The sequence below is a fragment of the Plectrocnemia conspersa genome, unplaced genomic scaffold (assembly GCF_051122295.1).
Source record: "Plectrocnemia conspersa isolate PC_06_02 unplaced genomic scaffold, ASM5112229v1 ptg000010l, whole genome shotgun sequence".
NCBI lineage: Eukaryota > Metazoa > Arthropoda > Insecta > Trichoptera > Polycentropodidae > Plectrocnemia > Plectrocnemia conspersa.
In genome coordinates this window covers 3,613,117-3,757,295 of record NW_028277174.1, presented here as the reverse complement: position 1 = coordinate 3,757,295, position 144,179 = coordinate 3,613,117, and the positions used below count along the sequence as shown (strand labels likewise).

Genomic DNA, 144,179 nt, shown 5'->3' with positions numbered 1-144,179 from the left:
ACTCTAAAACCCAAGGTATTATTTTTCAAAGAAAAAGATGCACATATCTTATAAAAAAAATATAATACATATAAATACTAGTTTTATATCATGATATCATATGCATGATTACATATTATTACTTTGAATGCACTTGTAAATTGTTTAGCAGGTGCGATCCTATAAATAAACGTACAAAAATTTATTCATATTAAAAAATGATAAACTACTTACTTCTACTGATTGTATATATAATTGTATTATATACAATATAATATTATGGCATAAGCATATGCTTTTTTTTCGTATATCTTATTTATATACATACATAACAGTTCTTTGTTTATTTATATGTATTCATCTTGTGATAAATCACATGTTGCACGATTCGTTAACCAGGACCGAATTTGTGATTAAAATATATTTTTGAATAATTTTATTATTATTATGAATATACCATTTTACATGCAAGCTGATTGATTAATGATTTTATCATAATCAAGGATCGTATCTGCATTTCATATGATTTTAACCTTTGAGGTCTGAGGTCATGCCGCAAATGAACGCTACATTACCTAGTCATGCTATTTATGACAGATACTTTGTTTTGATTAATAGATTTAATCGTATACTTTTGTATTAAATTACATAGCTTATCAACAAGTTTGATTGAATAAATATTATTTTTAGTGTGATTGTTTATTATATTTTTTACAATAAAATATTGCCTATGAGTACGATTTTTTTATATTATTAATAATCAGCTTAATTTGTCTTTGATGTTATGCTTTTTAAGGTTTTGTAAAGGCAAAAACCCGCTATTCTAATAAACCCCTTGCATTAACGACCTTTAAATTGTGTTTTGTCTGCAGTTTCACGTATTTATGGCGTGAACATATTTCGTTGGTCGAATATGCAAGCGATGCAATTGGCCAACCATCAGCTGCATCTGTGATTTGTATTATTGTATTTACTCGCAACTTTCTAACGACTTAAAAATTATTTCAAGTCATTAGTTGTTAAGTAAAATAATGCATGGTAAACTGTTCATACCAAAAATTCTAATAGATGTTGTTTTTAGTATTATTTTAACATGACTTGCATATCTTAATTGATTTTATTTTATAAAGCAAAATTAATATAATTATTTTTTAATTCTTAAATGAAAATGTTTATATTTCTAAAATTCGTCCCTTTTTCAAAATCATTCAAAAGAACATATTTCCTTTTTACTTATACACCGCTCGACGAGGCGCGAAGCTGACGACTTGTCGCAATATTTTGGCATCCCGTCACTCAGTGACGGACACACTGGCATCGTTGTCGTGACCGGCCCTTTTTCCTTTCTCTCTTCTCTTTCGGCGTCATCTTCGAGCCCATTGTTTTAATTATTCAAACGGCAAATATTGAACAGAGACCCATTGTATGCTAATAATCCATAGGCACACGTGGGACACGCTGCCACACTACCAGATTAGAAAGTGATTCAGATTATGATTTTTCAATCGTAACCTTGATAAATCGATAGATTCTCTTTGTTCAAAAAAGTACACCTCTCGACCTCGTCGCCACTTTGGGTGTTAGCCCTACTAAATAATTGCCAAGAAACGATCGCAGATCGGCAGGTTATGATTAACCTACTAACATTTCGATTGTCTTATTTCGCTGCACCTTGCCTCCATCACGTTTCCCAGTAATGGCTCAGTTTCGAAGGTGATCTAAACGGGAAGTCCATTACGTGGCATAATCGAAACGGATTTATCTTGCGGGATGCTTTCCAGTAAGACCATATAAATTTTAATGTGAATAACAATTAATTTTACAACCGATGACTGCGCAATTGTGTTTTTTTTATGCTTTAACTGTTATTTCTAAAGATGTTTATGATAGACCAGCATTGTGTAGTTTAGATAATTAAATTTTTTATAGACTTCTTAAATCAATGCAATACAATTTTAACTGGACAGTAATAGATTCATATAATTTAAGTAGTGATAAATATGCATCAAATCAATTTAAACAATTGTATCTACTAAATAGACATATATAACACATAATAACCTCCAGAAATACAAAAAAAAATATTTTATTATCACTAAAAAATGCACAAATATATTATTTAAAAACACTCAAATACATTTTTTTTACAAACATATGTAAATGTTATTTATTAACAATAAAAAAATAATCGAAAATCTTTCTATTATGAAATAAAAATTTATTTCATAAACTTTAATTAATTTTTTTTACATTTCTTACTACTGTAATTGTTTTTTTTTTAAATTAGAGGTTCGATTTATTTGTGTTTTGAATATCAACCATTTTGCTACGGAAAAATATCCATTTTTTAAAGTCGCAACATGTCTTTCTTTGAAATCACTATATTTCTAAAAAATTCTACTTAAGACGGTTTTAAAAGAAAAAAATTGAAACAAGTCACAAAATTTTTATACTATGATTTTGTTAATTATAGTTTAGCTTAGTATACATACAAATAATAATATAAAATTGTAGTTTATTATAATGAAAATTATCGACTGATGTATGTAGTTAAAATTATGTGGTCGTCATAATATTTTTTTTACAAAAATGGCACAATCTCTATTTCATGAAATAAATAAAGTGTTGTAAATATATTTTTGAACACTAGCTTGAAAAGTGCTTTGACCTCTGTTGTAGATAAAAAGGTGTAAAAATGCAATTTAATAGTTTTGATTTATAAAATAAAGTCATGTCAAAATAATAATTAAAACAACATCTATTAGAATTCTAGGTATTAACAGTTACCATATATTATTTTACTTAACAACTAATGACCAGTAATAATTTTTAAGTTATTAGAAATATGTACGTTTATTTTGGTACATATTCAAGTAATATATTTAGTTATAAATGACTTTTATACTTTACAAATATTATAAATTTTAATTTGTAAATCTGTTTCTCTCATCTCTTATTGCTTGATTGCCTTCCGATGTGACACAAGACGTTTCTGTTAAATCACAGATGCAGATGATGGTTGGCCAATTGCATCGCTTGCATATTCGATAAACGAAACATGTTGACGCCATAAATAAGTGAAACTGCAAGTTGAATACACTTCAAAGGTCGTTAAAGCAAGCTTTAAATTACAATAATGCTGCTTATGCTGGATAGACACATTGTCTATTGCATGCTTTACGCTCAAAAATATAGTTTTTATGGTGATTAACGAGCGGTTAATGGGCGGATGTTGTCAGGGAGGATAATTCTTCAAATATTGTAGTGTATGTCAGAACCATTACTGCAATTGCGGTATTGAGTACTATGATATTGTTAATAATCCTTTTGTAAAAACGCGCTGCTATTTCCTTTTCATAAGCAAGAAATTGCTGTTTGAATGTTTAAAATCTTACGAATAATATTAAAGAACCCTTTCATTTGCATTACACTTATATTTTTTTTATTTGAAAGTCTGGTATTTTACAGCCTCTAAAATTTATATTTAATTTAATTTTGAGATCCTCTTGTTTTCTAGAATTGTGGAAATGTTCAAAAGTCACTCCGATTCATAAAAAGAGTCCCAAATCTCAGATTGACAATTACAGGACAATAGCTTTGATCTCACCACCTGAAAAATTATTTGAAATTGTTTTGCATAAATACATTTTTAATCATTGCAGGTGTATGCTTCTCGACCAACAACATGGTTTCCGTAAATAAATCTTGATCCACTGTCACTAATCTAATAGTTTTGTCTAACTATGTTTCGAAATCATTGGACTCTGGTGTACAAGTGGACGTCATATACACAGATTTTGAAAAAGCATTTGATAAAGTTAACCATGCTTTACTTGTAAAAAAGTTATCTAATTTCGGGTTTTCTGAAGATCTCATAAATCTATTCTCAAATTACTTGACCAATAGATATCAATTCGTCAAGTATAATAACTCTTTTTCAGAACGATATAAGACCCCCTACTGAAGTACCTCAAGGATCCAATTTGGGTCCATTGTTGTTTTTATTGTTCATTAATGACATAGAAACAGCAATAGAGCATTCAGATTTTTTATTATATGCAGATGACTTGAAAATTTACAAGAAAATGCATTCGATTTCTGATTCCCTCGACCTACAGGAGGATCTCAACTCTATATGGAAATGGGCTTGCTATAACCAATTGCCTTTCAGTGTAAAGAAATGTCACACAATTTCATTTTCAAGGTCGTTAACGCCGGCAAAATATTCATACCATCTAGGCGGATATTTTCTGGAAGGATTTAGGAGTGACTTTCGAAGAACGTTGGAAATTTAGCCAGCACGTTGCAGAGACTCATAGCAAATCCTTAAAAATGCTCGGTTTTATCTTGAGAAATGCGCGTTACTTCAGGAATACTTTAGTATTGCGCACTCTTTATGATACTCTAGTCCGCAGCATACTAGAAACTAGCTCCATCATTTGGATCCCAGGCGTAATGAATCAATGTAATGAATTGAAGCTGGAAAAAGTACAACGTAAATTTCTTCGATATTTATACTTGAAGGAATACGGGTATTAGCCGTTCTTATTTCCCAGTGCTTTTATTTTAGGAGCCCTGGGATACGTTTCTTTGTCGACTCGCAGAAGTGTTTATGTAATTAAACACTTCTGGAAATTGCTCAAGGGCATCGTAGACAATCCTTCAGTGCTCGAGCAGCTTCAAATGTGGGCTCCTGAAGGTGGTTATAGTTCTCGGTCGCGTCCACTATTCTTGCCTGTTAAGTCTAGAACTGGAGCACTTGCCAATTCTTCTCTGGCCAAGGCTATTTATCTGCTCAATTATGTCCATAGAAATATTGACATTTACTCTTGCACATATGGAGTTTTGGTTCAGTTCGTATGGGACAATGCACACCTGTTGAGGAGATTTGTATCTCTTGTTTTGTCTTGTTTATATTTGTATGTATTATGATGTATTTGTACTTTTGACTATCGTGACGCATTGGGTTTGCCTGTCAGGTCACGATGGTTATAATTTTAATAAATAAATAATAAATAATTTAATTATTTTTTTTGCTGCATCTTTCTTTAATGTCAATTGCAATTAATAATAAAAAAAGATGTTAAAATATCCCATATAAAATAAAATAAAATCTGTTTTTAATTAAAAAAAATTTTAAGTAATATTTTTTTTAGAGTACAATTTTTTTAATTAGCCATACCATTGTTGTATTACATATACGGATCTCTTTTTAGCTTAGTATTGCGGCACGTTGTCTCCAAGCCGTCTCGAAAATCAGTTTGAACTCTTGGAACTCATGTGACCACTGAGCTGCATTTAATTGTAGCTTAGCTTGGTACGCTTTTTATGCTCTCGTTTATTCTGTATTTAATATTTTTTTTATTTCTGCTTTAATTTATCAGTGGGTATCTAAATTAAATGACATAAAAAGTTAATTTAAAATAGTGCAATAATCGCTTTTAAATACCGTTAAAATTAACAAAAAATCTACTAATCGCCCGAGATGACATAATTCCCCCATAATTACACTCCCACCGTTCATGTCAAAGAATCCGACGAGTCTCGTAGCAATCAAAGCCTGCCCACCGATCTTGGTTGTACAAGAATAATTAACGTCGTACAACAGCCCGAACGGTGTCCGAGGTAATGGCTTTCAACGGACATCTCACATTGCCTGGAAGCAATATGATTTATAATGCCTTTATTTGCATTCCAGTGCGTGCAAAATGACCGGATAAATAATTTATGAGGTCCAATCGGAGGACAGGACAAGCTATGACTTAGGCGTGGGATCGGGGTCGGTACTGTTTTTGAAAATGCTAAACGACCCGTTAACCTGTCCTTAGAGCGCGACAATGGTAGCACGCGCTAACCAAGCAGTTAACAGCGTAATATGTATCCGCATTTACGGTGATTTATTAATAAAATTACCATTGACACAATCGATTTAACATAAAAGCCCATATCGACAACGGTGGCGGATTTGTGATTTATGTTGATCATAATAAAAATCTTGGTGAGCGAGTGATTAAGATTATTATGTTAAATAATGCATTAAACACAATTTGTTCATTGTCTATGTTCATATGTCTCAAATTTAGAAGCACATCCTGTCATTTCTTAGTCTGTTTATCTTTTGGAGAATCACACATCTAGAGACATGTCGAATTAGTTTATTGACGTGTTATTAAATTATGCTCTGTATTATATTTTATTTTATAATTATTTTTACCACAAATCATAAATTTTCTATTAGAAAAACTTGTATATACTTTTCCTGCAAAATTTAGACCAGTCATTGATTTAAGAAATCCGAAGTGTTTTAAGTAGTTTTATATACTAATTCATCTTGCAATATATTATAAAAATTATGCGTACAAATAATATTTGATTGCATCAAAATACACTGACTAACAATGTCAATGAAAGGTTATCACACGAGATTTTTAATTTAAATACGATTAACTTGTACCTTTAGGTAAAGTAATATGATGTTCACTGTTGAGAGTAATATATCTAGATCACTAAATTGTCCAAAATATGATTCATTCTTAACACTTTTTTGTAACAAAGCGGGTTTTTTGCTTCTAAGAGACAAAGACAAATATTTTTTTTAACATATTATTGCAATACTTTTAATTATACAGATTTATCCATTTAGCCAGTTTATTTAAGAACAATTTAAGTTTAGATTATTTTTGATACAGATAAATATATTTTCTTATACATAACTCAATCTTTTCAAAATACCATATGCTTAAATAATATATTATTTCTAGTACAAAATCATTTATATTTGTAAATGAATTCATATAATTATTAGTGTATGTTAAAACTGGCAATCATATTTAAGAATGCTGTCCTATTTTCATAGTGCAGCATGTACATAAAATAAAAGTTATCTTTTACGATATATTGTTGAAGGCCTTACTTTGATGGCTGGTTTCTAAAGAGTGGAGATGTCAGAACATATTCATAGTCCATAAGATCAATAACATTAGACGTTACCATGTTTCCAATTTTTTCTTTCGTGGTTCAAAATGCATTTTGTATCTCTTTTACTAAAAACATATCAAAGATTTTAATACACAAATATTGATTTGATATAAAAAAATTTAGTAGCAAGCTTACAAACACATAAAAAATTGACTTTGGTATTGTTTTTGGAACGTAATTACAATAATTCTATATTTAAGTACTTTAAGAATTAAAAATCAATTTTTCAATTCAAGAAATGTTTCAATTTTCCAAATAAAAAATGTCGGATGTAGCACGTTTATTTCTCTTAATCAACAATCCAATTGTTCAGTTTTTAAAGGACAATCAATTAATTATTTGGCATAAAATTATCGATTTTTTGTCTCTTTACTTCCCTTCCTTATATTACATTAGACAAAGAGTATTGAAGTTTTAACGATGCTATTCAAAAATCAACAAAACGACAAAAATGATATGGCTTAAGCAATCTGAATAATAAAATATTTGAATATCGAATATATTTGCTCTTTTATAAAGAATTCATAGTATTCCTTTGTATTTTTAATGATATATTTTTTCTAAATACACAATAATGACCATGACAATAATAAAGTAACAAAAATAATAATAATAATAAAAAACATTTTTCAATTGCCGAAATTTCAGAAATTGCTAATATTTCCGAGTTAATATTTTGCAGCTGTGGACTTTTTTAATATCTGAAATTTATTTTTTATTTATTACGATTTAATACTTAAGACGATATATTGTTTTTATCTAAGGTCGGAATAGCATAGTCCGTAACGTCTAAGATTAATAACCCCGAGGTTGCGGGTTCGAGCCCTGGCAGCGGCACTCAAATTTTTATCATTTAACTTTATTTATTTATTTTTGCTCTAATTAGTAATCCTATCAGCGGTTTCTTGAAGTTTTTTTTGGTAGTAACCATTATTTTTATCTCCGCTTTTTGACATTTTCTATTTATGACAAATCACATATGTATTATTATAGTACGTTTCCTTGTGGAATTGCAGCTCTTATTTCTTTTAATTAAAAAAATGTTATCTTGTTTAGTTCTGAATGTACGAATCCAGTTATTCTCTATAATAATTCAGTAATGATCTGTTTAGTTTTCGAATTAGGCCTCTGTGCCATACTTAATCAAAAGCTTGATGTGATAAAAATGATGCAAGAAGGGCTTCGTTTTTTAACATTTTTTTGGATTTAATTGGAAGTAATGAAGTTCTGTAGGATTAATTCATTTAGTGCTTGCCCTAGCTTGGCATTTTACCTTCTGTGTTTTTTATGCACTGTGTATTTATTTTTTATTTCTTAATTTTATTAATTTATTCAGCTTTATAGCTAATTTTTACATCAAACATATATATTATATATATAATATATAACATAAACCGAAAATAAAAATCAATAGAAAAAAAATACTTATCATTATAATTTATTTCTTAATGCACGAAGATGTTTTTTTATTCCATCTAGGAATTTTATTATTTCATCTTTATTAAATATATCATATTTTAAAAGCGTCTTTATAATTTTTCCAGTAATTAGGTCCAATCTTAGTGCTTTAATTTATTAAAATTAGTTATTTTTTCTATGGCTACTTCTGTGATATTAAGTATTTTATTTATAAAATGTTTTATTGTGATGCTAGTTTTTGTAATTAAAAAAGATAACTCAACCTTTTTAATAGTAATACACAAAACTCGATAAATGTAGTAAAATATGAATTGTTGTGTACGAATGAATGTTAAACATGCATATTTTCGATAATTTAAAATAAGGTATTCAACTTTCTTGACTACTTTTTTACATAATATTAAAGATAGTGGATCACATAGAGGTAATTGCATTTACTTTAAAAGGCAATAAACGAGAGTATCTCAATTAAGAGCATACTCATTTTTTGCACGTATAACTTAATTTATAACTTGCATATGTACGTAACTTCTTCAGTTCATAACGAACAACAATAAAACAATCGAGCTCGTTACGCATCTCGACAAGATTGCAAAACATTTTTAAGGCATTATTTTTTTTACTAAATATCATTATTATTGCAACCTGGCAACCCGACGCATGGTTTGATAGATAGCGGGCCATTTCTCTAAGTGTTATAAGGCCACGCAGTACGTCCTCTCCCCGTAATTATTTCAAAATTACTATTTCACACAACCAAGTGGTAATATTTTTACCTCTCATTTTTTTCATATATTCTCTTTACACATATTCCATCTCGGCTCATCAATCTAAATCATGGTTGCCCAACGCCCGAGAGAGAAGCTACCGTTTCCACCGTGAACTTGAATGTGTTATATCGAGAGAAAAAAAAAACAAAGTTAAAAATAAGTTGAAGAAGAAAAAAACTAATTTCAATGATGAGAATAGCGGCGAGTCATGTGTGATGTCTTTCTGGTTTTGAGATTGATCGCGGATCGATTTCTTCCATTATGTTTTGACAGGTTTTTATGAATGTATATATTTTTTTTGGTGTTGGGTTATTTTTTTTTATATATATATATATATGTATATAAACGATGACGCATTTTCTTTTATGAGCTGCTCATAGAGGAGGAATCAATTTGAATAAATAAAATTAAGAAGAAGCACACAATGGAAATGAATGGTAAAAATGACATTGAATCCGTCGCTAATGTAACATGATACAATACTTCTTCAAACACTTTATTTTATTTTGGTGTTAAAAATATAATAAAAAACCTATCCATGTTGTTTTTTAAATGTATACACAATTAAATAGCAATTACAAATACAAATATGACGTAATTTATTATTAGTTCTATTATATTAAATTCAAAGTTCAAACATCAATTAAAAAAACATTTACTTACACTATACTGACATCAAATTGCACTTTCATGCCATTACTGTAAAGGAAAAATATATTTTTATTCGTTAAGTACGTAACTGACTATCTTTAAGTTAGTGTTTTTATTTATTAATATTTTTTATAGAAAAAGCATCTCTTTTATTTAAGCTATCTCAACTTTTATTAAAAAAAATCTAATCTTATAGGCAGAAACTATAAAACTAATTTGTAACTATCATATATTATTTTTTCGGGTTTTGAGGCTTATAGAATGTATTACTGGAAAAGCTAGTAAAATTTTATTTTTAAGCATGTATAAATTACCACATATATGTAAATATATACATACATAGATGCCCCTATTAGATGGTTAAGTTAAGAGAGCGGATCTTAAAAGACAGAGAGTAATTGAATTATAGTCGCCGGCTATTATATATTGTGATATGTTCTTGCACGATCTTCTGATGTGTCTCGTGCTGTGACTCCTTGGGGTTTCTCCTGCTGTGTCTTTGGTCACGTATTCCTTCGTCTGTCCGTCTGCCCACGTGTCGCTTATCTTAAATTGCTAGTTAGAGACAGATTTAGCAAATCGCAGATGAGGATGTTAGCGTGCCAGTTGCATCTCTTCTTGAACACACCCAAAAAATGTGCTTACACCTTCGAAATTCAACGGTCATATGGCCACTACAGCGATTGGTAATTAATGGGTAAAAAAATATATCTTTTGTATATATATATCAATGCGCATTTTTTCCACACAAATAGTAATTTATTCCGGTATTGATAGGTGCTTAAAAGTGTTTAACGTCTCGAGACGAAAGTGCTAATAAGTTTTTCATAAAAAAAATATTCACGCAATTGCTTAGTTCCGAGATCTCTCTTCCATTGTTTGGTTTTACTCTCAAAACGTGTTAGTTTCATTTTATACTTGTTTGAAATGGTCGTTTCGCTTTTAATTTTAATTATATTTTCTAATATCTTTAAGGATTATTAATAATATATATATATATATATATATATATATATATATATATATATATATATATATATATATATATATATACCATACGTGAATTTGGTACTTTATAGGAAAAAGATTTATTTGTAATATTTCATATTTATTATATACCAGGTGATTTTATTATCATCAAATCTTCGCTTTAACTTTAAAATTTATAAATAAGCTATTAATTATTATTTATTTATTGTGATATCTTTAAAATGCACAAGAAAACTAAAGGTTCAACTTTATTTATTTAGTGCATTTTGAAACGTTTTTTAATTGAAAATATGTAATCTTAAAATTATTTTGAAATTTTTATTTAGTTAGGTTTAGTTTAATTTGAAATTTTAAAATAGCTGTAGCAAAAACTACAGTTAATAAAATAAGTATGTTCTTAAAAAATATAAATAAAGCAGTAGACAGTATTCATTTTTAGCAATAAGTTATTTTAATTATATTAATATTATTTAATGCTTAGCACTTTATATTATATTTAAAATATTAAACAATAAATTACAAATATCGTTTATTACACTAATCATAAAAAAAATATTAAAACTATTTTTAAGCTATTTTTTTTTAATAAAATAGCGATACCTTAATAATGAGATAAATAATTCTTAGGTACACTAAAATAAACGTATAATTATATATATATATATTTTTTTTAAATAATTTTTTTTTTTTTTTTTTACTTTCTTAAGAACTTTGCCACATATTGTGTATAGATTTTGTGGGGACCGATTTATTTTTTTAGCCAAAAACTAAGCGGCACTCTGGTTACACGGTTCTTACAATGGCGCAAAACAATGCCTTCTTTGGTGGACCTCAAAGGGAAGCCAACGACCGGCGGCGCCTCGTCCGCCGATCTCTCGTATCATTAAGTTTTAACAACTTGTAACTAATTGTCTAATCGGTATCTTATTTATACCAGTCACCATCTATCCGCCAAAGTTTCATAAAAAATATATTTTTTAACCAATTAGAATAATAATTTTTTTTAATGCAGAACACCTTCTTTTAATTTACGAAAAGAACTTGTATTAAAAATCACATATTTGTATGATCCATACAAAAAATACAAATTTAGTGTCACATATTTCTACGATACATCAAAGAGGCTATAAAGTTTAAATTCATTTTAAAAATAAGCTTTTTAAACATACATATTTTAAGTCAGGATAGGAACTTATGTGAATTGTAATTGTAATTTGCATAACCCACGAAAAGATTAGAGGCTTTGAATTTAAAGTAAATTAAAAAGCATACTACAATTTTAATTTGATAAAATTTTCTTAATAACCGAATCGTATTAAGCAAAACGAAAAATAGTTTTTATGTTTAAGTCATTTATGTTAATTGCAAGTGAAATAATTAATATTTTAAAAATTGCTTTAAATTTATTTGTTTTTTTAAAAAAAATTGGTTGGGAATTTTGGATCAATTTATTTATCAATAATATGTAATTTGATTTCCATGCTTTACATTTTAATATAATTCAATAATTGTATTATTATTGAATTATACTATTCTATTACTATACTATTATCATATATTTTCATGGTTATAATGGATATTAAATATTTTTATTTAGTTTTAGTTATTTTTTTACGGTAATAAATATAATACACAACATTTACTAATACGAGAATGTTATTATAAAAAAATCATATGTAGTTACATATGCATTTAGTACGACATTAGTCTTTACAATGTTCTCATAATACACTAAATAATAATTGAAGTATCTTAATAAGCAATTACTCAGTTGAAAGCTCAATTAACGTATTAAACACTTAAATACGTTATTATTTAAATAACACGCATTAATTCTCTTGTGTTGAGTAATCCAGTTCACTTTTCGCAGCACTTTGCTAACAATCGAGCCGAACAATTAGCACTCGGAAGAAATCGCCTTATCGGAAACATTTTTCATCGACATATAACAGCACGCGTCTCATAAATTGCGAATTGATAACGACAAGGAAAAAAAGCGCTAACTTAACGGTCGCCCTGTATACAAATTGCTGCGAAATTTATCGCCGAATCGTTTTGTAATTATGTATGTAAATCGGAGAACGTCTCACTTTACGTGTTTACATTAAAACCTAATGGCTTGGTTTATATTTTATTTTTTACAAGTTTCTAAATCTATAATTTAAATTAAAAATACTTGTATCGTGAAGGCGCTAATGTTATACAATAGTTGCGGTTTTATCTATTACTGGTTCTGTGAAATAAATTGTGAAAATATGCTCTGATTCGTTACACTCGTGGCAAGTAGATATATTATTTTAATGAATAACTTATAGTATATAGCTTTTTAATTTTGTATATGTTAATATGTAAGATATTTTATTTAACGTGCATATTCGACAAAGCTCGTCGTTGGTTATAATTTAGAAAATAATGATGATTTAGTCCGATTTTCTTAAGATATTTGGGCAATAATAAACAGTTTGTTACCTATGACCGAATTTCAAAAAAATATTTCACACCCTCGGGGGTTTCTCAAGGGTTCAAACTGGGCCCTCTTTGAAGACTGATTTTACTTAAAATAAATTTTATCTGCGGTGCATTTTTTTTTAATTTAGCAAAATTGTGGATATAGAACATAAGCAAAAAAAAACATTTTTAACATGAAGAGGGGTTGTAATTTTATATATAATTTACAAACCGGCGAAGTTTTGTTCCACCCTGTAAAAAGCTAATATTTTATTTTTTTCGATTAAATTAAGACCATCGTGGCCTAACAGGTTACCCCAATGCGCCACGATGGTCGAAAGCAAATTATAAATTTATAAAACATAAAAAAACGTATATATTATATATAAATAAATATAACAATACTTAAACATAACAAAAAAAATTATAAAATATTAAAATTAAAAGATATAAACCGGATCAGATCCTCGTAGCTAACATTAAATAAATCAATTTTCAATGCCAGCGTATTAAGGAGCCGTATGGCCACAGCTATAGGCGAGTCGGCAAGTGCGGATGTCCTAGCCCTAACTGCCATCAAAAGAGGTCTCGATCGTGATTCTCGAAAATGTTCCGGAACCCAAAACTGGAATTCCTCGAGAATAGCTGGATTGTCGACAGCACCTTTTAGTAGTTTGAAAAAATGCTTAGCGACATACAGTTTTCTGCGAGAATTCAGCGAATCATATCCCAACGCTCCTAAAAGAAAGGCGCTGGGATATAAGAACGGATAATAACCAAATGTCCTTTTGTAAAGGTATCTTAAATACCTTTTTTGAATTTTTTCTACTAAAAGGGAATATTTGGCTATTCGGGGATTCCAAATTATAGATCCCGATTCAAGAATGCTACGAACTAAGGTGTCATAGAGGATGCGAATAACTGACGGATCGTCAAAGTGAAAGGCATTCCTCATAACAAAGCCGAGCATCTTGGAAGATTTATCACAGACGTCGTGTATGTGTAGAGAGAACCTCCATTTGCTCTCGAAAGTGATTCCGAGATCTTTAGTGGAAGTTTCTTTAGTCAAAATGTTACCACCGAGATGGTAGAAATAAGCTGATGGCGAATGGGATCGAGAAAATGACACAGTATGGTACTTTCCGACACTAAAGGGCAGACGGTTAACGGAAGCCCATCTCCACAGAGAGTCTAAATCACTTTGTAGAGAGAAGGAGTCCGCAACAGATCGAATGCATTTATATAATTTTAAATCATCTGCGTACAGAAGAAAACTTGAATTTTTAATTGCTGTATTTATGTCATTAATAAATAACACAAAAAGCAGAGGTCCCAGATTGGATCCTTGAGGAACCCCCGAAGGGGTAAAATATTCTTTTGACAATCGGCCACCATAGGTTACAAACTGTCTACGATTGCTTAAATAACTCGAAAATAACCGAGTTAAATTATCTGAGCAACCGAGGTTCGACATTTTTTTTAATAATAACGTATGACAAACTTTGTCAAAGGCTTTCTCAAAATCTTCACCAAAAAGTTGTCACCGTTTTGGTGAACGACAGAAGATTAGTAACAGTGGAACGGGCAGGACGAAACCCGTTCTGTTGGTCTAATAAAACTTGCTGAAAGTGATTGTAGAGATATTTATGAATAATTATTTCAAATAATTTAATTTAGCAGGAGCTGACAACACTGCTACTGGTCTATAATTCTTTATATATAATTTGTCACCCTTTTTATAAATAGGGGTGACTTTTGTGCATTTCCATAGATCAGGAAATGATGATGTTTTGAGAATCAGATCATAAATACATTTATATATATGACATATACCGTCTCTGATCCAAAAGTATGTTAAATAAAAAAAAATAAGCATTTTCCCTTGTGTTTGTGATCTGTAGATTTTTTTTGTTTGATTATAAATTGTTTTATTGCAGCTTCAACTAAATCCTTTTGATCAGATAATCTCTAAACATTGCTCACAAGAGATGCGAAATAAAAAGGATCAAACATCAGTTTTAAATTTTTCTCAGTCATTGGAACCCATCTAATTTATAATATTCTTCAAGGAACCCTAAAATTAGATAACAATTTCAGACAGTGTTTTTTAACCATTGGTTTTATACTCAAGTTCCACCTTAACATTATTTTACTTTTCATGTTAAACCGTGAGGGCAGACAAAAATATAATCGCAGACTATTCTTTGAAAAACAAATAATTAAATACTTTATAAAAACTATAAATAAATAAACAATAAATAACATTATATACCTTTAAAAAAATTTGCTAGTGAATGATTGAAACGCGAGTTTTTTTGCCCTTATAAAATAAAAATGAGAATAGTAAAATAAATTAAATAGTTACCCAGGGAAATGAATCATGCCAAAGAACTAGGAAATAAAATATTAGACACTATATATTTTACAACTCGTGTAAAAGTCTCTGGATATTTATTCATAATTTTAAGCCTGATTATTTTGAATAAGAAATCAGTCAATATAATAATGTCTCGTTCTCTTACTTTTACCAGCAATTGATAGGTATCAAAACATTTTCAAAGGGATTTTTAATTACAATATGAATTTTCATTTTGGCTAGAAAAATATTCCAAAAGTTTTTGTTGTAAATCTGATTTTAATGTTGCAGAAAATTATATTGGACATTTTTATTGAGTTGCACATTGTTGACCACTAAAATATTTTGTAAATTAAGAAAACATTTAGTATTTTCTTTCAAAATATTATACAATCTCCCTAAAATTTTAATTCGAAAATAGTATCATCTACTTTATTTTGTACTTTAAATATATTGATAATAGTTGCTTTATAAAAAAAACTATCTGAAAGATTCAATATTCTGTTGAAAATCGCAGATAAGCCACTATCGATTTCTATAATAATGATTTATTATGCAGTGCTTTAAATAAAAGTTTACTATAATTACCCCAAATATTTATGACATAAATGACGTTAACTGCGCATACAATAATTAAATTAACCTATATATGTCTACTGTGCTACTAAATTAAAACTGCATTACTAGTTTATGATTTTTATGCAACGTTTTATATTTTATATATTTTTTCACCTAAATCAGTTTTTTTAAGTGATCTACTTTTAAAGCGCCATATTTTATATAACCATATGCATATGTAATCCAATTACTGCATTCTGGTTCTAATTGAAATATTGCATTTTTGTATTAATCTATATTTATTGTTATCGATGTGGCGTTTTAAATAATCCATAAATAAAGTTTTAATTTAAAATAACATGAACGAGATTTTTTTATCGGCCTAGTTTTGAATGCGGCAATTTGCACATAAATGCACACGCATCGATAAAATTTCAATTTATATTTTCTTTAAATTTGCATGTTACATTTTCAATTTGCAATAATTCATAGACTCGAAAAATAAAGAATTTCTTACGCAATATCAATACCAACTTTTATTGAAATGTCAATATAAAAAAGCTGATCTCAAAATTTTAAAATTAACTGAAAATATATATTTATTAAAGTTGAAATTGTATACATGATCAAAAAAGATTCTCAACCAGCTCTTTGTTACGACACATTAATGAGTCGAGTACTACGAATCGAGATGAATCATCTCACAATGCACGCTCCAATTTCGCCAACAATAATCATGATATATTTCTCGAATTTTTAAACATTAACAAATTACGCAATGCACGATCGTAATACACCGGTTAAACTTTGAGTTAATGCAACTTTTAAATCTCTAAACGCGATGTTATCTATGTGCATTATCTTTCCACTACACCATATATTAAATTATTTTTTCACTCCCAATGTATTATGTTCTTTTCATATCTGGTTTTGCAACTCTATAGTATAACATTTAAAAATGCAACTATATAATATGCTACACATACACCAGAAGATCGCAACCTTTAGCTGCCGTGTAATTAATGTCGCTATTTGTAACATTATGGCTAGTTTACAACTGGTAGCATAACTCAGACCAAAAATCGATTACGATTTTCTAAATTGTGCTTGACAACGAATTAAATGTAAAAAAATATAAAATGAAAATAACTCATGTCTTGGACATTTATAAAAAAATATTTATATACAATACATATATAAAATATCATAATTTCACACAAAACATTAAATCTTCCCTGAGTATGCAATTATCGTCCTTGGATGTTCTCTACGGCCATTATATTAATTAGGTTTTTAAAAGTCTTACGCGCTTTATAATTGAGTATAAGATGCATTTTTCAGGTAATAACTCTCTCAGATATGTTTTGCAATAATAAATTCACCATAATCGATTATTACGTGTATATAATTTTCCAATATTTTTGTATTAAAAAAACGTTTTTTTTAACTGGTCTAATCAATTATAATTAGCTATAAAAACATTGTATGCTTCACGAAACTTTATAAAAGTGGTATTTTCAACGAAATGTTGAAATTTAAATTACATTATCAATAAAGATAAATATTTGCAGTTTACTTAAAAAAATATTCTTATTAAAAGGTCGCATTTTATTTCACAGGAAAAAGTTTTTAAGTGCCATTACAAAATGTTAAAAAAAACATAAATATATTTAACTTATTTCTATTTCTAGTTTATTAAAAATTTATTGGCATTATTTTATAAGGTTATCTGAGTTACACTTGCAGTTGCTATAAATTTTTTTACACTATTAGAAATGCTTATACTTGTCATTGAATTTTTTAGGAGAACATTTTTAAGTGGCAATATAATTATGAAAATGTTCAAATATATTCATGAAAATAAATTTTGTTAAAAATTTGGTACATTTGATGGTTTTTTAAGGATTTTATTATTTAAAAATTCTTAAAAATACAATTAGTTAAATATTTTTCACACTTTTTGAAACGTTTATTTTATTTTGAAAAAAATAGCTAAGTGGATTTAAAAGATATTTTAGTACCAATTAATTAAAATAGTACAAAAATATCATTGGTATTTATTTTATATGACTGAGTTCTGTTATATTTGCAGTTGATAATTATAAATTGTTACTTTTTATTTTTTACAGTGTTTATTTTTGTCATTGAAGTTCTTAGGAGTGCATTTTTAAGTATATATAGCAAGTACAAATATATAAATTTATTTTTAAAAAACTGTTAAACATTACTTTTTGCTGTTTCTATATTAGTTTAAAAATAGCCATAGCGATTTTAATAAGGAATTTAGTGGCAACAAATTATATTTAGAATTTGCTTAAATACTGTTATTGCAATTTTTAAGGGAGAATTTTTGAGTGCAAATATATTCAAAAAATATACATATATGTATTAGATAAAATTATTGATTCTAACGTATTTTCAAGTGCTATTATTTAAAAAAAACTACAAATATTATATAAACTTATTTTTATTAGTATTTTGATAAAAAATGTTAAAACATTATTTTTATAATGCTTCTACTAGTTTTAAAAAAACCTTTGCATTTTTGTATAATAAGTTTAAGGCCAATTTATGATAATATTTGTATTCTCAACACCAATCAATTATATTTGCAGTTTGTATAAAATTTATTATACCTCACTTTTTTCAGTGTTTATATTTGTCATTGCAATTTTTAGGACAGCGTTTTTGAGTGCTAGTTTATTTAACAAGCACAAATATATAAAATTATTTTTTTTAGTAGTTTGTTAAAAAATTCATAAACATTACTTTTTACTGTCTAAATATTAGGTTTAAAAAAAGCAATTACGATTCTTGATTAGAAATTTAGTTCTAATGTATATGATAAAAACACAAAAAAATCTTTGACTTGACTGAATTATATTTAGAGTTTAATACTGGTAATGCAATTCTTAAAAAAGCATTTTAAAATGCAAATATATTTTAAAAATATTTATAAATATATTAGATAAAATTATTAATTTTATTTTGTTAAAAAAATGTTAAACCTTGCTTTTTGCAACGTTTATATTTTTAATTTAAGTTTTTTGAAGAGCATTTTAAAGTGCTTTTATATTAAAAAAAAGTACAAATATTATATAAGCTTACTTTATTAGTATTTTAATAAAAAATATTAAGACGTTACTTTTGCAGTTTTTTTGTATTAATTTCTAAAAAAAATTTAGCAATTTCTTATAATAAATTTAGTACCAATTTATGACGAGAATACGAAAATATTTGTATTCTCATTCATTTAAAATTTATTAAACCTCACTTTTTACAGCGTTTATATTAGGCATTGCAGTTTTTAAGAGAGCTTTTATAAGTGCAAATATATTTTAAAAATACAAATACATCTTGGTAACTTATTTATATTACTTTTGTACAAGTATAAATAATTTAAGAAAAATGATAAACATACTCTTTGTAGCTTAAAAAATCTCAGAATGAATTTTAATAAAAAACTTATTGTAAATTTATGAAAAGAGTAATTTTTTAAGTTCGCTGAGTTATATAATTTCAGTTTACTTTAAATTTATTGCACTTTACTTTTTGCAACATTTATATATGTCATTAAAATTTTTCAAAGAGAATTTTTGACTGCCAACATATTGAAGAAATACAAACATGTTCCTAAAAATTTGTATTCGTATTTTATAAAATTGCATTTTATTTATATTTGTCATTGCAAAATAGAGGTAAGAATTCTTAAGATCCAATATATTAAAAATGTGTGAATATTATCTTAAAAATGTGTTCAGTTAACTGAGTTATATTTGTAGTTGTAGTAAAAAATTTCAACGGTTTTTTTTTCAAAAAAAAAATAAAACATAATTGTATTTAGTTAAAAAAAATTTTACCTAATGCTTTTTAGAGTTTATATTCATTTAAATATAAAATTTATCGTCAAAAACTGCAAAAGTTTTAAAAAACGACTAACTTTTCATTAAAAAATCAATACTAAAAAAATAAACAACATCAATTTTAATATTAATATTTAATTTAATAATGTCCAATCATTGGATGGTGATATTAATCAATACATATATTATAATTAAATAACACAAATGCTACTTTCAAATGCACCAGGTCACATATCTTAAGTTCTCTCAAGAGTCATAAAATAAAAAATAGTAAAAAAGTTGAAGAAATGAGACCAATCAACATGCTACCGTGTATAGAAAAAATAATAGAAGAAGTAGTAATCAAACAATTAAAGGAATTTATTACTTCTCAAAACATAATATGTGAACAACAATCGGGATTCAGAGAAAAGCATTCCACTGAAACTGCATTACAAGTAGTGATAAATGATTGGATGTTGGCTAAGGATACAAACAAAATCATTGGAGCAGTTTCCTTGGATTTCAAGAGAGCCTTCGAAACAATAGACAGAAAAATAATGTTAAAGAAATTGGAGAGTATAGGTATAAGTGATATAGTTTTAAGATGGTTTAATAATTACTTATATAAAAGAAAACAAAAAGTTAAAATAAATAATGTATATTCTGAAGAGAAATTAGTGTCTTATGGAGTACCACAATGGTCTAAATTGGGACCATTGTTATTTGTTTTGTATATTAATGATATAGTTAATAACGTGAAAAAATGTAAGATTCATCTATTTGCGGATGACACATTAATGTATTGCATAGGTGATAACATTAAAGAAATTGTAAATAATTTAAATAATGAATTAAGTATATTAGAAATATGGTTAAAGAATAATGTACTTAAATTAAATGAGAATAAAACTAAATGTATGTTTATTAATTATAAAAATGTTTTAGATAATAGTACCAAAATAGTAATAAATAACTCTAGTATAGAAATAGTGGATAATATAAAATATTTAGGAGTAATTGTTGATACAAAATTAAATTTTAAAGAACATTGTAATTACATATTAAAAAAAATTAGTAGAAAAATAGGTTTATTATCTAGATTAAGAAATATATTAAGTATAAATACAAAAAAAATAATTTACAATAGTATAATATTGCCCCATTTTAATTATTGTGCAACACTATTAAATATGTTAAATAAATTAGATAAACAAATGTTTCAAAAATTACAAAATAGGGCAATGAGAGTAATTTTAAATAAAAATAGATTAACTACTTGTAAAAGTATGATTGATAGATTAGAATGGTTGAATGTTCAAGAAATATTGAGTATGAATGTTTTAGTATTTATATATAAGTTAGAAAATAATTTGTTACCAAAATATTTTAATAGGTATTTAATAAGAAATAAAGATGTACATAAATATAATACTAGAAATAGAGAAAATTTAAAGATAATTAAGTATAAGAAAACGAGTACGGCTAGGGGAATTATGTACGGAGGTTTTGATTTATATAATAGTCTTCCAAGAGAAATCCGAAACAGCAAAAATATAACGGGTTTCATAAATGGAATAAAAAAACACCTTCGTACATATAGAAATAAATTATAATATTAAGACTTTATTATTGTATATTTTTATTTTTTCTTTCTGTTATGTATTTTTTATATATTTTTATATATGTTTACTAAATTTGTTTGATGTAAAGATTAGCTATTAAGCTAAATAAATTAATAAAATAATAATAAATAATATATGTATTTAATCGATTTAAACTCAATCCATTAAATTCCTAATCTAGATACTATTTTTAATGATTTTTTGCAGAACTTCATTTGAGAAGCACTCACTGATCTGATCTTACGTCCGTCCAAAATGCATTAGGTACTAACATTAGATCTTTTCACACGACTCTATTGCATCGAAGTGAGTTCACACGATGCACTGTTATATGAAACGAGTGACCTTTCATTTTTTGGACTATATCGAACTACTTTAATTTAACCATCTGTCATTTGGCGAATGCGGCTGTCACTGTGTCACGATGGCCATAATGCAGTTTACCGATCCAAAAATAAAAAAAACATGTTACTCAGAAAAGGCGTAACTATCATACACTCGGTTAACCGTGTAACTCTCTGTATTATCATAACTAATTACCGATGAAGTAATTAAATCTTGAGCAGTGATGATTTATAGCGCTGATATAAATTCCATCTAGCGGTATGTGAAACAATAACAGTCGGTGTGAATTATGAAGATTTTTTAATAAATTAGGAATTCGGTTGTGTCGAACGTCCGCGTTGTCCTTTATAAGGAATTGTGGTTGTATATCACTCCATTGGTCTGTTTGCATGCTAAATGTGGCAGTAGCTTAGTGTCTAGCCGTTTGATAGTAAATCAGAGCGTATACGCCTTTGTTTGTGGCGATTTTTTCGTTGTCCGCTTATTATATGATATGCTTTGATTTATAATGCAATTATTCAAATCGGCTCATAAACCTTCCAGAATAATTTCAATGTTGCAATCAAGATTGATTTTATAAGCTACCCGCTCAACACTTTTATAAACTTTCCTAAATGGATTAGGGTCATTCTGATTTTGTGATATAATTTTGAATGACATAAAAATATCAGCTTTTTTAAAGACAATTATTTTAATCCAAAGATATTTATTACCCTAACAATATTAAAACAATAATTTTTATTTTGTATAAATATATAATTTTATATCTGGAGTTATTTAAAATACGATATATGTTTTTAAAACCAAATGGCATAATATATAATTTACTAAAAATAATAATAAGTCGTTCTACAAATTATACATCTTTTACTATCTGGTATTAAAACACACTTTAAGGATATGCTTTATTTTTTTATAAATAACCGTCTTAATAATTTTATCTTCTTCAAAACCAGTAATATTCTGTGAAAATTTTACGAACTTGATTTTCATAAAAATAATTCATTTTGCTTAATGTTACTCAAAAACCAAGTTTTGATATTTAACTTAAAAGTACATATGTATATGTTTTTAGGAAAAATTATTTTATCTAGGTTTTCAAAACAGATTTTAATATTAATTTATTAATTAATTGGCAGTAAATAGTCTGCTTTGTAAATAAATTAAATTTACTAGCACAAACCAAACCTTTACTTTTAAATGAGAAGGCGTTTTTTAAGATAGTTGTTGTTGAGACTAAGGGTTACAATACAGGTAGTACAGGTATTAGGGCAAAAACTATTACAAAATAAAATACCGGTAGTACCGAAAATATTTATCTTTTTAAATACATCTAATTTGTTTAAAACGATATCAGAAAAAGCGTAGAATAAAATGTCACTGAATATAGGGGATTAAGTAGTTTCATTTTAGTAAAATCATTTTATCCCTTTAAGTCAAGAGAACCTAAATATTATGATATTTTGGTGCAAATTAAAAAAAATTAATTTAACATGTTTGATATTTTTGTATATGCGCGACGTGCCAACATTAAAAAAAATACATTTGCTTTATCTTAGACAAATCTAACAGTACCTAGAAGTTCTCAGTAGCTCTGTAATGTAACAGAGAGATGCCCGCGCCACCGCGGCCAGCTGGCCCCTTTTTTACGATAGGGATGGCTGGCGAAATTAAAACATGAAAGCAAATAATACACGGAATATGCTTCGCTTTACAAAAAATAAGTTTCAATAATCATGTTTAACAAAAAAAAACATATTTGGAAAATTAAAAAAAAAACATATTTATTGAAAAAAACTGAAATATTATTTTTTTCTGTTACTAACTAAAAATAGGTTGCTCTAGAGCAGAAGTCGGCAAACTCTTGAACCAAAGAAAAAATATGATTATCATAATGGCTTTGATTTTTTTCAAGAGCCATAAATATATTTTTACAAAAACGATTTATTCAAGTGAGTGCAATATTTTTAACAGGTCATTCAAGTTCGGAAAGCTATTCCGTGTATTAAAAACCATAGTATCTACTTTATGCATATGTTTTAAAGCACTCCACATGCTTTGTAAAATTAAATTGTATTTTCTCTCTCTCTAAATCTTCAATTTCAATGACAAAAGCTCCATAACTCTTTACCCGTTAAATCCACCAATTGAATGTCAAAAGTTTGTTTGTTTTGTTGTATGTCAAAAGTTTGCTGTTCTAAAATTATCTTTTTTGGTGTTATTTATCCCATTCTTCGAAATAATTCATGGATCTCTAAAACAACAATTTATTTTTTAATGAAATCACTCCTACGAGCATCAAAAATGTAGTGTATCCTTTTCCTTGTAATTTGTGATTGATTGATAGCATTAAATATATTTTTTGCAATTCTTGAAGTCTGTTAATTCTGAATTTTGTACATTATTCTTTTTGAAAAATATTTTACATTCGTTTAGGCAAGTAGCAAAACGCTTTAAAACTTCACTTCTCAAAAGCCAATCCACTTTGTTGTAAAGGAGAAAGTCATATTCGCTATCTATTTAACTTAAAAACTCGACCATTTTTTCCACAGTGCTGTTGATAATCTAAATTACAAATTCTATAAATAAATTGTAATTCTTTTTGTAAAAATTGTGAATTTTTCCAAAAACCACACGCACATACCTCAAGAGCCGTATGCGGCTCACGAGTCGCGTTTTTTCGATCCCTGCATTAATTAAATTAAGTATTGATTAAAATATGTTAACTGTTTTTTTTTAAATCAAACTTGATTTATCTTTTATTCTTAAGAAAATAAATATGAAAAATATAATATTTTTTTTAATTTTTGTAACAACTAAATATTATTATCTTTTAATACCTCAAATCATTGAGAGTACACAAAAAAAGTTACAATCTTTAAACACGTATAACGTAATTTATTTTAAAATGCAAATAAATGATTTTTATAAAAGAAAAATTCGCATATGTTAAGCCAAAATGTCTGGGACTAGATAATATTTATACCTTAAATTTAATTATTGTTACTTTATAGATAAATCTTTCGAGAATAAGTATTATTTCTATATTCTAAAATAGTATTAAATATGCAATAATAAAAGTATAAATAAATCCAATTATCAGTCATATAAATATATGTCACAATTTTCTATCCACTATTTTCTCATAAGTTCTTTTGGATAATCGTAACTGACAAAAATTAATAAATAATATATTTTATTGGAATAAATTACCGAGTAGTGCTCTGACCCCTGGTATAAATATTTAGAAATCCAGAAGCAGTCTATTATACACGATATATTGTCAAAGACGATGTTGTCATGGATTTATTGTTCCAAAAGAAGAAAAATTTGCTGTCCGAATTTTCGAAAATATTATTAAGTGTTTTATATTAAATAATAAATATTTTGAAAGACAAATATGCAACTCGTTTTGACAAAAGGCGTAATGAAAATAAGAGAATACTAAATTGCACAATTGTGTAATAATTTGCGAGTTTACAGACAACTTACCGGCTAGCTCGTTAAACACTCGTGAGCACCATAAAAACTACCCTTTTATGCGTAAAGGATGCGCGATAGACAATGCGACTATACTAAGTGAAAACTAATATTGCTATCTACTGCTTAAATTAACGTTCATGAAAAATTTCGCTTCAAGGCGTGAACCATTTCCTTGGCTTAATAATTTAGCTATGCAATTGGCTCACCAACATGCGCATCTGTGATTCGCCAGAGCTGTAGTAATCAAGACACTTTGCCACATCAGCAGATGATCAAACAATTCGGTCAGATATAATTTCTCTTGAGTCCGAGACATCTTCTTGACGTCCTCATCCGAGACTTGACACTATTTCTGTGGTAAATTTTACATAATAAAAATAAAATGCCATCAGCTTTTTCCTGCGTCTATTTTGGCTGCAAAGTCACACTCCTTCGGGCTCAAAACCGATTTTTTTTAAAATTTCATTATAAATTTAATTTCAAACAATATTGATACTCGGACCGTATAAGCAAGTAATGTTTATGTGACTACAGTTTGGATGCTTGCGTTTAAAATCTTTAAAAAAATACCCCTCAACCATATTTTTTTCTGAAAAATAAGATTCTTTGTATTTAACGTGATTTTCAAGAGGCATTTATTACGAGTTATTAAAACCTGACTAGATACATTGTGACTAATAAAAACAGTTTCGTTAAATATCTAATGATCAATTCTGCAGCGGAATAATGTGAAACGCTACTGTAATGATATACAATTTTATATTATTTTTTTGTTATAAGCAATACTTAAATTTAATGGAAATTCAAGTATAATCACAATTAATTTAATTAAAAATAAAAACAGTTTATTTACCAGATTTATATATTGTAGAATGGTACTAATTTATTTTCTTAGATATTTTTAATATTACGTAAACGTTTAAAATATATTAATTAATTAATTTTAATTAAATTAATATACATATTTATTACTATATTAATAATTTAATGCGCAGAATTGTCATATAGATTTATTAACGAATATAACCAGATATTAATATTCAAAGATCGTTATCTGCACACTGTGACATTGTTGCTGTTAATTGCTACCGAACGATATTGAACCAAATAATTACTCACAAAAAATTCTGCCACTATATATTAACATATGTATGATACAAATCTAGATATAATAGATCCGTGAATTTAACTAATTATCATATGAATACGCTTCAAACGCATCCGCTACAAATATTATTTTTTATTACTAAATATATTATATCTTAATGTACATCAAAGTGGTAATTTTCTATCGGGAGCTTAATCTTTCTTACATGTCAGTCCATATAACCTTGTGTGTATGGTCTTCGATCAACAACCACATAGATCAATGTGTAGATCCTAAAAACCGAAAGTGTTAAGTCGTCGATGATTCATTGCAGATCGATCGGCCACAGGACGCGAAATCAATGCTACAAAGGTTGTAAAATGGAGATTGATGTCGGAGATCATCTGATTAATGGCCTTTTGCGGTGATTTATTCAACAGATTTACGGTGCCTTAAGGCGGCGCGATCGTGTGCTATACCGGTCACGTCTTGGCTAATGAATTCGGTGGACTTCAATAAATCAAAATATGATAGTAATTAAAATATTAAATGGTTTAGATGTTTAGAAGGTTTAGATGGATTTCGGAAATAAAAATATATAATTATGAATCGAGGTCCAATAGTATAATAATAATATATAATTGACGACATCATATATAGATACTGTTCCTTATATAAAATAAGTAAGAAATTGTAGTGTTAATCACAATTTTATATTTTTTTAGGCTATAAGATACAAAAATATTGATTCTTATGTTAAATTGCAGGGCTTTATAAATTATTTTACAATAATATTGCTCCTTAGAACTAGCAAAAAGCATTAAATTCCGTTTATTATTATTCAATATTTATTTTACAATGCATAAAAAAAAATTAAAACAATAAGCAATTCTTACAATATATATATATATAAATTTTCTTCTTTTTTCCTTCTCCCAGCAGCTTGGCATTAAGACTTTATATTATAGTTTTAAGAATTAGAGAGCTTATAAAATTAATTATTAAACATATTTTAATATTAAATTTGATCTTGTATAAAACGATCTCAAAAAACAGTAATATACTTTTTATACAGTATCTAATTAAAAATTAACAATTAAGGCATAAATATATTGTACGATTAAATGACATGAAAATCCATACATATTATCAGTCTAATATATTTTTTAATAAAGCTTATTGAAGCTTATCACATAATCAAAATGCACTCTAAAACCATTACATAAAACGAATGCAATCCATCATAATTACTAATTTTGCTGGCACTTAACGGGTTAAATCGCGGTGCATCGATCAATTAGATCCATGTTTGCACCGAAAGCTATTGCGCCTTGAGTGGTTAATATCTCAAATTAGCGATCTTTGTTCCGGGTCAGTATCTGGTGGGTCTAGGATCTAGATTTCTGAAGAAAAAATCTACAGTAATAACTAATTTATTCTGCTTCTAATTATTTCAATTAATCATACTTTATAATAACTGCATGCCAGATCATTAATAGCTGTATTTTTTTTAAAATAAGAGTTAAATGTCATATTATTTTTGAGACCATAATATGTAATAAATAGTATAACTAAGCAAACCATGGCACATATTTTAATATCAATCCAGATAGCAAATCATGTTTTAATAAATTAGCTTTTTTTATTTTTCAATATATAATATACAGTGTGAAACAAAATATTAGTTACGTTTGACAATTCCGCTCTTGGCTATCCATAAAATATATCATTAAAAAATGAATACGTATTACATCATGCTATAGGCTCATTGATAATTGGGTTTATGGTAAAAATCTCAAGGTCTGCGAGATGCCAAAATAGTTTATTTGTAACAAATAATATTATACAATTAATTTGTCAATATAAATATTGAACAATGTACGTTTCTTTATGTTGTTTATGTACTTATGAGTATACAGTTAATTGAATCCGTCGGTTGTATCGTACTAAAAGCTTTGTAAGAGTTTTGATTGACGCTCCGTGATCTTATTGAATAAGCGATGAAAGACTCAATCACGATTTTTTATATAGAAAAGACAAAGTATATAGATGTTGATGTATTATTATAACAATGTCAAAAATTAAAAAAAAAATCATGCTATGCACGTCAAGACGTGAAGATTTATAAAATAATATTTTTATAACAAAGATTTATGAAAAAATCATAAGCTAACATATTTGCATTCAAGCAATGAAAAATGTATAACAATGACTAATAAAAATCTTAAGCTAAATGAAAAATTATAGTATTTCAATTAATGTTCGTATAAAATGGCATAGTATACAATCGCAGCACTGTTATACTTTCTTTGTGTTTAAAAAATCCGTAACGATTTATAAATCCAGCAAAAACAATGATTTAATTATCATAAGTGAATGTTTTAACGCTGCTGAAAAAATATTCTCCTGTATTGAAAGCAGGAAGAAGTAACATATACGATACATTGCGAAATGAGCTGTAGCTGGTTGTTCCAGTTGCGTCTAAATCTAAGGATTCCTAAATGTAGGTTTTGTTATGTCTTCTCACGAGCTTATATATCAGGAGTTGTGGTCCGTTATTTATCAGATCAGCTGACTTTTGGGTCGGTCGACAAAAAGATATCTTCTTAGTTGTAAGAACTGATTTTCGTTTAATTCCACTGTTATATTTGCAGCTTTCTTTGATTGAGAGATTTTTTACGAGAAATTCAAATCCTTAAATAGTGGACTTTCGTTAATATTATTGTGCATTTTTCACCTTATAATTTCAAATTTTATTGTATTTTTATGATTATAGTTCTTCTGTGGGTAAAAAATTAAAAAACCCAAATTTTTATAGTAAAATATTATATGACATATTAAAAATTGTATTTTTTTATATTTTTGGGATGAGAATATTAATTTGAATTAGTTTTATTTTTATTTAATTTCATCCATAAATACATTATTTTTTAATTGCCATGTTTTTATAAAAATATTGTAATTAAGTAGATGCACGCGTAAAAGAAGGGTTAATTTGAATTAGGAAAATGTCTTTTTAATTATTTTTAAGATTATTATTTTATGATATTTAAAATCATTCGTTCCTATTTGCTATACTGATATATTAGCTACTTTATTCAATACAGAAATACTAAGCCTCAAGGTTTTTATTAATGTAACCTGTTTTTTAAATAGGTCTGAAATATTCCAAGCAAACAGTCGTTTTACTTTTACAAAATGCATATATTTGTATCAACTTGGTTTAATTGTTTTTATTTACTGTAAGTCTTTTATTACAGTATGTTGTTAACCTAATATGTTACAGTGGGGTAATATGTTAATGAGTACTAAGTAAGTTACAATTATAAATAATTAATAAATGTATCTATGTAAGAAATAGCTTAATTTTATTTTGATTATTTATCCAAAAGAAAAGGAAAATCTATCAATATCTAATTTTCTGTTTAATCGGAATTATACCTATGTATATAAAAATCACTAAATTTGACTTTACAGACACAATTGAAATTGTAAATTTGGATTTATAACCTGGTCATTAAGGTGTTGTTATAGTGTACTCATTAAATATTATTTCCGACACGCTAACTATACTTTAAGGATTGAGAACCCTAGGTGTGTTACTTCGCAGCCTAGTTACATTATAGTACATTTGTTGCGACAGACGATAAATGGCGAAAGGTTTTTTTCGAGCTGTAGTGAAGAAGCTGGCGGAGGGACGATGTCAATGGACGATCCTCAGAGTTTTGATTGGTATGTAAGAACAAAACTTGTGTTATTTATATGGAACTAACGAGGGCTTTGTGTGTCATCCCATTTCTTGTTGATGGATGATCATTTCGGTCACAGTAAATTAACAGCTGAGTCAAATATTATTAAAATTGAAAATTTTAATAGTAATTGATACAAAGTATGCTTTAAAATAACTGCATAAAAACATATTAGCTAAAATTATACAAAAAGTAATAAACTAATAAATAAGTTTTGCCTGCCCTTTGTTGCATATTTTTTATTAGTGGTTCAGTGTTGCATTGCAGACGAGGATGTTGGTGGGCCAATTGCATCGCTTATTGGACGCACACACAATTTTTTTTACACTTTAAAATGAAAATGCTAGGTGGCAACTTTTGGTGATCGTTAATATATCGGTAAAAATAAAAATAGTCTTATTTTTCAGGGTAGAACATATTTTCTATCATGCATCTTTTCCATACAAAATATAGTTTTTGCTACTTATATGGATTACAAGTGATTGAAACTGTGATAATAGGTGTTTTTGAAATTTTAAGAATCATTAACGCAAGTGTTCATTTCTTTCCCATATCTTATCCATTGTTAGTCGTTACTTTCGAGATGAATTAGAATTTATTTTTATTTTTTTTTGTAATGATCGTTAAAACGACCTTTAAATTATATGTTCAGGTGGTTGGAACCCCAACAAAAATATCGAAAAATGCGCTATATAAAATTATGTAACATATACTAGGTAAAATAAAAAAAAATGATAAGACCATAATTATTTTTCTAGCAATCAAGCAACACGAAATAATTCAATTTGGTTATTGTCAGTGATGAAATAAGTGTGCAAAATACATAATTGGATGTCAATCTTACCATATAAAGCATTTAGTAATTATTTATATTGTTTTGAGTAAATAAATAATAATTATTTGTGTGTTAAATAGTTAAAAGCAAATTATGTGTATTTTTTCTTGTTTAATCTATTTAGCATGACATTTACTATTTAAAAAAAAATTATATAACACATATGCTTTATTACTTAAAAAATATACATACCAGTCATCACATTATCTGACCAAGAGATAAGCTACGACAAGCGGCAATCTCCTTAAAAGCTTTTCGCGGATGTACTACAAGAATTGGTCCACTGGGCCATTTTCGATCAGACACAGGATGTCATGTCAGTTACGTGGCCATGACATTTCGCACCATAAACACAAAAGTCCACTTGCCGAAAAGGATTAGAACAATCGATAACTGTTCATTGTTCACTTTTACCCGTGACCGTCAAAAATTTGTTCACGATCCCGGCGTCACGGAACGTCATGATTTATTGAACGTCTTCAAATAAGATGGTGCAGATATACCGACAATTATACATATTTTATTTTTTTTATATATAAACTAATTCTTAAATATAGGAAGAAGATGTTCTGTTAGATTAAGGTTATACAATTGGGACATAGATTTGTACAGAATCGAAACCGTCTGGTGGGAAAAGTTGTAACGCCGGTGCATATTTTATTGGGATCGTTAAAATGTCATATTTAATGATAGAATATAAAACCCTGGTGTGTTTTGAACAAACAGTGAACCGACGATCAACTTGTCTCTCGCATTAATCATCTTTGAGCGATTATGAAAGTTTTAATTAATTAAATAATAATATATCACGGTTTGGTATATAACTGCGCAATATAATGAATTAAGTGTAACTAAATACCGTTAAAATATATTCTATAAAATAATATTTATTTATCTTTCACATTCTTGTTAAAATTAGATTAATATAAACGAATTTGATAGATTTATTATAGAACGTTGATCTAAAATTTATATACATAATAAATAAATAAGCCCTTTAAAATTACCATGAAAATCCAATTTATTCTACTATTTTGTAGTATCAAGTTTCAGATAAATTTGCTTACATTTAGTTTTATGGGAAAATTAATAAATGTATACATGGTATAATGATTTAGCAATACGGATTATATATCATTTAAAAGTAGAATTTTCTTGTTTATTAAAATATATAAATAAAATACATGTAAGCTGTTTTCGTCGTATGTTAATTAATATTTTTATTAAATATTTTTGCTAAATGTTTGAAAAAATACTAAAACATGCATTACATGCTCAGCATCTTAAAACATGCATTTCATGTAGTTAAATGTTGTATCTGAATCATTTAAAGCCAGAATTTTCTTGTCACTATAACAACTTGGCAACAAATCTTATTTTATAATATTTAAATTCCGGGATTCATGGCGATGAGAACTTACAATTCTACATTTCAGCAGTGATACACATGCCATGCTCACAAATTTTCAGTAACTCCTATTTTGTTACATATTTTTAAAAGTGGTGTAAAAATAATATAAATATATATTAGCTGTAGATATTGTGAAAGTTAAAATTATATGATTATAATTGTAATAATCACTAATTTTAATCTTCTATATTGAATAAAAAATAAAAAACATGAGATACGTGTGAGATTAAAACATTGGTATTTTAGATGAATCAAATTACATCACTTATTTTTCGTGCTGAAATATAGATAAAAAAAATTTATGAACATTCTTAAGATATTGAAAATGATAATATTCATAAATATATCTAAAAAAATTTAATCTTGCATAGGTTTCATTCTGTTATTGTATAAAATAATATAATAAGTTATTTAAAGTCTAATGTTTGATTATATGCGCAGATGCCTTGGATTTTAAATAATAAAGCTTAATTTATTAAATGAAAATTAAGATATTTTCTAAAAATAAAAACTCTGTGGCGGCCAACATGTGTCACACATCCAATAAAAAACCTAATAGCCTAAAATTGGAATGATTCATTTAAACAACTGAATAATATTTTCGTATCATTGGCCATAAAACACTAAAACCAAAGCAAACTGTCGCATTTGAGATGACTTAAAATATTTAAATTTCACAGAATTTTCACCAACGGTGCTTCGCTTTTAGGTAGCTGATCAGGACTTCCCAAAAGACTCCCACTAGAGAAGACGTGCATTTATCGTTGCACCAGAGAGCCTGCGCCTCTGGGATATCACACTCCTTCACCCCCCACTGATCTATTTGTGGCAGCATAAATAGCTTGTGTACTAGCAATGCATGAAAAATGTAACCTAGAATAATTACTTTTCATTAAAGAGTAAATATTTGCCTTAATAAGCATTATTTTTCTCAAATCATCATATTATATATTTGTTTGATAATATAATAACTTATACACTTGTATCGTACTAAATATTTAGTATAAATATAGAACGATTTAAATAAATAAGGGTCATTAACCAGTCGTCCGAATATACAGTTTCACAAAGAGGGTGCTAAAAGAGCGCTGTGGTAGTGGAAGCCAGAAACAGTAACTATTGTAGACAAACTCTCCTTAAATAATACAACTGTTCTTAGATGTCGTGGCTCGAATTATTATTATGTATCCAGATCACGTCGGTAGTCACCATTAAAAAAAATATGAATAATAGGGAACTTTTAAACTTCTATTGGGTAAGTCATTTAAGACATATAATTCTCTAATGATATACTTCTTCAATTTCGCTTCACTAACAAATTACAAATGGGGTTTATTTTTTTATGAATAATGATAAATTAATCATAATTTTTATTATAGAAAAATATTATTACAGTATATATATATTTGTGTAAAGAATTTTTACACTGATTTTATTTATAACAATTTTAATTAATATTTATGCACGAGAAATTTATTTGAGTTATTAATTAAAATATATACTAACGCTAAGAAGAGTTAAACCTTTATGAAAACACACAGCTACATTAACTATTAGATTTTCAATTAATTTAAAATTATTGTATGCCAAATTTTTATAATTTAAAGGTCATTCTAACGACCTTTAAATTATAAAAAAAATTCCCGAGTCGGCAATTACCCAAAAATACCGCTGAAAGAAATACTCTTTACTCGGAAAGTATAGTATAATATTATATTAAATCATTTAGATTTATATAAATTGTAAATTTACTACATTTAAGGAATTGAAGAAACGATATTAACTGACCTGTAAATATTTTTTAAAATCTAATTATTCCTAGCTTTCGTTCTATTTGTTTCAACTGCCTTGAATATCCAATTTGGCTTGCTTTCGCAATTATGATAAATAATTACTATGACAGATTAACAATTTTATTAGAACATTAAATCGCCAATACGAAAGTTAGTGTATCCTTAATAAAATAAATTATAATTTGCAATACAATTCTCGATTGGTTGTCCGTTAAGTGTAAATACATATTATAAGTATTCGTCTTTTGCTGCATGCAATTTAGAGTAATTTATCATTGCATTGTTGTCGAGACCAAACTCTTCCGACATATTGACGTTTGTTTACTCAATCTCGAATATATTTACGACAAAATAAGCACACCTTTGACCCGACTTGGCTATAAATAATTCTTATAATTCTGGATGCACTTAAACACACTGCTCGGTAGACACGATCGTCGGGGGTTTTCACCGTTTTGCCAATTCGTAGCTGAATTTATAGCAATAAAACGAGACATGTTCGAAACAAGGTGTTGTAAACGTTAAAATCGTGAAAATATCTCAGATTGTGAAATCGACTTTTATATGGCCTTAAAAAGATAGATATCATATTAAAGAAAATATTTTTTTCAGGCCGTAAAGAAAAAGTTTCTGATTCGTTGAATTAGCAAAATAAATAATCACTTTATTAAAACATGATTAATAATTATCATTTTAATTAATTAACTTATTACTTTTAATTTTAAAGATATTTCTAAAGCTTTTGATACAGTTATTTTCTATATTAAATATATTTGTGGTCGACCTGTCATTGTATTATCTATTTTTATTACTATGCTCACTATATTTAAACTTGTTGTTTAACATTAAAATAATATTAAATTCTAGATCGAACGGCCTTAAACAAATCAAGCTTAAACATAACATCATCTAAATTACAAAATTAATATTCATTAAAAGAAATAACATAACTTGGAAACATTTTTTGCACGTATCATTAAATCAATAATTCAATAATGACCGGCTTGATCTACCCACGCCTCTATGATAACTGATCATTAATTTTAGTCTTTTTCACCGAAAAATATAATCTTCCGGGTTTAATTTTTTTTTTGGGCCTTATGCGATACATACATATTAAATTGTATATTGATGGTTGTCTTGTACATCCTGTAGTGCAAAATTCGATACCTTACGCGTATCACGCACGCGAATGATTCACCTCGTGGAAGGAAATTATTTTATGACGAAGCTTTAAATGAGCTAAACTAGCCTTGTCGATTGATTTATGCACAAGGATCTAACTGTCTTGTGATCGGTGAAGATAATATAAATTTGGTTAGTGGACACAAGGCCGAATCGATGTTGCAAGAGAATTCTATTGAGACTATTCTTCGGACTAACCCTCTAGAAACCACAGTTTTAAGAATGTAAAATTAAAAATATATATACTTCATAATAAACGCAACAAATACTTTTTGTCCTTTGCTACTTCTTTATGGCTCGGACCATCCAGTTCCTCATTTTTAGCTACACAAGAACAAATAAGCAATTTAGTAATAGAAAAATATATAAATTTATTTACTGTTTTAATAATTTATTTAGATAAGATAGCTAATTGTTTATAAACTCAATTATTATAATCAAAACTTACATATTAAATATAATATAAGACAAACATAAGCAAAATAAAAACAAAACTTTAATATTATAATTTAGTTTTTAATGCAGGAGAGTGTTTTATAATTTATTTCTTAAGCCCGCAACAGTTTTATTTTTTTAGATTGTCTTGGGAATATTATTTATAAATTTAAAAAAAAGTTTATTATTGTACATAGGTGTAAATTTAAAAAAATTTACACCACCTTAATTTGTAAAATTTACACCTCCGTACAATATTCCCCTGGCTGTATTTATCCTTAAATTATTTCTATTTCTAGTATTAAATGTATGCATAAATTTATATTTATTATTAAATACTTAATAAAATACTCTGGAACAATATTATTTTCTAACCTAAATATAAATGCTTTTATCTTGAATATTTCTTGAATATCCAACCATTCCAATCTTTCAATCATACTTCGACAATTAATATATTTTTATGTAAAACTACCCTCATTTTCATGTTTTGTATTTTTTTCATTGTCTAATTTATTAGGTATATATAATATCATTGCATAATAATTAAAGTGCGGCAAAATAATACAATACTATTGTAGATTATTTTTTTGTAATTATATTTGACATATTTCACATCCTAGATAATATACTTATTTTTTTATGTGTATTTACAGTGTTCCTTAAATTATTTATTTTATCTACAATTACTTGTAAATATTTTATATTATCAACTATATATAACTATTTTGATATTTTTATCTAACATATCTTTATAATTAATAAACATTAATTTAATTTTAGTTAAAGTACATTTTTTTTAACAATATTTATTTTATACTAAATTTAATATTTAAATTACCTACAATTTTTTAACATTTTCACCTATGCAATAAATTAAAATGTCGTTCGCAAACAGATTTTTTCAACAATTTTTTATATTATTATATTATTAATATTATTAACACATAATATAAACAGTAATGGTCCCAATTTAGACCTGTGGTACACCGTGCAATATTATTTACTTTTTGGAATACGCATAATTTATTGAAACTTTTTTTTTTTTAAATAATTAATAAACCATCTTAAAACTATTTCACTTATACCGATATTCTCTAATTTTTTCTACATTATTATTCTGTCAATTGCTTCGGAAGTTCTCTTAAAATCTAAGAAAAGCACTCCAAGAAAGGCAATAATTAACAAGAACAATTTAAATGAGCAATATATAAAATAATCGTTCCATAAAAGTAATTATTTGTGCATTAGTTTTGGACAGATGTGCATACAATCACTTCCTAAAGAAAAAATCTGAATATTTATCTTACATTAATGCACAAACAATTCGTTTTATGGAACAAAGTATTTATTTAAATACACATATTTCTCAAAATAATTTCCTGTTAAATAGCACGATTCATTAGATGCTGAAAAATAGCGGAGGAGCTAGACTAAAATAGCACTAAAATTAATAAATTTACCAAATAGAGAAAAATAAATTGTTTTAACTAAATCAAATCAAATTTAAATATTAAGGTCGTCTAAGTGTTAGACAAATCAATTTCGCACAACGTACACAAGTACTTGCGTACGCCACAAGTATAAAATACTAGTACTTAAGGACTATAGATAGGTTCAGTACCGTGACCACTTTAAGCCTAATCAGGCAGAGTGCAACGTATTCTTTGTTTCGCGACGTCGGATTGCAAAAAGTTTCGCAAGGGTCTCTCTCTTTCTATCGTAAACTACAGATAAACAACAATGCCTTTAATTGGGCAGGTCGTTATTTTAAACGAATGCAAATTGTGCTTAATTTTTTATCATAGCTGAAAACATAATTTTATTACTGTGAGAGGCGAACGTTTGTTCTTGGAAAATAATGAGCTATTTTTGTTAGTCAACTGATTATTAGCCAAAGAGGTTTTTGCTATTTATTTATAATCAAAACTATGTTAATAACAATTTATATAATAAACAGATTTGAATATACATATTTATATATTTACAGTTCAAAGCAAACTAACGATTCTAAACTCATATTGTATAGCAGATCAAATTACCTATTATTATATATGGATTTTATGGAGTAACGAATGCTGCATATATTTCAAAATACAAAATGACACCTCATTATATTACTTTATGTACTAAACGGTCCGTCAGGACACTGAAAATATCGATCTTCACCTGAATATATCGGAATTACCTTTGTAAAAAATTAATTGTTTTAAATATTGTGCTTTATCATTTAGATTATATTTTAGAAGGCTCGTTGTAATATAAAAAAGCAGATGTTTTCGCAACAAATCTAGCTAAAGTTTTTGATCATTGTCGTACCGAGGTTTCAGCTAGTAAAAAATATAAGATCTATGAATTTTTGGCCTCACATTAAATTATTGTCCTTATTAAACAATGTTTATTTATATAAAAAAGCTCCCAGTTATGACTCAATTAGTAAAAGGGACCTCAACCTTAAGGTTAGTCACATATATTTATAATGGCATAAATGGAAAGTTGCTCTAATTATTATCATTAATGAAACCTTGTTAACCTTTTGCGAATATTATTAAAAGTATTCGAAATAAAATTGTTGAAAAGACTAGAACCAATCTTGGGCGAAAAAAGCTGATTCCGGAACATTAATTTGAGCAAGTGCATAAAATCGTTCAAATAATATTTCTAAACAAAAAACAATATTGCTCTGCTGAAGTTTTTCATCTCAAAGGCTTTAGATAATATGTAGTATGATAGGCTTTTTTAAAAAATTATAATAAAAAACCTACAAGACCTAGGACCTCCTACGGACAACATCCCTGCGCCAGTTTCTCTACCACCGCTCGGAGAAAACATCTCGCCATCTATCGTATGTCGCAACATATGTAAATATAATGTAATAAAACTCTAACTAGACTCTATCCTGAATCTCAATGGCTTTGAAATCAACACTCCCTAGGCTTCTCAAACCCTTAAGTGGTAACAGTAATATAAGTTTTGAGACAAATACCCTTACAAAGTCTGTGTGTGTCGTATCTAGAAATAGGATTATTCTTTGTAAATTAACAAGAGGGTTTCACAGGGCAACATTATTGGACCAACTTTATATTTTTTGTATACTGCAGATATTCGAACGTCTATGAATACTACCACTGCCAGATTCGCAGATAATACAGCGATTCTTGTTTTACATGTCTCCAGAAAAACTAAACTTAGATCTGAAATTGGATTGAAACGTGGAAAATAAAAGTAAATGAGACACAATCTATACAAATAACCCTCACAATAAAAAGAGAAATCTGGCTACTGTTAGGTTAAATGATCAGATGCTGCCTCAACAGAACTTGGTGAAATATCTGAGAATGCACCTAGATAAACGCCTTACTTGGCGCACACACATCAACTATAGAATTAAAATTTAGAAAAATGTAATTGTTTTTTGGGCATTGTTTTAAATAAATCTACAAAACAATCTTAAAACCGATCTGGGCCTAAGGGATTTAACTTTGGAGCACAGCTAAAAATTCAACGATTTCAATCGAAAGTCCTGCATTTTATTACAAATGCTTCTTCTATGATACATTAAAAACTACACTTCATAGTGATTGAAATATTAAAACAATCATTGAAACAATTAGGGATTTTAATGTGATATAGCATAAGAGATTTCACGTTCACCCAAACCAATGCGCTAAAGAGCAATTGTCCGATGATGAAAGATGAAGGCTACGAAGACACAAAACCAGTGATATACCAGAAATATTTAAACAACAGAATAATCATTAGGTTATTTAGTTTCACGTCCATTTTTTTTTTATTGCAAAATTTTTACTTAATGTAAATCTAAAAATACAAAAAAAAAAATATAATTATTTTTATACATATGTTTAAGATCTTCTTGGACGTTATTATTATAAATCTTAGTATAATAATATCAAAGGTCATTATATCTGTAATCTGACATAATTTACGCAAATACATTATACTGAAAATTCTTATCAAGAACAAAATTATATTATATCCTGTACTGTACTATGTATTTACAAAGCTGTATATTGCATCCTTTATCATTTCATGCGATATTGTAAACCTATACTTATTTATGCAAGAGGAGCACGAAACGCGTATTTTTCACCTTGAAAAATATAGGACAACAACATTTGTGTTCTGATGCTTTCAATATGGATTATAGATGCAATCTGAAGAATGTCCGTGACGATACACAAAAAAACGTCGGGTTTTTTTGCGAGGTCAACTTTTATTATGTACACGTTCATCTCGGCGAGAAGAAGAATTCCTCATTTCTAGATCGTGTCTTAGTTTTTATTTTTTGTTCCTCTCCATTTTCGAACGTTGCATAACTGGTGCTCTTAATAACACCGCTGGTACACTATTTCTAAGAATATTTTTTTGTTTAAAAATTCGATTAAAGAACGTCTGCGTAGATTGCACGCATTGATGTCGCACAGTTTCGTGTCATTCGGGTTACTCTCATTATACTTAAATTTACATTTTGATGTCGCAATTTTTACATGATTAGAATATTACTTAATGCTCTTTTTTAATAACACTTCATCGAATAAACGACCACCTTGAAAGCGTGAATTTACGTGTTTATTAACACAGCTTTACAACTCTAGCGTTAAAAGTTTCGCAACTGTAAGTGGTCAATGCGGAAAAAATGCAAAGCCAAAATAGGAACTAAGATTTGAATTATCCCACGATTAAGCTTACAAAACGTTTTATAGCCTTGAGTCACTACCCGTGCCAAATACGTACTGTAATACCGTAGAAAAAATTATAGTAGCAATGTTGGATGTTCCAAGATTAATAGATAGCAATCTTGAGATATTAGACGCTGCGGTAAATTTTTGGATTAACAAAAAAATATGTTATATTATACATACGGTAGCCGTTTTGACATGTGTTATTATATCGATAGATTAGAAGAAAAAATGATAGACCGCCTTTAATGATTTAGAAAGACTTCTCCGGAGCTCGTTATACGCCGATAAACTACACCTTCGCATTTTGATGCCGATGCGCCTCGGGTGAAATACGTCTCTTATATGTCCATGTCGACACTAGATAATTATTCCACCTTAATAGCAGAAAGAAATATTGGTCCATTATATTGATTAAATGCAAACATCGTCACAACAAATCGAATAATGAGCGTTTAAATTAATATTGTCCTATTTATAAGTACAATATAAGATTGAGCAAAACTATGTTTTATATAATATTTGTTAATTTCAACAAATATATACAATTAAGTATTACCAATCAATATGATACAGCAACTGAGCATAAAAATGTTTAATATATTTTATTTGCGTTTTATGTATTAAAATTAATAATTTTAACTTGAAATATTAAATAAACAATATTTGTCGTGAGATCTCTTCTCATTTATATTGCAAATCGCACAGCTACACAATAGTTTTAATATCTAATTGCAACCATTAAATTTAAAAATAGATTAAAAATAATATTTAAAACCCAAAAAGTAGATGGTCCGGTATCCGCTCACTCATTAGCTTCGGTACCTCACGACAGTGAGATACCGACACTTAGTATCAAATATCTCGTTATAAATTATCAGTTGCAAAATTTAATAATTAGAATTATAATGAAAAACTATAATATTATATTTTGAATATTTTTGCAGATTTAGCTTTACTTATAGTATATTATGTAACTGACTAAAAACATGTTTATTTGCTACTTTTTCTATACATTATATATGTATTTATCATAAATAAGAACATCTGTAATCATTCACTTCTATCTCAAGGCTTAAAGAAGCAATAAATAATAATGCCTTCCCTCCTGAATCCAACTTTTAAAGCAAAATATTTTTACAAAAACACCAACAATTTTACTACTCTAAAATCCAAATTAAATCTATTGATAACGGCTTAAATTTGTATGGTTGTTATGTTTTATCAATTAGATGTAAATCGACCATTTTTATCCATGTGAATCAGCTAAACATTTGTTTATATCATTCTCATCTTAGCTCGATTTTCATTATCCATCACGATATTCATCAGTGAGATAAGAAAAATCAAGCAAAACTATAACATAATAAAATAAAAATTACTGACGATCCTTAAGATATAAGTTAATAACTTATAACTGGTTAAATGATAGGAACAATTGCCATGAAACTAATAAAATGGATACGACTAATATATGTATATGTAATAATAGTATTATGATTTAGGTTTTTGCCTCATCAAAGGTTGTAAAGTTAATTTTAATCGATTTTACTAAAGGTATAAATCTATGTATAAATGAATTTAATCACAAACAACAGATTAACTTCTGAATCTCATAAAAAAACATATAAAATGGCGCTTTAAATGTTAGATAATAATCGAGTTGTATCAGAACTTTACTTTTTTTCTACTATAAAAAATATCATGTATTTAAAATTATAACATTAACTTTAAGGATCTGAAAGAAAATGTATTATTTTACATAAATGAAAATAATTAAGAAGTTTAAAGCAACCACAAAAAAACTGATAATCAATGATATTTTAGTAATGTTGCTCAATGCAATTTATAAAAAGGGTTTTATATCTAGCTCTAGGTAAGTATGTAAGTAAGTAAATATTATATGTATCTCTAGGTGAGGATGTATGTACATATACATATGTAAATATGCGTCGAATGTTGAAATTATTTTATATAAAGGCCATCATGATTATTTAGGAAAACCTGTTCAGTCGTTTCATATAAATCATGACAGAATATATCATAAAATTGACGAAACAGAAATTCTGTGCAGCTTGGATACAATAGCACGACTGTATTGTGAATGTTTATATATTTTTAATCTACTTAAAAGGTTTTGTCAAGGGCTATTAAAAAAATATGAACATACTAAAATCTACAGCAATCTATATTAAGAATCTCTAATTAATTATAAAGCTGTATTCATCAGAAGATATATAAAAACCGCAAAGAGTGAAACAAGGTTTTCTACATCGCATTGCAAAATGATAAGCAGACGAAGTTTTACCATTGAATTCGAATCTAAATTACCGATAAATTTTTTTTATTCTAACCATTAGATGATAACTGAAAAAATAAAAATAAATTTTATTCTTGTAAATTGACTTAATAACACAACATATAGAATAATTGCGCCTAGAAGGGGGTTCTAGATAGACACGAATGCACTTGTACGCAAAACCACAGAGCCCAAACATTGTGCCGCATTGTGTGAAATTGTTAACAATGCACATCGAAAGCGCATTTGCGGTCCGAGCTTGATCGTTGCGGTCTAATTAGGCCCTATTGCGGGGTCTACAATACCCCAGCTGCCCGGGGATGCCCATTCAACGGCAACACTATCCGTTGACCCGAAACGACCCATGAGACAGTTTCGAAATCGAAGCAGTTCGGCAATTTTTCCAAATCCGTTCCCATGATCCGGTGTGTTGGCACGACCCGAGAGCAATTTGCATAACAATAACAATAACACCATCTTGGCATGTCGATCGATCCGATGGTCATAACGCAATAATGGCTGACTGACGTGTAATTTTGCGAAGAGAAGAAATTAAGAACGGGTCCTCTTTTTTTTTTTTCACTTTTTTATTTGCAAGTCTTCTTCCGCGTTTCTTTGTGATTATGCAACCAAGATTCAAGCCATGCCTAACGTTAGTGGACACAAAAATGAATTGTGTATATATTAAAAATATGTCTGTGCATAGTAATTGATTAAATAATATTGTGTTTGAATAACGGTTATAAATTGTGGTCATATATTGCGTAGGTGATGCTGTTTTGTGCTAAAAGTGACACACCCATATCAAAACTACGCCGCATCCAAAAAATACAAATTTAATCATATTTCACAACAGTGTTGCTAAACTAAAGTCATTCTACAATAAAAAAATAATTCGTAACATAATTTCACACTGCTTTTTTACCATTATATCATATTTTTTAACATCCATTCATACTTATAAATTATACAATAGAAAAAAGCGAAAAACCATATTCTACATATCCCTTAGTATTACTAGTAAATGTTAAGTCATTAATAATTAAATTAGAATACACTCAAGCAAAAGAGTAAGTAAAATACATAATAATGATTTCAGTAATATACATAAAAATATTTTATAATCAATATTGATAATAAAACGGTGATTTGTTCATAACAGTTAGCCATAAGCAAAATGAAAAAAAAATTTAAACTTTACGAATTTTATTAATCAAATATTAGTCTATCTATAATACATATATGTAATAATTAATTTAATAATATTAAAAAATATATATAACATATTATCAAATTTGATAAAATCCAACAATATTAATATCGCGCCTCTTAACCGATAAATTTGTATAAAAATACAGTAATATTCGAGCGTTTTAAAATTATTATAAATTATAATGGTTCGAGCTTACTAACTAAACTAATTTATTGACGTTTAGATTACTAACAATAACTGCATTATTACAGGAAATTTGTTACCAGTATCTTAATATAGCTTTCAAAAAGTATGAGAAAGTAAAATTTATTATTGAGATTTGCCTATCTTTTAGAGCTATTAGCTAGAAATATTACTAGAAATATAAAGGTTAATTTTTAATGTTAATGTATAAATGTAAACGGTACTAGGATCTATCATATATCTAAATCATAAATTAATATACTAAAAGAGGGATAATTTTAAAAGGACTAAATAACATTCATTTCAAGTTAAACTCTTTAATAGCAAAATATTGGTTTAGCTCCTTAAGTTAATAATTAATCATTTTTTTTCCTGTGTATAAAAATAATTAATCTCTAAGACGATACAGTTAATTTCGATTTTTTTTAATAAGCTAGGTATTTTTAAAAATGTTGTATCCATTTTGCCACAATTTTAAAGATACTTTAATTTTTTTAATAAAATAAACGATTTTAAATTTTATTAATAGTTAATATATATATTATGAAAATTACATAAGAAATTATAAATAACGTATCCAATCTAAAAGGGAAAATAAAATATAATAATAAATAAATAAATATTAATATACCAAAAAACACTTTTATTAAAAAATGTCAAGAACTTCAAAATCCTACACAAAAAAAAATAAGTAAAAATTGTATACATTTTTGCCTAAATAAATAAAGTTCTTGTCACATTTTAAAGACGACATAATAAATAAAAATAAAGTCTATAATAGGATAATTAAGATTAATTACTCTTTAATATAACAATCTTTTCTTTATATGGAATTTTTTAATATCGTAACCTTAGATATTTTGACATATTTAAATAAAAATAAAGCTTCTGTCATATTTAAAAATAAAATAAATTTAAGAAAACGCAAATCCAATTTGTCTGAAGGAAGAATATTAAATACCAATGAAGACTTTTAGTATAAAAATGTCGATAATTTCAGCTTCCTATATAAAGGAAAAATTTAATATTGTTAAAGTATTAATTTATTGCATGTATAATAAAGTTCATGACATATTTAATGAAATACCGTATATCGACATGAAAACATAAATTAAAATTAAAGATACCTCAATAAAATAAGGTTTTTGTATATGGAAACTTTTGAAATACTATTTTTGATATAATTGTATCAATTTTGATAAATATTTTTGCCACAATTAATATATTAATTATGATAAATTAAAGAATACGTATTAAATATAAATAACGTATTTTAATATAAAAAAAAACAAAAATACTAAGAATACTAAGTTGAGAATTATAGGAACATGAAAAATTTTGATATCGTTATTGTGTACATTTGCCACCATTACAATAATTTAAAAAAATCTTAGCACATTTAAAAATAATAAATAAAAAATAATATTAAAAATAAAGAATAATACTAAATATCAAAAAAGTTTTTTTAATATAAAAATGTTGAGAATTTCAGGCTCAAATAGAAAGAATAATTTTTATACTTTATAATTTTTGACACATTTCATAAAGTTTTTGGTACTTTTAAAGAGCACCTATAATTAAAAATATACATAAATATAAAATATGGAAAAAATACTATAAATGAAAATAAAGTACTTAGTTTATTTTTTAAACTACATATTTAATAGAATATCACACATTTAACTATAAAAGGAAATAAAACTTAAGAATATTCAATAAAACAATGTCGAGGATTGTAGATTATTGTATATGGAAACTTTAGATATTAATAATATGCAGATTTTTCTACAATTGCAACAATTTTATTAGTAAATGTGCACATTTTTAACATAATTAATGAAGCTTTTGGCACATCAAAAATATATATAAAAAATAAGAAAACGACTCTTAAGTAAAAAATAGGTTGAGAAATTTATGAACTTTAATATTGAAAACTTTGATATGCATAGTTAGTGTACATATTTTTATACAATTGCATCAAGTAGTAAGAAGTCGGAAGAAGATTAAGAACAAACTTTGAACAGAAAAATAAATTATATCGTGGCATAGCCATTTTTGTAGTCATATATCCTAACCTCTACGTTTCATTTTTTTTTAAATTAAAGAGTATTTTTTTATCAGTATTTCTGGATCTATTTAACATATGATATAAAAATAGCTAAGTATATTGCGACAAATTGAGAACAACATCTAAATAATGATTTACAGATTACATTACATTAAAAAATAAGCTCCATATAATAAAAACTATATATAAAAAAAGCTTTACTTTTATGTTTATGTAAATAAATTTGTTTTTGCTTCGAGGTATTTATTAAATTAATCCAAAAGAAAAAATATTTTTACGAATATCATTATATTATTAGAAGTGTATTTTTTCCAGTCTTTCTAGTATGTTATCACGATTATTAATCATACGAGCTAATTATTGAGTATGACGAATTTCAACCCCGAGGAGACATGGCGAAAAAAACTGCTCAAACTCAGTGAAAGTCTTCGCAAAGACAAATAGCCGCGTTGCCGACTTAGCGTGTTATTGATGGTCCGCATTTGGACCCTAATATGTCAGAAGGTACAAATATTGGACGCCCCAGGGCCAGTAGTATATCACAATTGGGCTACGAGCCCGCCGTGGCGCAACTGTTTAATTTCCCTCTTGAAGCTTCGCTCCCATGTGAAAAAAGTTTTTTTGAACTAACGAAAGTCGAACGAGAATAATTATAAGACGAATAAACAACGTGCGTTATGTGAACGTTGCGGTAAAATTATTGAACCTAGTCAAATCGATAAACATCCAGCTGCCTAAAATAATCTAAAACAACAAGAAATTATAGCAGGGAAAATCGACGGATCAATATTTTATTTTAGAGATATTTTTTTATGAATAAAATATATTATTTATGGTTCATCCTAGCTATTTTCTAAAATTTCTAAATTACAGACATTTATTTAACCTTATTGCATTACACATTCCCGCATCGTTATTTCTTCTGTTCTTCGACTAACCAATTGCGGCCGTAGTTACAAAAAAAATATTCCGCATTCGAATATCATCACGCAACCTCTTTGCATTTGTATCCTGCTAGAATTAAATAGAAACGCAGTTTGCCAAAATAAAAAAATGTGCATGTAATGTGTATGTTCTAGAATTAGATGTTCGTACCGCAAAACGCAATGAATGAAAAATACAATTGTATTGTTAGTCGGTACAAAATGAAGGTCGTTTTTTTGGCGATCGTGCGCTGGTAATATAACGTGTAACTGTATACAATGCATAAATAAATAATTTATGCCCCTCAACTTGCGAAATCAGAAACTACTTCTTGATAAATAAATTCGTGGTAGAATAATGATTCGTCAAAAAATAATGGTGTGAGTAAAAAATAGGTGCAGTAAATCCCCGATTTAGTTTTATATTCTGAATCATTGACCAATGTTGCAATCATTCAGCAAAAAAACTAACGATTTTTCCTTGATCGAAAATATTTTAACAAAGCACAATAAATATATACTTAATATAGAATTAGAACTTAAATATTTACTAAATAAATAATTTAATTATTTTTATCTATAAAAATAAAAACATAATCTTGGAAGTTATTTTTGGACGTTGTTCAAATTTTTGAAAAAAAATTTTACATGATCACTTTATTACTCATAAAATAAAAACTTAATTTAAGCTATACTTGAAACCATACAAAAAATATGAAAAAATAATGTACTCTTAAAACATGTAGTACATAAAATATCATTAGATTTTCTCTGTAATGTTTCATTAAATTGACAAATAATTATCTACTTGACTCGGCAATGAATGCGCACAGTTACAGGGTAGGTATATGGCCCGCCAGACCTGTTTCATTTATTTTAGATTACTACACTTTATCGTGAGATTTGACACGTCCATGCACGCGTGCCTTATCCACAACCTCTTCTCATCCAGCATCGGCAGCGGTATGATAATTGAAAGGTGTATTAGTATTGAATTAAGCATCCGTCTTCAATCCGACCCGGGTCGTGTCCACCATCATCTGGGGCCAGGTCGTGATGGCGGGCCGGCGCATTGACACTTTCTCACGACACACATAGCCGATACGCCATAGACATAGTCATGGTAGTTGGTACGCCATAATACAATATATATTGGGAAATAAATAAATGACAGATTACAAGCCGAGGCGGGACCGACTTCCTCGCAGAACGGTGTTATTTCGTCCCATTGCTCTGCCCCTCTATTGCAAACGTGAACTCTGACATACCGGTCGTGGTCGGACTGGCAGCGAGCTAGGGATACCATACTGTGGTATGATATGATATGTTAAAACCATACAGGAATTTGTTGAATGTCAGAAAAATGCATTTCAATACCTTTTGCCTAACAATTTTCAATTCCTCTCACATAATAAATGAACTAAAAACAATTTCTAGACCATGGTCTCTTACTATGGATCGCAATACCTGTAATATTAATACCAATAATAACGGTATTGGGGCTAAATTTGCCACTACCGATAATACAAAATAAAGTACTACCGGTACTACCAAAAAATTTTTTTTTTTGATCCGTAGATACTATGTGTTGATAACAATATCTTCGTGGCTTAAAACTACGAAAACGACGATGCCCATATTGCCTGAAAGCAGAAGTGGAGAATAAAATGATAATAGTTTCATCGCGGTAGGATAGCAAAGTAGAATAATATTATTCCTTTTAGTCCCAAAAGGTCGAAATATCGACTTACCCTATCTATACAAAAAATCTCAACGGAATATATTTCGGCGCAAATTAAAAAAAAAAATACGATATGCGTGACGTGTCAACATAAAAAAATACATTTGCTTAATCTCAGGCAAGTCTAAGAGTATTTATCAGTTATGTAATGTAACAGAGAAATGACCGCTCAGCCATGGCCTGCCAGCCCCTTTTTTATGATAAGGATGGTTGGCGAAGTTAAAACAAAAGCAGGTATTAAATACACCTTTTTTTTTACTTTTTGTACATTTTTATCTCTACCCTCAATATTTATAAATTTGCGCGAAATCTATGTTTTCATATAATTAAAAAAAAAAAATTTGTTTAAGTGTGTTTTTTACATCAAACTTATTTATCTTTAATTTTTTTAAGTAAATAAATATATTTAATATAATTTTTTCCTTTATGGTTGTAATAACAAAATGTTATTGCTTTTTATTACCTTACATCATTGAGAGTACACAAAAAAACTTTTAAAATTATAAGACACATTACATAATAATTTTAAAAATAAAAATAAATTTTCTGTGGCTAGAAGAGCTATTAAGTATTTACTTATTTTTATTCCAAAATATTTACAAAAACATGTATTACTCAAATATAATTTATGTTACTATCAACATGAGTAGAAATTCATATCTTATAAATATTTCGGAAATAAATAATAATTAAATAGTGCAATAATTAAATGAAAATTATATAAATAATGCATTTAATTCATAAAAAAAATGTTTTTTTTTTTAAAAAAAAATATGGCATTTTTAACAAACAGATTTACAATTTTCGTAACTGACAAAAAATAATAATCAATGTATTTTATTGAAATAAATTGGTAAGTAGTGCCCCTAGTATACAAATTTAGGAGGCATCTAGAAGTGGTTGATCAAAGATCGAAATATTTTAAAGTTACTTAACTAAAGCTACTGGAAAAAATAATTTATTTATTTTAGCAATGTCAAAAACACTGCATCCTGTAGTAGCTTTTTTTGTCAACGTCTTTTTGAATGTATCTCACAACTCGATGTAGTTAATCCATGGCAAAATGAGAACATCTGAAGCCAAATTGCTCATCGGAAATGACGTCTTGAGAATCAGATCAAAAATATGACTTGACTGAAAAATACGAGAAGCAGTGAGACTGACTTTGAGCAACCCTTCAAAATAAAATCGATAACAATATCAGGTCAAGAATATTTTTTTTAAGCCATATTAAGGACCTGAGCGCTAAGTTTGCTTAATAGGCAGTACTGAAGACCAAGTTCAAAAATAAGGAAGCGACTTAACAAAAAGCGAAAAAGATTGCGCGAACCCTTCAGCAATATTTTGTAAACCGTTTTATGTTTTCTATCGAAATTCATCCCTTTTGACGTTGACTAATAAAATGTATGTATATCTCCTATATCTAAATATTGTATTTATTTTTAGATTTTTCTCATGTATCAATTTGGTAGTTGTTCTGCAAAAGAAGTGATATATAATTTGTTTTATAGTCTTTGTCTTAGACAGAATCATAAATATTTTGATTGGATTCAAAAAGCCTGTTTAATTTTTTTTTGCATATTTAATGTTATCAAATTACTGAAAAAATATAAACGTTCATTAAATGCTATTATTGAACTTATAGTAGCAAAAAGTATAATAGCAAAACTATACTCTACTTATTGAAAATATAGTAGAGCTTAGTTTTGCTATAAACTATACTATATTTTCAATAAGTAGAGTATAGTTTTGCTATAAATAAACAAAATTCACAAACTACTTAAATTTTTGCTCTCTAAACTATATTTAAACTTTGAGGTCAAACCATATGATCTATTAGATGACTATGAAATCCAATTTGATTTAAGATTAGTAAACATAATACCAAATATTTCAGAATAGATTATTTGTAAAGAACAATTGTTTAATACATGTTAAAAATTCGTGATTTAATCAATAAATTCATTTAAAGCACGAATAATAATAAATGAAAAATGAGACTTTTTTAATGGTAATAAATATATTAAAAATAAAACTGTTTTTAATTCACTACTAAATTTGTCAATATTAAAATTATAATGAACGATTTTTAATATTCAAGGATTTTATAGGTAAATGTCATACATACAATAAATGGTTTTTGTTATTTTTAATATATAATTTAATGTTTTTTAGTTAATGTATTTATAGTGTACATGCATTACTTTATTTATATAAAAATATTAATGAATAAACATTTTTTCCACAGCTAGAGCCAATCTCAAGATTGAAATTTTGGCTTGGGACCCAATTTCATAATGATGACTAACATATAATTTATAATAGAATGCGGTGTTGAAGATTAAAATAAAAAATATGATTACATGGAAAATATTACCTATTTACCTTTGTACATATAGTAGACATGCTACTATATAGATATTGAAATTTATAAAAAAATTAGAGTATGTTAAAAAAACATTTGCAAAATATTTTTTTAAAGAAACACTATTTCTAAATTTGATGTTCACTCAAGGTAAACACACGTGAAATTTAACTTTAAGCATATTTTACTAAAAATATAAATATATTATTACAAAATATAACAAAATAGGTTAGTCATAGTTAATAAAAAGTAGTAAGATTACTTAAAATTGAAAAAATAATAAGGAGGTATATAAATAGTCCATCATTGTTGTGTTTAGGAATGGTACATTTTTTAGCATGTTTTTAAGATTGTATACAAAATATATTAATGTGTGTATATGGGTATAAAAAATGTTAGATGCAATTAACATTATCAAGCTTCAGAAATATTTTAATTAAAGTACTTTATTTATTGAGTAATGTAAAATATAAAATTGGAAACTCTAAACATATTTCTACACTGTCTTGGGATATATAAATTTTTATGTATTTTTACAAAGTGCGTAAAAAAATTGAAATATCATCTGTTTTAACCAAATGTAATGTGTATATATTATCCATTTAGTAAACACATTTTAACCCAATTGCATGCCATACATACCATGAATTTGTTACGAAGCACCTGTTTTTTATTGCATTATAATTTATTATAAATTAGTGCCTACTATGTATAACACAATACCCGTTTAATATACAATTTAGCGTTGAGTAACGATTGTCACCATAATTTACAATTGTAATAATGCACCTTCGTCAAACACATCTTGATAAATATGTTAAAATCTTTTTTTATCAATTATTCAATTTGATATGTAAGTATAATTTGCTTTTTGTAATTTAAAATAAACAATTACAACATCGCTTTTTAACATTTATTTTAGTTATAGTTCTATATTACTAAAGATATTGACACAAATTATTAGGGTTTTAAAATAAAAAGTCGCTTTCTAAATTATGATATTTTTTAGATACATATTAATTTAAATATTTTTAATAATATTAAAAATTTGTATCATTCATGGTATAACTAAAAAAAATATTCAGATAAGATTTCACTGAAAAGTTTGCTGAAATTATATTAATACTAGTGAAAATATAACTTTACATATTATCTCATTCTATAAGCCACATAAAAACCACTACATTTCAATAATCCGGATTCTCTCTCTCCGTTACGCGGATGTTTCGATCAAGTAAAATCACTGAGAGTTTTATGCTAAGCTTTCCTAATGTATGCACAAGCCTTTAACATCAGATTACGGCAAAGTGGCCCCAAGGATCACGGAATGATCAATGATTACGGCCGGCGCGCTGTTAGATCTCGCGTCAGCACGTCAAATAATGATACGACCGTGCACCGAGTTATGCCAAATTACAGGTGATATGCAGGTGAAATGAGCCGCCTCCGGAACACAACCGAGACACAGACATGGAATAATGAGACAGCCAACAAAGGACCGTTCGAAACAGCCCTGACTCTCGGGGTCGTCAACTCTGACTCGAACCTCAAACGAGAGACACGTCTGCCAATTATGTTAATCGGCTGTGAAATCGTAATTATTCGAAACGTGAAAAAACTGTGTGTGTGCATTTTTTAAAGATTAATGCGTTTTGTTTCAAGAAATCATTTTTGAGATGATCGATTGGGGTCCCGAACTTTCGATTGTGGTATGAAAGGTCGTCGATTGTGCATGAAGTTTTTTCTTCCGCATATTTAAAGAAAATATAATATCAATACATAAATAAATATTCACTCTTTATGTAACTAATTGGTTTTGTAATATTTAAACTCAAGCTTAATAAAATATTTACTTATACAAGCATTTTTTTATTTTTGTGCTAAAAAAAAATAGTTCCCCAATTAAATCTACATTTTAAAACAGATTTTTGAGTGTTTTAATAGTTTGTTTTGTAATTAACCTTAGTAGCTTTACGCCTAAATTGTATTTACAAAATAAAAGTTGGTAAAAACTAATATAATATAGTACCACAATTATTTAAAAAAATAACAATAATTATTATATATAATTATTATTTTGAAATATTTTATATATTGCTACTAAAAATATGGCAACTATATAATAATAAAACATAAGTCGTTAAGTATGACATTGTTGCATAATTTATTATATTTTTATAAAGTCAAATATTTAATTATTTAAATTAAAACTTTGATACGTAACGATAGTCAAAAAATACAAAATACAATACACAGCCAAAACAATACATAAGAAAGAAAAAACAAAAAGAAATTATTCAAACCGGACCAGCTCCTCGTTGCTGACATTAAATAAATCAATGTGCAATGACACTAACGCGTTTTAAGGAGCCGGGTGACAACAGTCATGAGCGAGTTAATAAATATAATTTTAAATTTCTATATGTAATTTTATTTACATTGGAAATATAAATACACAAATTTAACGTACAGCTAATAAATAAATATTTAAAAAATAATCAACTCCCGCTGTGTGTCTTTACACTTATATAAAAACATTATCTATTTATAAATATTAATATAAATATACTAAAATAATTTTAGCAATCAAAAAATGTTTTTATCACGTTATATTTGCATCGTTAAATGAAATTTACTATTTTCAAGCCGTGCAATGAAAAATTTTGTTTGATCTGGGAAAATAAATAAAATTTTTGGATCATAGAAATTTGATCTATGATCCAAATCTAACTATAATACACTATTTTTAAACCGTGCAATGAAAGAAAATAAATAAGAATTTTGTTCCTAAGATTAATTTATTTACTAAAATTGGTTTATATTGTATCACTTTTTTTATAAAATGTTTTTAAATCGTTCTTATATATATTGTGTCTGAAAACATTTTTGTATATAATTAAAGTATTTCGTGCTTAACCTTTTCATTTAAATAAAATATAGCTTGCAGAAATGATAAGCTCCTAAGATTAAAAACAGTTTTGTAACAAGGTTGATTAATTACAATCATTAAAAAAAGTGACCGGGTCATTGTCAGCAATCTCCGATTTATGACTCCCGACTGTTGACAAAAAATAATAATTATGTTCTATTACTATTACTTAATTTATTATTACAGCACTTTATAGCATTCACGAATGACCTTAGCTTGCCTTTGGTAAATTATCACGATTTTCATCCGTGAGATTAGAAAAATCTAGGAAACACACACTCTTTAATATATGATTTATGTGCAATTTTATTAACGTCCTTTGAATTCATACGGAATGTATGTTTTATTTCTAGTTAATATTTAAAAATTGATATTTTAACAACAATGTTAAAGCCCCTACAGCTGTCAATAACAATCGTGAGACAATTGTCAATCTTTTGCTACATTACAAAAAGAATATAAAAAACTTTTTGGATTATCAAAGAAGAAAAATAGTCACAAATCGTTTTACATTATGCGTAATTTCTTCTTATCGGAGTGAGTTCTTATATCACTAAAGCAAAAATAAAGCCGCCGGCCGGTTCGAGTAACAGAAAATCGCAAAAAAGAGTTGTTCATTCGAATACTTTCGATCTTCCGAGAAAGTATGCATATTTTCAAATATCTGGCACGAACACCTTTGGCAAGGTTTATTATCTGAGTATCTGCTTTTATTACTTAAGCGAAAATAGAGCGATTTTGAGTGATAAAAATTTATAAATATTTTTTTGTTATTCCTAGACCCCTATTACAACCTTCCTTGAAGTATGTATATTAGGCATGAACCAGCCTTCATGTATGCAGCGGAAAGATGACGGTGTTTGTAAACCTTTAAAAAATATTCGTACAAATTTAATCTTATATAATAAAAAATTAAATTGATTTTCCGGAATGCATTACAAATTGTCAGTATATATTTGATATACCAGATATATGGTATTCATTTACATGCGTACTGAATTTATTTACAAAATTCTATAAAAAAGTTTTGAGCTATGTAATATTTTGCGCTAAGTCGCCGTGAAACTATAGAAAGAGTGGCTCTCTCTGGACTTTTAAAGAATAATTTAAGAGGTACTTGCGCTGTCATAATCTGTGTCTACTTTAGCATAGGAATGCTAAATATTTCTAGCAACGTAAGACGACTGCCTAAGACAAAACCATCCGAACAATAAAATAAGGCTCGTTAAGTCTTATAATCAACTGATATTTGTAATCGTTACTTTTGTAATATAAACTCATTGGAAATTCTGCAAATGCAGCAAAGTTTATTTTAAAAAATGCTAAGTCAGATTCTCTATTTAAATTCGAGTCACATTTTCATATAATATCCATCAAACGAAACTATGACACCAATTCGACGCTTCGCATCTGCAAGCTCGACCATCTTCAGGGCCACTCACATTTCGAATGTCCCTTTCGACGACCGGACGCAAATCCAATTACCTCCACGAAAACGTTTCGAAACGCCATGCCACAAGGAGAGACCTCGCAACATTTATTTGTCCGTCGATAATGGGGCGTGATGTTGATTCGCGCGAAAATGATTGGAATCGTGACTGATTTCGCGTGAAAAACGTACAAAAATCCTTCCGTCACTGCCATTTTTTGATGCAGTATTATCTCCGTAGTTACAGGTGCGGTTCTGGGGCCCAGCCCGGCCGAGGTAGGCCCCCTGTGGGCGACTCCGGTCACGAGGGCCCCTCTGCGGCGAAAGCCCCGATGGTGAAATGCCCGTTTATTATTATTCGAACCGTAACACTCTCTTATTCTATTACCCGCATCGAGCTACGCCTCCATTGTGCGAGAGCTTTGCAATGTACAGGTTGGTTCAAATAATTAATATATTTTGCACAATAGATTATTTAAAAAATCAATTTATTTATTACATAATAATTTAAATAATATACAATAGACGCCACAGAGTCACCGCAGTGACGAGCCAAAAGATATCCAGAGATCACGACACATTTTAGCTGCTCCACGGAATCACAGATGACAATAATACAACTCGACACGCCAGTGAAGACCTCCAAGATCTACCATTTCAGCTTTACCGCCTCTACATATCTCTATATATATGTAGTAATTCATATATATTTATAAGATAAATTGCTATTTTGCTAAAAAGTCACACCCCTTTAGTCTCAAAACTAACACTAATTTAAAATTTTGTTTAAATTGGTCGGAAACTAATAGACTAATCGTGAAGTCAAAATTGTATGCTTGAGGCACCTATGCATCATCGTAAATCTGTCAAAATATAATCTTGGCCTATTATAAAATCTGATTATTGTGTTTATGTATGTATTTTTTAAATAATAATACATATTGTATGATGGTGTTTATCATAGCCTTCGTGATATTAAAGAGAGAGAGAGAAAACTACAAAAGACACATTTATTCAAACGTCAGACAACTGGTCAATAGCTTACTTTAATAAGGTTTAATCATTAACAAAAAAATAAAATTGTAGAACTTAATTAATGATTTAATATTTTTTAAATATTTGGATTTATAGTACGCTTAATGTTTTATTTATCAGTACTAGGCCTATTAATATATGTTTAAATAATCTTATGCACCATTAATGATGCCTTTTAATCAGATTTGTATATTTAAATAAATTAATCAGCGTAGACAACCGATTTGACAATCTTGGCAACTGTCGACAGACTAATGACAGTTGATCGGGATGGGTCAGCCATATTAAAACAATATACGCCATTTCTTTCATGCACACTGCGTGCGAAAATATAGTCCTTTATTATGAGATCAAACATATCTTGTTCTACGGAACATAGTTTGACAAACCCTTTACTAGTATCATTTTGCTACATTTCCTTTAAATATTTGCGTATAAATATTTATGTATATAAATTTCATTCTAGAAAATTATTTTCTACTTTGCTCAAAAGTATGTTTCTCACTGACCTCGTGCAACATATAAAGCCTGAACTGTACCCGTGCGGTTATAAGTGTTCATCCACGATCGTGGATGTAAAAAAAGAGATGAAACAACGTCGGCGGTAGGGCAGACCTCCTTTGTCGCTGAGGCCAAAACCGGCCCTGGCGTTGCACATGCGGAGGGCGTGCATTTTGAGCCTCTCCATTGCCGCGAGCCAAATCGATTCACGTGGAAGGCGATGAATACACCGTGACTTTCCATTATCACACTTCGTCTATCCTCGATTTAATAATACCATCACTCGGCATCCGAGAGCTGATGAAAGCGATGCCACATACCCATAAATGGGTCATTGAATAAAAATTGTTTCTGGTGCATTTATGTGAATTGTGTAATGAGCTTTCCATGATTATTTTGAAAAAATATTATGATATTTACACGTATTATCTCCACATTACAGTTTTATATAATATATTTACAGAACCATTAGATAGATTTATAAACATTAATTACTGTGAGTACCTGGATGAGAACAAATTGATACTATCTGACAGTTGGTTAAAAAAATAACTGTGCTTATTGGGGAGGTATCCAATATTCATATCCTTGCATTCAGTATCTCAACCAATACTCTAAGTTCTCCCAGAACTTCCAGATTGTGAATACTACCACAAGTAACAGTACTTTTCCATGTGCACTTATCGACGCGACTCGAGGAAATTATATTCTAGCATTAATTATAGAAAAATTACGGAAATTTTTTTTTATAATAATCATTTAATTTCATTAGAAAACCTATTTTTTATCAACTTTCTTAGCACAAATACAATTTGCTTTAAAACTATTTTTCATTATTATCATTAGATAAAAACTTTTATTAAAATAAAAATCACAGATCAATTCATAGCTCAATAAAATTTTAGAGTAATAATATTTTTTATCAGCTATAAATTATAGTATTCGATACATTCTTTAAATTTTTTAATATTTTAACTGAAAATGTATATAATTATTATTTACAATAAATATATGCTTTTTATTATGAATTAGAAATTTATATACATATTTTTATAATATTAATAAGAAACTACAAGATGATAATGATCATAAATGATCAATGAAAGTTCCTTAATAATCAATATTTATTTATAGAAAACAACAAACTTTTTCAATTAATCACTGTTAAACAAATTAAAAATGTATATGATCCTAAATCTCAAAGAATTTTATTTATAAATATTATTTATTAATATTTTTCTATGACAAATAAATTTATAGTTTTTAATATAGTATCATTGAACTGACAGTATATTAACATTTAAAACTTTAAGATGCTTAGATTTTTCTTTATACAGCAATCAACGACACTTTCTTAATATTCAATTTTTATTTATAAGAAGCAACAAACATTTTTGATTATATCACAAAATGGCCGGTTTTGTTAGAAAATTAAAAAAATTAATACGATCTTAAATCTCAATAATTTTAATAACAAGAAATATTATTTATTATTATTTTTTATGGCAATGCAATTTATATATCTTAATATACAATATTATACTAGTAGTTGAATTTTGTTTATCTGCCAGTACATCTACATTTAAAAGTTTAATATGCAGATCGTAACATTACTATTTATAATTGAGTATGAGAAAGGCATTCTTTTTACAATAAAATTCCACTTACTATAAGCAGCTGTCTTTGCAACTAATTTATTGCCATAACTCAGGCAAAACGCTAAAATAAGCACGTTCTTGTCTTTTAATATGGCAGTCAGTACCTTTGCCTGAACCACGCATATAAAATAAAATAATAAAGCTAACAACCATGAAGTTTAGTTTATGCTCTTCAAGTTCACTTCAATGCGAGAAATGGACATAAAAATTAGAAGCTTTTACTTCCACTACTTTGTTAATTGAGGGAAATGAACCAGCTGCAACTAGCATCATCTCTCTAATTGATAAAATGGTTTTATTAACTTTTATATGGATTGGCAAGTATTACTAATAGAATGTTCTGAAATCAAAACTATTAGTTTTTGAAATATTTGTTACTGAATCTGTACTATATTTCTGTAATTCATAATAATTATTTATCAATAGGTACTTCATTATAAAATAATATATCTAAATAACATCCATTTTTCAGAGTCAGACAGAAAGCCACAACTATAATATAAATACGAATAATTTTAAGTTTTATTATCGTTAAAATATAAAATTATTCGTATTATAAAATATATATATTAGTAAAAATATTATTTATTGGACATCACAATAAAACATTTAACACTTCAGTTATGAAATTTAAGTGATCAACTTTGAGTTTTATGAATCTTTAAGAACTCTAAAATCGATATCCTTATAAAATAATTGTCCATCAGACAAAGTTTATGTTGAATTGTATTAAAATTACATATTTACATCCAAAAAATCTACTAAAAATAATTGTAGCTAATTTTAAAAATACATTGCCTAAACCTTTAAAGGTCAGTACTTAACTTAACTAATAAAATATACAATGCTATAAAAATTAAGCCTTAAATATCACTAATCAGTTATTTCAGAATGTCAAATTCAATATAATAATTTCGAATGAATGCATTAAATTTATTTTAGTGTTTATTGTATTCACACTCGCATATTATTTGTATACAAAGTTGTGTGCTTATAAAAGTTAAACTAATATTATTGTACTATTGTACATAGTACTTCCCACGCGGTCGTTAATCGGTCAAAATGATCTTCATTGCTTCTAGCTGCACCCCGAAGCTGTTTCTACTTGTGTATTTTCTTTAAGCAAATAGAAATATTTCCAGGAAACGTAATAACATACAATTTGCATACATCGTGTATCGTTCGAGTGGATACATATTATTTGTATATTATACACACGTAATCATATTCAACTGCGGTTTAGCGTCAATGTATACGCCATAAAAGGCTGTTAGTACATTTGTAAAAGGATCCAGATAAACAATTTTCGTGATTATTTCTAAAGCGATATTTAGACAAGAGTTCAGGTGTACATTAATATAAGAAAAATATTTATTATGAATAAGGAAATCATATCACATAAATGGATAAATTTATCTTAAGTCTAAGATCTAGAACTATCTATAATACGCTTCATTTAAAAAGCAACATGCTTTGATTGCATGCAGAAATAAAATTATATTTTATTACATACATATGTAATTGTTGTACAAAATTATTTTGTAACTTATAAAAAATACAAACCAGATAATATAAGTCAGAATGCTGCCACACTTTATCACTTCATATAGAACTTGACCATAGAACTTCCTCTTTACTTCCAATTGAAATACACGAGAGTGCATTCAAACTAGAAACCAAAAAATACTTTTATGCCGGTATACACGCCGTATAGTATTGTGGAGCCGATTTATTTACTTTGGCCAAAAACCAGGTGACACTCCGGTAATACTGGCGTGACGGTAGCGAAAAGACGACGACGCTTTTTAACAATATGTAACAATTTGTATATGAATTAAATAAATACTACTGCAGTAGATTTTTGCAATTATAAATTGCAAGGGGGGGAGTACCGTGAGGATTGATTTATTTTCACGTGACGGCAGTGTAGATCAACACATTTTTTGGCGAACCACGACAAGAGTACGATGGCTAGCGGGGACTAGAGTCTCCAATTACTCGAACCATCAACTACTCGAGTATCGAATATTGAAATTTTAAAATACTCGAGTACTCGAGTACTTTCGAGTATTTACCAAATGTACCAAAATAGCTATTATTCAAATTCGTGCACATATAAATAAATAAATAAAATACTTAGTATGTTAATTTTTACAATTATTTTAACTTCACGAACATACTTTTTAAAAACAATAATGCAAAAAGTGTCTCGAATTTAATATTACTGCTAACCTTTGGTTTTAAAATTCCCGTTATGGAAAAAACCCTTTCCGTTGCTGTTGATGTTGGTCTTATTGTCATTAACGCGTTGGATAAGGCTTCTAATTTATATCTGTTCGCTTTTTATAGATATAAAATTTTTTGAACTCTCTTTTTATGTTCTCTTCTTTCATTCCCTTCTCTGCTTTGCTCTTATTTCCTTCGACTATTGACAAAATAGCATTTTGTAATTCTTCTTGAATAGATTTTTTTTCTTAACAATATACAATATTCTACTTCTTCTAATTAATGCGAAGAATTTAAATCTATATCCTTCGAAGATGTATTTGGGTGAATCCCTTTCACTCTAGAGCTAAACGGTTCGCAAAGAACTGACTTTACTTTAAATGCCTTTAAAACACACAATTGTTTTGATTTATATTTTAAGCTGAGGGATCAGTATAAACAATTTACAACACTTTACGCTACAACTGCATAGTCATAAAACCTAAAAATTTTTTTTTGTTGATATTTCATATTGTTCATTGCCATAAATTAGATAAGTCGGGACTGTCGAACAGAAAACACAAAAGAAATTTCTCCGTCGTACCCACTAACATAGCCGACGACCGGAACTATGCAACTATGGAACTATGAAAAAATTATACCTGATAGTAACCGCTCTAACTCGGGACTTCGGGCATAAACGCCAAATAAAAGCAAGACGTTAACCTTTACCGGACCGAGTTAAAGTTATTTTTGTTTCTGAAATATTTCAAAAATTTTTAATTTCGAGTATTAATCGAGTAATTTTCAAAATACTCGATTATCAAGTACTTGAAAAATAGACAAAAATACTCGAGTATCGAGTACTCGATTACTCGAATTGGAGACTCTAGTGGGGACTCACCCGTCTGCCATTATTACTTATATATTATTTCAATAAAATACAATTGCCACCCATCACCATCCGTCCGGCAAATCATTATAACAATTATGTTAGATAAAGAGTCATCTTTTGCTTGTAAGTCCCATACATAAATTTACATGTTTATGAAGAAACTGATTACTCCAATTAATTTATATTTATTTTTAGTCGAATTATGTAAATAAATTTATACAAATTTAAATTACAAAAAAAATATTACAATACAGGTTACTAAATTTTCTGTATTTTACTCTAACATATATATTTTTTACCTACCCAGTGTATTCATTAAAGCAAATATTTGATATTATAAAGGTTGTTTAGCGTTTAATTGCGATTAGCGAAGCTACGATCCGAGCTATGATTTACTGTGCAATTTAAAGTCTGTGTACAATGTGTACTACACATCGAACATATAATTTGCAATAAGCAACTCTGAATATCCACTCTTTGTTATTAAAAGCCTCAATTTGATTAAGCAATTATACAATAGACGCGTTCAAATAAATTTAACAGAAAATTTTCGTATTGAAGTCAGCTCTGAGGGCATCCAGCAGCGTCCAACCTTTCCGCGCATCCTCGACTAATTGAGTTGTCAACGATGAGATTAAAATTGTTTTGGATGGCATGTAATTGAACCTGCTTTCGTCGGTTACCACACAACTTAACAATCGTTGCCGTTTTTCTGTCGGCGACAGGCCGTTATTAAAATATCCCATCGGAACGTCTCGTTTGGAATCCGAAAAAGTAGACCTTAAATTATTTTGTGTGCGAATTTGCATGTAGTTTTTTTTTTTTGGAGTAATGTCACTCTGAAGCGTTAACTGCTTGTTGAAAGTTCAAGTGCGATTTCGTATAAAGCAATTATTCAATTAGCGCGTCGGTTGAAGCTTAAATGCTGGTGTTTTTGATAAATGGCTTTTAATTTATTTTATTTTTTGAGACCTTAAATATGAAAATGAAATTGTGGGTTTTCTTTTATTGCAACGTGTATTGATTAATATATTTTAATTATGAAGTAAAAAATGCGCTAATACATCTTTAGTGGTTCTTCATATCTTTTCCAAAATTAAATAATATATAACTGTTGGTAAAGGTATTTGGAAAAAACACTACAAAAACATAAGCTCATTACAAATAAGACTTTTAAAACACATTAGGTTATATGTTTTAAAAACGCGTAACAACTGGGTAAACACAACTAACAACTACAAAGTATGATATATATTTGAATACGCAATATACTTAAAACCATCAGATATTACTTTGGATGATGTACTTTAATTTTATGTTAAATATTGGGATTACAAATTAAAAATGAGATTAGAAAAATCTAGTTAAACCTTATCCGGGATGATCGACTGGAATTATAATTATATAATAATTTATAGTTTCGATCCTATACACGAAAACATGGAAAAATAATAGGATGTTTTAAGTATTAGTCATAGACTTTAATCACTGATAAATATTATTATTAATATAATTATGCTACAAAAAAAATAATATAAAACAAGTCCTTTAAGCAGCATCATAATTATACAGTACAAAAATAATGTTTTTGCCACAATAATAATATAATTTGTATAATATAACACAGATCAGATCTTGTTTTTTGGATACAAAACTTTAAGGTAAAAGTCTTTCTTTATAAATAAAATAAATTTGCAACAAGTAGTTTCTATTTATGCAAAAGAAAAAATCATGCCACATAGTGTCAAAAGCTTTCTCATTGTCTAAAAGAATGATATCTGCTTCTTTTTTAATGAATTTAGCAACAAAATTCTGAAATCGTTTTATTTATAATATATAGCAAGTTTAATTTTTACAACAAGACACTATTAGTCTATCGCTTAAGATTAAAATTGTGCACAAAGAAAAACTGTGTTCATCAGCTGTGATATTAGTTATCTTCTGAAACATTTACCTGCAATTTTATTTTTAATTATAATTAACAGTGATTGATTTGATCTAATTTTTTTATATTCCAGATTGTAATTAAGTCATTTAGTATAAAATAAAATAATTTAAAAACATTCACTAGATTAAATTTTAAAATAATTTGCTTTATACATATATTCAGGTCATAACTTAAACACTTATAAAGTGGCGACACTGTAATAAAAATAAATTTTAATTAAGTTATACAAGGACCACCACCATTGACTTGATGGTAAGCGAGTGAAAAAAGAAAGCCCAAAACTGTTACATCTGACACAATCAATTGACACTGACAACGATAAGAGAAACAAGAAAGCAATAATATTAATTAAATCCAACCAAACGAAAGTTCTTATTAAAATATAATATATTATTGATCTCGGGATTGATATTAAGCCCAAACTCTCATAACCTCTTGACGCGAATAAATTTCGCAAATAAAAACTTTATCCAGAGGTCAGATTTTCGCCGCTCCACATGCGTGTGAGGTCATCGAGAAAAAGAAAATCCTTTGCACAATGGAACCCTCGAGATCTGATACGGACCTCAGGCAGTGTACATCTTAACATTTGGGACCGGTTGTCGGGGCTGAACGGGTTAACGGGACGGAAAACTTTCGTTCGTTTATCGAAGGACGTTATCAATTATTGCCAGAAGGGACGCGCCAAAAAAAATGGCGGATGAGCACTCGAGAAGACCTTGAAATCCAATGCTTCTCTATTATAGAATAAAAAAATCAGTCTCTAATGTAATATTTTTAATATAAAATTTAAACTTTACGCAAGTAAAGGGTATACAATGAATAACACACATTATCCTCAACCTTTAAATCAATATGCAATTATCGGACACAAATATTACAATAGTTTATTGTGAAAATTTGTGTCAACAATTAAAACTTTTTGTAAGGAATCTATTAAAATCTACACAAATAGTAAAAATACAATTATGGATAAACTTTAGCATTGTCGAATGTCTAACGATGTGGAAAAGTGAAGGTGTATTTATGCTAATAAATTTTGTTATCTGTTGGTTTATTGGCGATTAATATTATATATCATATTTAACTAATATGCACATTCTTCGTTAGCATAAGGTTATCCTAATTTATTATAGTATTAAGAGATAATAAATTCTTGAATTTTAATTTGCTTGCAACACCGTTTTATTGTTCGTAAAATAATATATGTGTATTCATTTACGTCTCTTAAAGACAACTTATAAATATAAATAATTTAACAAAAATAAAAAACAAATCTAAAGCATGCAGTTTAAACTTATATTTTTAATATATATTATTTTTGTGCATAAACGGATATTCTAAATGTTATAAATAAATTATTATCACTAAACTTGGTGCTGATTTGTTTAGTAAAAAAGTATGTATTAAATTGACTATTAAATATATCACGAGTGTATTAAAATTAATATCTAATCGTCACAACGAAAGCCGTTTTTAAATTGCAAAAAAACCGATGGATTACTTTAAAATAAAATATCTTGGCTGAGCAACAATACCAATTACAGCATTGCCAAATTGTAAGTTCTATGAAAAGGACATTGCTAATTTTGAATCTACTATTACGCCATTATACACACAAAATAGATTTGCATTAGACAATAACAAAGAGTCTTGTTTCGCTCAAAATCATCGACATTGGTCAAAATATCATATATAAGACAGAAAACTTCCTTCGGGAAAGTTAGTCAAAACTTGACCATAGAACTTCAACTCACACCAATCGGAGCAACGCTGAATCTACCAAAACAACCCTTAGAAAGCCAAGAAAATCAGCAGCTTTCATTACCATTGTCTTAGATAAGTGGAGATAGCAAAGCCGCAATGGGACATTTCAAATATTTATTTCAATAAATATATGTAAAATTATATACTGATTTTTATTTTATTTCAACGTGTTTGTAAAGCACGTGTAGTTTATTTTATCATTTATGTGTGAATCTCTGACTCTATCATCGCTAAGCTTTCATTTAAATACCGTGAAAAAAGACTCGGCACATATACGCGTTAAAAGCGCAATAAACATACATTATATTTTTCTGCAAAAATAATAAAAATAAATAAAAAAAGTTAGTCCTTATGTGATTACATTGTAATGCATTTTATTAGATATATTTATTTTGATGTAAATATAATTTTATTAATAAAAAATATAAAGGATCACATAATGATTAAAAAAATTAGGGACCTCTGTTCTAAATCATATTATTTTATTATATACAAGCAAACGCATAAAAGGCACGCAATAAATCTTAAAAAAGTGATATTTTTTGTTTCGATATTTTAAAATAGCAGTGGAGATAAAATATTCTCAGTTAAACCATATTATGCTATATGAGTTTCATCTCATCAGTTAAAAACATATGTAATGCAATTGACAGGGATGTAATTAAATTTAGAAAGTGGCAAATATGCTTCTAAAAAATTTGTTTCGGTAATTTTAACATTGAATATCTACCTTAGTGGTTGTTAGTGAGGATATTAGGGCTGCTATCAAAGCAGGTCCGAGATTAGTGATACAGAAACTATCATTACATCAGTTCACAAAAATTTAAAAAGTTGCGAACGGTGTTATTTGCAGAATATGAATATTTCATAAATTGTCTAAGGAAAACGCGAATCTCAATATGGCAATAATTAATGAATCTAGAATAGAAAGACGATAGAAAAAAATCGATGGATTTTCTTGGGAACTCATCCACCATATTCTTTATATATTGCACCGAAATAGTATCATTATTTAGATCCTTGCAACAGTTCTTAGGTTGAAAAAAATATTTTACATAAACTGATATAAAAACGATATTTAAGAATTTATTATATTATTATGAATCAGATATAAAAAAATGATAAAGAATATATAATTTAATAAGAGTATTGCATGCTCTAATTTTAACTTAAAAAGCGCAAAAAATTGTGGAACAACCTGATATTTAAATAATTACAAAAATCAAATAGGTACAAAATATATTTTTGAGAACCGCCGATCTTTCATATCCATCTGCATACACATCAAGAGCAATAACTCTCGCAATGGACCCGCGGCTATTCGCAAAATCTCAATACATTGCACTGCGAACTCGTAATTCTCCACATACACACTTTAATGAATGATTAATATCTCTGTGTGTACACTTTTTTAGTTTTATTTTTTAAATATTTTTTTCAACCATTGATTTATTTCGTGCTATGTGCATCGAAAATCGAAGCTTTCGCAACCGAAGCGACATAAAAGACTACTTTGTATACACAAACTAATCGTAAATAGTATAAACATATACCATATGCATATATGGTTGTAATGTATTCAATCAATTATTCCAAACGTGACATTTTTATGTGGCTTAATCACAGCGGGCATCTGCTCGGCTATCGGACGAGATCTATGGGAACACGATCGATACCTAGTACTTGGAGATGATATCTAGACCGAACGGTGGGAACGTGGCTAATCCTTAGCTAGTAAAGTGTTGCGTTACAAAATCAACCGTTAACTTAATATCACATGAGTCCATCAAGAGCCACGGGGATCGGTAGCGGTCGTTTTATGGGTCGACTCGTGGGATATGGCGAAATGGTTCCTACAATCTGTACAACATACTTTGATCTTTCATTTAAGAAAATTAAATAGTTCCGGAGTGAACTAATTCATTTAATATTAATATATCTTAAAATATATAGCTTATTTAGTAACTTTTTATTGTCCGTTTTCTATCCTACTTTATTAATAAAAATATTTATACAACCTATCTGATAAATTCTAAAGATTAATTCAACAACAAAATGTTATCTGTAATATATTTTTACTAGTAAGAACTCAAAAATAATACAGAACCATATGTATTTTATATGTTAAACACATAATTTTTGTTAAAATAGTCATCATAGATATCGATGAATTTTGTAAACCTGGTTTTTTGATTTCAGCGTCTCTATTACAATTCTCTTTTTATGCACCCAAAACGAGAATAGTTTTAGATAATAGTTAGTGACTGACAAAAGTGGATTAATAAGTGACGACATAAGAACGTAATTTCTTTCTGTTTTAAAATCAGTGTCTGTTCATAACAACATTATCATTAATAGAAACAGCGACAGTTTCTCCTTTTATACAAAATAAATGGATCATTGAATCAACCCAGAAATTAACACGGCAATATGTATGTTTTATTTTAGTAAAGTCTCGGTTTTAAGTGATTTAAAACTGTGGATACTTCTAAATGCATGCTTGCTCTGATACGCAATATTGTTTGTTTATGCCAACTAAATTCATTTGTTTTATTAGACCCATTCAGTGAGTATATTATTTAAATAATATTGATTGTCTTAAAAATTATATCGTTATTATTAATATATTGAATTTAAAAAAAATTAATTTTAATGTAAAAGATTAAATAAATAAAAATACAATTATAAGCAATGCTATAAATTAAAATAAGATTATTTCTTGAATTAAATTAGAGATTTTAAATAAATTTATAATAAGACTAAAACTTAAAAATGTATTTTTAATGATGCGCGCTCGTAATATCGCACATATTGCTCGTAATTTTGAACTTATGATGAAATGAAAAATTATTTACAAACACAAAGTATACATATTTAATTTGTCGCTTTTTGTAATTGTAACTCTGTATTTTATTTATATTTATTGCAGATATATATTTAACTCATTTAAAAAAATCAAATAAAATTAAAAATAACGATAAATATTTGAAGAAAGAACCTTTAAATATAATAAATTTAATATTATTATGGTACATAAATGGATTATAACCACATAAGTGACAGTAATTAAACTTTGAACAACATTGGAGTACACAAAAAACACACACACACACATATGACACACAATGAATATGGTAATAATTATTATTATGTATAATTAATTATTAATTTTAAAAATATAAATGTACAATAATATTTATTTGAATCTAAAAATTATTTATATTATATATTGTTTGTGAAAAATTCAATATAATAATTAAATAGTGCAATAAGCTAATTGCAGTTTTTGAATACAAATACACCGCTTGTCGTCGTTGTTCGGACAACAGATATTATATAATTCAATTTTTAAAACACCTACACCATTCATAATAAAATAAATTATGCAATTATGTACTAAAGTAATTCATGGAAACAATAATTGTATTACAAAATTCTACTTTAATCGTATGTTTCGTCAAAAAATATAATCAAAAAAATTGAATCCATAATTTAACCCAGAAAGTGAATCACTTTACCATATTTTCAAAGTTTTGACAAGGGTTTCTGAAAGGGTAACTCTAAAGACTTAACACGTTTACCATCATAGTGTTCATTAGTGCACGGCGCAATAGTATATAATTGCGCCATGGTGTGCACCGGTTCCCAGCAAAGTATGCTTTAAAAAATCTATATGTGACTTTTGGCACTTCCATTGTAAAATTTAACACTAAATATGCTTAAAATAGCGTCTTAATTTCTAATGAATCAAAGCAATTATTTTTAATAAAATTATATTTTAGTGCTTTAATACCAACAGTAATTTAAATTGATTTTTTGTATTGAGCATCAGAGAAAACTCATTATGAAAGTCAAATAAGAAATAAGAGACATAAATGTGAACTCATAACTGTAATTAAAAATAATTACAAAATCAAATAATTAAATAAATAAGAAATAAAAAAAATTATATATGCAAAAATAATACTTGTGATTATCTAAATATTTTTTTGCTTTTATTAAGCACTTCTAAATAGTGACTCATACTACATATTATTTAATCTGACATAAATATGTTTTTTATATGTTAATGAATAAAAAGTTGTTTATACGTTTATATTTTTATTGCAATTGACATTTGGCTATAAAATAAGTATCTATAGCTGTTGATTGTTTCCCTGTTGTAACGTTTTGTTATGATGGTATATTTAAAACACAATCATGAATCAAGTATCATATTTTACGCCATATACTTAGTTTGACAATGTATTTTATTGCAATCAAAACCAGGTACCAATAATTAGCGTAATATAAAAATGAATATGCAATTGATAACCACTCCGTTAAACGCTACATCGCCAGTTTAAGATGCTCCGATAACACAATCAATGCTATCTATTGATCTAAACGAATCTCTTCGCTCTCAAACGTCAATCATTATCCGCGTGCCGAAGAAGATGCAGAATCACATCGAGATCACAATTATATCATAGACTGCGCTTCGTCCAGCGCCAAGTATAGATCTCGAGAAGAATGACTTGGCAACTACGCAGGCATTCTATTGCTTATTTTATTTCATTTTTCGACACAGAAATAAAGCTAGTTGTTTTGTTTGATATTACGCAACGAGAGCTTTGTTGAGCTCAAGCGATGACCAACGGATTCAATCTGTATTCTACAACAGATTAAGTGATGCTATTCTTATGAATAGGCGTATTTGGGTCATAATAATAGTTACGTGCTAAAATTCTAGTATTAAAATATTTTTATCTAATAAATTTCAGCATAAACTATAAAAAAATGTTACTTTTTTGTGTTATACATATATTTTTGCTGTATTGTATATCATATTTTTTAAAATTAAAATATAGTCTGATAGTCAAGTATTATTTTATCATTACCCATAGTTTAAATATAGAATTGAAATCATAACTTATAGTTCATAAATTATATGAATATGTTAATCAATGGCAGAGTTTTAATCTTAAACTATAATTTCACACCACAGATAAAAATTAGCAAATTAAACAAACTAATCGAAACATTATCATTATCTATTTATGTTTTATAACAATCAATGATCAATTTGCTTAAGAATAAATGTTAACTGTTTAATAAAACGGGTCAGTAATATTTTATTATATTGTCAGACAATCGTCAGTAATTTGGTCATAAAAGGTCTTTAACTGTTTGATGACTGGCTATTAACGGCTTTTAACAACAATTGCAAAATATTTCTACTTAAATTTATAATATGCGAAGGATTATTCATGATTTTAGTATATAAACATTTATAAGTAGATTTTTACATAGCAATTTCATAAGACATAATGCCTAGCTTCGCGTAATAATGTTCTTTGTTAAAATAACAACATTCTTGTAAAACACAGCTACAGTGTAACTTAAAAATTTAACATATAACGTTATATAAGAAAACAATTAAGTTTTACTGATAATTAAATATAATCACGTACTTTTTAACTGCTAATCATTTATTAAACTACATAGCCGTTTAATTAAATAATTTAGTAAAGGCAATTAAAATCACTAATATATTGAAAACAGGCTAATTATAATCAGTGATTATTTTTTATTCTAATCTCGACTGTAGATATCATTAATTTTGAGTTATGTAAAATTTGTCAAAATCCATCATTCTATAACCTTTTTTATGTAGAAAATAATTTATATTATTAATCATAACAAATTATGATACATACTACAAATAGTTATTTATAAAAATATTTGTAATTACTTCTTAAAATATTATATTTGATTATAATTATCACACAATTACTTTATATAATTGTTTAAATATGTTATAGTAAATTTTTATAGCTTTCAACATTTTTAATTAAAAAAATAATTAATATCAAAAACTGCCATTTAATATTATTTGCCTCAAAATATATTACAAGATACACATAGAATTAGTTATTAATTAAAAAGCAGATCTTGTACAAAAATATAATTTTTGCTATACTAATTATGTCTATGTGAATCTACATTTTTTTACTAACACAATATTTTATGAATATTTTTTTGGTAAATGTGTTCTTATATTTTTTAGGCTACGCGTGATGCGTGCATTATTTTATTACTAAATACTATTAATACAGATCATTTTTAATTGTATTGCCATTATTGGTACAAAGTAGAGAGATAGTAAAATTATTTATTATGTAACTAGTTCAGTTTTGTGTTCTATATTTATAATATTAGGTGTATTTAAAGTGGAAACAATATAATTTCACTCACAAAAAAAGGTCCATCATAACTAATTGTGTCCCTTAAGTTTTCTAAAAAAAAAAATTTTCGACGGCGTAAACAAACGATATTGCGTATCCGCGTGGATGGATCCATTAACAGTTTCAAAACAGCATAAAAATCGTTAATCTTATTTGATTTTACCACTAAAACAGGTAACAAGCATCACCGTATTTATATTCAATAAAATTACCACGTTACCAATTTTCACTTATTTACAATTTACCATTATATAAATACACGTCAATGAATCTGAAGAAAATATTTACATGGCACTTGCATATAAACTTAAACAAGAAATAGAGCCTGTGCCTAAACTCTACTGCTGAATAAGTACACTAAAAGGTCGATGCCAAATGCGAAGGAATGATGTGCGAACAGGTACTAAAATCACGGATTATACATTCCATAGAATGACGACGCTGGTAATTTTACCAATTATGAATTTATTTGTAGTAAGTATTCTCAGAATCACATTTAATAGTTGCCTATTTATAATTATTAAAAATTATAGGTTAATCTCGTCGGCGTTAACAAACGATATTGCGTATTCCTGTGGATGGATTCATTAAATAGTATTTAATAACCGAATAAAAATGCTCGCATAAAAAGCTTTGCACTTACGCGAACTTAATGAGGTGTGAGCAGGTATCAAACATCATTGGATTACAAATGCACGCCAATGAGTCAAATAAGAATATTTTTAAAGCACTTGCATATAAGCTAAAACAAACAATTCTTCCGCTGAACAAATGCACTAAAAGTTCGGTGATAAATGCAAAGTAATGCTAGGCTTACTGATACAGAAGCCTCGAATACACATTCAATAAAATTACGTCGTTGCTAATTTTACTGATTTTTAATATATAGTAACGCAGTTACCGTCTATTAAGAACTATAATAAACCACAACAAAGTGTCTGGTTCCACCCCGAATCATTAAGATTGGTCATAAAGACTAAGGACTGAGTGGAGCATTAGACCTTTCACTAATTCTTAAAAATATAAGAACCAAAACTCTGCGTACAAAATCATTTCTTTCTGACACTTCATTCAGAACTACTTAGTTTCCGACCTTTAAAAAAATTAGATGACCCTCTATAAAAATGATTAAAACGATCGTTACAAAGAACATAATTGTAGCAACGAATATAAGTTAAAAGTGATATCTTTAAATAAAATCAAATATGTATCTAATACATGACCCTAATATTATAATAATAAAAAAAGTTCACACCTACATTTATATGAAAGACAATGTTAAACAATGTAAATGTAAAACAAAAAAAAAATATTCTTAATAATAATAATAATATATTATATAATACAAAGTTTTCTAATTAACAACAACTTTCAACGGCATCTTACACAATTACTATAGCAACATTTCGATACGGTAGCTAAAGATAACCGTGCTTAAATTACAGTATCTATTCTATAATTTTACACGAGTTACGGAACAATAGTCGACAACCGGTTGCCATTAATGATAACATATAGATACTTTTTAAACAAAACCTCATTGAATTATAATTAACTTCCCTGTTCGTCAAAGCATCGAGAACATTAATCTTGTGTAACAATTACATTAACTAAAAGTACAGCGTGAAAAGTTAATGGCTATAAATCCAACCTCCGTAATTCAGTAGTGGTTGAGATAATTAATTGTTTATTATATTATTATAACATCGCAACATTTATCTATCGGCAGTCACGTATTACAAACGGTATATCCAGGCATTCGGAATATCCACGATCGACCGAGATGAGCTCGTCAGGCACGGGGAAGTGACCTGATCATGCTAGCAAGCTGCTGACGGAAATATCTTGATGCATGAGATAAATTCACACCTATCAATCCGTTGGCCAACAAATCGTCTATTACTCTATTTTCATAGAGTTCGATGTGTGGCGGCTACTGACTCACTGAGAATAGTTACTGGGAATTTGAAACGGGCCCAATGAAATATTTTAACTCTTAGTTTAATCTCGCAATGAAGTACGAATTTGCTTATTTATAGTGGTTAGTTGCATATAATACTTTCTCTAACTTTTTAATACGGACATATGACATATTAGAAGCATATTAGATCTTAGTCCGGAGGTAACTATATTTTATTGAAAAATAAATTTAAAATATATTTATACACAAATATTGTACACCTATTGCTTTTAATTTGTATAGCAAAATAAAGTAATATTTAAATACCAGTAAAATATTTAAACTCACGAAATTACGTTACATTTAAAATAAATAAGTCATTATAACTAGTATTTTTAAGTTGATAAAAAAACAGATCCGCAAACTTTTAAGTCTATGCTTAAATGAAAAATGTCATTTGGTTCGCATCATTTCTGTATTTCATATTTTGCGATTTGATGGCGTAATATTTAATTAAATTACTACATAGATTTAAATTGGCATATTCGGTAAAATAATAATACAGAAAGCCGCCTAAAACTCATTCAACCCGTTTTCAAAATAATTTCTGATATACAGACTGTATTTCAAATATTTTTTTATCTTCTGTTGTAACCTAACAAGCCCAATGCGTTATAACAGGGTAAATATATACCAAATGTGTAGGTCAATCAGATTTGATAAAAACCTACTAAAGTAATTAAAACTCCCAGACTTTCAAATCTGGGAATCGGCGACATATATATGTATATATATATAATAATTATAAATTATTTTGTGTATTAAAATTTATAATCAAAATTTGTTACTTTGCAACTGTGCCAGTTTTTAATATTAGCGCATTTTTTATAAAAATATATTCTAGACTGCTGCCGGGGCTCTAACCAGTGACCTCTGTGTTATCAGTCCAGACCGTACGGATTACACTATTCCGACATTTAAGTTAAATACATGCACATGCTAGTCTTAAATTACTGGTTATTTGTTCAAAATAAATACCAAAATATATTACTTAATCGCGAAGTGAGTAATATTGGATCATATTTTAATGCAAGAAAATGTCATTATATATTAAGTTTTAAGTAAAAAGTTTTTAATATAAATTAGGGCACAGTGTCACGTAAAAATAATTCATACAACTTAGAATAGTATAATAAATCAATAAAAAATATTACTCATTATTTTTATATAAGATATAAAAAACTAAAGGTAGTTTTTTAATACATAAATTAAAGATGGCGTTTATTATTTTTCTTAATAATAAAATTGGGCTTCTCATATTGTAGATTTAATATAATCTAATAACTTTAAAAAAAATTGAGTTGTAGCATTATATAAATGATATAAATATATAATAGAAATACTCACAAAACAAAAACCATACTACCCTTATTAAACAACTTGTTTAACGAATTCTAAAAATTGAATTAAAAAAACACCTAAATTCTTAAAATATTTTACCAATCTTACATTACGGATTTGTAGAAAAAACTGTCACTAAATTTGCTACTATCGTTATGGTTTATCAGTTACAAAAATATTTAGATGAGAAAAATCAAAAAAGTAATTAATTATTGTAATATTTCGTTTCAACATGACAAGAATTAGTCTAATGCATTACAACGGGGTAAACACAATTAACAACTACTAAGTTAGTTATAAGACACTAGACTGAAATTAAGTTCTGTAAATTTTAATTAACTTACAATAATGTTTCTATGCATGACCTAGCGTCATTTTATTTTAATTATTCATCTACGAAATTTGAAAAATTTAAGGTAACCTAACAAAAATACAAATTCATAATCATCATTAGTTCCTACATCCTAAATAAGATATAAATGGATTTGAACTCAAGTTTTAGTCACCGACTATTGTATTAGTCAATCATAATTATTTAAATCTGTAAATCATAAAATATAGACAATTCAAGAAACTTATTTCTCATTAAATATGTGGGCTATATTTAAGTTTATTTATTAGCTATCGTAAATATTACAATCATAGAGTATCGCTTAATGAAATAATTCATGAGAAAATTTTTCTCTGCGGGGCTCTTCATAGGTTTCTACTAGGACTCGTATTATTTTTGATTTATGTGAATGAAATGCCTTCTTGCATAATCAATGGTAATAAATAGTTGCATGATTACGATACTGTTGTATATATTATTACACTGAATAATTGGAGCAATTGCTTCATAAAACTTATTAAATTTATTAGTGCGAATTTTTAAACGCATGCTTAAAAATTGCCTTAATTTCTTGAGAATGTAAAAATAATCCAATATTAAAGTCACAATCAATAACGCAACAAAAAAAGAATGAAATGCAAAAAACTAATTTTTATTTTATGGGAAATTCGACAAAGAAAAAAAAAATATTTTTCGCTGGAAAAACTTTGAGAACTCTCGGTTTTGTCTCGGCCGTCCCATTGGCGAGTGTTTCCGCGGTGCGGCCGTTCCTTTTTAATTACACAACAATGAATGGTTTATGGTAATTTATGCTGTTCTAATGCAGTAGGCGTGGCTTCACGGTCCGAGTGACACACTGCGCATTTATTGGTCGAGCGTTCCGACAACGATCGCTCATTGGTCGACGCTTATCGGAAAGTGAAAGCGATCGACCTGCGCTCTAAACCCGCGCGACGTTTCCCAACCGCTGAAAAGCGAATATTCCCATTAGAATCGATTAAGCTGTGGGTGTATAAGTATAAGATTGGATAAAGTGGAAAATCGAAGTTAGAAGCCGCGTCGTTGAATATCAAAGTCGGTATGAAGAATTCTGATTCCCGACACTTTTTGAAATTCTAAGAAACAATACTCTCACGTTGCTTAAAAGGCACGTCACCGGTTGTTCACACTACGGCGGTGACAGCCCGATTATATTGCTATTGACGTGATTTTTTTTTATTTATGATATGAGAGTTTTTGGGGTTTCCTATTGGACAAAATTTGTTTTTAATGTTTTTTCCATAATTATCACTTCAATAAATTTTCAGACTATAGGCAATCAAGACATTTTTACTGCCTACACTTTACATACACACACGCAAATCAAATTTTAACATTTACCAGAAAAAAAATCTCTAAGAATAAATAAAAACAATATAAAAGTAAGGAATGAAAATGGTTTATAAAAATAGAATTGTATATATTTAAGAATATGCAGATCAATTTACTTAACTAGTTATCCGATGATACTAAATGTTTGTCTCTAAAGCAAAATGTGCTTGAGGATGCTATTGGGTTTTGGTTAGGACTTCTGTATTGAGGCAACTCGGGAATTCCCGTTTTTTTCAAAAATTAACCGGAGACTTGAAACTTTCAGATTTTTTACTGAAAAAATTACCTCAAATTATTACAACTATATTTCTAAAAATGTTTAAAATGAAGTAAGCAGCTAATTGAATTAATACAAAATTATAAAAGCTTGTTAATAAAAACTATTTTCTAAGTTGCTCCCAAAAAATACATTAGTATAATGTAGAAGATTTATTTAAACGATTTTCTTAAAAATAATTAATAACATTTTTATTTATATGACGTTGACAATCGAAGAAGAATTAATAAATTATCTAATAAATCACCTGATTTTTAGGTAAAAAATAATGAATCGGCGAAATATATTTAAGGCTTTGCAACCAACTGGAAAACGAAATAAAAATTTAAGCCTTTTATATAAATCTTTGCTCACAACTTAGACAACACCAACGGAAAGCGAGCGTGTATTCTTAACGGCTGGTTAAAAAATTCTCGCTCATAATCATTGTTTGAATAGATGAATATATGTAATAATTATGGATTCTGTGTAGACACTACCAAGGAATTTCCGACTTCGAGACTTCGAGACAAAAAGTTGTCTGAAACTAACACATCTTTATCACTAGATGTTTTCAGCGTTGAAATCACAAATTAAACAAAAAGGTGTATAACATTTTTGACAGAATTTATTACAACCATTTCTTATAGAAATAATTAATGGAGATGTTATTAATGACGATTTTCTTAATATGCCGTCGATTGATAATCGAAGAGAAATTAAACAAAAAACTAAAAAACCACTAAAATATTTGACAAACAAAAAATAACTATTAATACTGATGAAGATTTTATTATTATGACGTTTGCAACCGAAAAAGAATTTAACAAATATCATATAAATCATCAGAATGTTTTTAAGGTAAAAAATAATGAGGCAGCGAAAGTAATTTATTATTTTGCACCAACCGGAGAATGAAACCAAAATATAAATGTTATATAAATGTTTGCTCACAAAGCTAACATCAACGGAAAGCGAGGGAGTATTTTCAACGGCAGGTAATTTGAAATTGAAAATTACAACAAAAATTTGAAATAGGTCTGATTCGTTATTTTTTTTTCGAAAATTTTTTTACCCAGCAAAAACAAGATATTTAATAATAAGTTTATATTATTTTTTTATAATTGCCGATTTGTATTAGAATTTAAATCTCAGTTTGTGTGGTTGTTATAAAATATTAAAAAAATAACTCAAAAACAACTGCGTTTGACTTCTTCGGAACTCGCAAAATCAAGGACATTGGACAAGAACATGGAGCACGTGCTCTTGCTTACAAACTAAATAAAAGCTAATTTAATACATGAAAAATGGGAAAAAAGTTTGATATGCTGATTTCGTTAAATTCACAAAATACAGTTAAAAGAACCTAACCTCAAATTTTGTACGGGTGCCTGGTCCCCTATAACGTAGTATTCCTATAACGAAGTCCTAATCTCTACGCTATAGGGGGGTCGACTGTAATTATCAAAAATATATTTTCCCTATAATTTTGCAGATAATTAAATAAAATTTTGAATTTTTGGGAATTCCCGAGATTGCAATTTTTTTGTCATGCTTTCCAGAACTTTGAATTATTATTTGTCATTTTATTTGCTAAAACCCTTCTATAAAAACTGCTCTAAAAATATCCTTAGTCCTTCTATAAAATATTCTATTTATTTTTAATACGTTTAGTTAATTTAATATTGAAGTGTTTTCCCAAATATTTGACGCACGCTCTACACAAAATTTTCTCGTTAACTTTTAGGAGGTGAAGGTAAAGTAAATCATTTTTGTAATTAATTCGCAATTGGTTTGAGGCCATAAAAACAAGTTATAATGACTGTATCCGAAGTTACATATAATAAGTTTTTGACGCTAAGATCTGTCATATTGATTGAAAGAAAAGGAAGGACACACGAGCTATGAAAGATGGCAGAGATAATAAAAAATAATAATAATGACAGACCTCTAATAGTAGATACAAATTGAATTAACCAAGGTGTATCAAAAGGAAGTGATTAACTTTCATCTGATTGACGTCTTCTTCACCTCGCAGCTTATTTTAAGGTTATCGATATTATTTCAGCTCGCGTGACCGTCGTTTTCAACAATGGGCGAATCGACTTCGTCCCCCTAAATTGCATTAAAAATGTATGTATGAGTGCGCCATCGTGAATAAAGTGCAGATGGAAAATTGATTGTTTTGTGAGAGAGTCGGTTGCATTGTGTTCGTACAGGCAAATAAATTGCCGCGCCATTATGTAATTGAAATCGTGAGCGATTATTCAAACGTTCGGCAAATCAATGCGTGCTAGAAACGACGCTGCTCCCACAAGTGCACATGAACTACTCAAATTTCATACTTGTACAAGTTTAACTGAGTAAAACCACAAAATGTAGTGGTTTTCTAGCTAAGTTTGTGTCTGTCAGTCAAAAGAACGACATTATATTTTTTTCTTCTTCATTTTTCTTGTCATTTAAATTTATTATCGTTATTAGCTTACAATCTCTCATGGCTATTCACATCACAACAGCTTCAACTCAGTGGCGGATTACCCCATAAGCGCATTCTATCGGACTTTGGGGGGCTCGAAATTTGGAGGGGCCAACTTTTGTCCCCCACCCCCTGCAAAAATGTTAAAATGACGTCTCTGATTCTAAACCAAAAATTCTCAAGTTATACCTTGAGTAAATCTAAAAAAAAACAGTTTCGAAAATATATTTGAAAATATCCTATTTCAGTGAAATCATATTGGAATACATTTTCACCGCTAGATATACATTTTTACTATTGAAAATATAATTTATCTGGCAGGGGTTAGTAAATAGTAAAATATTCATCGATTTTAGTACAATACACTAATGAAACATGGAATGTAAAATTTAGTAAATTTAAATCAGTGTATTTAGAAGAATTTCAAAACATTATTTGTAAATTAAATAAAGGAACTAGTACTGATGAATAATATGTAAATATAAGTAAAGAAACTTGGGAAATACTATGAACTAAATTACATTATTTAGTAAGTAAAGCACTTGGCAAATTCCAAAGAATTTGAAGATTGCTACTATTATACATATACCTAAAATAAAAAATAGTAAAAAGGTTGAGGAAATGAGACTAATTAACATGTTGCTTTGTATGGAAAATGTGATGGAAGAAGTAGTAATCAAACAATTAAAGGATTTCATTATTTCTCAAAATATACTATGTGAACAACAATCGGGATTCAGGGGAAAACATAGTTATAAATGATTGGTTGTTAGTCAAGGATACAAAGAAGTATTGAGGTAATACTTCTTAATTAAAAATATTGCAATAAACATAATATAAAACAGTTTTTATAGAAGGGTTTTAGCAAATAAAAATGACAAATAATAATTTAAAGTTCTGGAAAGCAAGACAAAATAATAATGTTGAAGAAATTAGTGAATATCGGTATAAATGGAATAGTTTAAGACGGTTTAATAATTATTTTAAAAAAAGGGAAAAGGTACAATAAATTATGCGTAATCTAAGAAAAATATATCTTACAGTGTACCACAGGGGTCTAAATTGGGACCATTGGTGTTTATATTATATGTTAATGATATAATTAGTAATATACAAAAATCTGTTTAATACATACGACGAATTAATATATATCATATATATATATATAATACATAGGTGATAATATTAAAGTATTTTTAGATAATTTAAATAATGAATTAAGTATAATATAAATATGGTAAAAAAATAATGTACTTAAGCTAAATGAGGATAAGACTTATTATAGCTAATTTTTTCACTAAGCAAAATTTAACTAAACATACATATAATCATAAACAGAAAATAAAAAAACTTAATATTATTTATTTCTTAATCCACAAAGGTGTTTCTTTGTTCCGTATAGGAAACCTGCTACTTTTTATTTTCACGAATTGTCCTAGGAATATTTATATACAAATTCATACCTCCTTACATTATTCTCCTGGCCGTACCCGTTTTTTATTACTATTTTTTATTAACTATTTTTTAATTGTCTCTATTTCTAGTGTAAAATCTATTTATGTACATCTATATTTATTGTTAAATACTTATTAAAATATTCAAGGAACATGATATTTTCTAACTTATATATAAATACCAGTGGCAAAGCTATGGTGTACTTAACCCTAAATGCACTAAAATAAATATATATATCCACGAATAGCAAGAGCTTAAAAATAACCAATTAATTATTTTAAGAAATGCTGCTTTTATGACCATGAAAAAAATGTATAGGTGGGGGGGGGGGGGGCGGCAATTTTAAGGATCGCCCCGGGCACCACATACACTAGCTACGCCACAAATACTAAAACATTCATCTTCAATATTTCTTGAACATTCAAGCATTTTAATCTAGACAATCAAGACTACTCTCATTGCCCTATTTTGTAATTTTTGCAACATCATTTTATCTAATTTGTTAAATATATCTATTATTGTTGCACAATAATTTAAATAGAGCAATATAATACTATCGTAGATTATTTTTTTTTGTGTTTCTATCTAACATATTTTTCATCCTAGATTGTCTAGTTTTCCACTAATTTTTTAATAGTCCTTAAAATTGAATTTTTTTATTTACAATTACTATTTTTATATTATTATCTAATAAATCTTTATAATTAATAAACATACATTTAGCTTAAGTGCGTTATTTTTTAACCATATTTATATTATACTTAATTCATTATTTACATTATCTACAACTTCTTTAACATTATCACCTATGCAACATAAGTAATATTATTAATGATATCATTAATTTATAATATAAACAGCAATGGTCGCAATTCAACCTCCTTTGGTACACAGTGAGATATTATTTTCTCTTTAAAATACTTGCTTTCTATTTTTTAAATAATTATTAAACCATCTTTAAACTATTTCACTTAATCTTTTGCTTTGAAAGTTCTCTTGAAATCCAAAAAAACTGCTTCAAAGATTTAAAAGTTTTTAATAGAGCCATTCCAAAGCGCAAAGTATTCCGTATTACATTTACCATCCCTTTACAATCAGAGCGAACCGTTCAATTATTACGTAACCACTAACCTCGTTAATGTTGAGAAGCGCTGACCGGCAACCCCCGATGAACGTGCAATCAGGCGACGCCGATGACAACAAAATTACAGGAAACTCCGTGCAAAGTTAATAATATACCATAATTGGTTTATATCGAATGCGTGCGTTTTATAATAGTGGCACTTATTTGGCGAATGGCGATTAAATTATTCACTAAAGAAACCGCACTGATTGAAATGCTTTCATGCAGCCAAAACAGCAATCAATACACTTGATTATTATAAGGATAATTTATATTTACGATGACACATTTATCTCGTTTAATAAAACCAGTAAGACTGTGAAAAACAAAAAAAAAACAAAATAATATTTTTTGAAATATTATAGGTTATAAAAAATCTTCATTACTTCGCAATATCGTGCTAATACCCTACATTCCTGTGAACATATGTAGGGTAATGAAATAGCAATCGTAACAGCAGCTCGTACAGTGTAATGTTGCATTATTTGAAGGCAATAAGACAGTTTATGCAAGAACACAGTGCGCATTAGTTAAATCCCCGTTTATGGTTTGTTTAATGCCTATATTGAAGTGGCTCTTGCGAATCGTCGAATGCGAAGCGTGCACCAGAGAATGTTATTAATGTGTCTGTAAAAATGATAAAAGACGGAATGCACCGTGTCTCATTGCGATTTATAAGGCACGTTCGGGGGTAAAGGCCATGCTCCCAGGTGAGGAATTGACTTGAAATGCTCGCCGTCATTTTATTTCTTGCAATTTTCAAATTGCACAGATGCGGCCGGCACGATGGGCGCTGCTGCTATGCCTTTTATTACAGGCTAATGGGACGACTCTGCTGGTTTTACCGTTCTGAAGATGGTCTGCAGAGTAACATTTTTGTCGAATCTAGGTACGATTGGGTGCTTTATAAAGAGGGGGGAAATATTTATTAATATATAATTATCTAAGCGAAGTTCTTATATTGCTTCATTTTCATGTATAATGTTAGACATTCATATAATATGCAAGACTTGTTAAAAACAGATATTTGTGTCCCTTGAATCACTAAGAATCAAAGCGTTATCAGCTTAGAGCAGCATTTAGGTTTTGCAATACCGGTATTGGGGTAAAAATCGACTTTCGATACTACCGGTATTACAAAATAAAATATCGGTAGTACCGAAAAAAAGATTCTACATATTTCTTTTTCAAATCCCTACATCTTATTTGTTGAAAACGATATCTCCACGGCTTAAAATGATGATTATTGTATGGGATTAATCTAGGTAGTGTTATCGGTGTACGATGTCATAGTAGAATAATATTATACGGTATTTATGTATTTTTTTATTCTATAATATTCACATAAACATTTATAACTTAAATTAAATCAACGTTTAACATGAGTAGAAATAAATAAATGTATGAGAGATAAATCTTTCAAAAAAAAATATTATTGAGATATTCTAAAATAAATATTAAATATGCAAAAATAAAAATATATAAATAAATTACATCTTATCATACATAAATATCACAATCATCAATCACATAAATCTGTTTTTAGATAAAAACAGACTAGCAGTTTTGTACGCACTTCTTTCTCATAAGGTTCTTTTAGATAATTAACAGACAAAATATTACAAGTAATATATTTTATTGGAATAAATTGTCTAGTGGTGCTCTGGTCCCTGGTATAAAAACTTAGGAAGCATCCAGAAGTGGTAGATGAAAGACGATGTCTATCTAGAATTGTTCCAAAAATAAAAGATTTGCTACCCACATTTTTTTTTCCGAGTGTAATGAAAGAAATAAATGGTACAAAAAACAATTAAAATGAAATCATGTATCATACATTTTTTATGTACTCTTCATTGAGTTTTCAATACAAACAATAATAGATCCAGTCTAATATTTAAAAATCTCCCAATGCTTTAAAAAAATTATTACTCAATTTCATTTACTATTTTCGACTTTTCTCTTGTGCAAAATATAGCTAAGGACAACAAATTCATATCTAATAATATATGTATCAATGTTTATCTTCTTAATACTAGCTAAAAAAGTGAACCTTTTATATTGGAAATTTCATCAGAAAATAAAAAATTAAACATCTGCTTTACATTATTTATTAAAAGTACGATTCATAAATATCACAATATTACATTTTCAAGATATCCACTTTCGCAATTCCCCTCTTACTATTAAGAATCACTTAATTAGTAGCAAGTACGGATATATAAACATACACAAAAATATGCAATACTTCAGAACAGAACATTTCGCACCGTAGCTAAATACAGATTAAGCAATTAAATGCATTAATATCGCAATGTAAATAATCTAAATATCCATAATGTTAAACTTTCATTTTCAATTACAATTAAATAACAAAATATCTTGAAAATAAAATAGTTATTCTTTTCAGCGGATGCAGTGGATTGATTTACATTTCTAAAAATGTGACGAATTCGGTTAATTTATATAGTTGATCTTCGCTGGAGGTTTGAGTTGTAACTGGCGGCACAGGTTTAGTAGGAATAATCATGTTATCGGCTTGGATGGTCCAACCGTGATTGTGACACACTTGCAATACCCTTTCACTAGATAAACCTGTCATAAACATCATAGTATCGACGGTAAGTGAACTATAAGCTTTGGCTATTAACGTAACGGCTCGCTCTCTGACTTTTTCTGCAATATAAAAATATTTTTAAATAGTAATATGAATTATTTCATTGTACAATGGCAAATAAATGAAATTTACCCTCCAAGGAAGTCATAATAGAGGCGACAGGCTCAGTCCAAACATATGCCGCTAAAGCTATGTATGTTCCGGGAAGATCACGTTTCCACATTTTTTGACCAACTGCCCAAATAGCTTGCAATTCCGGATTGATGCCTTCGTTTGACATATTCTTTGGTATGCGTTTCCATAAACATTTTGCATTACATCTTAAATAAGGTTTTAGAAAATAGTTGAGCAAGCATTATTTATTTTATAATATTATTAATATCAATACTTACAAATCGTTTTGATAGAGGTAAATTGCCAATAATTGGGAATATACTTGTGTGGATACTCCTTGTAGCGACTGTAGCAATGAAAGTTTTAATAATCGATTATTATTATGATATAGAATGACAACAAAATACATGATAGTATGTTCCTAGATAATTCATAAATAGTATTTAAAGTGCAACATTTCAACACAAATGCGTAAAATTATACTTATAAATCACAGTTGAAATATTATTTGAACTATAATTACTAGTTTTAATGCTTTTTTACGCAAAATAATAAATGACAATTTTGAGGTTATTTGTCAATATCAAGTGTACTTAGTAATTAATTACCTGCAATTCCTGGTTTTCAAAATAGGAAGCTAAATTCTTATAGTTATCTGTAACCATGATTGTGAAATTGTTTTAGAAAAGTAGTAAAAACGACGACACCGGGCCGAAAACGGAGACAAACAATCCGCAGTAGCTGTCACTCTGAGATTGCCATATGTAAAAACATGAGTTTTATGAACATAAAAAAATGCGTGTATAAACGTTTGAATTAAAGAAAAACCTTCAAATAAATATAAATACAAATTAACAATAATGATAAGTCAGAAAATTCATAGTTACTAAAGTTATTTTTATCAGTAGGGTAATACCGAACATATACTTTTTATTATAATTTTTAAATAATAAACTCTTACATTACATTACATAATTTTGCTTATTTTTATTGCTTGCCAGAGGTCTATGATTTGTCGACAAATTACAAATAACAATATTTGTAAATAATAACGTTGAGCTTTTAAACTGCTCTAAAACGCAATAAACATGAATAGTTTAAATTAAATAACCTATTCTGATATGCAGATTTATACAATTTTTAACCAATATTGCGTCATAAATATAAACTATACTGTTAAACTAAAATATTGAAAGAATTATTGCTATAATTTGGTACTCACCATGTATTAACAAAGTGCGAAATTGCGTGCAAAAGTACAAGCCGCGGTGCAAGGAGTTAATAAAGGAATTCCACTATTCAGCGAAAATTTCTAAGAACATAAAAGTACCGTTCTCCTCCCATTAGCGAAACAAAATCAGTCGTTCCGTATTAAGATTAAAATAATATTGACAGCCTTCTTGGGTTCCCATCAGAATTTCCTTTTCGGTAAACCTCAGCACACACATAAGCTTCTACTTCAATCCTACCGATAAAATGTAGCCGGAGATCGAGCAATTAATTCACTTTGAAATTCACATGGACACAGCGTCACAAAAGCAGTTTAAATACCATGTTTAATTTCTCTCCACCATGAGAAGTTGGTGGTTTACATTTTACATGCATACGACCTTAACCCATAAGGATCGAAGGACCAGCAAAATACTTTAGATAGTTTCATTTCTTTACTTTGCCTTCTAGGTAACATTATACATAAGCTCACCATCGAATCCAGAGATGCCAGAAGTCCCGCAAAACTCTTCATTGAGTTTTCAATACAAACAATAATAGATACAATCTAATATTTAAAAATCTTTCAATGCTTTAATTACTCAATTTCATTTACTATCTTAGACTTTCCTCTTGTACAAAATATAGCTAAGGACAACAAATTCATAACTAATATTTATATGTATTATTGTTTTTATTCTTAATACTAGCTAAAATAATGAGCCTTCTATGCTGGAAATTTCATCAGAAAAGAAAAAATTAAACATCTGCTTTATATTATTTATTTAATCACTTTCGCAATTCTCCTTACTATTTAGAATCATTTAATTAGTAGCAAGTACGGATATACACTCATACACAAAAGTATGTAATACTTGAGAGCAGAACATTTCGTATCGCATCTAAATGCAGATTGAGCAATTAAATACATTAATATCGCAATATAAATAATCAAAATATCATTAACGTTAGGCTGTCATTTTCGATTATGATTAAATAAGAAAATATTTTGAAAATAAAATATTTATTCTTTTCAACGGATACAGTAGATTGATTTACATTTCTAAAAATGTGACGAATTCGGTTAATTTATATAGTTGATCTTCACTGGAGGTTTGAGTTGTAACCGGCGGCACAGGTTTAGTAGGAATAATCATGTTATCGGCTTGGATGGTCCAGCCGTGATTGTGACACACTTGCAATACCCTTTCACTAGATAAACCTGTCATAAACATCATAGTATCGACAGTAAGTGAACTATAAGCTTTGGCTATTAACGTAACGGCTCGCTCTCTAATTTTTTCTGCAATATAAAAAAATATTTTCAAATAGTAATATGAATTAATTTATTGTACAATGACAAATAAATGAAATTTACCCTCCAAGGAAGTCATAATAGAGGCGACAGGCTCAGTCCAAATATAAGCCGCTAAAGCTATGTATGTTCCAGGAAGATCACGTTTCCACATTTTTTGACCAACTGCCCAAATGGCTTGCAATTCCGGATTGATGGCTTCGTTCGACATATTCTTCGGTATGCGTTTCCATAAACATTTTGCATTACATCTGAAATACGGTTTTAGAAAATAGTTAAGCAAGCACTATTTATTTTATCATATTATTAATATCAATACTTACAAATCGTTTTGATAGAGGTAAATTGCCAATAATTGGGAATATACTTGTGTGGATATAATCCCTTTTAGCGACTGTAGCAATGAAAGTTTTAATAATCAATTATTATAATTATATAGAATGACAACAAAATACATGATAGTTGATATGATCCTACATAATTGCATAAATAGTATATAAAGTGTAACATTCCAATACAAATGCATTAAATTATACGTATAAATTACATTTCAATTGTTATTGGACCAGTAAGGTGATTTTGAAATTATTAAAGGAGCCTATAAACAAAAGTAAGCCATCTCGGAAATTTTCGTTGGAGGGCAAAGAACGGCAAATTACCATGAAACTTAAAAAAAGGTAATTTTGGAAATTTGTGTTCAAAGGGCAAAAATTTTGAAAGGACACATGTACTAATTTTAATACTTTTTGCGCAAAATAATGAATGTAAATTTGTGTGGTTTATGATTAATTACCTCCAATTCCTGTTTCTCTAAATCAGACGCTAAATTATTATAGTTATCTGTAACCATGGTTGTGAAATTATCATACAAAACCAGGTAAAAACGATGACACCGGCGAAAGCGGGGACAAACAAATTTGCGGCAGCTGTCACGTGTAAGTTGCCATATGTAAAAATATAGCTTAACGAACATTGAATAAAAATGAGTGTTCAAACGTCTCTTCAATATAATCTACTAAAAAACTGTTAAATAAATATTAATACAAATAAACAATAGTAATATAACACTAAATTCATAAATATTAAATATATTTGAAATTAGCGGGGTAATACCAAACATTTACGTTTTAACCTTTCTTTATATGTGATATGTAACTAGTACACATAACTAAATAAATTTTTGACTAATAGGAGAGTGCAAAAATTAATTATCCCTTCTTAGAAGAAATATACATAGGCTCCCACAAACCTATTTCTAAAATACAACTATATACGATTTCCCATCAAGATCACGTCATAAACATTTCAAAGTATATTATACAAAAAATATACTGTACAGGCTAATGTTTTTTTACATAGGCACTCCACTATCCAGCATTAATTCCGAGTCACCCTGTGAAAAGTTAGGGTTTCCTTCCATTGGCGACACAAACTTAAACATTTCATGCTAAGTATAAAATAATCATGACAGCCTAGTTGCGTCACCATCTGGGCTTCGCTTTTTGGTAAGCCTCGGCATACACGTAAGCTTCTACAAGTACCTTTATGCTACTACAAAACTACCAATAAAATATAGATAGATTAAATAACCCCACAGACTGTGTAATCCACAAAGACTGCAGCGTCACAATAATTGTTTATTATCTGGCGGTTTATATTTCATATGCGTGCGACATTAACCCACGCGAGAAGGTAATCTTATGGAGGATCGAAGGACCAGCAAAACACTAAAGATGTTTTATCTCTTTCCTTTGTCTTTTACGTAACATTTTATGTAGGTTAACCACCGTATCCGCGCAGTAAGAAAGCTAGCAGTATTATCAACTAGATAGTTAGTAGACGATGTTGGTAAGTTACACCACCTTGCTCTGAGAGAACCATCAAAACTCCTATGGGGGGCGATTTAGATTTGTAATAGCCAAAACTAGTCGGCACTTGAGTAGCGTGTCAAATATCTCTCTACACTGGCAGCCTTCCTGGCGTTCGGACGCATCTTTTCGCGTCCGCCCTTTTACAATGTAAACAGCTCATATCTTCATTAAATATACTACTGCAGCGGCTCAATCTGTGTATCATTGACACCCACCACCACACCGTCCCTAAGCTCCCATAAAAAAAAAATTAAAAACACTATAGTTTTAACACTTCGCTTCCGGTTTGGAACAAATAAGAAATGAGCCGAGCTCGCACGAAGCGGAATTACGCCGAGTATCGACTGGGATGATCTTCAGAGGAACAAGAAAGCAGCATTTCCACTTCACATTAGACCAGGTCCAGTTACAATGTTACCGGAATCAAAGAGTTCAACCAAATATTCGAAACGGATTAAGAGACTATGAGAATAAACATGAATTTATACTAATAAAAATACAAATTTTATGTGAATTTCAAAACTTTAAGAAGAAATTATCATAAAATACTTTGTATCTATGCAAAACAAGATTCGCACAAATAATCTTTTATTTGTTTTTTTATATGTAGAAGAAAATTCTTATACAATTTTTTACTTTTAATAAGCCAATTTATCTTGCTCACAAGATTGAAGTCAAACAAAATGTTTTAAATAATCTTTTTATTCCAATTTACATACATGTTGTAATTACAAAATTATAATTAATCAATTGTTTCGTAATTAACCTCTTTTTTATACAAATACACAAATGTAATATAAGAGAGGTATCATTTTTAAATTATATTATCACATACACTTTTTAAATTAAATACCTATATTTGTATAATAATATTGGCAGTACTTTTTATGTAAAAATGACGAACACACTTTATATATTACTAGAGAAGGTATTGCTTCAGCTACTTTACACTAAGTATTGAATAATGAAGTATTGCAAAAGATACTATTTCAATTGATGACAGAAGAATGTCGATAGTTGTTTACTCTAATTCTAACTGCTAAATTACGCAATATGATTAGAGTTTTGAATGACCTTCTAGCACTCTGTATTAATAGATAATAATCATGTTATATAAATAATAGGAGTATTTATTACAAAATATAGACTAAGTTTATTCATAAATAGTGTTTTATTCAATCATTGAAATCTAAAATTGACGCTCGATCTTGGCTGAAGTCTTAAAGATCCGTTATCATCGTCTCCCAGTGCCGGTTCGTACCCTCGGTTCGTGAGGCCTCCGTTCGGATCGGTGAACACATCCTTGCCCATAGCGACCACAGATGGTCTCATACTTCTCACGGGAATACCTCCGTTGTTGTTCACCTAAAAATATATCATACAAATGGTATGGAAAATGATATTGATATTGAAATCAAAGATGATATTTACCCCTGTGATGCCATATTCATTACTCGCTCCTAAAGTTTGCATCTGAGACTTTCTCTTCTCGGCCATTAAGGAATTACGCCTTGTTTCCAAAGCTTTGATTGTTTCACGTCTGTTCGTCATTTTTCGGTTGAGTATAGGTGTGCCTTTAAAATAAACATTATTGGTGGTATATTATATTTAATAAATAAGTCGTCATGTAATCCATATGACAATTTTGACCAAAATAAGTTATAATAGCAATTGGACTACCATCAGGGAAAAACATAAAGCGTTTTTAAAAACACTTTTATACTCAGATATTTAATATAAAATTCAACAATTAAAATATTGATTAGAATTATTTTTACAATGCTATGCGACCACATAATGCACCCATTGTATTTTTGGCTGCGAGAATTGCAAGTGATCGATAGAGATCATAATTGTATATGTATACAATAAATCAATACGTCACATGAATCATATTTAATATGCAATGACAAAATATTACCTGGGCCACCGTTAGCGTTCATATTAAAGAATCTCTTTTTGAACGCAACGTCTAATGTTCCTATGTGCCTCTTCTTCTTTCTAGCGTTTTCTAAGTTATGTACAGTCTTTCTTCTGCCTACCCTGTCTGGACCTGAACCTGAATCGTTCTCGTAATCGTCGTCTATTCCGATCAACTTTTGCCAATCTTTCACAATGGCAACTGCATTCTTATCCAAAACTGCATCTTGGGATAATTCTTCAGCCTGAAACATTACATTGAATAAATAAAATACAATATTTTTATTCTAGTATTATTATATATTACCTTCTTAGCGCAATACCAATTAAGTTCAGTCGAAGCCAATATATGTGAAAGAGTACCAAAACGATGGAACAACATAGCAAAGAACTGAATGATCAAAATGAGTGCAAAAAACACTACAAATACTAAACCGATAGGTTCCAATTGAAGGTATTCTTTCGATATGTGTACCTAAAATATATAGATGTTTTAGTATTTTTTCAAGTACATAATTAATACATTCTTCACACAGATGCTAAATCTAACAGTGGCGTAACGCTTAATACAAAATTATATTTAATAAAAAACATGTATAATTCAGGGCCTGTTGTATCTGTGCAAAAATATTTTTATTATACTTATTACATGTATAATTCAAGGACCCGTTTAAGACCCTGAGTTGATATATATTTAATTCTCTCCCTTGCCCATTATATTCATAATATAAATTGGAATACAGACACAAGTTCCTTAACATGTTTTTAAGAACTCTGCACTCCAAAATTATTACTAAAAAATCTTTACGTCACTGTTATCGGACTTTTGAATCAATTAGTAATACAAATTGTGCTGTGTGTATGATACATAATACACATTAAGTTGTGTGTTTTTTATCTCACAAAAATTCCATCCACATATATTTATATCATAAGTCCTTCACCTCGATTATGACATAATAGTATCCATATGTAAAATAAACATTAAAAAAAAGAATCTGAGAACAAAAAAAAACTTATAATTTAATGTTAAATGAGCAAAACAAGACTTATATATGAACTTATATGTACATATATAATTTTACCCATCACACGTATTAGAACTGACATTCCAGATCATTATGGGATTTTTTTGGAATATGGGAATATAAGGATACAATATATGTATTCTTTGAATATATTTTTAAAATAAAAAAAGCAATAAAAATTATACACATAAAACACCATGTAATGGTTTTCATAGCTTTTCGTTTCCAATTCTCTTTTTGTTTTCTTTTATAGTCATTGTATTATGATAGTGAGATGAATGATGATGATGATAAAATGAATCGTGTGGTTTTTATCATTATTTTTGTTAAATTATGAGTTTGGTTTAAAAAATTTTACTGCTCTCAAGTAATAAAGTATTTGATAATTTTAGGACTCAAAAATAAAAAAATTATCAAATGGATCGTTTTTCTAATGTTTCACTTATTAAAAAAATAATGTTTGATTGCCTAGCTTTGGGAGTTTTTTTGCAATGTTTTAATAGATTCTTTCTTGTAAAAGAAAGATATATCATACATTATTTTGGCAAAATACATACTTCCATTTAGCCGTCAAAATATAAATTACAACTAAATATAACAAAATACTATACACGAATTATAGCATATTTTTAACAATAAACCAAATAATAAAATATTTACTTTATATTCTAAATTATAGTAATTTTAATTAAAAATAAAATCTAAAATCATTTTCAGTATTTCGAAACATTGAATTTAAATTTTATGAGAGATTTGAAAATTGTGTATAATTTGAAATGAATCTTATTTTTGTGGCAATAATCTTTTTCTTAATTTATTCACTCCCAAGATTTTTTGTATATCCATAAATTGGGGACACCAAACTTATCAAACAGTTCTATAGTTTGTGATTTATTAAATAATGTGTAATAGTATAGAAGTACATGCAAAAACAATTACTTGATTAACAATAGAACTGTGTCTTAGCCTAAAATATCGATATGTCTAATATAAAAAAAATAACTGAATCTAAAATAATGGGTAATGAATGGAATGAAATGTACGGAATTGGAATGTTTATAGTAAGAGTAACCAACGTCCCATTAGTCAAGATGCACGTATAAAGAGAAAACCAAATCCAGTTGTTAAGAACATTTGCATCTCCATGCAACTGTGCCAAAGGTATGCAGTTCTTCCTCCATAGATTATATTAGAGTTAAGAACATTAAGTAAGAAGAGGGTTGCACAGTCAAATTAAAGCCAGTCCATCCCGGCTGTACCTCTCCTGTTTCTTCGCTGTACGAGATATTTGTTTTAATTCCTAGAGGCCAATCTACGTGTATCTGATCTTTATTCAATTGCAGTAAAAACACAACCAAAACGAACAACGCATTGAACATGAAGAATGCGAAAACAGATTTGTTTCGCAAATCCAACAAATCGTTTGCGACACGCTCCTGTAAGACGCCACAATACATATGTTAATAAAATATAATAAGAGTCAGTTTTCAAGATTGATGTTTTTATATATAGAGTCGTTATCATTATATATACGCCCACGCATGCCAACAATCATATTAAATTTCATTCAATCTTTCGTACTTCAGATATATAATAATAACACACTTTTTCATAAGTTCTTTGTCTGTAGATTCGTCAGCTAGGATCCTTCTTGAAAACCAATCTCTCGGATTGTTTTTAATCAGTATTACCTCTTGGGAAGTTTCATCGTAAGTAATGTTAACTTTAACTCCGAAGGGCCATTTAAAATGAAGAAGATCCTTATTTAACTGCAGTAGGAACACAATAAGCACAAACAGTGCATTTAACATGAAAAAGGCAAATACGGATCGGTCACGCAAATCTTTCAAGTCTTGGGCAATACGGTTCTAAAATCATTCGGCAAAGAACTTTTTAATTGTGTGCTATAAATCGTTTAAATCATGGACATGTATATATATGAAATGGAAAAGTTTAGTTAAATATTGTATTCATTATATTGAAATAATAATTAAAATATTTATACCACACAAGTTTATATGATATACCTGTTCCTCTTTGTTCTGTTCGATTGGATACAGATATCTAGCTAATAAGTCGTTCCAGAATTGAATCTCATTATCGAGAAGGAAATCGATTTCACCCTTGCCAAGATCTGGATCATCGATCCAATAGGGATTTGATAAATTATCACGTTCTTCCTGTAAAACATCATTTATTTGTGTATAATGGCTAAAAAAATATATTTATTATATTATCATAATAATACTTTAGGCACAGTAGATAGTGTTTCACTCAATGATGTATTATCGTCTTCTTCCGGATGTTCTGATACAGATCCTAATTGATGCATTGCTCCAACTCCTCCTAATGTAGAACGACGCCTCGTCGTTGGTTGGACATCCAAAGCTCTATATAAAAAACATTATTATATTTTTAGATGAGTTGATGACAGAAAATGATTGTGAAACAAGCAACATTTTTACAGAACGTTCTTTTACATAAAATATTTTTTTCTAATGAGATGATGTCAGTTGCAGCGTGTTTATTTTACTTTAATTATTGTTTTAATATTAAAAGCTATATATTATGAACATTATTAATAAATATATATGAAATACTTCAATAACAAAAAAAATTTAAGAAAGCAAAATAATCACAAACTAATCACTAAAAAATTTAACATTTTATCAGCACTTTCTTATTTCACTTTAATAAATAAATATCTAAAAATAATGGCTTTAAAAACGAGATAAATCAATAAATGATTTTGTTCTTTATGAGATGATGTCAGTTGCAGCACATGCATTTACTCAATTAAAAAGATGCTTCGAGTTGTATAGTTGTTCATAAATGCCATGAATCACAAACTAACCCTCAAGGTTGGTAACCCTATAATGCTGAAGATTTTACACCCATAAAGGTATAGTGAAGTCATTGAACCAGTGGTGTGGTAGAATGGTAGCACGTTTCTAATTTTCAAACATTTATTAAGACTAAGACCAACGATTTACTATCACTGAACAAAGAAAAAGCACGTCGAAAATTAATACTTTCTACAGAAATAAAATCCATAATAAATGTGCTATAAAAAATCTGATTGTTATCACAGAATCAGAGTCGGAAAAGATAGATATAAAAGGACTATATCCAGAACTTAAAATCACTTTGTCACGTCTTTGAACTTCATTGGCGTAATGCAAGTTATAGAAACTATATAACTCAATAATATTTTGTTTTTAAGCTTTTAAATTTAAATTATTATTATTTATAAGCAAGTTTTTTAAAAAAAACTGAGTGAAATTAATCATGACACTACTTTTGCAGGACGAAATCAATACGAGTAAGTAGATCAGGATTTGGAGATATAGAGACATGTCTTAACCCCGTCTCCGTCATGCCGGAGCTAACTCGGAATTCTTTTTTTTTAATTCTCATCTCAAAAATCAGCAAATTTCTCAAGAAATTATCATAGCTCTTTTTTGTTGAAAAAATATTTTTTATGTCGCTGCATAGAAAAGGGTGGATCCGTGCAAAAAGTTTTTGAGTAATTTTCAAAAAAGTTCTGTGATCAGGAAGTGGTTAAATAAGTAATTAAATATATGTATTTGACATTGCAGAACAAACGTTTTTAATCAAATAGTAAAAAATGTAATTCTAAGCCAGCAGTAAAATAAAATATTACCTTTCCATGTTTTCAATCTTCTTATTGAGTTTTTCAATGTTATCGGATATGTAAATAAGTTGAGTTCTTTCTTCACCGCCTTCAGGATAAGTACAGAACATACATTTGAATAGACCGGCAAATGAAAACTCGAAGGAGCCTTTTTCATCATTGTTTTGTCCTCCGAGGAAGCCTAGCAACGTCTTATTCTTTGCCTTCTGTGTTGCTTCTTCTGCACTCTTCTTCTCTTCTTCCAATTGCTACAATTAAATCCAACATTTACAACTAGTTTCGTAATAAAATTTAGAATGTTAGTAAATACCTGTTGTGTGAGTTTAACACGAGTCTCACGGGTACCCCATGTTACAACGTTCATGTTAAATAGTGAGTAAATTATAAGAAGAAGATACATGCTAGGTACAGTTACGTAATATACGACTATATATATTAGGCAGTTAAGTTCTTGTGGATGTAATAATGCTGCTACCACCATATTAAATATTATTATTAATAAGAATAAACTTGAAGGCGCTAGCCAACCGTCTTCCATTATTTGCAATCCCAGACCGACTATTACAGCCATCATAACAAGACTATAAATTGCAGATAAGACTCCAGCGAGGAATAACTGCATGGAATAAACAAGTTGTTAAGATTGTTAGGTTATAAATTGTGTTATTCAATAAGATGGATGTGAGTGATAGATATTATAGAACCAAACCATAAAGAAGCGTACAAATATGTATTATAGTATAGCAAACCTTTTTAGTTTTCTTAACAGGAACTTCTCGAGTGCCCCATGATACAACGTTTAGATTGATGATTGAGTAGAGGATCAAGAGAAGGTACATAGATGGAATCGAAAGTAGGTATATTATGCCGGGGACGATACACCAAAATTCTTGTGGATGAAGACAGGCCGCTATAAGAAATGAGCCCGTAAGCGCTATAAGGAAAATCGCTGATGGAGATCCTATTCCGTCCTCGCCTAATTGAAGTGCAGTACCAACAATTACGGCCATCATGATCAACGCGTATCCAGTAGACAATATTTGAGCAATCAAAAGCTAAAAACGACACAATCACAACACATGGGACACAGAACAACATGCAAATGATTTATGAATCGTGATTATTGTAACATAATTTACCTGTATGTTTGATTTACAAGTGAAACATACGACCATGAACAGCATTATAGGGATAATATTATAGTAAAATGAAGTCCAATTGTCGATCTTGAAAGCGGCCACGAAGGCACCCACTAACATAAGGAATATGGTTCCGGGTCCAAGCACTGTGCCTCCCATCAACATCATCTATAATTGAGTATAAACATTAAAATCTGTGCCTATATTATAAAGAAAAGAGTATATGAAATGTTATAATACCAAATACGAGATATAAGGCATCGAAATATTGTCATTAATCTTAATCGTTCGCTTGTAATCCATGAGCAGATCGAATATGTTGGCCATGGTCGAGGGTACCCATCTTCTACGTTGGTTGTAGAACTCATTGAAACCTTCTGGGCAGTGAGTGTAAGCATCTGAAGCAGCTGAATATTCTACACGATATCCTCTTTGAAGAATGAGCGTACACAGCCATCTATCTTCGCCTGTTAAAAATAATTATGTTTATATTATACAATAAGATGTTTGTCATGAACATAAAATAGCTAGATTTCTATGTAAAATTACACTCTGATATCCAAGAAACAAGTTTGCATAGAAAATAAATTACATAAAAGTCTAGTAATTTTATCTTTGATATTTTTAATATTTTTCATATCCATTGCATTGGATATGAAAATGAAGAACAATTACCTTGATCGTATTGTACGTAATGCCGTGCTTCATCAGATCTTGTCGTATATTTCCTCATAACATTATCGTCCATCAGAGCCTTTCCTCTAAAGAGCGAGAAACATCCAGGACTACAAAGTACGCATCCAATCATATGTTCCGTAGCCTTCTGCAGCCAATGGCCAATAGCGTATTCGAACATCTGATACCACACCATCGGACCTGTACCAATCGGATGGATACGACCACAAGCAGCTCCAAGATTCTTATTCTTTTTCATCAAATCGATCAACAATTGCACAGCATGAGGTTGGAAATCAATGTCTCCGTCCAAAGTCAGTAAATACGTATTTTCTGCAATCACTTCTTTACGATCCACCGATATCGGCAGCTCCATTAATCTATGACCCAACAAGTAGTACATGTACATGACCTAAGAAAAAATAAAATATATCATTATATACATAAGAAAGTTATATCTTTGTAATGCATACCTGCGACCAACGTTTCCTGTGTCTAATCTTGGAATTGTCTTTGAGATGGCATATCATTTTCGTTTTGCCAGGAAGTACCCATTCCAAGCGACCACCGTACGGCGTCGGGAATTTCTTGGGGGGTCTGATTCTGATGTGCGTTTGATGGACTTCGGAGGCAGCTTCGTCAATTGTGCTGAGTAGACGTTTAACGAACATGTTCACTTGAGAGTCGTCGTCGCTGTGATCGGATATTTCAAAAGCGTCATCCAAAAATATATGAGCTGTAAAATTTGTTAAAAATATAAAAATATCCACAAATATAAAAAAAATGACTTACAACTGTAAACTAAATATATTAAATGCTACCATGATGCAAAATTTATCAATATAGTTTAATAAGAGCTGCATTTGGTGTACAATATAACGCTTTAAAACTCTATAATTCTGTCTTATGAAAACTTGCAAATAAAATAATACTGCAATATGATTTTTCTATTGAACGTTCTGCCAGATTGATATTTAAATTAAAATATAGTAATAATCCAGTTATAAGCTGATGAAATAAAATCAGTTGCAACTTTTTTTTTACTCAATTTCTAAAACTGTTGGTAGCCTTATAATGCTGCTGAGAAATTTGTAAACGTTAAAACTAAATAAAAAGGACAGAATCAAAATAATAGTCGCTAAATGTGAGAGTTGATTTGAGAGGCGAATGCTTCTCTCAAAGCAATTTTATGTAGCACTGTCACGAGCGTATCATTCAAAGCATTTTTTTATGCTGGTTACTATTGGTTAATATATGATTATGTATAATCTTACTTTCAAATTCGTAATAATCTGGATCCACGATGCGAAGATACTTTTGAGCTATACGCCGAGCGCATTGATCTTCATCAAGTCGGAAGATGGACTTCAAGAACTCAACCATTTCATCTTTGGTTTCATGCCACATAGTAGCACAAGCATAGATTCTATATAAAATAATAGTTAATAATTTACAAATAAATACAATAAATCAATATTTCAAGATTCATACCTTGTGATGTGATCGGATGATTTGACTGCCTTTGGACTTGAATTGGAGCCATCAGTATGGACAGATATTGTTTCATAGTATTCTTCGCCCTTTTCTTTCTCCATCTCAGCAAGATCCTGTTCAATAATTATTATTATATACATTTATAAACTGATTGTTGTAAATGATGATATTAAAATGTTTACCTCAGTTTTGACGTCGTTTTGATCGTAGCACTTTCTATTCATACCTAAAGTTTGATCGACTAGGAACGCGTTGTACATAGGTATGACGAAGATCTTTTCAGTTGAAGCTAAACGTTCGCATTTCGGCGTCCAAATATGCAATGTGATCCAAGTTTGCGATAACAACCAGAATAACCAAACCCAAGCCATTTGTCCGGACATGAATTCATTCAAGAAATATACTAAAATAATATTTGTATTATAGATAGATTTTTATATTCTTATATAAATATAATAATACATACCTGGAGGACTTTCAAAGAATAGATAATCAGGAATTGTGTTGTGAAAAGCGCATTGATCTGCGTTTCTGATTCCGCAAGCTGCGATCAATAACGAAATTGACACAGGGATCGTTAGATTTACTGGGAAGGCGTATGAGAATCCTTGTATGAGAATCTTGCATGCAAACTTGGCAAAAATATAGCATAGATACGCTGAGAATATTTGGATGAGCAGAACATAGATGACGGTTTCAGACATCGCTACGATATCGATCGTTTCGCCAGTTTTTGTAATTTCAGATAAATCTGGTACGACGGAACCACTGAGAGCAGGTTTGATCTGTAATTTGATTAATATATATATGTACATATATAGATATTATATTAATTAAGTTGATAATATACCTCTTCGACGATGATAATATGACTTCCAAAAGCGCTTTTGAAAAGCGAAAAGAAATCACCGACGTTTTCACCCTGAATCCATAAAATCAAAAGAATGCAGCAGAAGAACGTTATCATTTTCCATATTGATACAAAGATGTACGTGAAGTATCTGGTTAGCATCATTTCTTCTTTAATTTTGGCTAACGATTTCATAAAACCTGCAATTTTATTTATTTATAAACATTGTTACTTCATAAATAAATGTTTGGGTAATCAATTTTATACCTAAGGGACTCTGCCTTGATACATAATTCTCCCACCAGCACATAGAGATGAAGATGGAAGCGACCGGAATCAACCATAAAGACGGCTTTCCTTCCAATAGTGGCCAAACTATGAATCCGGTGACTTGTGCAGCGATGGCTATCATATCTACTATGACTTTGAAAAATCTCTTCGACTCTTTGGGACTTCTAGATAGCAATCTGAGCACACCCGGAATGAAGCACATGCAATTTGTTAACATAGCTCCTTTGACGACATCCAGTTCGGGCAAAATTACATAGGCAAGAAGAGCAAGGCCAATGGTATGAAAAGTCTCTATTAGAAACACCTAATAACAATAATTAATACATATAAATTCACTTCCTGAATGTGTAAAGGTATGTGACCTTCTAAAGTATACTGACCATCATGAATTGAATGGACGACGGCTTCTTCCAACTTTTGAAATAGCATATTCTGATGGATCTGAACAATGTGCCTAATTCGGGAACTAGAAATGCAAAAAATATAGCCCACATCCACGCTATCCTTTCGGAGTCTGGTAATACAGTTATGTATTGTCTGTCTCTTGCTGTAAAATTAAAATAAAATGTGTTATTTTTGTATCAAATTGATTGTGTTGAAATACATTATTTTAATTTGTTATTATTTTCATAGCCTTGACTATTTTAATGAATAAAAACAATTTTTAGAAATTGCATAAATGTTTTATAAATCCAAAATGATACATAATTGTTGTTATTATTATTAGTGGTAGGAATAATTTTACCTTGCTACTTTAAAAACAACAATAGTAATACTTTCAGTTATTAATTTAATACAATTTTCTGTTCCTATTATAAATAACAATATACCTGCTGAAAAAACAACTCCAAATTAACGTTACTATATAAATTATTGTAATATAAATTATCAGCTAAACTAATCTAAATGCTAGTTTATATTATTTCTTAACATATATTCGTCTAGTTTTCTCTGTTTTTTTTCTTCAGAATAATAAAATAAAATAATTTTGTTTGATGATCTTTTTCCATCCTTATAATAGCTGAAAGATTTCTTTCTTGATAATAATAACTTAATATCTTACTAAAATTGTTTTTTCATAGCATATAATTGGAATTACAAAACATTTATAGTTATAACTATTTGGACAACTAGTTTCGTACTATATAGTATCAGATTAAGTGTCTATACATGATTTATGAAAGTAATAAAAAATATGTATATTATATAAATTAATGTGAATGTAGAGGTTGATTCATGTAAAGAGGCCATTTCATGAATGTATGAGTATACACGCGATAGTAACATTGCACTGAACCATCACTGTCGCTACAATTATTTAAAAAGTAGTTTGATCACACTATGTATTGATTCGTTAACTGATTTATTCTACGTTAAACACACAGCGTATGGAAACAAAAAAAAAACACACTATCCGAACGAAGTGGGGTATAAATTGACCCCATTAATATTTTCGTATAAACGAAATATATTTTATTCTAATAATTTTAATTGATATTATAAATATTTAAAATATGTTACTCACCTAATTGTATATTACAATATGTGATATTTTTATCTTTTTTGATTTGTGAAGTCATAAAGAGTAGCGTCCCCTTTGAAATGACGCCACCGCCTAGCACTATGACGAAGGTAAGAACATAAGCTAAAAATTTCATAATCTTTACGGTGAAGTCCAGGCATTTTTGCGTGGCCATGGAACCACTGTCCTGCTTGATCGGTGGATCTCTGAACACGTCCCATCCTTTCGTCTCCTGTACCGTTCTTTGACTGCAACAAAAAAAGAGACAATGTTATGATACGCATTTTTTATGTTATACGGTTTGATGACCAAATTCAACTTTCACTGGTAATATCTATTTTTTGCAAGTTACGCTCAAAACGCGTAATTTACGGTGATAACTTCATAAACAGTCGCGCAAAAAGTCGATAAGAGAATTTCTCTTCTCGAGTTATAAAAGTCATGACTTCACGATTCAGTCACGCCCCACTTGCACAAAATGAAACTACACACACAAGAAAGTATAATTAGATTAACATTCTGTTATAGAAGTATCATTGTATTTTTTATATAAAACACAGACGCACGAATCACTGGTAAATCATTATATGTAATAATTTAAAATAATTAATCAAATGCTCCCACTCTACGTCACTGTTTTGATTATTATTGCCAAACTATAAAAATTGTTACTTAATAATTGATTTTATACCATCTATATTATAAATGTATTTTTGACAACTATATAATAAAAGCTATATTAAAAAATTCTAGGTCAATGATTTTTGAGAATATTATGTAGATAAGTACACTGATATTTTTTTATATTATCACAATAAAGAATACATTTTAAGAATCTACTTTGTACAGATTTACCCCGTTGTAACGCATTGGGCTTACGACCTGTTAGGTTACAGCTGAAATTAAAAAAAATGTTCTATATTTATTAATTTATTGTGAATATTTTTTCGCAACATGACAGGCGTTAGCCCAATGCGTTACAACGGGCAAAGACAAACAATAACTACTGAGTAAGTAATGAGATAAGTTTTTTTAATTATTGATCCATTTTATTATTTATAAATTAATATTATAGTTTACAATTAATAATATGCTGCTCGATTTTATTTTAATTATTTATCACGATATTTATTCATGAGATGATCGATCAGAATTATGATTATATAATAATCAAGACATGATAGAAATTTAAAAAAAAACACAAAGGTATATATGGGATTCGAACCCAGGACTTTCAGGTATTAGTCACCGATTTGTACTACTAGTCTATATACTAATAAATGAAAATAATTCAACCAAAAAGTGGTGAAGAATATTATGCAGAAGCAGAATACGAAAGTAAGGTAGTTTAAAGAGTACTATAAAAATAGTATATATTATACAATAACAACTTAAACAACTACAAATATATAGTTGTACTTTTCTTGTGCGTATTATTATTGGCAGCAAAAATAAATTGCAAAGACACGGGTGTGATATAAAAAGGAAGTACCTCAATTGTTATATGTATATTTTTTTAAATGTTACTTTATCATTTATTAAATACAAAAAGTACAATTAATATAAATTAATTTTTAGTACGAAATGTCTGCTAAAATTAAAATGTAGTTTTCCAAAATTTATGAGCTTAGAACGGATTATAATCAGAGCGATAATAATTATCTTTTTATTCATACAATCAGATAGGTATATACACCGGAACTTTCACAGGGCATTGCTTATCTCTTCCGTCGCAAAATAAGTGCATACTTATTAAAAACTGTTTCACGACACTTGCAAGACAATATAAAAATCACACACATGCCAATTAGTCGGTATTGAAAAACACCATAGGCTCCCATCGCACGAAACGCGCGATTTGCGCCATACCTGTATATACTGCAATACTGCTGCGTTCCCAGGCTGTATATGGAGTAATTGTTGTTATTTCCCGTACTGTATGGACTTTTTTTGGCGTCGTATAAGTCCATGTCAGGATAAGCCGGCGGAAAGTCGGTCATTTTTAATCGATTGTTGTTTAAACTATTGTCGTAACTCAAGTGTCTTCGGATGGTTTAGGCATAGTGTTTGTCATCGATGCCCGATTGGAAGACTTGACGATGTCGATGTCGAATCAACACTGATGATGAGCAGTCATCGTAGCGAAGACGATTCGTTTGGCCACTCGTGAAATTACCCGACCACCACTAATTATGGCATTGCGGCAAATTCATACGGCACACGGAAAGAAAATTTCTATTTTTCTTATTCGATGCGAACACACTGAAACAGCGCTTGTCAAACTATGAAGAAGAAAACCTTAACATAGCAAACCAATAACTCAAATATTCGGCAGAAAGGATCATCTATCAATAACCAAGAATTCAACAAAACCTTTGCGAAAACCTAAATTGACTCATGTGTTCAGTAATAAAATTATATAACTGAATGAGAAAATTTTCCAGTCTAATCAATGAACGTATTACGAGTAATACTATTATTATTTTTTACAATAAGCTAAAAATAGCTTATGAGAATATCGTTATGTTATTATCAAATACAAAATAATATTAAAAAAGGTGTACCAAAGTTTGAGAGGCACTTGCCTCATGTCCGAAGCTAGTTGCAGATGTAAATATGCCATGGACGGCGAATAATTTTTGACTCTTAATTAATTTATTATCAAAATTATAATATTAACTTCCCGTGTAAAAAATATATATTTAAACAAAGGCGATAAATAAAATTCCGTACATAGCTTAGTTTGTAATTTAATGACCGTATAAAATTAATTCTAGTATTTTTAGTGTGGCCTTAGTAGTGTTAAAATGTACTTTTCAATGAATAAGTATGCCACAATATAAGCTAAGAGGGAAGTATATAAGTTGACTGATTTTTTAAAAATAAATAAAAAATAATGATCCCTGACAATTGATTAAGAAATATTTATTTAAATATTAAACATAAATAAATATTTAAAACTTTTTTTTTTAATTTTAATATACAATTTTTTTAATAGTTAAAATTTTGATAATCACTTCATTTCTATTTTATAACATTATAAGATAATGTAAATAAGATTATAAAGCAGTAAAGTAAACATAGCGAGAAAATTTTTGATTTTTCTTAATACATGATTCTTAGTCTAATAAAATATTCTTTATTTTAAATTTTTCTATTTGTAAGATAAATGATATTACATCATATTAAATTTTTAAAATTTGTTTCTAATTAAATAAATCTGTATTTTTATAATTAATTATGATTTTGTTAAAACATAAATATAAATAAAAAACATACATTTAAGTAGAATGGGGGCCCGGTCAATTTACCATAAGACTCGTTTTTTAAGAAATAAAAAATGATTAAAAAATTTTTTTAAATGCAAATTAAGCTTCTGAACACTTTTTGCATACGACATTTTTCAGTAGGATTTCATTTTGAAAAGTTATGACACTTTTAATTTTTACATTGGCCGCCATTTTGTAAAAAAAAATATATTTTTTTTTCATACAGAACGTATTGGGGGTGCTCAGTAGTTCTATACGATACTAAAAATTTAATTTTAAATCTTCAAAACCAAGCAGTTAAGAGAGTCAACTCTTCCGAAAGTCGCAAAATGGCTCGTATGGGAGTCTGATCGAACTGATACATCGCTTGTTTTGAAGCAAAAAACTATTTTTTTTCTATTTTATTTAGATGAAGTTTAGGCTTTTAAACGTTTCATTTATAGCAATATTTTTGTTAAAATTTAAACCTACTGAGTTACGAGTGTTTAAGTTTTTATACTTATCGCCATTTTGCAAAAAATTGACACATTGGATTTTGCTAGCGAACATATACAGGATGCTTAAGAATTCTATACTGTCATAAAAATTCAACTTTAAATCTGTATAAATAAGCTCACACTGACCTTAACTATATTGCAAGTTTTATAAGCGTATGTATGGTGGGTCAATCGACTCATAACACTAAACGTGTTTTGGAAAAATTTTTTTTTTTTAATTTTTAATTTTTTTAAACGGTATCATAAGTATATTCGAAAGCTCTATTTTGTATAAAAAATTAAAGTCTATATCTTTAAAAGGAAACAAATATTAGCGTTAACAAAATGCCAAGTCGCAAAAAAGTCGTATGGGGGGCCGGTTTATTTACCATAAGACTCGTTTATTTAAAAAAAAGTATTTAATTTTATACCTAGGATTTTATTTTCTCATCTTCGTCTGAAATATATAATGTTGTATTGTAAGTTAATTTCTAGAACTTAAATTCAGTTCTGGTACAATAAAAACTGTATAATAAGTTATTTTCACAAAGATAATGTTAAAAATACACATGATTTTTAATTTCAATAATCTAAAATTTTAGATATTTTTTATATTTAATATTTTTTAACATAACACTACATTATTATTTTAAATTTATTCTTATTATATGTCTTAGATAAAAATACAAAACATATGTAAATATATATATATATATATATATATATATATATATATCAGGGCTGTGGAGTCGGAGTCGGAGTCGGAGTCGGAGTCGTGGAGTCGTGGTGTTTTGGCCGGAGCTGGAGTCGGAGTCGGAGTCGTGAAAAATGAGCAACTTCGAGCATTTTTTAAATTATGAAATTTATGAATTTTTAATTGCGTAATAATGAATGTGTATAGCGTATGAATATTAAACGTGTAGAAAAACATCAAAAATACATTATAAAATTAAACTTTTTTGAGTCGGAGTCGAAGTCGGAGTCGGAGTCGGAGTGGAGTCGTGTTGTTGGTAAATATCGGAATCGGAGTCGGAGTCGGAGTCGTGTTTTTTTTTAACGACTCCACAGCCCTGATATATATACAATTTTTAAACCAAAATCTGTATTAAAATCACACAATATTTGCTAATAGTTAGTAACTTAATCAGACAGTAATTTTAATAAATAATCAGTAAATATCAAAGTCTTATTTTATTTAAAATGATATCTTTTTGAATAAAATGGCAGTTATATTTCAATCTAATATTGATATTTTAACAAAAAAAATATAATGCATAATGGAATTGCTTTTAAAAAATCGATTATATATTTTTGGTTTAACTTTATTTAACCAGCACGATAAACTGAGAGACTTAGATTAGAATCTTATAAGAACCATAGTGTTTTTTATTTTATATTTATTCTAAGAGATCAGAATTAATAAATAATATACAATTATTATTCTGATCGATCATGATACAGATACAGATTAGGTTTTCCTAGATTTTCCTAATCTTACGGATGAATATTGTAATAAATGAGTAAAATTGAGCTTGGTAGTACACATCAGATATTAAAAATTCTAATAATGAGCTACATCAGCCCATATAGAATATCATATATTTATTAAAAAAAGATAAGTTTTGCGTTTTAATTCATCGCCTCTCGCGGGAAAGCCATCTAATTGGATTGAAGGACCAGCGAATACACTTGGATTTGTATTAGTTTAAATCTATTTATCTTCGACTTTCATTCATAAAAAAATAAATGTTATATGTTCTGAAAATGCTAGACATCCCAAATAAATGAGTGAGATTGGTAAAACCACACTATAAGGCTCAAAAGCAATAGTTATTGTAGAGGGTTTGAAATAAGATCGAGTGTCAAATAAGGGGATGCATTATCTCTCTTAGAAATCAAAGTATAAATAGGTATATATATATATATTATACTTTTAAAATCAGACATGGCGAAAAAATAAAATATGTTGTCTTATCAATATGACTGAAGATAAACCAGGGTAAGACGAGTTTCATCATCAGTCAATGAGAGACACAGTCAATAAATAATATATACTTTTAATGCAACTCCATGATTTACAGGCTTGTGAACTTAAAAAATGATTTTTAATGTTTAGCTATTACATACATTTTCAAAGTCTTCGCCAAAGTTTAAATTTTCAGGATTAATTACACGCAATAAAAAGTCGAGCATTTGCTGTTGAATTATAACATCATTGTGACAGGTAAATATAGTATCACATAACAGTACGTAGATTACACTTTTCCTACCACAATAAATCGTACAGCACATATCCCATACATGAAATTAATGCAAGTGAAGAGAATGGCTCGTTAATTAGAACTGTTTTCAGCTGTACTAAAAGTGAAATCGACAACCTCTGATTTGTTTGCCATTATAACATTGGACATGCCCAAAGAAATTTATGTATTCATATTTTTATAATAATCGTTTTGCAACAATCACGCCATATTTCTTCGTTTGAATCTAAAGAAAATAGTTTACAAAGTAGTGTTGCGTTAGAAATCAGATTGATTGATCGATAAAAACACGCAAATCGTCGATTACAAAAACTGAAAATGATTAGTTTTATTCTATTGCATTTGTATCATAAATTGCAGTAACAGAATAATAAACCAATATTGTGGTATGTGTAATTAACTATTTTTTAATCCTTAAATAACAGAATAAGCATTAATCTATTAATTGTAAAATATTTTTATAAAATTATAATATGATATTATTTAGTATATTTTAATAAAAATGGTGCAAAAATTTGCTAAAAATGTACTACAAATTGTTTTTTAGTGTAATTGAAATTTACGATGTTTTAAATTCAATAAATTAAAAATGTTATGAAATTATTCAGCTAAATAATATATTATCAGCAAAGTTCTAAACCATAACAATATTTAATAAACTTTGCAAGAAAAGTAATTATATAAAGTGTTTCGTATATTTTCTTCCTCACAATTTTATTCATTAGCAAATATTTTTTTAGTGAATTTCTTACATTATTTGTATATTCAATATGTACAGTCATTCGGGTAAAACACAGAAAAACTGCATATTGAATTGAGAAAAAATGTGAAAGAAGTTGAGGGCGATGCACTTTACAAGCTTCATTAAGTAATGGTTTCGGTTGTGGTTTTGATATTTATTTTAAATCATTCATCAAACATTTATTAAACATAATATTAATAAAAGTGAATATATCTAAGAAACGCATTACAAGTTTATTACAACATCAATTTTCTAATCACGCAAGTCGATATTGAACTCTTAACAAGTTTATCAAACATAAATATTATACAATAACAGACACGGCTATTAAGCAATGTTTGAAAGTATAAATAAGGCGTATATTATGCAATTATGCAACGATTATCTACTTGATAGGTCATAATTGATCTATATTCCTTTTATTGTATGGAATGTTAACCTTTTGAATGTAATTCAATATGACATCATTCATATTTTTTAAATATTAAAGCTTATATAAATATGTATTACTCATGAAGTATTAAAAATACTTAAGATAACATTCTATTGTATTAGTATGATTATATAGATTAAAGTTGATAAGTCTAAAAGCTATTTTATGATATTTTTTTTATAATCTTAATGCATGATTTTATATTGTTAAAAATTAAAATAACGTTTTTGTATTTCAACTCTAAAATACGTAATACGAAATGACTAATACAGAATCCTTTGAATTATTGAGAGGAAAATAACTGTAAAGCTATAAATGGATTATGGTTTAATCCTACGTTTGGCCAAAGCATAAATTGACAACCAGCGGTCGAAAAAATTTGTGCTGCGCGTCTAAATGAGTATTTTTTGCCAGAGATTGCTTTATATCAACCAAGTTTTATTTTTAGAAAAGCGAAGCAAAGTCAAGTATATGATATTTTTTTATAAATGTAACTAATTTGATTAAAATGTATCTTAAAAGCAGAAACTTCTGAAGCTAAAACATTTGTTATGTGTTTTTGATAAAAATATTCATAAATTTTGCGCTACGCGGACAAATCAATCTCATTCATTTTTTAAATTTTTAATTTTCAAAAGTTATCACAGATAAAGGTATGGCAACACTTATCTATGACGAAATGAAGACGAAATGTCTCTATTCTCCCCCTCCTCTTTCGTAAAACGGTCCACAATCAAGGCTCAACAATCGCGACAGCTGCTCCGATACAGTTTTTAACAATTGCAACAGGGTGTTTACGTAATCCTTGGAGTCGTGTGGGCGAAATCGTGTCCGCCACAGGCGATTGAACCGCGAACTCAGCCCACGGAATTATCGAAACCGACCGGTCATTCTGGATTTATTTATATCTGCATGCGTATCGCCATTCGCTAAAATGAAATATTTCGCGACAACAAAGCCTTGATGGATGTTAATGGCCGTGGATAAAAATCGAAAGGGATTTTCGTCGAGATAAATTTTCGCGATCGGCTACGGTGCTGTGAACCGAGACGAGAAATTGTACGACGTCGGTGTGATTCATCGCAATCCAGAGGAGGAAATTAATTTTGTTTAATGACTATGCTTGAATTGGGCGGGGTTAGGGCCAAATATCTGGAGGCGGACGATGACATTTCATTCAGATGATACTTAATAGATTTTAATCGATATTTAAAGTGACGTTTGATATATGCGCATAAATAAGGCTGTTAAGGCCAAATATATAAATATATAAACAACATTAGACTAAATTTTGCAGGCGTCCGATTCAATTAGCTAAAAAGCCTAAAGCCGATATATTGATTAAAAAATGTTTATTAATACATTTATTCATGCTAGATGCGTTAGGGCCAAATACTGAAAGCATAAATTTAGCTAAAAAAAACTGATTAGTGCTATTTTTTATAAACGTTGTTAATTGACATTTGACATATTGTATTTAAATAATGGTGTTATGGCCAAAACATTGTGATGAATTTAAATTATTTTTAATAAAAGGCAATAGTTGTTGACATTTAAACCGGTTAACAATAAAATAAATATATATATATGAATACCAACACCATTTTTTTAGTCGATTTATTATGACATTTGGAAAATACGGTTATTTGTATTTTCAGTATATGTATTAATCGGCTTCTTGTACCTTTTAAAGTATTATTTATATAAAGTTTCATATAAATGTATAAGAAATTCTTTATTTATTACGCAAGAAAAATCTATTTTTATAATACTCAGTACCTTGCTAACGAAAAAAACATTTTAATTTTTCCGTAAATCTTTTTAAAAGGAATAAAAAACAGTCATAATGATCGTTATTAACTAAGTTTTTTATATCCGTTTCCATTACAGAAAAGCGATTACTCAGTAATCTAGATCGATTAACTATATACGCGTACATAAAGATTACATCGTATCCTTATAAGGAAACGAAGAATGTAATTTAAGCACAACAAAGAACTAATCGCAGTTTTTTTGTAAGAGTCATGAAAAAATAACTACGCCATTTTTAATTAATTTTCGCCATAAATATAGCACAGTTGAGTGCTGCCATCTTTATGCGAAATATTTAATTTATTTTATTCAATAAAAAATTATTTTAATAATATAGGCACGAAAAATTTATTTTTATGTAATTTTATTTTTGGGAAATGAAAGAAATCGAGCATAATGGAGATGAGGAAATGTTGCTACACTTATGTGTAAGTGTAATTTGAGGAAAATGAGTGAACGTACCGTAACTAATATTGAGTTAAGGTGTCTTTATAATTTGTTGTGACTGTATTATGAAATTGAAGTTGTATGAGAAACATTTTATGGCTTACTTGTATGATCAAATAAAAATATTATTAAAAAAATATTGTATCATCATAACCTAGTATTATATAATATAAAAATCAATAATAAATTTAGAATAAAAAAGAGCAATCTGTCAAGGTCGTCCGGTTACATTCTGCATTCATTGATTTTGATTTGAATACAGTATGTTTTAGTTGCACATAAAAAATATTATAGATAATTTATACACAATGAGTCAAAAGTCATTTTATGATATAAAAATATGATTACTTTTAGGGGATATAATATATTATCAATTTATAATTTAGTTTTTAAAAATGAAAGCTTGAAAAATATATGCCAGTAAAATTTACAACTTATACTTTATACATCAGTGTTCAATTCTTGTTCAAAATCAGCTGTATTGGTATTGGTTCAAGTAATTGGAAGACTTTACTCAGAATGTATTATATAGATGGTATTGTATAGATAAAAAAATACGCAAAACATTTGTGGATTATGTCCTTTTTATCTGTGGGAACAGAAAAGGTCACAGTAAACCATATCTAGTAATCTAGCAGCATCAAATAGTGTTGTTTTTGGCCACGAATCAGAAGTAAAGTGTGAGCCGGTACATTTAGTAATAAGATTGTATTTGTAATAAAATAATTTGTTATAACCTAAAAAAACAGTAAGAATAACCTTAACATTTGATCGAACTTGACGTGCTTTTTCGATTTTTTTGTTATTCAAGCGCTCTGAACGTTTGTTTCGATGTCATAACTATGCACCAATAATTCTAATTGAGCATCACTGCATCTTTATTGGAAGTATGAGCTGATGCGTTATTGTAGTGCAAAATTGTTTGATTACAATTATGATCGTTTTCTTGAGATTGTCTCACGTAAATGGCATAAAAATGCAATTTAATACTCCTTATAAACCACAAGATTTGATGTTTAAATTTTGTAATTCACTATTTCGTTAGTCGAAAAAACAGCAATGAAAACCTTGACATTTGATTAAACTTGACGTGCTTTTTGGTCTTTGTTCTTTATGGAGCTCCGGACATTTGTTTCGATATAATAATCATACATCAATGATTCGTGAATTGTTGAGAGGCGTTTAAGAATCACGACATAGTCAGTGACTACATTAGATTTGTGCGATATCGTGGTGCAAAACCGTTGTTTCAGATTTTTTTCAGATTTTCTCACGCAAATAGCGTAAAACCGGCAATTTAATACTTCTTATTGACAATACAACTACGATCCAAAAGTTGTTTGCCCACAATTCTGATCGTTTACTTCAGATCGTTTCAAACAAACATCGTAAGACTGAAAATTAATACTCCTCATTAACAGCACGACCTGTGAACTGAAACAGTAAAGTGAACATCGACATTTGATCGAACTTGATGTACTTTATTTGTCTTGATTTTTTAGGGCGCATCCATTGAGACGATTGTTTGTTTGTTTTGATGTGATACACATATGTGTGACACATTTGAGTACCATAAAAGTTGTTTGCCTACAATTTTGATCGTTTTGTATCCCGAAAAAAGCTTAAAACTGAAATTTTATACTCTTTGTTGCTCATTGTATCTCTGAACCGAAGAGACATCACTGACATTCGATTAAACTTGACGTGATTTTTTTTCGTCTTAACTTTTTATGGCACAACCATTAAGTCGATTTTTCGTTTGTTTTTATGTGATAACCATACACTGGTGATTTGTCGACTGTTGCGAAGCACTGTGTATTCAGCGATTTCATTCAATTTATTAGTTGCTTATAAGACAGTGCGTTATCGTGGTGTAAAATCCATGATCCTTTCACACAAACTGCAGTGTTTTATTATGGTGGTAAGCTTTGTAGTGGATTTTATTGTTATATTTTAAGAAAATAGTAAGGATAACCTTGACAGTCGATTGAACTTGACGTGCTTTTTATGCTTTTATTAAAACGATCAGATGTTTTTTTAAGTTATAATCATTTAATAATGATTTAATGACTGTTATAATACGTTTGATCAGCGATTTCATTTAACAATTGTCGGTTTTGGAACAAATTTGTTTTATGCATAAAATCTTATGAGATATCTCATTCTTTAGCAATCTACCAAATAGTAATTTGCCAATTCTAATTAAATGCGTCAATAATACTTTGCGATAATATGATTGATAATTGACCAACATATTACAAACTAACTAAAAACGAATAAAGAAAATAATTATTTTCAGAAATTTTGTTATATTTTTTGGCAAAAAATATTTGAAACACAAAAAAGCATTTAATGTTCAAATGGTAAAGTGACTTTTGGCCCACTCTGTAATGTATTTTAATTGTGTTCATAAATTACATGTTGTTGCTTTGATTTGGAAATATGTATTTTAATATATAATCTAATATTAATTAAATATTCGTAGCCTCCATTTATGGATAACGAGATGTTTATCTGTATATATACATTCATAGGTAATACATATGCAAGTCACTAAAAATTAAACTGGATCTGATCATGCGGAAACGGTAACGCCTTTCGACACAGACAACCTTGAGAACTATTATGTGAAAAAGTTCAACAAAACCTTCTCGTAAACTTGTATGCTTATGTATGTATGAATGTACGTGTTAATTCTCTTTTTATAACCACATCCTTGACATTTTGTAGCAGCCAAGATAAATGCAGTGCATTTGCAAAGATGATATATTTTAATAATTAAATAATATCTATGGAGAAGATAATATGGAAATCATTATAATGTAATAAAAAAATGAGATGTGTATAGAAAAAATGTTTTACTTTGCTCACTATGTCTCTTTGTCAATTCTCTAATCCGTCAATCTCCTGTTAAATGTCATTACATTCAACACCTACGCTTCACTCTCAATGCTGTAGGTAACACAAGGCTGTATTGCTACTCTCATCCGTCGCCAAAAATTCCGTCTGTACATCATGATAATCTCTTCTTATGGAATGAATGCAATGAGGTCAAGATCATATTTAAGTTGAATTATTGTCTCACCTTCCGCCATAAATTTCATTGAAGGGTGTATTCTCATCATCGGAGTTGTCATCACTCCCGTCGTCACGGTGGCGACCCCCCGGCGCCGCCATGACTTCTCAGTCTATCTGGAAAAATAAAAAATAAATATTAACTTTCAATTTATTTATAATCTAATAATTTAGTTCAAAATATGCTTTAATTAAGCATCCATATCACATCAATCAATAAAAAGAGCTAAATATATGTACATATAAATGTTTTTAATATGCAAGAAAGACGATATTTTAATGACGTGTTTCGTTTTGACTATAAAATTCTGAATGGTGTCTTCTAATCTCTATTGAACAAAGATTTAAACAAATACAATGTAAGATTCTTCTACGTCCATTTACCCCTTGCAAGTGACCTATGGTAACCACTCGCTAGTTATAGCCGTGCATCCAGGAGATCCATTTCCACGCCGACCTTCAGCTCGTGCCGTTTTAAAGTACGAGTCAAAAGTCAACGAACCGCTGAACCGGTCCTTAAAGTGAGTCCTCGGTTTGCGAATAATCTAAAAATTTTCATGACTCTTATGTACATAGTATGAGTCCTTTCTCCGAAGTCCTCGATACTCGGAACTGTCTGTTTTCCTTGACTTTTGCAAAAATATAAAAACAGGATCTTTGCCAATTTGCGGGTAAGGTTTCAAATAGAGTCGGTTCAATTATTCACTTTCTAGATCAGTTATATCCGACCGGTTTGCCGTGAAGGTATCGATTAGATTAGAATGTTGCCCGAACAAAGGTATGCTATGGTCTATGAACAGTATTGTGTTATAAATTCAATGTGTATATAAGTGCTTTGAATTAAAGCAATTACATAATATATTGAGATATGTGTGTGTATATATAATTTTTATATACATAAGTAGCAACAAATCTGATAAAATAACATTACATATGTATAACAATAATATTTCTAAATTCTGAAGAGTAGGTGAATATCAATTTCAATGTAAGAATAGCAATTTACTAGGGAATGCAATAAATTATACGTAATAAGAGTGACGCATAAAAATAGCCCATGATTAAAATATAATTTACAAATTAACTAAATTATGTTATATATATATAAGAAAACTAGAGTTTAATATTTGGCGTTGTCAAAAATTAATATTTAACTAAAAAAACTGATATTAAATCGAGCCAGCTTAGGCATTAGCCCATTGCGTCAAAACGAAATAAGCACGATCAAATATATCTTACATAAAAGTGACGTGCTGAAAAATACAAAGGGAGCTGAATTATGATTTATTAATTTTTTTTAAATTTAGAAAGTATGCTTGTATTAGGTAGATGTGTATACAGATAAACATATTGAGTCCTATATATAAATATACATTAACTCTTTAGAGTAATATGTTATATACATTATATAATAAACTTTTATAATCTAATAAGAATAATATCAGTACATTTTTTTAATTAATATCAATTAAATCAAGTAAAAAAATTAAATTCTAGTAATAAATAAATAAAAAAATATTTATATATAAATATATTTTATTAACTTCTAAAGTTAATTTTGCAAAAATTTAATTTACTTCATATAATATAAAAGATTTTTTTGTAATTATATTTAATGATCATTGAATAATTTGATTAAATATATTCTTGACTTGAGGCAACTTATATTAAAAAAACTTTGGAATACAAAGGGTTAATACATATTTTTATATTATAGCTTGATTATTAATTTTGTAAACAAATAAAATAGCTTAAGTAATTTGTCCTATTAGCATTCGCGTCTTAAATTATTTGTTTACGTATCTTTATCGACGTGTTTCTACTCAATAAACTTACAGTTATAAATATAATATCAAAAAATACTTTTATATTACAAAAAATCAGTTTAATAATTAGAATATAAAATCAAATTATTAGATAATGAACTATAATTTTTTTGTAAAAGCTTATAGATAGTTTGATATGATACAATGACTACTATGATACAGTGATAAAATAAATATTAAATAGCGATTATTATATTCAATAAAATAAATATTAATAAGTAATTTATATCTTTGGTTCACATTCTACATTATCAAAATATGTATTTAAAAAATACAGATAGTCAACGATAACACTGTAGATACAGATTATGTATTTACTACACTAATTTAAACGTATTTTTTATTAATATTTTGCAACAAATATTTTTTTTATAAGAATTACACACTGAATTCAACTGCATTGAAAAAAACATTTATTATGTAAGAAATATTTACAAATACAAATAAATTAAAATCTACCAGATTCTTGCGGTCAGACTCTTTGTTTCGACCTTAAAAATAATGATATAATAAAGTGTAAACACAATTTATAAAGCAAATAAAAACACTAAAAATTTCACTTATTCTACTTTAAAAAATCATAGCCCAAAATCCATAAATAATTTGTATATTACAATTATTTAGAACGCAAAATTTTAATAATAAAATATTTCCTAATATTTTATCAAAGCAACGAAATTTACTGTACTTAGTAAAAACTAATGATACATATAAATTAAGCGTGCAATGTTATTGTTCAGTACTCTATTTCTAAATTATATTAACTCATCAGTTTATCTGTAGATTTAGAAATCAGAAGAGAGTTAAAATTTACAAAGCAAAATTTGCTTAAATATTAATTTTAGTGCCACTCAACTTTTTCTTAGGTAAATCAATTTTTTTTTTTTAAGAGAGGTGAATTTTCAAATAGAAAGCAATTATTTATATTAGTTTTGTATTATATTATATTTAACAATAATGTGTAAATAAAATCGAATTAAATTAATATTAAGCTACTACTTTTATCTTTGGTACATATACTGAAAAAAAAAATATTTTAGCAATCAAGAATAATTTATTATTAACTTGTGTGCCATTTTTATATCTAGTGCAATGAAATATAATCTTTTTATAGGATCTCAACTTTTAGAACTACATATGCTTCTTCTCAATATGATAGCATTCAATGACGTACATATGCGTTTTCTTACGTCTACGCATACATATGTGTCATTCGAGTAGCTAGAAAATTTTACATTTTTACATTTCTTTACGATTTCCTATAAAGAGCTTTTGTGCACATTTTCTAATAAAATCTAATCCCTTCTACTTTGTTGTACATATATCAAAAGTAAAATCTATACGTGTTATATGACAATTAACTCACTATAACAATATAATTTATAAGCAATTTACTTAAATCAAAAAGTGAAACATCGACATTAATTATAATGGCAAAGCCATTCTCTTAACGCTCCACCGTTTTAAAACGCATTTAAACCGTCGATTGTCATTTTCTTTAATAATCACAATCATTGTGTCAAACACCGACGGTTGTAGACGCCTGCAATTTTTGAATCACGCAAACCAGCCGCCCCCGCTGCGGCCGACAACCTTGGGCAAGAGTCGACGCTCGCTGACGATAGAAAAGGACAGAGAGAGACACACGAAAAGCAGGAAGGAGCACAAAAAAAGGGGCGGAGGCCCTCCTCAGAGTAGGGGGGCGCAGGGAGGGGGCCGGAGGACAACCACATTTTTGCGACAACTGAGATCGACAACCAAGACACTTTCGTTTTTCAACAACTGCGCCACTATACCGTCGATAATCAATCAGAAGTATAGAGGTGCTACTGAAAATTGAGCTCACGTAAAACCAATTGATTGATGAATTAGTAACAGTTGGATTTATAATCAATTATAAATTAATTATTAATTAATCCATTCGAATCCCCAATATATACGCAATAAAATTATATTACATAGCATCTATAACCAATATCAATAAAAATATGAAATATAACTATGTACACTTGGATCAGCAAGAGCAAGTTAGATATCAACAAGAAAGGCAAAAATATGCAAATATTTATATCGTTACCAATTCGTCCCTGAACTAACTGAATATTTTAATAGAAAGGTCAATTTGTATTGTTATTCTAATGAGTCACCACCTGATAATTTTTTTATTATTAGTTTTTAATATTGTTATTGTATATTAACAAATTGTTTATAAATGGCGCAATTAAAAAAAGCATAATTTAATATTTAGGCTACTTTTAACTGCACAATTAAAATAAATACATTTCATATAACAAGCAACAGGTGAAAAAGTTGATTTAAAAAATATTTGTTAACTTTTAGATTCATTAATCAATAAAAGATTTAGCAAATCATTATTTCAAGACCTGAATATGTTAATTCACAATTATTTTTCTTGTAATTTATTTATTATTTTTCATATTGCTTTAACAGTAAATTATAAAAAAACAGTGTTTCTCAACTTTTAATTGTTCTAATTTATTTTGCTATTATTTTGTATTAATAATTAATTTTAACATTTTTTTAATATTACATTTTGTTAATTTATTTAAAAATTTTCGGCTTTTATAGATTTTTTTATAACAATTCAGAGGCTCTCAATTTTTTTTTTATTAATATATTATTTATTTTTTATGTTCATTTACGTACTCTTAAATTTATTGGTATTATTTTCTATAAAAATCATTTCATTTAATCAAATTTAAAAAAATACTTCATAATTGTAATATTTTTTATATATTATTTATACAGTTATATATGTAAATATATAACTATCTGGGGTACCTCAAAACAGTAAAAGATCGACCGCCGTACATGTACGGCAATACCGGTCAAATAGGTCTTGAAGTTTACTTCACGTATATCAAACTATAATATACCTTAATCAAATTTAAATAATATAATATTTCACATATTGTAAGAAATAAAATAAAATTGACTATAATCCTTCTTTATTTTTATATGTATGTAATTTTTCCAAATTTATATTTTTTAATAGCTGCCATTTGAAAACAAACAAAGTCGAGATATTTTTTAGTAATTAAAAACAAGATTAACACATTACACATATGTGCATGTTCCGTCAAGTACAGCTAAGAAAAAAATTAGAATCAGGAGTATTCCATATAATATACATTTTATCACAAGATAAGGTTTATGGTGCTTATGTTTTGAGCATACAAAATTATTTAGATTTTAAAATTGTAATAAATTGTATGTTAAGTATATATTACCAAATAGTTGTGGAAATTTGTAAAACCAAAAATTAAGATAAATAAAAACATCTATATATATAAATATATGCTAAAAATAAAATTTATGTGAAAGTTATATAAGTATTCCTGTATTAAAACAAACTAAAACTTTAATTTAATTTGACACATAAATGCGTTCCCCGACGTCTACGCATATATGTTACAAGGGGATGATGAAAGTCAGTTGAGGTTTAAATTCAACTTTTTATAAGTTTTTTTTTCAATTATCCGTAAATGTTTTGTGTACACTTATGACAAATTATTGTGTGATACTATTTTAATTGTGATACTATTTTAAATAACTTATTGTAAAATGTGATAATTTGTAAAAAGTATAATTATTAATTTGTTTATATAGTTCCGAACGAATGACGCATATATGCGTTTCCCAGCATATTCGTAATAATATTGAATAATGCATATATGCATCATTCGTTTTCTAATTCATAAAAAAAATTACCTAATACACATTTAGTTGCAAATTTCTATAATAGGTATAATAAAATATAAGTAATATTATCATAGTTTAATTTATTTAAATGCTTTGCGTATAATAAAAATTGAGAGATACGTTAAAATATGTCTTATTTTAATTATTTAACTATTGTAAAAAATTGGTATTAGTAATGTTATTTAAACAAATAAATGTTGACATACATATGCGTTCCCCGGTGTTTGCGTCAATAAATAAATTTAGCTTTGAATAAGTATATTTTATAGTAGCAAAAGTATATTTGTATATTAGAATAATAAAACGTATAAGAAGCACTATTTCATTTATTTTAATAATAAAAAATAACACTCAAATGGATTGCATAGCATAATAATAGATTAAAACCAATACTCAAAGCCCAGAATATGCTAAACTGTTCAATGTAATGGCAAACATTACTAACATTGTCAAACAACTACTATGTAAACAGAAAATGTACATAAAAAATGTTTGTTTTCACTGATTTGCCCAAACGGCATGTTGGATCATCGACTCCCGTTACATAACAATGCCGAAGATAACTCACTTACATTTTTTTTCATAGCATGTTATTGACCTCAATTATTACGAATAAGATCCCAAGCCTTTGACCTTAACTCCTACGTCAGCAAATTCAATAATGAAATAACTTCAGATTGATCAATGATACCAAAAATGGTTAACTCATCGGGAATTTTGACATATGTCATTTGCATTTCGGTCATTAAGGTTGTCAATGTCGGCAAATAACATTTGACAGAATTGCACGGCGAAATATTATACTCAAGACAAAAGGTTTGACCGTTACTTTGGCATTGCATAATGAAAAATGCAAAGCACGTACTTCGAGCAGTCGCATTATTGTGTGCTGGAGGTTCGGGTCGCGTTCAATATGCTTTTCAAATGTAAATTATGGAAAAAATATATGTAAACAAACGGTTTATTTAATTGTGATATATATTTTACGCTCTGTTAATTTTTTCAATATTGTTTGAGACAAATTTGTGCAATGTGATATAAAACGTTTTCACTTTATTGCACACGCTCTTGCGATACATTATAACGTCGTTGAATTATAAATTGATACTATAATATATATTTTATTTACCGTCAATTGACTTAGACTCGTTACTAATGTATAGATTGTAATTTGACCTTAATCATCGAAAAATCGATACTAAATCATTATCAAGTAATCATCAATAAATTTAATTTTATATTGATTACTTGATTCAAATAAAAAAATATATAATATAAGAAATAAAATATAGATATATATAATACAAGATATTATATTTGATTTAGTTAGTAAAAATATAGTAGTAAAAAATTATATAATTTTATACAAAACTAAATTCATATAAAAAGAAACTTTACTATCAATTTATAATAATAGTATACTAAATTAAGATTAAACACATGTGATTTTTAAGTAAACCATTCGCGTTGTATTTACATCGTGAATATATAAGCGGTTCTTCAGAAAGTGTAGACTAATTTAACCTTAAAGAATTACTTCGAATATATGGTAAATAAACAGAAGGGAAGGGTAAAATCTGCTAGAGGTACGTTGCGGTGTACAACTAAGAAAAAATTAGAATCATTAGCATTCGATATAATACATATGTTTAAATAATATAAACATGTTTTAAATAGGCAACTACTCTATTTAGATCAGTCTATAAAACTGTGCTTAAATAGGTACAATGGAAGTAAATTATTTAGTGGCTAAACATATAAACTATCATATGTTAAACAAATTAAACAAAAATAAACATTAAATTAATAAAAACAGTTATAAAATGACACATTATAATATTTTATATTATTAAATTTGTATCAAACTGAAAGCATAAACTGCTTTAATGTTTATGTTATTTATATATGTTTTAGGTTTAGAAATTAAAAATATCAATGAAGTAATATTGTTTTTAGAGTAAAAATATTACGCATTTCTTCTTCTAGATTATGTGCAAAAATTGTGAATGATTTAATCTGCAATTATTAAACACTGAGCTGATTAATACATCATATTAGAAACTCTATAATATTATAGTATTATAAATCACGATCTAAAACACCGTTGCACATTAAATGGTATATAAAAATAACAACATAACGAGTGAAACTTTTCTTGCGCGTACATTTCTCCGATACGTTACCCAATTTCTAAATGTCGCTTCGTCAACTTTTACCAATTGCCATTGACTAAAACAGTACAATAACTATTTATGAATTATATTACACAAAAAAAACACAGCAGCAAAAGCACTAGAATACGACGTAAAAGTCCGGTTTGGGTTTCGCGCTACCCCGCGCGTCGATATCACTTGGGTTTCGTTTTACAAAACGCTCCAATTTTGACGCATTTTTTCACTAATCCAACACTCAATGCTTTGAATCTGACCTTTAGACTTCCGGCATTCACTTTAGGGATTCTATGGGAGGGACTGAGCCCCAAGAAGTGCCGAAAGGAGAGCGGACCGAGCGATCGGTACGTTCGCTCGCCGAGTCTACTCCGATACTAGTGAACGCCGGTCTATTTCCTTGATCGACGCATAACCAGTCTCTCGCGGACCTCACCAAGAGTCTACTTTCACTTTCGAGGGTCCCCGGCCTCACTGTGTTACCAGTGCTGGCAGGCTGGCCGGACAGCGGCGAGTGTGTATACCAATTTTGCACTTATCTCGTTTTTTGCATTCCTGATTTTTTTCTCTCTATTTCTACATCCATTCTAATATATTTGGCTTTGTGCGCTACAATATGAGTAATGTTCATGCCACTGTGATAATTGCACATTTTCGTCATGGATATGAATGAAAAAAATGATAAATTTAATTGTAAAGGTTTTTCATTCCGTCTTTATGGTACTGTACTGAAAACTCTTTATAATGAAAATGACTTATTGTTATGTGAAATTATTGTATTTTACCTAAGCTATAATATTTTGTTCCTAAAAAACATGTTTTAAAAACAAACTAAAGTATGTTATTAAGAAATTTTTCTCGCTATTTATTATTTTTATGATAAGATTAGAAGTATATATCATATCAGCAAACTATTTGTAAACGATATAATTTAATTCCTAATAAGATTTTTATCACAAATACAAAATAAATCTAATCGTTTGTTAATTAAAGCAGTAATTTTATTTTTTTCAAAGGAATAAAAAAAATATTTAATGCATATTTATGATGAAAATTACTTTTACAACGACTTATTGTGATGTAAAAGTATTGTATTTTCAATAATCTAGAATATATTTATATTAACTATATTACCATTGTTCCAAAAAAAAAATGTTCTAAATGCAATTGCGTGCTATTTATAATATTATAATATTTATATATAAGCTTTGAATTATACAGTACATAACATATAAATAAAATATTTATAAACTATTATATTTAAAATATAAAACATAATGTTTTTATCACAAATACAAGATAAAAGTAATTTTATTTTTTCAAAACAATTTTACAAAATATTTTGTAGAATTCTAGAGTATTTATTTTATGATTGATTATGATAATCTATAAAAACATTATAATTAATAAAAAAATTTAAGCTATGTTTTAGGCTTTAGATTATAATTTTGAATTTTTTTAATAAAAAAGATAATCGATTGTATTGAAAAATGCTATAATGTTAGATACATTTTTACTGATATACTTTTTAATATTATTATAATCTACATTACAGTTTCGAAGATAAGCTTAAAACACAGCTGGATATGCACGGTTTAGATTGCATTAAAATTTATGACATTTTCTGCCACAAAGATTAAAATAAGCAATAACAATAATATTTTGTTATTTAATATCATATTTGCTAATAAACAACAGATATTAGATTTCTATGGAAATATATTTTTTTAACAAAATAACTCCAAAAAAAAAACTTCAATTAAAACAGTGGACTCTTATACCTTTTGAGCTCTACGGTGTTTTTTAAAAAAAATCATATTATTTATAAGTTATTTCTATAGATTATTTTAATTATAGTCATTAAAAAAGTGTTTCATGCCATTGTTACACTAACGTAATAACAAGTTCACAAATTAATTTACTTTTTCGAGCATCATAACGCCAACAATGATGTTAGTTAACATTTATTTGATACAATGACGAACAACGATATATTGCTGTTTAGCACCCAAAGAGTTAAAAATATCGTATTTTATACAAAAAATATATTTTCTATTTAAACTATCGTTTTCTACCGATATAATATAATAAAATGAGATTCAGGATTATTTTTTAGTTTTTTGTAAATGTAAATGTTTATAAAAATAAATTTTATCTAAAATTGCTAACCAAAATATGATTAAAATAAACACTGTTTTATAATTAAAGCCTTTCATTGAGTGTACATGTCATCTGATTATGTAAATAGCTCTAAATCATATCTAGAAAGAGGTCCATATTTTGCTTTTCCTTCTTTATATACTTTATCGAAGCGCGCGAAAACTTTTTTACACCAAAGAGAAAGATTAGGCATAATATGACTGAAATAATTACAGTTTCATAATTATTTCCTTACTGTAATGTAAGCATACAGTCACTTGAATATGTATCTAAAAAGAAGATCATGTTTTAGAATTTTCTTCGTAATACACTAACATAATAAATTAAATGTAAACTGGGTATACATCATTGAAGCGAATGAATTTTTATTCAAGCCACATGGAAAAGATTATGCATAATAAATATGCAACTAAAAATATCAACAAAAATATGACTGGAATAAATACTGAATCATAATTATTGCCTATATAAGTATGTGAAAAATTCTAAAAATATTTATATCTGAAAAGAAATGCTTATTTTAGATATTTATTCTTAATACACTTACATATTAAATTAGGTAATTACACTGAGTGTACATCATCAAAGCGCGTTAGAAAAAGATTTAGCATAATACATTATACAAATATTGAAAAACTGTATTTTAAGCAAAATAATCACAAATAAAATAAATCTGGTAAGCAATTATAGCATTTAATTATAATATAGTGATATAAAACTACACATGAAAATTTACTTCACATAACACATAAATCTTCACACGCTCCATAACACTATAATAAATATAACCTCTAACCTCTACAGTGTCAACACATCAAACTTCTAATTCCAAACGTCTGATTTCACACATACTGATTTCAATATTAATTATAGTATTGCATGCAAAAGTTCCGTATTTTACTATACACAAAATAATTCTGTAATGCATGAAATATATTGTGTACAAAATAATATTGGGCTAAAACCCAGAATATTGAATCAATGAAAATAAAATATTATTTTAATAGCTTGATATAATCACTAATTTTCTTAATCTGATCATTTTAAAAACGTGTTAAAAATGAAACGTTTTAACGAAAATTTTCTCACATACTACGTTTTTAACCTACGCTTACATAAAAATATTCTAACGTAATATTTACGCAATTTTCCCAAAAAACGTACATTACAGTCTTCCGTACAATTGTTCGAGATTTTTGACGTCAGCCAACGATTCAAGATCACTTTTTTTCCTTCAATCGTTTCTTGACAATGACACGGGCGTTTCCTTTCTAATATCCACTTTAGTCTAGTATGTGTGTGTCCGTATATACAATTACAACAATGCAAATTGACCAAAGTCGTTATTGGAGGCTGTTTGGTGGTAACCAGAAACGTTCTTTGTTTTGGAACGTAGAAGTCAGATGAATATAAATATAAAAAATAACTGGCGGCAAGTATAATTTATATAAATCATGCATTCAAACAGGAAGAGATAAGACATAATATCGATAGATATTAAGTCGCCTAATGATAAGAACACAATCAAACTACTTAGATAATGAGTCATACAAAATTGGACAATGAAACTAATATTTATATTATATATAAATATATTTTCAATTTAAGAAAAGCCAGTTCTTAAAATAAAATTTATCAATCTTTGATTACATATGTAATAGTTTTTAAAATTAGATTAAAAATAATAGTAATAACGTACATAAATAAACATATAGTATTGACGATTTCCTTGTTGTTATAAAAACGTTCGATTAAACAAATTGCAATAGGAAATATAAATAATTTCAACTGATATTAAACACTATATATAATAATTACATTGCACTGATACAGTTTCAGGCAGTAAATATGTAGTCCATATCAGATATGAGCACGCCCAATATGGATCTGAAATGAACGTAACAATTATTTCATAATTGTTACTGTCGCCACTGTAACCAAAACCGTTACTATTCAGTTCTTGACTACTGTCTCTTTCACGCGAGTAACGCATCTGCATTTAAATTAAGCAAAACACATCAGTTCCGTAAGCAATTGCGACACACAAAACTTTCTACGAAACTCAAACTCAGGTAAATACGTAAAAAAATATTAGATAAAATTTTTATAAACTCGTGCCTATGATAATTAACTACACAGTGAAACACTTTTATATAATTAAATATGTGAGTGGTTATTTTTATGCAATTATTACTTATCGGTTGTATGATTTTTACATGATTGCTTCACGTCCGAAATGCTTTCGTTAACACACCCATTGGATTCTATAAAATCCATAACCATTCATGCTCGAATGATTTATTTGCTATTTATGTAAGGTATATATGGTTCGACCATTAGTAATGATTATAAAACAAATATAATAATAAAATAATTGAGATAAAAAAACTTAACGCACGAAATAAGTTGCGTGTAATATTTAGTTTTATTGATGATTTGATTTTCAACCTAAAAAATTGATTTACCTACTATTTATATATGGTTCTGTTCATAATTAATGAGGACTATAGAAAGAAAATGTTAACTATTTTTTTTGTTGGAAATTAATTATACTAGACTTAAAGGTTAACAAATATAAAATCATTCATAATTAAATGCTGTATATGCTATTTATGTTAGGTACTACATAGTTTGCCATTTATCAGTGACTATAAAAAAAAATATGTTAAAACATAATTAATATAGAAAGCACAAATATGCGTTTATTACGCATAATGTAAATCGCATGTGATATTTACTTTTATTGATGATTTTAATTTTTTACTAAAATAAATTTATGTGCCTATCATATATTTATGGTTCTGTTACAACATGTTAAATGTTTTCTTGTTGAAAATTAGTTATACTAGACTAAATAACATATTCTTTCAAATAAGAATATGGCTTTAAAAGTTCTCAAAATATAAAACCGTTGGGTTATATAATTAATTATAAAAAAATATTATAAAAAAACATAAGTAATATAGGAAACACACAGTTACGTTTTTGACGCATAATTTTTTTATTATAATTTTAAATAATATTAATAAAAAAATTAATTTTTAACTAAAATAAATTGATTTACCTACTATTTGTAAATAGTTCTGTTCATATATGTTTATTATTAGGATCGATTATTTTGTATTTATATATAAATATTAAGGAACGAACATTGACTGATTTTTTTGTTGGATTCTCTTTCAAATAAAATAACTGCTTTAGAAAGGCTAAAAAATATAGAACTATCAAGTAAAGAGTATGCTAACTGCAATTTTTTTTATATTGTAAATATCTACTTTTGTACATATTTGACATGTTTTGCCATACAGATTTTAAAAAAATGGCTTTAGAAAAAGAAAAAGAATGTTTTACAATATTTCAGTAATATGCAAAATTATGTTCTTATTAAATATTTTTCGAAATATTATCATTTCAATTACAGAAATGCATTTATTTGTCTACAAATAAATTAGATACATTACAAAATAATTTAGCTGTAGTTTTTTTATTAAAAAAAACAACTGATCATTCAGAATATGAAATTAAAAATTAAAATAAATGTCAATCTAAATATTTTAAGCTTCGTTATTGTCTTGGGATATTTATACATATACTAAAACTATTTATAATCTTTTATAAAATACAAAATAATCAGTAAAAAATAAAATAAGATTAATAGGAAAAAAATATACAAAAACTATATGAACTTTCGATTACAATATTAACACATAACGGTCCGCTATTTTCGCGGAATTGTTTTATTAAAAGGTTAAATTATTAATGTATACATTGCCATCTATAGAAAAAAAAATCTTTATGACTTTAACATGATATTTTTGTGAGCTTGAGTTAAATTATTTTAAACCCTCGAAAATGCGTTAACGGACTGACCACAAAATTTCGCTAAAACACGCGAAAACGCGTGAACGGACCATAATTTGTTAATACAATAATAATTTGCTACCCTAAAATCATAAATTAAAACTCAAACATAGTCCGTCATAAATAAGTAATTTATTGTAATATATAATATTTTTAATATTAATAACAATATTTTTAAATTTACATTTTTTATTTTTTATAACTTTACACAAACTATTTATTTTATATGAATAATACTTAAGACGTTTATTTATAGATAAAACGTTGACGTAAACCTCTTGTGAATGTGAAAACTATGAGAAAATGTAGAGGAAATGCTAATGAAAAGAGATCGTTTAGAAAATGTTTCTTTCAAGACAATAACACTTATCACATGACAGCAAAATAAATATGAATCTAGCCTCAAATACTGTACCGATTCATAAATTAAAATAAATATTAATAAATAAAATTCTATACTTTATTCAGAATATAATATTTATATACGTTATTATAAACTAGACAATGGATTAATAAAAGAAGCTATCGATATATAATAATTAGATAACGATAATAAAATCACCCAATTCTATTCTTTATGACTTAATAAAATATTTAATAAATTTATGGATATATACACTGCACTATATTTATTTTGAGATATTTTACAGAAACACCGGATATTGATTTTTATTGTATTCGTATTACAACATAATCAAAAAAAAATATTTTATCCATGTACATATATAATTCTATATCATTAAATAACTTTCTCGCTTACCTAACAATTGTATCACAGATCACAACACTATTATCCAGCGAAATGTTTATACAGATGCATTTACTAACAATTTAACACTAAAGCGTATTCCTTCAAGGGCCCCAGATTACTGAACTAGCAGTCGATATCTGCTCCGTTCGATTAATGAGATATAAATTGTGATTTCGATAACAGACTTATCTCCAATTGGATGCGTCATTAACTTGGAATTCTTCTACGAAGAATTAATTGTGCGTATTGTTTTATAAATGTTCATAGGAACATGATTTTTTCTAGACCGCGTATTTTTCTCTATAGAAATTAGAATGAACGCTGGGTTACCATATCCAGGTCGGTGTTCTACAAGAGTTTTGTAGAACGAAATACCTGACGCTGGCAAGTAGTGAAAGTGGGTCAGCTAGCGCTCAGCGTAGACTAGTGGTTGCTTGATGCCAAAACGGAAGATGGCCGATGATGGTAATTGCTAATGGATTATTTATAAACGTCGAATGCGTGAATGAACTTGACAATGATGGTATAAATGGTCCAATTGCGGTAAGGTGTTCTATTTGGATAAAATTGACATCATTGGCAAAAGATTTTGGAAGAAAAGATTTTTCAAAGTATTGCACTAAGTACTTACTGCATATACATTTATATGTATATTCCTTAAGATCAATTCACTTATTATATATTTTTTTATTGCATATGCAATGAAAAACGCTAAGTAATATAATGAAACATATTATATTTTATAAATGAAAAGTTATTTTTACAAAGATTACCATAAAAAATAAAATTAATACAATTATAATTTTAATATTGATCATTTTAGAAGATTTGTCTTTCAAGATTTCTATTTTAATTTTGAATTACATATTATAAAAAAATATATATATGCTCGAAACATGTTATTTCTAATGAAAAAATATTTTACAGTTCATAAAAAATAATCTAATAAAAGCGTCATATCCGGCAAGTACAGCCAAAATATCAAAATCTGATATATAGGATCTCGGCAATCAAAGTGTTAAATAATAAGTTTTACTCAAAAAATATATATGCTCGAAAAATGCTATTTTTCTTAGAGCAAATATTTTACAGCTAATAAAAAAAATATTTGATTCTTTCTCTAATGATGCCGTTAGACATGGCAAGTATCGCTAAAGTAGCAAAATCTTTCATATATTGTAGGATCTTGGCATCCAAGGTGTTTAATGATCTATTTTATTTTAGTCAAGTTTAAATTGTTTTCCCTACAAATTTTCCATTTTTAGTTTTTTTAGTTTCTATTATAATTTTAGATTTATAATATTGCAGAAATAAATTACTTTCTGAAATGCAATGAATTTATTTAATTTATTCCATAAATATATTTATCACATTTTTAATATTTTTTTAGTATTAGTTACACTTTTCAAAATCAAAAAAAAATCAGTTAACCATTATTTTTAGTTTTTAATGTGTGATTATATGTACACAGTTATTTTCTTAGGGACTTTTTTAAGCATAGCATAAGACTACCAGACAACGCTAACTCACCATGTCCTCACAATTTAACCAAATATACTCCAATATTTTCCCACACTTCAAAATAACACATCTGAAATCTATGATCTTCGCAAGCTCTAATTAAAAAATCCATATTGTTACTTGTATAATACATGTGTGAATAAACAAAAGCATGCAGATATTTGATGAGCGCCTTCCAGCTGTCGAATTTCATTGAAACTCGAGCCGATCTCGAGAAAAATCAAACAAAACACAATGGAGGCATCTTTACTGCCCGTGGCCCCGTGTATTGTTCCGACAAAAAAAGAATAGGCCGGCAATCAAGATTCCCTTTCGGCTGTGGAAAAAATCGTAGAATATGGCACTAGGTCAGCTAGCTGCGTTTGGAAGATCTTTTGGTACGTTTCTTGTGTGCAGCATCTGGGGGAACAATGGCCGGAAAACAGAAGCGAAACGTAATGCAATTTCCCTGCTATAAAATGCGCAGAATCACTCTCGGATTGCTTTGCTTGAAAATTATTAACGTAATCGAATCGAGATATCACTGTTTGATTGTCTGTGGATAGTTGAGAATCAACTGAAGAAAAAATAAATATATACACATGAGGACTCTAGAAACAAGAAGATATACAAGTGCAGGAAACTTAATTTTGAGATAATTCAAGTATAATATCAACATTTTATTATACTAAAAAATGTGAGATTGTGTTTTTATAATCTTACAGTGAATATATATCAGCAATGAATATATATTAAAATAATATTTTCCCTAGTATAAATAAAATTTCACAAACTTAACCGGTTAAAATGTATCAATTTATTTCACTGCTGCGTATCAGTAAAAATGTATTTATTTATAAATAGGTGAGCAAATTAGGTTTTAACAACTTCAATTAAAATATATATATCTACTGGTGAAAATGTTTTCTAATATGATTTAACTGCAACGCCAGTAAAAATATAACTTGATTGGTAATACACATTTAGTGTAACATATATAAAAATATAAATAAGTATTACAGCTTATAAATTGTGTTGCTTCACTACAAAAATTAATGGTACACTTGATTATGATCATGCGAATATTTATAAAAATGTGAGTTACTCTTTTCTTCCATACCTCCTTCCTCGGATTAAATTATATTCTTTAAAAAATTTTTACAGTTATATTATAGGAACCTAATAAAAATATAATAAAACTAGCACGATAGACAAGTAGTATAAATCTCTGATTATGACCTAAAGGACCTGGGTTTCGAATCCCATTCGAACCTTATTGTTTCTAAAATTTCTATCGTGTTTGGGAGATTAAAATTAATACATATTAAAAAAACATAATTCCAATAGTTCATCACAGATTAGGTTTACTTAGATTTTGCTAATCTCATGGATGAACATCGTGATGAATAATTAAAATCTATATGGTATTGAAAATTCTCTAATAATGAGATATTTCATCTCATAAAGAATATCTTATATGTAATAAAACTTAAGAAAAAACCATAAAAATACAGCATTACTCTGTTGCTAATGAACAACTAAAACATATTTAAAATGTATTTTTGAAATAAAAAAATATAATTGGTAAACAAGAAACGATACTCCAAAACGTCAATATCAAGGCAGCAATCACCTTATTGTGTACAGTTTAAAATTCTATTGTAAAGGTTTTTTCGAACTAGTTTAGTAAGCGTTACTCGAAGTGTTTCTAATTCGCTCATGGAAAAGAACACCTAAAACGTAATTAAAATGTATGTTTTTCAATTTAAAAATAAATTTAACCCGAAATGAGGTTTTGAATGCACGTCAATATCAAGATAGCAATCTTCTCAATGTGGACAATTTAAAAATACGATTTAATTTGCATATAAGCACGATACCAGCATGATAGACGAGTGGTTTTGATTGACCTGAAAGACCTAAGTTCGAAATTAGTGATTATTATATAATTATAATTCCGATCGATCACCACAGATTAGGTTTACCTAGATTTTTCTAATCTCACGGATGAATATCGTGATGATTAATTAAAAGCAAGCGAAGTCATACATATCTGGTTTTAAAAATTCTCTAATAATTAGCAATTTTTAGCTCATTGAAGATATTTATATGTAATAAAATAATGAAAAAATTCATGATTACTCTGTTGACAATGAACAACTAAGATACGATAATCGAGAATAAAACCTATAGCATAATTAAAATGTATATTTTTAAATTCCAGAAAAAAATGTTAAATACAAAATGAGTCTCGGACAGCACGTCAACATCAAAGCATCAATCTTCTCAATACGAACAATTTACAAAAAAAGTTTAATAATCATTAGTGTTTGTAATTTTGTAGTGTAACTAAAATCTTTTAGAGCCCAATGGGTAAATATAGAAATTAAAACGGATAAAAAATTAAATATAGAATAAAATTAATTATTGCATGTTAGTTCTCATTGCCGTTTTGACGTTAAGTAAGTATATACTAATTATATACATATTTACTCTTTCTAAAAAACAAACAAGAATTATGTCTTAGGAGGAAAATTAAATGATTTAGACATAGTAATCTAACATATAACAGCCAAGATAATGACGTCATAAAATAGCAAGAAGGATTAAAGATAATTTAATTGATAACGATATCATATAAATATTGTAACAATTCATTTTTTATTTATTAATAAAAGCAATAATAGTCATTTGAATACTATCTAAAGATATAATCAATACAGAAATTAATAATCAAATGATTGATACGCCAAAATAATTATTATAGAAAAAAATCTAACAAAAAAAGTATTGTTTTTATAAAAATAAAATTTACTTATACTATTAGTTGTATATAATATTTCTATTAAAAAACAATTTTATACTTTTAATATACTAATACATATTATTTTTATAAAAACATAAATATATATAAAACGTTTTAATTCTAAGATAAGATTATAAACAATAATTGAAGCGGCTATTATCAAATAAGCCAACAAAATTCAGATTACGATCATGCGCTTCAAACGTGAGTCGTATTTTTCACATTATTAAAATAATTACGTGTATTCATAAATCATTAAAACACCTAAAAATCGATGATTTTAGACCAAGGCTCACACACGTTGCGTATTAAATTAAATTTTACAACATCCGCGATAACCGGTAGGATGCTTTAAACATTTAATCGCATAGATCACTAAGCTGATGAGTGGAGCTACTTTTTTATCATTGCTGATCATCTTTTATTATAAATATATTAATATAAAAAAGACGATCAATACTAGAAGATGCACTCAATCGTGTTACGAAAGTCTTATATAAATATCAAACGTACTATGTACAAGGTATGTTAATTTTCGACGAATTGCGTCAATATTTCTTTAAATTGATGATTCATTTTTTGCGCCTGATGATTGGAAAATTTCCTTCGGAGATGATTCCGAATGATCTGATTTCACGCACCACTGTCCACTCAATCAGCCATGACCTAATCTTGGCAAGAACTGTGATGAACGTAAAAAAATAATTAACATCACGCAACATGGTGAAGAGTGAATCAATGAGTTATTGAAATGTATAAATAAATATATCTGTTTAGCATTAAATAAATTTCATTATATGTAGATAATAATTTGACAATTTTATGCATTTATTATATGAAATAATAATAATTCCATAGACTCCAAATAGTAACTAATAATGCGTTATAAAATTAAATTCAATCATTTAAGAACTGCTCAAATAGTTTTATATGAACAGTATTCCTGTAAATTTTCAATACCGGAATACAGATATTAAACATTTAGTTTCATATCAAACCTCGTCTATTTTATATTTATATACAACAAAATATTACAAACAGTTTGCTAAAAAAAATCTATCAAACTGTTATTTTGGTTTACCTGAAATGCCTTTATTTATATTCCACAATACATATATTTTCAATTTTGATTTCGTGTATTCGATAAATGTCGTTTTCTGGCACGAAAATATACAATAAGTAAACAGCTGCGCAAAACTATTTCAGGATTAGGGTTTTAGCATAATTAATTATTTGAGGTCAAAATTGAAATGCCACAAGAAAATATTAAAAATTCAGATGCAGCGATTACGGGTGGTCCCGACGCTTTACAGATAATGCGCTGTGTACTGTTTTAAATATTTTTGTAAAGAACATAGTAAGTTATCTGTTTTTAATGATCGAATGAATCCTAAATTCACAATACAACAAATCTAATTGAGAGCCATACATCAATATATTAAAGTGTGCACGTAAAAAAATTATTAACAAATAAATTGTTAAATATATTTTTTAAATATCTTTGAGAGATTTGCAATTCACCGCTAGCAGTTTACCGCCAGCAATTAATCACTACATTTATTTAATAAATTTAATAAAATTATTAGATTAATTTTATTAAATAAATACTATATATTGAATAAAGAAAGTAGAGTAAAAATTAGGAAAATAATTTCAAATGAATTAAAAAATATAAAAAAATAGCAGCTGTTATTGAATTAATAGGCGACAATAAATATATAAAGAATATTACAAATATGTTCGTATAGATTAAAAATACTAAGAAAAATTCTTTAGTGTAAATTTAAAAAAGTAATCAAGATTGAATTTTCCATTAAAATATGCATAAAAATAAGACATATATTATAAAAAAATATTGATTAGATAAACTTATGATTTCTTTAATATTGAATCCTAATCTCAATGCTCAAGTATTTTGTACTTAGATTAGTATGCATTCGTAAGTGTTTCATCATAACATATCACACTTTTTTATACACTCTGATCGAGGAAATAATGCTACTATAGAGAAAGTTCCGCGTTTGTTATTCATCTCTCAGCTCGGATGTGTGTTTTGTCTTCTCGATCACAATTGCCGGTCCATTGTTCATCTTTCGTCACGATGCTGCCATAATTCCACGCACATAGTAGATACAGCTTGGCACGCAACTCGATGAGAATTTCCCACGAGCGCAACCTTACTCTTCGAGTATGGCAAAAAAAAAGTTGGTATAATAACGACTCGATCGACATCGATTCGAAAAAATGTGTCATTCGATTATAGAGAAGTAAACCCATCGTCGGCATTGAGATTGTGACTCTCAAGGAAAATCTAGATAGCACATTTTAACGCCAGCGAGCATCCGATTAAGCAATATTGTTGTTTCAACGAAATTATTTATATTATGCGGTTAATTTGTGCACGTGAATTTGACGTAAGATAAGAACTGTGAATCGATGCCATATATAATAGTTTATATATTATTAAAAAGTTATTAAATAACCTTCATAACCATCGCGCATTAAAGACTCAAATATGGGCTACAATTTTTATTCCTCTTCAGATTAATTAAATATTTATTTAACCTATACATTTAATTACAAAGCATAAATGTGTTAAGTAAAGAAGTTACCTAATAGTAAATAATAACAGTCATATATTTTTATGACAAGATTTCTTAAATGTCAATCGTTTCTTAGATCACCATATTTAGAATAGATAGAAGTATATTTCAAGGAAATCTTTATTTTTATATTAAAAAATAAACATGTAAAGGAACATTTTTTTAGAAACCTACAAAAATTAAGCTCTCGATTCATAGAAAAATTTGTAAAGTACAAATGCCAAATTTGATAGAATAAATTAGATGTGAATCGGAATGCACATTTGAACTTATAATCACTTTATAAAATAAACGTTTAAGTATTAAATACATTTATTATACTTCATAATTCACGCGTAAATTATGAAAATTGGTTCGAATAATTTTTGTATTACACCATATGTGTAAATTGATGGCGCAAAGTAAAGTCGTAAACAATTTAAAATAATACAATACATATATAAATTTGCATAAAAATCAGACAATCTCAAAATAAATTTATATAGTGCATAATAAGGTTTGTAAATAGAGGTAGCTATATTAAAAAAAATAATAATTGAAGCAAATAGTAACAGAAATAATGATAATGTGTTAAAAATAACAGTGTAATCAAAACACCAGCGATATGATATTTTTTAATAGTCCATAACATCCCATTAGCAGATTATAAGCTTAACTTATTTTAATATACGTATATTTATATGTAATATAAATAGAACATATATTATTTAAGTCCACTATTAAAAAAAACCAGACTTACTGAAGTGGGTAAAATAACTCTTAGATACCATCAAAGAAATGCCGATGAAACATTAAAAGAGTAACAACAAAAAATCTTAAATACTAATAGTAAACACTTAAAAGTGAGACAATATCGTTTCAATATGAAAAAGTCAAACACTAAAGCAAATCTGTTGAAGAACTAGATTCATAAAAACTAGCATAGTGCTCGATTTAAAATTAATGGATAACAGGCCTTACCGACAGTAAAAATTATAAAAAAAATATATATATGATACTTTTCAGAATGTTGAGAGTAACATCAATGCGCCACTTTGAAATAAAAACACCAGCGATAACGAACCATTCGGAATCATACAATTTTAATTTTTCTTATAATAATATTATTCATCATCGCAATTTTGCACATCTTCTCACACAGACAGATTAAAAACTAAACTTTCTTTAATATAGGTATTTAGAGAAAAGAGTTATATTAAAAAAAAATGTAAAATAGCTGAACCAAGTAAGAAAACACTTTGATATCGCCAAATAAATGCTAATGAAGAATTAGAGAAAAGCAAATATACTTAATTACTGATATATTGTAGTTTACTATTTTTTTGAAATAACCAAAATCTGCACCAAATAAAATTACCATATTCTGATAACCAATTAGAGAAGATAAAAATTTACTAACTAACAAAACAGACAAAAATCATCGATCCCAGAAAGAGGAAGAGAAATAGTTAATTGAACTTAACCGACAATAAAAAAAATATATGTAAGATATTGTGTATTATTTTTAGAGCGTTGAGAGTGACATCATCGCGTCAATTCAAAAAGATTTTTTTTTTCGATTTTATAGATTTCAGAGATATATTATATATGTATGTATATAATATGCATAAAACTCATTCAATAAATGTATACAATATTATAACACAATGTGAAAAACTGCGTAAAAGTCGGAAGATCACGAACATAAATTATTTTTCGGAAACGGAAATCAATTACTCTGTATTATAATAATTATATCTTAGTTCACATATTCAGTTAATGAAGAAGACATTAACATATATAGAGAAGATATCAGTTTATTTTATACATATTATTTTTTTTAAATTGTGTGGTTTTCACTGCCTTCTATATGAAGAATTTTAACTTGTGGGATATTATTTTGGTGAATCAAGTATGGTGTTAAAAATGCATTGAAACACATATCGTGTGCATTTGCATTGTTTCCAACACAAGGAAAATTCGCGGAACGAAAAACCTTAAATACACACGTGGCAAAAATTCGACTCTCACAAATTTACTTAAGCAACAGTAGATCGAACAGTGCCCTCGAGCTCGGCACGAAATGACTTTCCAAAATCAAGGTCGACGTAATAAAATGTTGATTACTTGCAAATGCACTTTTGAATGCCTATGAACATGTGAACTCTGAAGGAACTGTATGTAGACACTCGAGATGATAATTCTGTGGAATAGACGATGACTCTCGTGATTCACTTCGCTTTTTAGAAGGTCTTCTGCGTACATGTGCATTATATGTACATAGAATGTACGCTGATGATAAATGGACAGAACAAAAGGGAAAGTCTTCGCCTGACGCGAAGAACTTTGCTGGCTATTTGTCAATTTCAGACAGAATATTATGTCGATTGGGAAAGTATCACAATTATGTGCAGTATGTATTATTATCATTTTTCTGAGAAGTAATTGTATAATAGTATTGTATTATAACATTTCTACATAGTGGAAAATAGTTTAGATACATCTAAAAGTATGTCAATATTTTGTACAAAATATTTAAAATTAGTACCGATTATCCAGTTGCATTCTTTGAATGATAGATTGACACACTGACAATGAAACGCAGTTTATTTTAAAAGCCCTGATTTATAAATGAGAATGTAGTTATTCCCAGAATGCCTTTTCGCATCAAACGGCTTCAATTTCCAATACGTCTAGTCTTCAACATGACAATAAATAAGTCACAAAGACAGTCGCTTCATGTGACAGGGATTGAACTGAGAGATGAATGCTTCTCTTATGGTAAATTTTACGTGATTTAATTGACAGATGAAAATAATTGTTAAGTAACAATCGATTTCACTATTAACTAATCAATAAATGTGAAAAATATATATAATGATCAGTAGCTTTAGATTACATAAAATAAATGTATATAAAGAAAGCGAAATAATTGCACATTAAACACGATTTGAAGCCCGATCGAGCATTAAAATCGTATCAATCGCGAGTGAAATCTGCAAATGTCTCTCTTCGCTTTCAACTGGCAATAGATACGAGAAAATTACGCTCTCTGTATCAATTAATAAACAGAAATATCTACGTAGAAAATAACGATTGACCCATGAGTGCTTTACAACAATGTCATCTAACAATTGAATAATGCCAATAGTGAAAGGTTGCTTGCCTTCTAGCTAAAAATTAATAAAAATTTCATAACTGTGAGCTAGTGATTATGTTCATTATACACTTTGTGATTTATGGCATATAATACATCATAAAAGTATGTAGGAACAGATCATAAAAATATTTCGCAATGGATTGCACTTTGAAAAAGGACAATTCTAATTTTAACCTCAGTTTTTACTAAAAAAGGACAAAAAAGTATTCTGAATCGGTTGACTAAATCTTAAAATAGATCGAAAAAAATATAATTTAAAACCGTAGAATGTTTTGTATTTTTATTTGATTTTTTAAGTTGCGTTCCAGCGATTTAACCGCAAATTATTCGTGTTAAGAAACATCAGCATAATTGGACTGAAAAACTAATCCAAATATGGAAATTTATTGTAATAAGTATTTAACTAACACTGATTGTCATTCACCCTTCCGTGTTTCCGCCTGCCTCATAGCATATGGTCATGTCAAAAAAAATCTTTTTACAGAGACGTATTTTTTTTTATAACTGAAAATCGTTTAAATAGATTAAAAGAAAGAAGGTCGTTTCTAAATTAAAATAGAAGACAAACGCTGTAAAATGCCTGTCAATTTTAAAAGTTTACTTTAAACTAGCATAGTGCTTGATTAAAATTTAATAGATAAGTAATCTAACCGACAGTAAACTTAATCGTTAATATAAGCTAACCCACAGTTATGTTTATAATTCATAACCTAACTTTACCGACAGTAATTATAATGATATCAATTATTCTTTTAAGTGCGTTGAGAGTAACACCATAACGCTACTTTGAAATAAAAAAATGTTAAAAAATCATACCCTAACCAAACCGATAATAATTATAATGATATTAATTGTACTTTTTAGTGCGTTGAGAGTGACATCATAACGCTATTTTAAAATAAAACATTAATGATAATTTGTTTTTTATAATATATAATAATATAGCTATACAAAAATAAGAAATATATACAATGCAATCGAATAATATGTACAGACAGATAAAAAACTTCCCTTTTTGGACGTATATAGAGAAGAAGAAGGAATATATTTTATTATTTTTAAGAAAGCTATATAGCTGAATTATATAAAATGGCTTTTAGATACCACTGAAGAATTTCTAATAAATATTTATCAAAAGTATATATAAGATATTAGGTGTACTTTTAAAATGTTAAGAGTGACATCATTGCATTTTATGTATAAAAGTATCAGCGATTCAATAAAGCAATATTTTATTTATCTTAAATATATTGTACAGTGTTGAACTGTATCTATAATTCATATCAAAGAAATATAGAAACGTGCAATCTGTAAAATCGTGTAAAATTCTGAAAATCACAATATACAGACTAGTTATAAACATTAGAGTCACATTACTCAATTAATAAATGAGATAAATCTAACAAATACTAAGGTTTTATATAGTGTATTACCTATATAATAATATTCTACAAAAATATTGTGCAAAACAAACTTTTATTTGCACAATTTTTTAATGGAAATAGTTGTTTTTATACACTAGTTTCAATGACGATTAAATAATTTAAAAGTAAACATTACATATTAAAAAAAACTCTTTCTTTAAATGACATATTTATAGACAACGACGATAAGCGGTACGCAAGAACGTTTGTCAGGAGCTGCGTGTTTTTCGAATATCCTTTCAATTAAATTTATCGTGGAAAAATAATATCTATTACATTATACATCAATAGAAATGATCAAAATGATTGATAGAAAAATTGTGAGATTTCTTATTAGATTATATTCTTATTAAATTATAAATTCAAGTTTTAGAAATTGGTCCATATAGGACTTGAACCCATGGTTTATGTATTAATTACAGAATTGTACCACTGGTATTTAATTAAATTGAACAGTATAATAGTGGAGCTTTTTAGAGTAGCGTTAAAGTATTCAATACAAACTTATGTCATTAAAAATATTAATTAGTTTAATAGTTGCAAGAAAGTGACGTTTATGTGAGTTGATACATTATTTGCACTTCATGTAATGATATTGATATCTGCTTTAATTTGTTTATGGAAAATATTTACCATTCGGTGCTAGAAACATTTAGCAAATAAAATACGACAAATTTAACAATATCGCGGTACACTTTTGTCTAAAAAGATACAGTAATCATGCTCTATATACTATATTTCGCAATTGAGGCACTCTTGTGTCTAATACCTATTCGAGCCTTGACCAAAAGGAGGATCTTCTTTCAAAGTTTCACCGAAAACGATCGCAATCGCAAATCCGGTCAGATTTCTCAAGGACCTTCCATGTCATGACTTAATCGACGCTTTTGTCTATCATGAGCCTGAAAGCGGAATTTGATTTCGTCACGAAACGTTTTCGACTACTGTTTCTCAAAGTACGTGCTTTGACACTCTGCTTTCACCGAACTCCAAAAAAACTAAACAAAAACCAAACTTACTTGTACAAAAATAAGTTAAAAATGTAGATCCAGTCGGGAGTTTTTGTATCTCATCCTGGTGAGGATGACTTTTTATTGAGCACTGATTTGATGACACATGACACACTGATACCGATTTTAACTTATAACGGTACTGACCGATAACAGTACGATGGTAGCACGACCACGCGAGACCGACTCTCGCTGACAACTGTGCCAAGAGCCGAATTACAAGAAGTAGGCAGCTTGTAGACTGCCAATTGAGTCATAGTCAATTGGTAATACCAGCGCTGCGGGAGGCTTGTATTTCGAAAGACTTTTGCAAAAGCACGCTTTAGTGTAATGGAAAAATGATCAAATTTTCAATCGTGATATGTTCTGGAAGATCCAAAATGGAAGACTAGACTGAAATTGATGATTTTTAACAAATTCAACTGCTTAAGAATATGCAGAATTTCTATCAAGTGCTCTAAAATATGTAAACATATCGACATGGAAATATATGTTCAAAACCTATCTCGGATTTTATTAAAAAGAAAGACAAACTCCGGAGAGAGCTAAAAAGATCGTCATGAAAAATTTTGCTTAAAACCATCTCTGGGTTTTTGTTTAATAAGAAATGTAGAAATGGTATTTTTGTAAGCAAAAGATAGATTAAAATAAAGAAAGAAACAAGAGGTTATAAATACTATTTTATGTATTTTTTTACAAGTCTAACCAAGATAACTGAACAGGTTTACCCAATGCGTTATGATGGCCAAAATCATAAACATGTCGGAACTCTCTTATACATTGCACAGCTCTTATTATGTCAATTTTACAACAACAAAATATCTGTATATATTTATTTTATAGAAAATTAAGTTAAAAAACCTGTTTTTTTAATAAAAATAATTTAATTTTTTTAGTAAGAAACATTGTAAACTGTATTGATCATGCTTTGGAAATATCTCGCTACTTGTTTGTGATACGGTAAAATAAAATAAGCCGCGCATTAAAAAATTTCTTTCGCTAAAAATATATTTTTATTATTTACCTTGATCTAAGCATTGTCGGTCGACATATTAATCCGCTACAAGGTAGAATGCACTTTTGAGATCAGTCAGGCACTAATGAATCGAAAAGTTCAAGAACCGGTATTATCCATTGAAGCGTTACTACCCAAAATAAAAGATATCTGAAACAATTACAATAAAATTTTAAAAGAAAAGGTTTTGCTATTTTTTACTCACAGTCATTTACCAAATTACATAAGCACTGTGTTATTTTGATGATAAAACAAGTGAGATGCAATTATTTTTATAAACAAAAATATAAACAAAAAGTGTTTAATACAATTTTCAAACTCATCAGATATCGTTGAAAATAAATTATTATTATGAATACCCAGATCCTTGTGTAACAAATGAAGTTATTCGCAAGTAAATAATACATCTTAATTATTGAATTCAAACACAGATATTTTTTATCATAGTTTTGAACATAGAAAATAGATAATGTAATAATTTGATTACATATTGATAATAAACTGAATGATTTTATAAAGTACAACTCTATTATTTTGCGACTTAATAAATTTAAAATGCATTATGTTTTATGAATAAATCATATTTTCCATGGGTAATACATATAAAATACTTTTAAAACATAGTCGTTAAAGTCTAGTAAATCTTTACAATAACCAATATATTCCTTTAAATTCATAAGGCAAAAAAAATAGTTTTAAGCCTACGAAAATTACTATCAAATGCGTAATAACCATACTCATTTAAGCTTTTTCTATGGGGGGGCAAAAGTTGGCCAGTCAACGGACATTTTTTTAATATTTCCATTTCATTCATCCGTCGCAGTGGAAACGCTGTTATTTAGCGTTCATATTAAGACTCTTTATATAACGATATCGAATGAAACCGAATTTTGACCAATAGGAGAGCGCAAAAAACAATTATCACCTCTCAGAAGTCAAAAGTCTACGTAAAAAGAAATAAAAGCGTTCCCACTGCAACGACGCCGACACGATTTTCTTGCTTTTGACGTGAATTTTTGACTTCTGAGAGGTGATAATTGTTCTTGCGCCATCCTATTAACCAAAATTCGATTTGAATACACTTTGACCAATACTCTCATATCAGAAGTCCGTAGTAACATTGGTAAGGATGCCATCATATTTTTTAAATACAGTGTAATATTAAAGTGCAGACAAACTATGAAGCACTATACGAAATGCGACGTCTGTCTATACTTCTTCCGCTTATTTTCTCTTGAGATGAGTTGGCTTAGTCTATCTACTGGTAAAAATATATTTGGATTGCACTAGTGAAAATATAACTTCACCGTAACATTTAAACATCGCATGTAAATAAATAATGATAAGTATGTAAATGTATATAATATTACTACGTATGGAAAAGTTGAAATCATATTATTTTATTTATTTCATATAAAAATATATATGTATCAATCGGTGAAAATGTCTTCCAATATGATATCACTGAAATAGCATATTTTTAAAAATATTTTCGGTTAATGTTTTTGTTAGATTTTCTTTAAGGTATAATTTGAGAATTTGCGATTTAGAATCAGAGACGTCGTTTCAGCTTTTTCCAGGGGGGGGATAAAAGTTGGCCAGTCATTGGTCATGTTTTTAATATTTCTATTTCATTAAAATTC

General features: G+C 28.1%; 3 protein-coding genes across 8 annotated transcripts; all 3 read right to left on the bottom strand.

Moving 5' to 3' along the window:
• Positions 1 to 84,430: 84,430 nt before the first annotated feature.
• LOC148230359 (COP9 signalosome complex subunit 8-like) lies at positions 84,431 to 85,838 on the bottom strand. Its single transcript, XM_088195126.1, has 4 exons — positions 85,675 to 85,838; positions 85,345 to 85,412; positions 85,085 to 85,272; positions 84,431 to 85,011 (listed from the first exon to the last, which is right to left on the bottom strand). The coding sequence occupies exons 1-4, from the start codon at positions 85,729 to 85,731 to the stop codon at positions 84,764 to 84,766; spliced, it is 561 nt and encodes a 186-aa protein (XP_088051252.1). The 5' UTR covers positions 85,732 to 85,838; the 3' UTR covers positions 84,431 to 84,763.
• A 1,444-nt stretch (positions 85,839 to 87,282) lies between these two features.
• LOC148230358 (COP9 signalosome complex subunit 8-like) lies at positions 87,283 to 88,540 on the bottom strand. Its single transcript, XM_088194092.1, has 4 exons — positions 88,384 to 88,540; positions 87,914 to 87,984; positions 87,654 to 87,841; positions 87,283 to 87,578 (listed from the first exon to the last, which is right to left on the bottom strand). Exons 1-4 carry the CDS (start codon positions 88,438 to 88,440, stop codon positions 87,331 to 87,333), a joined length of 564 nt encoding a protein of 187 aa, XP_088050218.1. The 5' UTR covers positions 88,441 to 88,540; the 3' UTR covers positions 87,283 to 87,330.
• Positions 88,541 to 90,147: 1,607 nt separating this feature from the next.
• Positions 90,148 to 141,729, bottom strand: kkv (hyaluronan synthase-like protein kkv). Of its 6 annotated transcripts, none has more exons than XM_088196202.1 (23): positions 141,531 to 141,729; positions 114,561 to 114,667; positions 102,039 to 102,283; positions 100,894 to 101,060; positions 100,490 to 100,817; positions 100,223 to 100,422; positions 99,839 to 100,157; positions 99,555 to 99,775; positions 99,370 to 99,485; positions 99,153 to 99,304; positions 98,352 to 98,614; positions 97,879 to 98,290; positions 97,444 to 97,670; positions 97,204 to 97,371; positions 96,814 to 97,119; positions 96,074 to 96,312; positions 94,658 to 94,799; positions 94,437 to 94,589; positions 94,101 to 94,277; positions 91,689 to 91,856; positions 91,383 to 91,626; positions 90,893 to 91,035; positions 90,148 to 90,826 (listed from the first exon to the last, which is right to left on the bottom strand). In XM_088196202.1, exons 2-23 carry the CDS (start codon positions 114,650 to 114,652, stop codon positions 90,641 to 90,643), a joined length of 4,668 nt encoding a protein of 1,555 aa, XP_088052328.1. In that variant the 5' UTR covers positions 114,653 to 114,667; positions 141,531 to 141,729; the 3' UTR covers positions 90,148 to 90,640. The 6 variants fall into 6 exon arrangements, with proteins under 6 accessions (XP_088052328.1, XP_088052329.1, XP_088052326.1 ...); XM_088196203.1 differs by lacking the exon at positions 94,101 to 94,277 and adding an exon at positions 93,669 to 93,845; XM_088196200.1 differs by lacking the exon at positions 141,531 to 141,729 and adding an exon at positions 122,528 to 122,649.
• Between the last annotated feature and the right edge of the window lie 2,450 nt (positions 141,730 to 144,179).

Bases quoted from the DNA above. Each gene is read 5' to 3' on its own strand.
- LOC148230358 (XM_088194092.1), bottom strand. From the start codon at position 88,440: ATGGTTACAGATAACTATAATAATTTAGCGTCTGATTTAGAGAAACAG. The intron at 87,985-88,383 runs GTAATTAATCAT...TCATTGCTACAG, and splicing joins TAGAGAAACAGGAATTGGAG to TCGCTAAAAGGGATTATATC. The intron at 87,842-87,913 runs GTAAGTATTGAT...ACCGTATTTCAG, and splicing joins TACCTCTATCAAAACGATTT to ATGTAATGCAAAATGTTTAT.
- LOC148230359 (XM_088195126.1), bottom strand. From the start codon at position 85,731: ATGGTTACAGATAACTATAAGAATTTAGCTTCCTATTTTGAAAACCAG. The intron at 85,413-85,674 runs GTAATTAATTAC...TCATTGCTACAG, and splicing joins TTGAAAACCAGGAATTGCAG to TCGCTACAAGGAGTATCCAC. The intron at 85,012-85,084 runs GTAAATTTCATT...TTTATATTGCAG, and splicing joins TATTATGACTTCCTTGGAGG to AAAAAGTCAGAGAGCGAGCC.
- kkv (XM_088196202.1), bottom strand. From the start codon at position 114,652: ATGGCGGCGCCGGGGGGTCGCCACCGTGACGACGGGAGTGATGACAAC. The intron at 98,615-99,152 runs GTAAGATTATAC...CAAATTTTACAG, and splicing joins AGATTATTACGAATTTGAAA to CTCATATATTTTTGGATGAC. The intron at 98,291-98,351 runs GTATGCATTACA...ATTTTTTCTTAG, and splicing joins ACAGGAAACGTTGGTCGCAG to GTCATGTACATGTACTACTT.